The sequence below is a fragment of the Lepidochelys kempii genome, chromosome 19 (assembly GCF_965140285.1).
Source record: "Lepidochelys kempii isolate rLepKem1 chromosome 19, rLepKem1.hap1, whole genome shotgun sequence".
In the NCBI taxonomy this organism is placed as follows: domain Eukaryota; kingdom Metazoa; phylum Chordata; order Testudines; family Cheloniidae; genus Lepidochelys; species Lepidochelys kempii.
This window is the reverse complement of record NC_136398.1, coordinates 9,964,800-10,108,978: the sequence shown is the minus strand read 5'-3', so window position 1 is coordinate 10,108,978 and position 144,179 is coordinate 9,964,800. Positions and strand designations below refer to the sequence as shown.

The following is a 144,179-nucleotide window of genomic DNA, read 5'->3' as shown; positions in this document are numbered from 1 at the left end:
GGCTGGAATCAGGAGGCAAGAATCAGGGTCAGAGTCAGGCTCAGGACAGAGACTGGAGGTGCAGAGAGCAAGGTGAAGTCTGGAGTTGCAACAAGACAGAAGTCTGCATGTTGCTCAGAAAACTTCATGGGGCACTCTCTGGAGTTAAACAGTGAGCATGTGCCAATCAGAAGGCCACAGGGTCGTGTCGCTATGGTCCCTTTGAGCAGTACCTCTTGGGGCACCTAGTCTCCACAGTGCTCCTTGGATATGGCGCTGCATGGCCTCCTGGTGGTGATGTGGGAACAGCTGCTATCCCATTCTCCACAAACCAGAGTTCTAGTCCTATGGATTCTTACATTACTCAACCCCTTCAGGTGGCATCCTTCCTCTGGGTTGGCACTGGGCCTGGTTTGTCTGGATGGTCTTGATGAAAGCTTTTTACCAGGTCAGAGGCATAGCAGGTTCCCAGGAGTGCTCTTCCAGACCATAGCCCTCACAATCTTTGAGGTAGTACAGTCTCTCCCTCTGCAGTTTAGAGTCAAGGACAGCATCGACTATGTATTCCTTATGCCATTGGACCTGGACCAGCAGGGGCAGCTGTTGGGACCACTCAGGAAAGGGGTCTTCCTTGTAAGGCTTCAGAAGGGATAGAATGAAATGAATGAAAGACAGGATGTATCTTAAGGGATCTGAGGGAGCTACAATTTGAAGGTGATGGTTGATTTCCTGACAAATCTGGAATGGTCTGAGGAACTGGTGGTCTAGCTTTTAGGATGGTCTGTTCATACAGAGGTGTTCTGCGGCAAGCCAGACTTTTTTGCCTACTGTTAGAGCTGGGTCTTCCTCGCGTTGACAGTCTGTGTAGTGCTTGTAGTCCTTTTTCATATCTTCAAGGAGATCCTTAAGCTCCTTATGGATATGATGAATTCACTGGATCCAGTCAGTGGCTGCTGGGTTTAGGGAGACTGCCAGCAAGGCCAGGTCTAAAGTGAGGGTGGTACCCGTAATTTGCAAAAATTTGCAAAAAAAAGTGACTCTGCCCCATGGAGGCATGGCTGGTGTTGTTGTATGAGAGCTCGGCATAAGGCAGGAGGGACAACGAGTTATCTTGATGATAGCTGACAAAACATCTTCAGTTTTGCTCTAGTACTTAGTTCACCTTCTCTGTCTGCCCATCTGTCTGGGGGTGGTATGTGGAGGAGGTAAAAGCACAAACATCCAGTAACCAGAGAGTTTCATGCCCAAAGCGTGAGACAAACTGTGGGCCTTGGTCCAAGGTGATATGGTTGGAAGTCCATGAAGACTGATAATATGCACCAGCAGATGAGCTGTTGTTTCAGCATAGGGCAGGCAATCACAGGGATGAAGTGTGATATTTTGGTCATTTGGTCTACAACTGTCAAGACCACTGTGTGGCTGTCAGATTTGAGAACTTCACTATGAAATCAAGGTGATTGAGGCCCAGGGTCTAGGGTGGGGTACTAGAGTTCTGAGGGGCTTAGCACAGGGAATCCTGGTGCATAAACACAGGTCAGAAGTGTCAACGTAGTGCTGGACTTTGGTTCATATATGGGGTCACCAGAAGAAACAGGAAACCGTGCAGAATGTCTGAAGGTGGCCATAATGGTCCGCCAATGGGCTGTCATGGCAGAGGTGAAGCACTTCTAAACAGGGGTACCCCGGCGGAACATATATGTGCCCATCAAGTTATATGGCCTTGTCTTGTGTGGAGCTTTGCATTTTGGTTCTGGCTCTTAATTCCTTGGTCTGTTATGTCACCTCCTAGGCTAACAGATTACCCATGAAGCAGATCGGATTAGCTCAATCTGATCTTGGTGTATTGTGGCACTAAGGAAGTTGCGAGATTTTAGGAGACAGGATGATTCTTGGTGAGGTTCCTCACCCTCTTGGTAGTATTCTCCCTTCCAGCATAAGGCATTGGCTTCCTCATTACCAAGCAATACATGATGATGAAATAGAACTAAGAGAAGAATATTGCCTACCTGAGCTGTCTTTGGTTCAAGGCGCAAGCCTTACGCAGATATTAGAGGTTCTTACGATCAGAGAATACTTGCATCTGATTTCAGGCTCCCTTGAGGTGAAGGCACCACTTTTCAAAGGCTGATTTAATTGTAAGCAGTTCTCTATCTAATATTTCACAATTCCATTCAGCAGGGGTGAGTACTGGGGAGTAGTAAGCGGAGGGGTGCAGCACTTCCTGTGGCCCATGACTCAGAGAGTCTGAATCCAATGCAGGCATTTCCACTATAAATGCCTGGACCGAGTCAGGATGTGCTAAATCAGGAGCAGTGGTGAAAGTGGCCTTGAGCTGTTTGAAGGCAAGGTGAAAGCTTCAGGCACCCAAACAAATTCAACACCCTTACTGAGGAAGTTTGTCATGGGGACTATTTGCACTGAGAAGCCTGAAATGAACCATTGGGAAAAATCTGTAAAGCCCAGGAAGAGCTGCAAGTCCTGGGGGGACCTGGGCACTGCACAGCTGGAGATGGCATCCACCTTCTGGAGGGTCCATCTTAATGTCCTCTTGGGAAAGGCTATAACCCAATAATTCTGTAGAGGATTGGTCAAAGGTACATTTTTCATATTCAGTTTCACATACAGGCTGTGCTTCCAGTCTTTCCAGGATGGAACAAACCCCATAACAATGCTGCTTGGGGTTCTCTGAAAACAAGGTGCTTTGCCAAGATAGATGACTATGTTGGTCCAGGATGCCTCTAAATACATCATTCTTGAAGTGTTAAAGGGTTGCGGAAGCACTGGTCAAACCAAATGGCATTACTAAAAATTCTAAGTGCACATAGAGGGGTTTGAAAGACAGACAGTCTTCCATTTATCTCCTACCCTAATGTGCACTAGGTTGTGAGCCCCTGCCAGCAGTCTGTTTTGGTGAAAATTCTGGCAGACCGCACTTGAGCTAGCAACTCCAAGATTAGGGGTAGAAGACACCGGTTTTGGACTCTCACTTGGTTTAGGGCACAATAGGCTATTCAGAGAGTAGCATTCCATCCTTTTTCTTAACAATAAGAACCAGAGCTTCTGCTGGGGAGGTGGAGCACTGGATGAAGATCTTGGCCAGATTTTCTTGGATGTACACACAAAGGGCTGCTGATTCTGGCTTGGACATTACACAGATCCATCCATATAGGGCTTTTGCCTCGAGTTGTAGGTCTATAGAGTAGTTGTAGTCTCAGTGCAGAGGTAGCATGTCTGCTTTTTTCTTTTCAAAATCCTCAAAATCTACTTATCAGGTAGATGGGGACTCAAGTTTGGGAGTGGTTCCTTTTGATTAGCCACTGCTACCTGGGTTTCTCCTGATCAGCGGCAGGAGCCAGGGACAGAGGGTGGGGGCCACCAGTATGCAGACCCTTCATCAATGTTCAGAGGGGAAACTGATCCTCTCCTCTCACCAGGAGATGCAAGGATTGTGCTGCACCAGCCAGGTGACACCTAGAATCGGGGAAGCATGGAGAATGAATTTCACAGAATTGTAGCACCTTGTGATGCCCCTGGAGTACGGGCTCTACAGTTAATATTTCCTGTATTACGGTTCTGAGGACCAGAGTGACCCATCTATCATTTCTATGAAAACTGATGTAGACTTTAACAATAGGGGGATTTGTAGGGCTTGAGCAGCTTTAGCACCTCTGAAATTACTGGTGGCCCCGGAATCAATCAGGGCCCACTGAGGGGGAATTGGCTTGGCCCCATTCACAATACGCAACTGTATCTGTACTTGGAAGGGGAGGACTTACATGTCCCGGATAAGGTTTCCGTCAAGGGCTGAGGGGTAATTCTGGAGCAGAGCGACCTGGTAGTGTTCAGACTGGCCCACTCTATATGGGTTCACTTGTTTCCAACTCCTTGTTGGTCAAGGTCCATGATAGGCAGGAGGTGCGGGCATGTCCTGGCACTCCATAATAAAAGCATAAATTATTGCCCCATCACCATTCCTTCTCTTACAGGATCAAGTGTCAGTGCGCCAAGTAAACTGGCATCAGTACATGGTTGGACCCTGAGGTTTTCAGCATGGCATACAGGCAAGGTGGCGATGACATGGTTCCCCTTCTCCTTTTGCTCACGCAGCAGTTGTCAATACGGAGAGAGAGTTCAAGAAAAACATCCATCCTGGTTAGGATCTCAACATGGGTTAGCTTATCCCTTACCTCCTCACTAAGTCCATACTAAAATCGGTGCAGTTTAGGCTGCCTCGTTCCACTTGTCAGTTGCAAGTCACTGGAACTGGGCAGGGTATGAGGCAGCTGGTTCTCTCTCTTGCTGGAGCCTTTGTAGTGGAACTTCCACTGAGTGGGCAGAATAAGGGTCATCTTGTGGGGAAAAGAAAAAAAAAATCACAGAAAGACATTTTAGTTTGTTAACATCAGGATGTCCTGCTTCAGCAGGAGGAAGGCCCAATTTAGCACTTTTCCAGCTAGCAAATCGATCACTATTCCCACCCTCACCTGGTCAGTGGGATACATTCCTGCTCTGCCCTTGAAAATGAAACTGCATTGATTCAAAAACCCCCTGAACTTCTGGCGGTTCTCATCAAAACATTCATGTAGCAGTACTGTCGGACCCTGTTTGGAGGGCAGTGGCCCAACATGAACCTGCAGCATGGCCTTCTCTTCCTGGGATCATGCTAGCTGCATGCAAAGTGTCTGATTTTCTGCTAGGAGCTGTGCCACTTGGGACCACAGCACATAGTTCTTGGTTTGGAGTTGAACAAGCAGCTCCTACAGATCTGGTACCCCAGTGAGTCATGATAGACATGCCCCTTCCATATCCCTACTAAGGGGCTTCTGCAGAAGGGGTCAAAAGTGGTCTGGGGAAACTACAACAGGACCAGGGTGTAAGAAATCTTACTTAGCAGTCACAGCTGGTCTGGCAGCCACAAGTCAAGGGCAGCCACAAGGCGGTAGTCAGCAAGCAGGGATCAGAGTAATTGCTAGAGCCAGGATCAACAGGCACAAGTCAGGGTCAGAGTCAGGCTGGGGTCACACCAGAGATCAGAAAGCGAGGTGAGGGGTAGAGTCACAGCAAGCCAGAAGTCTGCCTGGTTACCGAGACAACTTCCTGGGCCACCCTCCAGGGTTAAATAGAGAGCATGAGCCAATCAGAAAGCCACAGGAGCTGTTGCCATAGTCCCTTTGGATCTACATCCTGCAACTCCTAATCTTCACAGTGCTCCTTAGAGGTAGCTCTGCATAACTTCCCAGTGGCAATGTTGGAACAGCAGCTGTCCCAGGCTCTGCAAACCTGGGTTCTAGTTCTGTGGATTGTTACACAAATAACACAACAGACCCAGAAGTGAAAGTAAGGCAGTATAGCATACCGGTAAGAAAGTGGTCACCAGCACAGGTCGGTACACAGCCGACATTAAAAGCACTTTAAGCTCCATACCAGCAGGGCCACTGATGTGGGGCGGGGAGGGGGCAAAAGGGGCAGCTGCCCCGGCAATTTAAAAGGGCCTGGGGCTCCTGGCAGTTGCCGGAGCCCCGTGCCCTTTAAATCGTAGCTGGAGCCCAGGGTGGTGTGAGCTGGGCAGCGCTAAAGGGCTGCCTGGGAGAATGTGGCCCCAGCCCCGCCCCTTCTTCCCAAGGCCCTGCCCTTCCAGGGGCCCAGAGCCACCCCCCCACCTTGCCCAGGAGTCCAGCCGCACTGCGTACTGGTAAATCCTTTAAATTACTTTCACCCCTGAACAGACCCCCTCGTTTGCCACCAGCATACACGATAATCCCAAGCATCACTCTGAATCCTAGAATGTGAGTTAGCGTGAAGCAATGGGAACAACTACAAGAGGTTTTTGTTTAGAATATCACCACGTTCAATCATAACTGGGGTTCACAGTTTTATACCATCCAATATTTTTAAGGCCTCAATCATTTTTAGATTATTTGTTTGTTTGTTTTGGTCACACATTACTTTACAAATTATACCCGTGCAATAGCACAGGCTTTTAGCTACTAGTTTGTTATCACTGTCACTGGAATGTTTGATAATGGATTCTGTTGAAGACAACAGATTCCTGCATTGTCAGGGAGACAGTCTGGATACATTAAATCAGTCTTTTCCATCTCTAATTTCTGATAACATGGCCATTTCCTTCCACTATAAAACCTGGAGCTACCCTCTCTATTAAAAAATATAGTCAATAAAGCCAACAACAACTGTAGAACCTTCCTCTTTGTTTTTCACATTGTTTTAGATACGAAACCTCTGCTGTGATAATTTCCTGGAGAAGCAGAATGGTCTAGTGACAGGGTACTGGATTGGCAATTAGCATTACAGGGTTCTACTCCTGGCTCAGACTATGCTTTTTTTTTGCTCTCCCATCTTTATCTTGTCTTGTCTATTTAGAAGATTGTAAACTCTCCATCTTTTACAATGCGTTTGTAGCGTCCTAGTGCCTACCACAATGGGGCCCCAAATTTCAGGTGAGACCCTCTAGGGCTAGGTGATTCTGTAATTATAGGTGAAGGTGCCAGCTTCACCTATAATTAAGGTTATCTAACATTTCCATTATAAGACCCTGTTTTCAGTTGCTTATAATTTTGCCAAACTTCAACTGCTGAGGCTGAAATTTTCCATGCAAAGTGGTTGCCTCAGGCTGATTATTATTATTACTAAGTTTCAGTAAAAATGATTCAGTCATTTGCAAGATCGAGAATCAGGTAAAATACACTGTTTTGCCCATGTTAAATTCTTACAGATGTTTGCTGAAAAGTTCTAGCACCTCCACATTTTGAGCAGAAGGGTTGCCTTGGGGGCGGAGATGTACTTTTTGCTATTCTTGTGAAAATCCATCTAAATTTGGCTGAATTAAAAGCTTCTGAAAATTGCCATTTGCACATGCTTAGCAAAGGTTTGTTAGAGACTGGCTGCAAAATTATCTGAATGTTTCATATACCCTGAGCATGGCCCACCTCCATACTTGTGGGGGACAATACTGTTCCACATGATTAAGTTTATGTTTTTTCAGTTTTCTTTATTAAAACATATAAATTATATAGAATAAAACTCTGTGATAAGACATTAAGGTTGTAAAATCAAGCACAAGATGGATGGTGCACAGAGAATGAGGCTGTTGTCTGTAGGAACTCTGCTTCATTTGCCCAGAAGTCAGATGTGTAGTGAAGAAAGCAGGGGACTGAATGAAGAGAAGGGATAGTCTTGTGGTTAAGGCAACTGAATATCCCACTGGGCAAGTGGATCCTATCCATGCCTCTGCCACAGAATTACTCTGGGATGTTGGACACGCACATCTCGGACATCAGGAGCCTGATATGCAGAAGTGCTGAGCACTGACAACTGCAACTGAAGTAAAAAAGAACTGTGCTTTGAATATATAAAGTGGTGTAAAAATGCTATTATGAAAAATCGGTCCCTACGTTTTTCAAATTTGGCAGCCAAAAATTAGTGGACACTTTTGTCCTTAATCTCTTTCTGAATTCCTCCTCTGTAAAATGAGGATAATACCTCACAGGCCTATTGTGAAGATAAATTTAATTAACATTTGTAAAGGAGTCAGATGCTATAGTGATGAGAACCACAAAAAGTCCTTGAGGAAATTCGTAATTCTAGATTCACTGCAGGGTTTGAATTGTGTACAACAAATAAAGTATGGGGCCCCACATTAAATCAAGAAGATAAAATAAAATATTTAATAACGACTGATTTGGTGCAATGAACAAGGCAGGGTCCTATGGAAAAAATAATATGTGACAATGTAATGTATCACAAGGGGCTGAATTAAGATTGCATGACCAAAACTCAAAGAATCCCATACAAGAAAACAGTGCACTACTCCATTCCCTGCAAAATTCATCCAGGTCACAAGAGTGTAAAGAAGCATGAAATACACAGGGTGAGTAGTTGACCTGGCCCGGAATGCAAGCTCAGCAAATTCTCTGTGTCAGACTGTACTTGGAGAACTAAACAGTGATCCTTGCTCTAGTCAAATCTGTGCGCATTCAACGTCACATAAAGAATCCCACACTTCTATATAGAAGTGCTGGAAGAAAAATCTTGTTCTAGTGTAAGGTTTTCCAAACTGTCTCATAGAAAACAAAATATTAGGATTCCCTAATGAACATATAAAAGGTGTGTGGAGTTTCCCATCATCATATTTTCTTGGGGTAAGTGGGGTGTGAAGGAAATTGGTGAGTGTAAGAGGATAGTCCAGTTTTAAAGAATATTTCAACAGCAAAACTTGCTTGCTTGGTATTTTTCACTTCATGTTCAGCAAAAGTAGAATTGTGTCTTGAATATTCAGAGGAGACTATTTTTATTTTAGAGATTAAAGTGAGAATCAACACAGAAAGGAAAAGAAGGGGGAATTCTTTTGTTGTATTTCCCTCCACTGTGTTTTCTTGTATCACTCAGAAAAGACAGTGGGATGTCCTAAGGAATCCACTTTGCCCAGTTTGAGAAACACAGTTTTAGGAGAAGACTTTCGTGCAGATCTAGACTATGCAATAAGATCTCTGTGAAGGTATGAGATTGAGAGAAGACAAAAGATTGATCACTATCAAAATAAAGACACAACAGTATATGAGCAGGATCCAGAAGCTGGGAAGCCCACTGGTTATCAGCTGTAGGGAAAGGGCTTGATGTGTTTTGAACTGGCTGTGTTCATGCATGGAGGTCACACCTTAATTATTGTTTGTGAGAAAAAATGGAAAATCTACTTTCCTCTATTCTGCTAATTGTAGCTGTGACCTCAGTGGTTCTAAACCTATTTACCATTGTGGGGCACATATGCAGCTCTCTCTGTTTTATGTGGGCCACAGCCACACAATATTTTGTATATATATATCTATATATATATCTACACACAAACGCTACCTGCATGCCCTGAGGATGTCACATAGGCTGCAGCTGTGTGCTCATTGGACCACAGGTTGAGAAAACCACTGTCTCAAACCCTCACACCACATTTCTTAACTATCTAATTTCTGTGGAGGCATAAATGGTTTTGGGAAAGGGTGATTATCTATAGTACTAACTGCAGACTTAGAGAAACAAAAATGTACTCAATACAAAAATGTATAGGGTTTATATATATACTGCTGATCTTACACATTTTCAGAGGATATGCCAGAATGGTTTAGGGAAGATTGGAAGTGGATGAATGCCAGTTTTTGCTAATCCCCAGTACCCACTTCTCTTCTCCCACAAATGATGTTCACCAGAAGAGTGACCTTCCCACCAGGCATATGCATAAATTCCTTTCCACCATAAGGTTATACATCACAGTTAACTCTCAGTTTTATAAATATTTTATTATTTGTATTGCAGAAGTCCCAAAACCCACAGTCAAAATCAGTGTCCTATTGTGCTAACTGCTAAACAAATACATAGGAGGGCACCATCTCTGCCTTGAAACCCCTCCCAAAATATTTGTTTCATTATTACTCATCTGTCTTTTCCTGGTAGCAGCTGCACTTCTCATAGAATTCCACTCCCACTAACAGCAGTTTGACCACTAACAGAGCCCTTGATGATGGCAGAGCGGGTTGCTTCATATGGGGACAGTACTGCTCCATTGTGCCTGTCACCTCATCTATACATTTTCCCTGCCTGCTCACTTCTGTCCTACTCAAGGTGGTCCAGCTGCTGTCACTGCTGTGTCTTCAGACCTTTCCTTCTCCTCCTCCTAGCTGCCACTTCCAAACTCCAAAGACTCTGTTCTTTCTCATTTTTTAAAAAAAGGATATCACCAGAGTCATTTTGCTACTGTTTGAACAACAACAGAGTGGAAAAGATTATTGCTCTATTGCTGAATTCTGTAAGACCACTTATATTGTGATTCTGGTCTCTCACAGCTGCAGGTAAAAACTTGCACCTTATTTTATATTAGTATTTTTACCAAATTAAAATGTTTTCAAACAAGAAGTAAATCAATGCATATTACAACCTCCATGCCTTATTCAAAATGACCAATAGTTGCCAGTTTCTCTCTTGTATTCCCTTCAAAGGACTTGGCTCTGAGACCCATTTGGAAGTTCTCCAAATGTAGTATGTTGTGATCTACCCAGAGCCATCTCTTTCTTCTCTTTTCCAACCATGACATTTTCAGTAGGGTTTCTTGAAGCCAACAGCCCATACACCAGTTCTACACAAAACGCCTCTTTCAATTTGTATTCTGCTACAGTTAACCCAGACAACAACTTTGGAGTGCTTTTTCATTGAGTTTTCTGTTAAACACATTTTGAATAGGTTCCTGTGTAGCACTCGCTCAATACCCTCCCCTATCCCTGGCCTTACCATATATACATGTTTTAGAGTTTGGCTGCTTGATCTCTGCATAAAGCTTTGCTTTCCATTTACTTGCCAATTTTCCTGCTTTCTTATTACCGCCATATTACTAAGCCACCAAGATGAGATACAGTCAGGCTATGCTTTCATCTCCAAACGTGTTTCCTTGCCTTTGTAACACACACTTCAAGTATTACATGTTTTTTGGAACCTGCAGCGCTTCACTCAGGTTCTTTTAGAACATCATGGAACATCTTACAGTATGACTCTCCAAGACAATGAGAATCATGTGACTAAGGCTCTCTTCCACTTTTGTTTAATATTTGCTCCAGTTCACTCAGTATTCTCAAGTAACTTTTCTTACATTTTCTTCTATAAAGTGTGTAGGTACCAGCTCTACTCTGCTGCAGCTAATTCATGTTCTCTCCTGCTTTTCCTGTTTTAACTTTATTAGCTTTGTACTTTGCAGAATTTGTCAATACCTGCAACCAAACAGATACAAGCCTTTGCCATACCTGCTTCCACCTACTTGCAAATCTGTTCCTGTACTTTTCTTGCTTTTCTTTAGCGCTTCTTTTATGACCCTTGTAGTCTCTTTTTGAAGTTTCAGTTTTTACTATAATATTTTTGCCTTTTCAGCAGCTTTCCAGAACACTTGTTCACCCAGCCTTAGACTGGAGCTACAAGAAATCTGCCTCCGTATCATACTTCTGGCAGATAAGACTAATATTGTACTTATTCTCTCTATGACTACGCAAAAGTTACTTACCTACCTCAGTCTCGTCATCTGTAAAATGGGAACAATTATACTTTTTTGTGGGCAATAAGACTGTTCTCTTTCAGATATTCCGACAACATGATATGAATGAACAATAAACTAAGTCAAAACCTAAAGTTGTTTGGGACCCGCAGGTTGTCCTAAAGTACCTCCCTGGTTTGTCTTGGAATGAGCTTTCCCTAATACAAAAGGACCATTTGAAACTCTTTATGAAATTGTTCCCTGGATGATTAAGAATCCACCCTTTCCTAGATAGACAAGGATTTTAATCCACTTTGTTCTGATAGAAAAAAAACATTAAAATGAAAGAAAATATTGCAGGGAAAAGTCTTATGTCACTGAGAGTATTGTTGCTACATTTCAGATATGAACAAAGGAGGAAATAGGAGATGGTCTGAAGAGGATAGGTGTGAAAACATAAATACTGGGGAAGCTAACATGATTAAGACAGTAAGGCAGAGTAGAAAGAGTCTGCAAAATTCCTGGAAGAACACAGTGGAATCAAGAAGCAACTGAGCTGAAATAAATCAGACTTTCTCATGGAGAAATGAGCATGGCTGGAATGGTCTAGGTTAGCAGAGAGAGAGAGAGAGACTTGGAGTGTCCCAGTGGTGAGTCAAGTTAGTCTTGGAAGACCTGAAAACAGAGAGAAAGCAACATAATGTGGATATTGAATTAGTGGACGAGGCCAGAAGAGGGAGGAACAATTAAAAGATACTCACAATGTTAGGGAAGGGAAGTTGAAAAAGCTCATTGAAATCATTGTGTTGTGGGGAGCTGAGAGGTTCACCAGAACTCCAAGTTAACTTGCTCTGTATATTGATTTCCTTGACTTGATGGTACTATTCCCAAAACTTTATCTGCACTAGTCCTTTTTTAAAAAGCAAAAAAGAGGCATGATTTAGTCACATGGTCTCCGCTCACGACTAGAAGCCAGGGAGGCTGATTTCTAATGTGAATTTTCACAGATGTTCTCTGTGGCTGTGGAAAAGTTATTTAATTTCTCTTTTTCTGATTCATCATCTGTAAAATGGGAACAATTACAGTTATCCTCCAGATGTGTTAGGGTAAATTAAATGTCTGTAAAGAACTTTAAATAGGTAAAATGTTATATAAGTGCTAAGATTATATATATACTTTCTTAAAAAAATTAAAAAACCTTCTTGTGGTCTCTCCATAGGGTTACAGAAGGCTGGTGCATGCATGCTAATAGTTTACTTGGTGCAGAATCCACCCTTTTACTTTAATTTCTACTCATATCAGGACATTGAGTGAAGAGCAAAGAGGGTTATCAATAACAGGATAACAATGTTAAATGGAAGACTCAAAGAATTATGTTAATGGAGAGGTTATTTAGGGGTTTGGGAAGGTTGGCTGGAGAGGTTGGCTTCGTTCAGAACTGCAGTTTGAATGATAATAGCAGCTCACTTTCACATTTCTACACAAGCATCCCTTGGAACATGGTAACAATTACTGTTTCTAAAAATTCACATTTCATATAGCTTTGAGAAATTAAACAAAACGAGAATCAGCAGTTTTCCCTTTTTGGTTCCTGCAAGTGTAGCTCTGATCAATGGAGGTCTATGAAGTAAGTCTGCTACCCTACAAAATAGCTTGAAGTTATCCCAATTAATACTCTACCAAAGCGTTTGTGGTGTGGGGGGTTGGCAAGGAGGAAGAAAAGCAGTGACCCTATGTTAAGAAGGAAAGAACTCAGATCAATGCATCAGTGGCTGGACAGTCTTTTCTTTGCTTATTTTCACCAACAATACTACCATCTGTACACACCACTTCCTCTGCCTCCTGCCTTTTATAGAACAGCTCACAGAGAAAATTAACCTTAGTGCTACTGACATGGTTAAAAATATTGTGGAAAGATAAAACACCACACAAGTAGTAAAATGTATGTCATTCAAGGTGGTCAAACAATGAATGCACAAAATAAATGCAAAAACTTAGTTAAGCTCTGTGCTCTCAAAGTTGGAAAATTAAAAGAAAGTAACTGTTACAATTGAACAAGTCCAATAGATACTATGGAGCTGTGGGAAAATACAGACAGGATTGTATCTTGATTGGATGAAGCACTTTCACAATGGCAAACAGTTTAAAATCAAACAAAAAGACTAAGCCTGGATGAGGGGCCTATCAAGTGTGTCCTAAAGACTTTCTATCTTTAAGTATCTTGATTTAGGTGTGTTCATCTGTCTTGGTTGTAAGTAGGAAAATGGACAAATTTGCAAGATTTCATTTACATTATGGCAACAAGAATTTTAAAACATGAACAAATTTCCCTGGCCATCACAGACAATTTTTGCTAAGAGACATGTTAGTTATTTATGCCCTGTACTATAGGAGGCAGAAATAATGGCTCTCAGGGAACAAAAATCCTTGTTCCATCTTCCAACCTCTAGCATCAGTAAAAGCTGATACCCTAATTAAAAGAGAGATGAAGAAAAGGAACTACTAGGGGTATCCCCCTTCCTCATTTTCTTTGCTGGTAGTGAAGAACAGAGCTGGAATGGCAGAACACAAGAAGCCCAAGCAACACCTTTACAGTGGCCCAGATTTGTGTGTTGTAAAATTGGGCCCCTCTGTAAAACCATTCAATTGGGGTCACTCACATGCTTAAAATATAATCACTATACTATATATATGTTTTTATTAATGTTTTGTAACAACTTATTTAAAATATATTCATTATTTTTTGTAATGTTTTATAAAAATAACACCTTTCCCTTGCTTTTGTTCTCTCTTCTCAGTTACTTCCATTTTTAACTTTCACTCCACCATTGGTGTCTTTTTCCTTTATCTTTTCCAGTGTCTGCATTTGTTCAGTCTAACTTTTCTGCAGTGTTTAATAATGGCTCCCTCCCCCTTTAAATTCCCCCTCCAACCAGTTTGTGCCTCCCTCCTTCTCTTTTTTCCCTTTCACACTCCTCTCTTCCTCCTTTGCTTTCTATTCCACATGATCTCATAAAAGTCTCTCAAATTCTCCTTCCTTTTCTCTATTTCCTCATCCTCAATCTTTTGTTCCAGCCTCTCTATTTCTTTTCTGTACAACCCCAACAAGGGTGAAACTGGAAACAAATGTAATCGTATTCTCCAAAGTTCCCTCACAAACTGAGATTTATCCAAATGAGACTTTACTTACAGTATATCTTCAGAATATGATTGTCCCTCTTCTTTCTAGCAAGCCTTGATCAGCAGTGAAATAATTAACAATGCTGACATTTAATTTGTCATTGTACTTCAGAGATAATAACCACTTTAAATTAATAGAAGTAATTCATACCTCTCTCAGAGCCATTGTTTCAGGCTGCATGCAGACTCAGGCAAACATCCTCCTCAGGCCACATTTTTAAGTTGATTGGTGTAATCATAAGAGTTAAAGTTTATATTCTGGAGCACAAGATGATAGCCTTCAGGGAAAAAAAAGTATTGTTTTGCCAAACTGCAGTGAACTGGATCAATTCAATCCCTGACACCCAGCATCCACTCTCACTCCCCACACACACATGGCCATCGGACCTGTCGTTCTACAGATACCCCTTTGTGACTAGCCTTCCACCCCTGCATATCTTGGAAGACAGGGAAAGTGAAATAATTGGGAAGGAGGCAAGGCACTGGTGGAAGCAAGCAGAATGGGAAGCCAATGGGTGTGATGAAATAGAAGAGATGTTGGGATGTGATGGAGGTAGGTAGAGCTGCTGGGCTAAGGCTGATGACTCCCAGGAAGCACAAAGAATGAATTGCTATGCTGCAGGCTGCCTGTACATACATTGTGCTGCCAGCTACATGTTGAAAAGCTAGTACAACTAGCAGGACCTGGGGCAAACAGGAGCTGCTGCTCCCTGGCCACTCAACTGCTCAGAAGAGCAGCACCATCTCATTTGGTAGCGCAGAAGAACCTGAAGAAGCAGTCCTATCCTATGGACCAAGGAAGAGACCATCACACCATGAAAGTGCCCAGTTGTGTAATGGCCAACAAAGGACAGAGAAGGAGATTCCTTCTCTTCTGAGCAGTCAGGTTGCAGAGGAAAGAACGAGATATACTGCATTGTGTATAGAAGACAACATTTTAAAAAAATTCAAGGAACAATTCTCCAAATAAGGTAGAAGTCCGTGGACCCTGGTGGAGCTACTGTCTTGGTGTTCCTCCATTATGGAGAGGTATTTGACATCAGATGAGTCCTTCAGCTCATCTGAGTCTAAACAGAAATTATTTTTACTATGATCCTCTTCCTGCCTCCAGTTGCACTTGTCTAGTTGATGGGAATCTTAAGTGTTTCACGAAGTACTAACTCTGACTGTACTGGAGTCTTCAATACAAAAGCCCCCTCTCCTCTTAAAGGAAGGGTCAGTTCAGATAAGACACAATCTCCTTCTCTAACAAAGGAAAAAGGCTTTGGACTTGACAGCCAAATTTACGATGGTATTTTTGATACAACCAGGTCAGACCAAGCTGATCTCCTATCACAAACATACAGAACTGGGGTTATTAGGGATTATGGGACAAAAAGTTTTGCAAATAGTCCAATAACCTACCTTAAGCTAATAATACAATAAGAGATACAATTTTCCAAAAGAGGAGTACCCATATCTCTCAGCATGTCAAAGGATGCAGTCAGTACCTTGTAAGCTTTCAGTTAATTTGCAATAAATAACTCTAATAAATTCCACTGGAGAGATTTACAAATTGAGACAAAACAATGCACAGGAGTTCTTAAAAGGCAATGAAATCAGAGAATAAAGATTTTGTTAAAGCATAAGAATCATTAAGTCATCCAAGCCCATTTACAATTACTGATGGTAAATCTGTCTAGTCCAGATGAGAAGTCTTCTTTTTCCAGAGCAAGTTTATGAATAATATGAGTGATTTAAAGCTCAAAGCAGGTGTGAAAGTGACTAAGACTAGTAAGAAAGATGGGAAAGAAACCATACACACAAGAAAATAGTCAACTTTGATTCTGAAATCACAAAAATGATTTACTCTAATCAGTTTTCAATACATATCATCTTAGTTTACACACAAACAGAAAAAAAAATTAAACTCTTGAAAAAAAAATGAAAACTCCCCCACCCACCAAAAAATTATTTTTACTTTTAGCTCTCTATTTCCCCCCTTCCACCATGGATGACCTAAATTTCTAGCTGAAGTATCTGGTAAACTCCTTGCTTGGAAAAAGAATGCTAAGCTGCAAAAAGGCAAACTAAAAGGAGGGAAAAATTAATATGAAGGGCTCACTGGGCCAGGAGGCCATAAATGTCGCAGAAAGGAGAAGACGCTGAAGTAATACTTCCCAGCAACATTAAAGTGATTGCGTTTGCAGAGAGATAGCAGAGGGCAGGTGTTGCCAACCGTGTTGAGAATACCAAAAAAAAAACAAAAAAAACCCTCAATTTTGCCCTCATTGCATTCATTATTTGTACAAAAATAAGTTAGAGAGAGGGACAAGCCATCAAACCAACATCCCAATCTTTCCTACTACAGAATGAACATTTACAAGGAAAATACTTGATCAAAGTAAGACAGGGACCCAGAAGGATGGAGGACCATGTTCTATTATGAGCAAAATCTAGAGGACACCCACTCAGAAGCAGGTAATCCAGTTTTATGGCCTACCAAACATACATTCAGTTCATAATTTTAAAATTCAATAGTTACTTAGATACATACCCTTGACCTCTTTCAATTTCAACTGAAGTCATAGCAAAATTAAATAAGATTAGATTATAGTCAGTGTCTTACTTCTTTTAATTATTATTCCACTCAGTAGATGTTCATAAACAGACTACCTGAGCCAAATTGCAGTTTCCAGCATTGATATTTCAGACAGAGACTTTTTTCATATGGTTGAAGAGTTCCTAATTTATTGCTTAAAGTTAAAAAAAAATCCTCACTTACTCCAAGGCAAACTCTCTTAATACAAAGCTTTCTCTAGCATAAAACGTGTTTCTGACTTCCATGCCTATAGTATAGCTTTCCAACAATATATAGCATCCATGTTCTTAGTGTTAGATTCCCCCCCTTCACTCCAAGATACAGTAGTTCCCTTTGTTATATAAAGATTTCCCCCAATATAAAGTGATTTTTTCAATTACAAGGCTCCATTCTCTCTGTTTTATAAAGATGACAAAACACCATTGATACAATATTTATCCACCATATTGAAAGAAGAATTTAACATTTTAATAGAAACTTACAGAAAAATGTTAGAAAAAGGCAGAGGAAAATAAAACCTTTGGTCTTCTGGTTTAGATTTACCATTACAGTATTTCCTGTTGAGGATTAGATATAGTTTATTTTTAAAAGTAATTTCTACAATTATAGGTATTTCTAAATCACTGATTGCTTTGGTATCTAAGCATTGTACAAACTTAAATAGTATCAGAGTACATAATGAAAGTGGTGTTACTTCTCTTTGTTCCCTGGTGAAGTGGAATGTATGAATTGAGGGGGGTTTGTTTTTGTTTTGTTTACTAGCACTGTTCCAGGACCTTTTGTTGAAAGGCACATCTTACATTTGGACCTAAACACAGCCAGGCTTGGCCTTGATCTGATTTCTTCTGGCACGGAGTTCCTTAGGCAAAAAGTTCCATAGCTAGGATGTTGCCACCAAGAAGACTGGCCCCAGCAGCTGAGAATCTGATAAACAGAATTGATCTATTAATATAAATCCGGAAAACTGTTCGTACAGAAAAAATCAAGTTATTTTAAAATGAAGCCTGACTCAGTAAATAATACTTTGTAGTTTTATAACACCTTTCCTCTAACCTTCTTAAAGTGCTTCACAAGTATTAATTAAGCCTTAATTAAGCCAGAAAAAAAGTGTATATAAACTTAAAGGTACTCTAAAAACGATAGCATGTGAAATGAGTGAGCATCCACCTGTACAGGACTCTTTTGCTGCAGCATTCCACACACACACACACACATCCAATCCACCTTGTGGTTACAGCTTACAAGTTTGTGGTATGTAGAGGGAACGGCAGAGCTGGTTAAAGATTCTCTTTTGCTTCGCATACCATGCAAACCTCTCATTAACTCATACATTACTTTCATTAGTGCTGAAGCACTCTACCTCAGTGTGCTTCATGACTGGTTTGAAAAAAATTCATTAACTAAAATGAGATATCACAACCATAAATGAAAAGTCATCCTTCTGAACCGATTTCTGATTTAAAAATGGAAGGGGTTAAACTGACCTTCACTGATCCAGAAGAGGTGACGAGATAGAACTTTTTAAAAGACCAACATGGAGAATTTCAAGGGGTTATTATGAAGGGGTATCTACAAGATTATTTAAAACAAAATGTTGTTCTAAAAGCATGCTGCAGCCTCCAAAACAGAACAGATCACACATTTTAAAAAACTACCATTTGTGAATAAGCAAAATGTGGGGAATCACCAGTTTTTCCTGCAGGGCTGTGGAGCTTGGATAGAGAGTTGGGGGAAGGGCAGTTGGGTTGGTGTATATGAAAACAGAGCTGGCTGCGGGGTTTGCACTTAAAAAGGGCTGTAGAGCTGGGTACTGGTTGGTAGAAGGGAGAGAACAGAATAAGCCTGAGAAAAACCCATCAGAGCTCCTGTCCTCCCCTTTCAGTGTTAATGGAAGAGATGCAAGTCTATGGAAGCTGCAGTGGGGGATGGGGATAGTGATGATGGAGGGGGTGGGGAGAAGCCGAGCAAGGCCTGAGAATCATCAGCAGCTCTTGTCCTACTCTCCTTTCAACATTAACAGGAGGATGTGAAGCCTGCTTAGCTGGGAATGGGATGAGGGAAGCAGGGCAAGAGCATAGTTTAGCTTTTGTCCTCTCTCCTCAGGGTTAATGGGAGGACATGAAGCCTGTGTACCTGGGAAGGGGGAGGGTGTTGGTGGAAAGCAGGACCTTAGAAGGATCACAATTTTTTCCCCTCCTCTCCCTGCAGGGTTAATGGAAGGATGTGAAGCCATTGTGAATGGGCAGCTTTAGGATTTGTGGGGTCCTGTGTGAAGTAAAATATGCAGGGGCCTCAAGCAAACTTCCACAAACATCATGGTACATTTGGGTTTGTTGTAGCTTTGCTTATTCGGAAAAGGAAACTAAACCAGTAAGTTACTCAGTGTTGGGGAGTAACAGTCAGCGGGGTGGGGTAGTGGTGAATTGGGGTCCTTATCTCTGGAAGACAGGAGACTTTGGTTCCCAAGTTCATTTTTGAGGGCAGAAGGCAGTTCCAGCAGAAGGGGGGGGGTCCCACAAAAGAACAAAAACAACTTGCCCTGCGTGGCTGGGCCGTGTCCAAGGCCACCCTTGATGGTGTGACTTGAATTGGGGGGGAGGGGGAAAAGGAGGTGAGCACAAAGCTGAGAACTGCCATGTCTTTTTACCCTGCAAGATCAATTGGGGTGGGGGGGTCATTCATGTGGTGGTGGTTACTGTACCCGGCAGCCCCACTTTTTTAGTCACCTTATTTTGTTGCACCAAATCTCCAGACCGGCTGGGGCTTTACAAAGCATCACTAACACAAATCCGACCCATGTCCTGCTTTTGTCTGCCCCACTGGTGTCTCCTCCAGGCCTGCCCTTCTTGCACCCCCTATCTGACCCTACACACAGCCCCTGTCCCAGAGCCCACCAGCCCTAAGGCGCCTGCTCCGACCCCCCTGCCCCACACCACTCGTCCCCCTTTGCCTCCCCCTGTCTCTGAGGGGGGCGCTCGCTGCTGTGGGGAAGGAGAAGCCCCGTCCCTGGGGATCCCGAGGCCCCTGCCTGTGTCTGGTGAAGTTAGGGGCCCGGCTGCTGGGGCAGGAGCCCCTGAGCCTGAGGGGCGGGGTGGAGCGTCGCTCTGCGCGGACAGGGCCCCTCATACGGGAATGAGACGTGGGAAGCCCCCAACTGTGGGGCGAGATTGGGGGTGGAGGCTGTTCCCGGCTCCATCCGCGCCGGGTTTTCCCGCTCACTTCCCTCCCTCGCTGAGAGAGCACCCGGCTGCCTTTCACTCTCTTCGCCTTCGGATCCCTCCGCGGCGGCCGGGACTCCTTCCCCCCACCTCACAGTCTTCCCTCCCCAAACTCTCACTTTAGCCCCAGGCTGGGCCAGCTCCTTTTTAGTTCGGTCCCCCCCGGCCCCCGGCTGGGTGCGTCCCACTCTGGGCCCAGGCTGGGGGAAGTCTGGTTTGGGTCGGGACGGGGACTATTTGACGTTACTGCCACGGTCTCAGCGGAGGCGGGGGAGTTGAGCCTGCGCGGTGAAACGGCTCCTCTCAGCGCTGCTTCCTGGAAACTCCCGGTTTGGGGGGGCGGGGGAGAGAGTCCCAGCTCCGACAGAGGAACCGAGCGAGCCCCTAGCTGGGGGGAGTAGGGGTCCCCTAAGCCCGAGGGGAGTGGGGCATACACAGCCCAGCCTGATGGAGGGTCGCCCCCCAAATCAGGAGGGGCGCAGCCCCCCTTACTGTATATGAGGGCGAAAGGAGAACCCCAGCCAGATTAGGGCAAGGGGGGGGGGAGACGTTTAGTGCCTCCCATGCAGTACACAGGGAGAGCAAACCCAGTGGGGGGGCAGAGACCCCTCCTCATGCTCATCACCATGGCGGGAGCCAGCCAGGATTGGGAGAGACAGCAGCTCAAATGCCCCATACGTGGGGGGCAGGGAGGGAAAGCCTGCTGGTGGGGGACAGTGGGACACAGAGTCTTTCAGTCCCATCCTGGACGAGGGGAAACCTGGGTGACCAGGGGGTTCCCATAGCCTCTCTAGCCCTTACAGTATACTCAGGGAGCGCAGAGAACCTCCGTGCCTCCACCCCCATCATGCTGTATGGGAGGTGGAACAGGCTGCAGCCGCACAGAGTTAATGGTAGAGAAACTGAGAGGGGGAGGGGGGAGGGGAGGCAGAGTTTGTAAATGGAAACACTGGCATATAAGCATTTAGCACAATCAAGCTGAAAAGCTCCAACTGCAAAGGGCTGAAAACAAAAAATCTCCCTTTGCTGCCCCCTGGCAGTCAGCACCTGCCATTTCTCTCAGCAAAAAGAAAGAAAATCTATACATACATCCAGAGCCCCTAACAAAGTTTAAGTTTCTGCCGACTTGCAACTGTGTGTAAAAGATACTGTGCACACATTCTTAGAGTACAAGTCAGGGTTGGCCCAAGGTCATATGAATATTGGTACTAGACCCATTTATATATGTCCCTTTCTCACTTGAATCTCAACAGGGTCCCACTTGCACTCAAGGCTCTCCCCACTTCACATGTCAAAACCAGAAACTCACACCCATGTGTCTTCCCTTCCATGATGAATGTCAAACAGTGAAACCCATCACATTTATAGGTAGCCTTCCTCACTTTGAATACAATGGATTCCCCTCTTCCACACAGATGAATTGCACCCTTTCCCTCCAACCCCAAACAGTAACACTCCCCTTGAGATGCTAAAGTATTAAGACTAGCATCTACATTGGTTATGAAGTATGGTTATTCTGCCAACAGTCCAAAAATAAAGATCTTATTTTCTCAAAGTCCTCCAGCTTATTGCTTTTGTAAGTCACTCTCTCCAGAGAGGCTAACTCCCACAGCTCACTGCACCACTCCTTTAAAAATGGAGCTGTTGATCATTTCCAGTGTTGCAATGCCATTTCCCCAACCATTAAAGAAACGTTTTCTTCATTGAAACCCCCAGATTCAGCAATTTTGGGATTGCACCCAATTAAAAAAAAACAGATAAAAGGTAATGAATTACTTGGAAGAGTAAGGCTATGTCAACACTACACAGCTTTTAGCGACATGGCTGTGTTGCTACAGCCGTGCCGCTAAAAGTCGTGCAGTATAGCCGCTGTTTGTCGGCTCTCCTGCCGACAAAAGCTTCCACCCACAACAAACGGCGTTTGCGATGTTGGTAGGAGAGCACTTTTGAGGGGTGGGGGTTTAACACCTCTGAAAGACAAAAGTTTTGTCGTTCAATTGCCAGTGTAGACATAGCCTAAGATTAATTCTTGCAAGTAGATCCTCCCAAAACCGATGTGACCAAGCATTTCCACAAGACTTGTATGATGCTTAACATCCTCAACAAGCACCCATTTCCATAATGCTAATGCTGTGCATTTTTATGGGATCCAATATAATCTAAACGTAAGTTTCTGTTATATGAGTTGGTGGTGGAAATTTAATGAGACTCAATTGTACTAGAACTGCTGATCTATTTGAAGTTACTGGCCCACAAATCTTTCTGTAGTTCTAATTTGACCTCCCATGAGGGAGGAAAGGAAGGTTGGAAGCTGGTCTCATAGAGGACCCTATGTCTTTAAGAAATGTTGATGCAGGTAATCTCAGGAGTTGCTATCAAGGCCAAGCCAGAAATGTCCTGAAACAGCTTATATACAGTGTATTGTAGCTGTGTCAGTCCCAGGATACCTCACAGTGGGTGAGGTAATATCTTTTATTGGACCAACTTCTGTTGGTGAGAGACACAAGCTTTTGAAGTCTGGGATATATGCCATAACACACTTAAAACCGCCTTCACCAAATAAGGACACTCCACTGAAGTAGTAGATCTCATCATGGAGGAGGCCACCCAAATACTCCAAGAAAAGCTTCAATACAGAAGAAAACCCCCTCTGACCGCACATCCCTAGCTGTCACCTGCCACCCCATACTAGAACCCATATGGGGTATCATCAAACCACCACAACCCATACTCAATAGGGACTGCATCCCAAAAGAAAATTTTCCTGATTCCCCCACTTCCGGCTTTCAAACAACCCCCCAACCTCTCCAAGCTCATCATCAGAAGCAAACTCCCACAGACCAGGACCCACCAACTCAAAGCAGCACTCGACTCTGCCAGAGCAACAGATGCAAAACATGCAGACATATTTCCATTGCTACACTGATCAACACCCCCCACAACACAGCTTTCAAGATCCATGGATCCTACACATGCCTATCACAACACGTGGTGTACCTCATCAAGTGCACTAAATGCCCCCAACAACAATTATGTGCATGAAACGGAACAACCACTAAGCTCTCGAATTAGTTTACACAGGAAAGTGATAAAAGTCAAAACCATCCTATCACCTGTGGGTGAACACTTTTCAGAAAGCGATCACTTTATATCTGACCTAGCAGTCCTCCTCCTCAAAGGAAACCTGCTCAATACTTTCAAAAGACTAGCCTGGGAGTTTAAATTCATTACTTTGCTACACAACAAGAGCATAGGCTGAACAGAGACAATTTTGCAACAATCTGTAACACACTGTGAATATTCCACTCCCCTGAGCGACATAAGTTACGCTGACATAAGCTTTAGTGTGCACAGCGCTATGTCGGAGGGAGAGCTTCTCCCATCGATATAGCTTATGCTGCTCGCGGGGGGTGGTGAGTGGGGTTATGCCAACAGGAGAGCTGTCTCCCATCGGCATAGAATGTCTTTGCCACACGTGCTGCAGCAGCGCAGCTGTACCGGTACAGTAAGTGTAGACATGCCCAGAGATCCCTATGCATTAGCATGACAGGGAGCAAATGTATCAAATAGTTTTAATAAATGCACATAGATTCAGTAAAACAGAATGATTTATTAGACCAGTGGCTCCATCATTTCAACCACACTCCCAAATCCACGTTTAAAAACCTTTGTGAACTTTGTAATGAGAAAAGCTTAGTGCACATTCTTTAAAACAATATTATTATTTGTATTACAGTAGCACCGAGGGGCAAATGAGTAATTCCAAAATACACAAAATTTCTAAACCATCTTATGCACTAGTTGTCTGTAACACATTAAGAAAAAGGACTCACTTTTTAAATAACAATATTTTCAAATTTTTGTATCAAAATAAATTTACTTTGGGACAGATATTGTGCACCACATTCACTGATAATTTTTTACAGCCAAGTTATAAATTCCTGAAAATAAGGGGTTTATAACTCAATTGCTGACAGACCCTTAAAGAGTGACACTAAAAGCAACACTATAATGATATATTATTATCCCCACCATAACTTTATTTAGTCCACTGCAGAGTGAGGACCCAAGCTGGTGTCCCCCAGCCTCCTTGACATGCAAGTTCTTGCTAATGCTCCTTGTTTATCTCTTCACACCTCCATTGCCCTTACATTGCATGGTCTCCATTCCGTGACCTGGGCTGAGCATCTGACTCTAATTTTTTTTCAAACTATCAGCCTTCTGCTGCTTTCCTTTTATTATGAAAATATTAAAAGATAAAAAGCTTATACACCAATAGTTGATCATCTGTACACATGAGTAACTTTCTTTGGAGAAAGCTAGCAACTAAAAACATCCTACCCAAAGAACTTTGGCTAAGGAACCTAGTTTGATTTTGCCCAGGGCCTTTCTTCCCCAATCTTATAAACAAACAGGTAGGGGAAAACTACCAAATAACCACTACCAAGAAGCCACTGATGCACCAGGTCCTGGTGCTGATTCTCTTGGAATAATTGTAATTTGCTGTTTAAATAGCAGGAGACAGGAAAATAATATCACTCCATCTGCATGCCATGTTACAGTAATTTTTCCTGAATGATTTCAATTCTAGGGTCTTTGAGGGGATAAAGGCCCAGATTTTGAAAGGTTTTTAGGTGTTGCTGCACTCAGCATTACAACGTCTAACTCATTTAAGAGCCTACATCTCATTTTCAAAAGGGGTTTAGGCACTTGGGATTTAGGCTCTTAAGTGACTAAATTCCTTTTGAAAAAGAGACTCATACTTCTAAATGAGTTAGACATTGCAACACTGATTGCAGTGACACCTAAATACTTTTACAAGGGCCAAAGTGTCTATCAATGAGGAATTTATAGAATATCCTTGTCCAGGGGTTGGAATCCTTTTCATTGCCCATTGAACAATTCACATTTAGCAGTGGGATGTCCCATTGCAGAGGGAAGTTTTTCACAAGGTTAAAAATTAAAAAAAAAAAAAAAATCAAGCATAGCTAAATAAATAATTTTTTAAATCCAAAACTACACTGGAAATATAGCTGTAAGAGAAGAGAGAGAACACATAGCTTGTTGAGTTTATGAATCCTGAATTTACATAACTCCTTTTAATCTTAAATTCCGTTTTTGTGTCCTGCAGCCTGTGTGTATGTCATTGTTTGTCACCTTGATTTTACAAATCTCCACTTTCAATTAATATTTCTGGTGCCACCTGAAAACTTCATACATTTCTGGGTCCTACTGTACTTCCAAGTATTTTGATAAAGGAATTCTCTTCATAATGGATATTTGAAGTACAGTTATATTTGGAAAAGTGATTAAAAATGGCACTCTGGGGTTCCATGTGTATTGGTTATCAATTATTCTCGATAACATTTTCTCAATTTACAACTTTTTCTTCCCTTCACTGCCAGGCCTGCAGGTGCAACCTAGGATCTGCAAATCCAGCAGTGTTTTCTGGCTTGCATTACATCACCAATAAATAAAGATTCTGTAATTGAACTTAATTAACAATTCTGTTGAGAATGAGTGGCTCAGAATAGAATCCAGCTCCCTTTCCCATGGGCACTGCACAGCTAATGCAGCTAACAGGAATAGAGTAAAGTCTAGTTTGGTAAAGAGAATGAAGTGATTGAAATATCTGTTTGATTTTGTAATTTGCCAGTACCTCCAGCTAATGTGGTTTCCATGAAAATGTAGGCCATTACTAGGTTACCAGTGGTATCTTAAAGGAGAGTACATGCTTAACCATATTATTTCTTGCTGGATGTATACAGAGTTGAACTGACTAGTCAAATTTGGGGCAAAAAGAGAATTTCATTAACTTGGGTCCGACCACAATTGCCTTGGACACTGAGGTTCTTTCATTTTTGCACCTTTCACAAGAGTACTGACAGCTTTCCCCTACAATTGCAGGAGAAGGACATCAGTCTTTTCCATCTGTATTTTGCTTCTTTGTTAAAGATAATTTTAAATACTTACAACCCTTTTGTGGGGAAAAATAAGCTCCTCTGTATCACCTATAGAGATGATAAAAGAGTAAATATGGACAGGAGTGGCTAATCACATCCTGTAGTAACTCTTCAGGTGACATCAAGTTACCCTCTCTACAGGTTTGTTCAAAGTCAACCTAGAGTCAGCAGCTTTAGCATATAATTTGAATAAATGTTAATCCAAATGTTCAATAACTAGAAGGTGATGAAAGTGAATAATAGAAAGCATAATGCAACAGATAAAAAAAAGACTGTATTGCATAGAAGTGGTAGCAAGTGGAACAAGTGAGGGTACAATGTGAGATCTAGTATACATGTGAGTGTGCAACCATGCACAAGACCCTTTGTGTGTGTTTAAAAGAGAAAGACTGTGAAAGGACTGAAGATTTTCCACACACATTTAAGGCAATATATGGTTATGCATTTATGATTTGTTGAGCATGTAATTATCCAGCACAGTATGTACATGGTATAAAATAAGCATGACTGTGAGTGGGACAGTAAGAAAGGGAGAAAATGTCTGCATGTGGGTGGATAGGTTTGTCTGTTTATGTTGTTGATTGCTTCAGAGATACAAATGGTGAATGCAATGTAGGGTAAAGCCTTATCTGGGAAGAGAAGGAGAAAACATCCTGGCTTTTGTGCTGCTACCAATTACAGTCTACTTGCTTACTCTGAAGTGAGATCCACAGCACCTAGCCATATCTCCTATCTCCAGGTAGATTGGATGATAAAAGATAAAAGTTTTAGAGTTTCACAGCTCTCAGAGTTGTGGGTGTTACATTTCTCACTAAGTGTCCTTGCTGTAAATGCAAGGTAAATTATTCTCTCTCTCTGTTTTTAGTTCCCTTTTTCTCTTCATGCTTTAATCGTTTTGACACCAGGCTGTACAAAAGTAATTTAAAATTAACATGACTGACAGTTGGTAGATAGAAGGGCCCAGTTCAGAACTCCGCCTCCTTCTCAGGACTACTGAAAGAGCTCTTCTGATTGGCTGCAGGACCTGAGGCAGCTGACAGGGTTATAGGAAAAACATAGCAAACAATTAATTTGTTAATTTAGTTTTCTGTTTAATTTGAAACCAGAAAATTGTCAATCACTCATCATCCTATGAACTTAGCTGCATGGTTTCATTGCAGTGGCTGCAGCTCTTGCTAGCCAAGAGGGGACATGTTTGAAAGACAGGGAACTGTTCTGTGGAGGTATCCAATGCCATTTAATAGTCCTGGGAGAAGTTGTTAGCCTTTGAGTTCTGTAGTGCTGTTTTTTAATGTCACATTTATTAAACACAAACACTCTCACATTTAGACTGGAAAATATGTAATATACACACATGTATACCAGCTTTATAAAATTGTTGTGGAAACTTACTGGTCTAGGCTCAAAATTTACTAGTCCATCATTAGCATGATAATAAAAACAAAGTTTTATTTATTTATAAATAACTTGTCTTGGACAATCAGAATGCTTACAAGGCTAAATGGTACACACTAGTTAGAAGGTTTGTGAAGCATAATGGCCCTGGGAGTCTTGTGGTATGTCAGGGCTAATATCCTTTGATGGAAGAGGAAATTCAATTTTCTCCTATTCAGCTGTGAATGGGAGTGTGTAATTTTGAATCAATTTAGGGGGAGGGCTTCTTGAATTTGTAAGTGTTCTATAATAAATTCTGTACATACGTTTGAGGTAATAAACTGAATTGTAACAATATTTTTATTTGTGAATCTGTTATTTATGCTTTGTCTGAGTGCACCTGCTTACAGAAAGAAAGTGTCATTTGTATTCAAACTGAGAAGTCATCTCAGCCCTAAGGTAAATTAATTTAATCTCAGACTGTAGCTTTTGTGGAGTGCCTTGATGAGGATCTGATTTTGCTTAGGGGGAAAAAAGTTGTAAACACACATTTAACAAATGAGTTCTTTGCCACAAAGGGAAGCCTTTGTGGCAAGTTTGTAGATGACACTAAACTGGGAGGAGTGGTAGATACGCTGGAGGGTAGGGACAGGATACAGAGGGACCTAGACAAATTAGAGGATTGGGCCATAAGAAATCTGATGAGGTTCAACAAGGACAAGTGCAGAGTCCTGCACTTTGGACAGAAGAATCCCATGCACTACTACAGACTAGGGACCGAATGGCTAGGCAGTAGTTCTGCAGAAAAGGACCTAGGGGTTACAGTGGATGAGAAGCTGGATATAAGTCAACAGTGTGCCCTTGTTGCCAAGAAGGTGAACAGAATTTTGAGCTGTATCAGTAGGGGCATTGCCAGCAGATCAAAGGATGTGATCATTCCCCTCTATTCAACATTGGTGAGGCCTCATCTAGAGTAGTGTGTCCAGTTTTGGGCCCCACACTATAAGAAGGATGTGGAAAAATTAGAAAGAGTCCAGCAGAGGGCAACAAAAATGATTAGCTAAAAGAAAAGGAGTATTTGTGGCACCTTAGAGACTAACCAATTTATTTGAGCATAAGCTTTCGTGAGCTATAGCTTCACTCCGATGAAGTGAGCTGTAGCTCACGAAAGCTTATGCTCAAATAAATTGGTTAGTCTCTAAGGTGCCACAAGTCCTCCTTTTCTTTTTGCGAATACAGACTAACACTGCTGTTACCCTGAAACCTGTCAAAAATTATTAGGGGGCCAGAGCACATGACTTATGAGGAGAGGCTGAGGGAACTGGGGTTGTTTAGTCTGCAGAAGAGAAGAATGAGGGGGGATTTGATAGCTGCTTTCAACTGCCTGAAAAGGGGGTTCCAAAGAGGATGGATCTAGACTGTTCTCAGTGGTAGCGGATGACAAAACGAGAAGTAATGGTCTCATGTTGCAGTGGTGGAGGTTTTAGGTTGGATATTAGGAAAAACTTTTTCACTAGGAGGGTGGTGAAGCACTGGAATGGGTTACCTAGGGAGGTGGTGGAATCTCCTTCCTTAGAAGTTTTTAAGGTCAGGCTTGATAAAGCCCTGGCTGGGATGATTTAGTTGGGGATTGGTCCTGCTTTGAGCAGGGGGTTGGACGAGATGACCTCCTGAGGTCCCTTCCAACCCTGATGTTCTATGATTCTATAAGCCAGGACTGGGTTAGGACATCACCACACACTAAAAGCAATGGACAGTTGCAACTAAGAAGTGCTATCCATCCCAGTCTTTTATATTGCAGTAAAATAGAGGGGTAGATTTGCAGGTAACTGCTCGGGGATTCCACATGAACTCAGCAACTCTTGGAGCGATCCAGTCTTTGCATCTGGTGACACCTGACTGTCCAGTTACTGTTTAGGTCGTCCATAAATCATGAAGCCAAACTTACTAGCTAGTAGTGCCATTCTTAACATTAGCACCCTTGTACCCAGGCCTACACAGGTCTTGGGGGGTGGAGGGGGGAAGAGTGTCCCACCATGTGTGCCCAAGTATGTGTGAGATAGCTAGATCAGCCTACAATTTATCAGGTACATGCAAGCACGCGGCCCCAAACCATCAAAAGGCAGAGGGGAAAGTGGGATGAATTTACCTCAGATGGTCCTCTTGTCAGAGAGAGTGGTGGGAAGCTGTCTTGCCTTCCAGTCCTGCTGCCCAAGAGGGTGACAGGGTCACTGCATGAATTGCAGGCTTGTATGGTACAAATGACCCCAATCACCATTTACTTTGCGCTTACGGTGAGCTGGGCTGATGGCAACTGCATCTCAACAATAAGGGCCTTATCCTGCACCAGCAATGTTGATAGAATCTTTGCTACTGACTTCAGTGGACACAGGATTGGGCCCTACTATTAGGCTAAAACCATAGCTGTGATAATGAGCATCCGGCTACAAAGCAGGGGAGGATTACACCTCATTTAAAGATCAGAGTCAGTCCAAGGTGGGTGCACAGTTCCACAGATCTTTTAATCAGTCACATCTACCCACTCTCCCAAGCTTTCAGATGACACCAGCAAGAGATTGTGGTCACTATTAGAGGGCCATTGACCTTTCCACTCTGATTCATAGAGGATGATACTAACAGGTAATTGTGTCATACTCTACATCAAGTTCCAGCCATCCCATCTGCAGAACCAGCTGAACTGTCATTCACTCAACCATCAGCAGCAGCTATTTGGAGACACTTTACCTGGTCAGGCAGTCTGTGGAGAGCTGCCTAGTGCCGTGTCTCCAGTTAGGTTTCTATCTGAGGGGAGAGTCATGCCAATTAAATCAGGCAGCATTGAATCTCTAATTGACACAAATGAGACAGACAGACAGCTGGAAGGGTGGGGGAGGGAAAGGGAGCAGGTGTTGTGGGTGAGAGAGAGAGAGAGAAATCTACTCTCATAGTGCTGCAGTCTCTTTATGCTATAGATGTATGCTAGTTAGAAACATTAAAACATATTTAAAAGTGTCAAGGGCTTTCAACTGGCGATAAAAGTAATCAGTGAAGTTAATACATTTATGAGTGTTCTATGGCTGACTGGAAGATTTTTAGAAATCTTCCACCCCAGCATTTTCTTAGTTTCCCCTCTTATTTTTATTCATCTATATAAATAAAAACATTAAAATGTCCTTCCCCTCTACACTTGAAAGTCACAGAATTGCTGTTGAACAGTTACAGTTGAGAGGATTTTAGATGTGTACATCTTTATGTTACTTTTTCTGCATTTAACAGTAGTTGATTTAGAAACAGTATTTTTTCTCCCTTTCTTTCGTTAGCAGAAGTTATTTTTAGCTTAAATGCCTTTTAAACTTTAATTTACAAATAAAATGTAATAGTTCTGTCAATTCATAGATCTCAAACTTCAAAGCACCTCAGAGAGAAAGTGACTTGCCAAAGGTTACAGAGAAAGTCAGCAAGAGAGCCAGTAATAGAAGCTAGGTTGCTCGACTCCCAGGCAGTGCCTTGTTGTGAGTAGAGATTGCTGCCTCATCCTTAATACTGCTTTTAAGGAAATAAACCCTCTCTCTAGCATTCTTGAAAAGTAAAACACTTTTTTTTTGGTTGTGTTTCTGGAGCTTCTAAAAGGGACTAGAAACTTTTATCTTAAGAGCATTCTTTGCTTTTCATTTGGGCACAGATAGCGAGCCAGCCAAATTCCACTTTGGAACACTAGTGTAAATTTTGAAGTAGCAGCTGTGAAGTCAATAGTCACTCTGTTTTATACTCTTGTAACTGGGATGAGAACCTGAACCACTACATGCATCTCCATTTGCATGCATCTCACAGATTTGTGGGTTGCGGTGCAATTACACCAAGAACATTTTTCTTTTCCACCCGCCAAAACTTTTGGAATCTCTTCCAGAATGTGTTGAACAATTTTCCTTCAACATTTTCCCTGCTGGGATCATCTCCTCCAGTAAAGACAATTCTTTGTGGTATCCATGGGAATTGCTTTCGTAATTAGAAGCGTACCCAGCACGGATCAGAGAGTGTTCAAACCTGGGAGCTGGAACTAGTAGGCGGGTCTGGTTAAATCTGCCCTGCCACAAGAAGAGAAACCCAGTTATTGTTTAAACATCCTTGCCCCATCCTTTAAATAGCATTTGGGAGTAGGGGAAAGAGGTGGGGGGGAAGGGGACATTTTGATTTTATTTTACTTCAGAGTGGATTTTTTAAATCTCCTTAAACTTCATTGGACAGAGAGAGTAGAATCTTAGGCTTGAAATCAGTAATAAATCCAGTTCAGGATATCAACTCTCCAGCAACAACAGCTACTACTGTTTAAACAAAGTAGCATTCAAAGTATTTCTTCAAAGTTGCAATAAAGATTAGGAACATCTAAGCAAAGGATGATTACAAGAGACAAGCCACAATTCTGCTCTCATTTGGACCCCTGCAAATCTGAACTAGCTCTACTAACGTCAACAAAGATGCATTGGTGTTAACCACTGTGAGATCAGATTGAAGCTGGATGGTTATGTAACTCCCTTATAGGAAAACTGCTTGTGTGTGAGATTCTTACTTGGATGCAGGAGGAATTATTTGTATCCATCCAAGCATAGCCAGAAGAATATAGCCATTTTGGAATCTAAAACTAGTCAACTTAACTTTACCTGGTTTTGTTGGTGCAAAATAAATAAACCAACCTCAAAAATTGATCAACTGATGACTTAAGTCTACCAAATATTAGAAATATATACACAGTCCTGGACTATTATTAGTAAATATTTATATTATGTAGCAAACACCTAAATCTGTTTTACCCATCCCATCTCTATTCCAGTGATGCTAACAGAGAATTACCTTAGCTGGGTTCTTTCCATTATAATCAGAATGATTCAAGCCAAAATTGCTTTCATTCATCCTAATATGTGTGGCTCAAAAGCTGTTTTCTGCCTTTTTTCTTCTGTTGCAAATATTCAAGTAGATGACCAACCTGCTGTTTGCCTAATGAATGAACCTACCCTGGGGAAAAGAGAAATTTCTGTTACTTCTGATCTCTAATATTAAGCTGAAGAATTTCCACCTGTTGTAGGTTTGCAACACCATCTGCTGTTTAAAAGCAAGACAGCATTTGAGGTACACATCACACAAGCATTTGGGTTTGTTTAATAAGATACAAATGTGGAAGGGCTTTGTGTAATTAGCACTCTCCCTCACTTCTACTTTTTCAAGCTCCTGAATATATTTCATCTTGGTCTTGTTTATGGTGAGTAGTGTTGTGCTTTCTCCACTGGGAAACCTAGAAGGCATGTTGGCCAACTAGAGATGGTTAATAAAATCTAATGGCCACAGGCTGCAAAACAGGGATCTTAATCCACATCCAAACCATCCCAAAAGATGCTCAGATCCAGGGTTTGGGTTTGTATTTTGGGATAATCTTTGGCCACCATGAGAGGATGTGGATGATTTGACTTTTCTTTTGCGCAGCCCTGTCTGCCCCACCCTACCAGCATAGCAGATTTCTAAGTAGGACTGTTCTGTTCCCAAACAAACCTCATCCAAAAGGAGCTTGTTAAGAACTCATTCTTGGAGAAGAGCGATCTACTTCCTGGAGAACTATTGATTCATAAATGAACCCTCTTGCTCTTCAAATCAAGATGTTTCCCTGAGTTATGACACTGCCAGGGTGATGCAGAGTGAATACACTAACCAGGTCCCCTGCTGTGAAGGTTAGATATTGACCTTGTAATATAAACCAAAGGCCCCAGTCAGGATTGCGTGACAAGCCTTCCCAGTCTCTACTGAGATTCTTTGACTCTTCACCCAAGAACCTCTCACTGACGTTCCCCCCACTGGAAGCTAGTCTAACAAACAGGTATATTTTTGCAGTGTCATTCCAGGTGCTAGCAGACTGGTTCACTTTGTGAAGAACCTTTTGACAGAAGAGAGAGGCTGAGAAAGCCAGAAGGCTTATGAGTGGAGGCAATGCCAAGGAGCTGAACACCTTCCTTTGATTGGTGCGTCAGACCTGAGCTGAAGGGATATCTCCTTTAGTACATCTATCAATCTCCTTACTTCTTGGAGAAGTTAGTCCTGTCTTCTGTAAAAATATTTGCTTAGAGTTGGGATGATTACAATTAGGCCTGTCAAGTGATTAAAAAAATTCATTGCAATTAAAAAATTAATCGCAATTGCACAATTAATTGCACTGTTAAACAACAATAGAATACCATTTATTTAAAGATTTTTGGATGTTTTCTACATTTTCAAATATATTGATTTCAATTACAACACAAAATACAAAGTGTACAGTACTCACTTTAACTTTATTTTTGATTACAAATATTTGCACTGTAAAAAACAAAAGAAATAGTATTTTCAATTCACCTAATAAGTACTGTAGCACAATCTCTATCATGAAAGTTGAACGTACGAATGTGGAATTATTTACAAAAAAATAACTGCATTCAAAAATAAAACAATGTAAAACTTTAGTGCCTACAAGTCCACTCAGTCCTACTTCAGCAAATTGCTCAGACAAACAAGTTTGTTTACATTTGCAGGAGATAATGCTGCCTGCTTCTTGTTTACAATGTCACCTGCAAGCAAGAACAGGCATTCGCATGGCACTGTTGTAACCGGTGTGGCAAGATATTTACATGCCAGATGCACTAAAGATTCATATGTCCCTTCATGCTTCAACCACCATTCCAGAGGATATGCATCCATGCTGACGACAGGTTCTGCTCGATAACAATCCAAAGCCGAGTGGACTGATGCACGTTCATTTTCATTATCTGAGTCAGATGCCACCAGCAGAAGGTTGATTTTCTTTTTTGGTAGTTCGGGTTCTGTAGTTTCCGCATCTGAGTGTTGCTCTTTTAAGACTTCTGAAAGCATAGAATCATAGAATATCAGGGTTGGAAGGGACCTCAGGAGGTCATCTCGTCCAACCCCCTGCTCAAAGCAGGACCGATCCCCAATTAAATCATCCCAGCAAGGGCTTTGTCAAGCCTGACCTTAAAAATATCTAAGGAAGGAGATTCCAGCACCTCCCTAGGTAACGCATTCCAGTGTTTCACCACCCTCCTAGTGAAAAAGTTTTTACTAATATCCAACCTAAATCTCCCCCACTGCAACTTGAGACCATTACTCCTTGTTCTGTCATCTGCTACCACTGAGAACAGTCTAGAGCCATCTTCTTTGGAACCCCCTTTCAGGTAGTTAAAAGCAGCTATCAAATCCCCCCTCATTCTTCTCTTCCGTATACTAAACATCCCCAGTTCCCTCAGCCTCTCCTCATAACTCATGTGTTCCAGTTCCCTAATCGTTTTTGCCTTCAGCTGGACTCATTCCAATTTTTCCACATCCTTCTTGTAGTGTGGGGCCCAAAACTGGACACAATACTCCAGATGAGGCCTCACCAATGTTGAATAGAGGGGAACGATCACGTCCCTCGATCTGCTGGCAATGCCCCTACTTATACATCCCAAAATGCCATTGGCCTTCTTGGCAACAAGGTACACTGTTGACTCATAACCAGCTTCTTGTCCACCGTAACCCCTAGGTCCTTTTCTGCAGAACTGCTGCTGAGCCATTCTGTCCCTAGTCTGTAGCGGTGCATTGGATTCTTCCATCCTAAGTGCAGACTCTGCACTTGTCCTTGTTGAACCTCATCAGATTTCTTTTGGCCCAATCCTCCAATTTGTCTAGGTCCCTCTGTATCCTATCCCTACCTTGCAGCATATCTACCTCTCCTCCCAGTTTAGTGTCATCTGCAAACTTGCTGAGGGTGCAATCCACACCATCTTCCAGATCATTTATGAAGATATTGAACAAAACCGGCCCCAGGACTGACCCTTGGGGCACTCCACTTGATACTGGCTGCCAATTAGACATGGAGCCATTGATCACTACCCGTTGATCACTAGCCCGACAGTCTAGCCAGCTTTCTATCCACCTTATAGTCCATGCTCCACATCTCATCCCTCTTAGATTCTGGACAGCACTTCAGATCCTTGGGTCAAGTGCTATATAGCATTTTTAGAAATCTCATATGGGCACCTTCTTTGCATTTTGTCAAATCTGCAGTGACAGTGTTTGTAAATCAAACAACATGTGCTGGGTCATCGTCCGAGACTGCTATAACATGAAATATACAGCAGAATGCAGGTTAAACAGAGCAGGGGACATACAATTCTCCCCCAAAGACTTCAGACACAAATTTAATTAATGCACTATTTTTTTAACGATCATCATCAGCATGGAAGCATGTCCTCCGGAATGGTGGCTGAAGCATGAAGGGGCATACGAATGTTTAGCATATCTCGCATGTAAATACCTTGCAACACCGGCTACAAAAGTGCCATGCGAACGCCTGTTCTCACTTTCAGGTGGCATTGTAAATAAGAAGCTGGCAGCAGTATCTCCCGTAAATGTAAACAAACTTGTTTGTCTTCGCAATTGGCTAAACAAGAAGTAGGACTGAGTGGATTTGTAGGCTCTAAAGTTTTACATTGTTTTGTTTTTGAGTGCAGTTATGCAACAACAAAAAAATCTACATTTGTAAGTTGCACTTTCACAATAGAGATTGCACTACAGTAGGGGGTCTCAAACTGGGGGTCATGACCCCTCAGGAGGTCGCACGGTTATGTGGGGGGGTCGCGAGCGGTTAGCCTCCACCCCAAATCCCGCTTCGCCTCCAGCATTTATAATAGTGTTAAATATTAAAAAAAAGTGTTTTTAATTTATAAGGGGGGGGTCTCACACAGAGGCTTGCTGTGTGAAAGGGGTCACCAGAACAAAAGTTTGAGAACCACTGTACTACAGTACTTGTATAAGGTGAATTGAAAAATACTATTTCTTTTATCATTTTTACAGTGCAAATATTTAATACAAAATAAGTGAGCACTGTATACTTCGTATTCTGTGTTGTAATAGAAATCAATATATTTGAAAATGTAGAAAAACATCAAAAATATTTAATAAATTTCAATTGGTATTCTATTTTTTAACAGTGTGATTAATCGCGATTAATTTTTTTAATTGCATTTAATTTTTTCAAGTTAATCGCGTGAGTTAATGGCGATTAATTGATAGCCCTGCTTTTTACATGACCATTTATCTTCAAAACATTTTTAGAGGTGGAGGGAATCTCTTCCCAGAATGGAGTTAGCATTAATAGCTGCTGTTCCAATGTAACGGAAGGAGGAAGGCAACAAGTTAGCTATGGTCATTAATCAAGACATCTTGGTATTTTAATAACCAGAGGCAAGAAATAGCAGCTCCAGCTTTAGAAGGGTGAAGGAAGGTTTTATTCAGAATTCACTGAAGCTAGAACTCATTGTCCTATAGAAATGTAGGCATCATCTAGTTCCCATACACCCCTGATGGAGAAATCTGTTAAAATTCTATTAAAACATTTGTTTTAAAAGGAAAGAATCAAATTGGAAAGAATCAAATTACATCTAGGCAATACAGTAATCCACACACAAAATCAAACATGTCCCTGAACTAAAAGGACTCTCTCTATTCCCTGAAAAAGAGCGTAATATACTGGATATTTTGTCCACAAGAGGGTGCTGGTACACACAAGTCAGACATACTTCTTCTGATTTGTTATTTGTTTTATTTTGAAATACAAGTACATGGTGAGAAAACTAGAAAGTTGTTGATAAATGTAAAATAGGTGAGAATGGTCTTGTGCAATTCAAACTCTGTGATTGGAGGGGACACTCCAGTAAATCAAATTGTGGTAAATTTAGAAGGAAAAAAATGAAAAAAATTTACAGTTAGCCTCTGAAATTCACTGAACTCATGAGACTGCTGAAAAAATGACTTTTTAAAACTAATAATTTTGGCTGGATAATTATGAACATTAACCTTTGCAGGCATAGACAATTAAATACATTTCTAGTCTGGTTTCCTGTTTGACTAGGTGCAGTACCATATCCTTAAGAGGAAGGCATAAGGAATCCTATATATAGTGCAGTTATAAAATAATCTACCCAGTGGGGAAGTTTCTTCCCAATCACAGACAGTTAGTGGCTGATTTATGCCCTGAAATAGGAGGGTTTAATCTCGTTTCAAGGGCTTATCCTGGCTTTTGCTGCCAGAGCAAAGTGAGGTCTTATACTCGATGGCATATGCTTGTCTGTAACATGATAACTTTTGAACACTGCCTCCAGCAATTCCAAAATGTCAGGGAATGATCTACATGTGAATGAATGGTCAGAACCCTATTGATTTTGGTGAAATCTGGAAAACTGGCAGGTGGCAAATGAAGGAAATATGGAGCTCCTAGCACTTGTTGTGTAGACCCAGCGACTTCAGCCACCTCTAATTGTCTCCAGATCAAAGATTACTCCTGCCACCCTTCTTAGCTCTGATGATCCTTCCAATCGTTTTAAAATGTTGATACCCTGAATAACTTATCTCCAAGAGAGAAAGAAAAGAAATGGGGGGGGGGGGGAGGGAGGCAAAGCAACAGAGCCCCTGGTATAGGGGAAAGGGTGTTGCAGGGAGTCCTTGAAATAGAGGGGGATGGAAGACAGAAAGCTTGTGTGGAGAAAAACAAGGAGCCCCGGTATGTGCAATGCGCTCAGCCAACAGCAGCAACAAACAGTGTGTCCTCATGGTAACAGTAATGTTACCTGTTGAAGTGTCTAGTCCTTTTTTTTAGGTTAAGGTTAATCATGTTAAATGACTAAGAAAGCAACCACCCACCTCCCTCACAAGTAAGCATTTGTCATTCATCACTATCAGAGCGCTTTACGAAAGGAAGGAAAGTATTGCCCGCTCGTATTTAAGGAGAGAGAAACTTGTCTGCAGTGGTTAAGTGACTTTTCCAAGGCCACCTGAAGCCAATGGCAGTCAGGAAGAAAATGTCTACCCCCCAGCTCCAAACCCCTGGCTTTCTGCCTTTTCTGTGAAAGAGCAGGTGCCTAACCCCGGCCAGAGGCAGGATTCTGGACTAGATCGACTAACTGATCCAGTACAAATACATCTTATGAAAAAAAAGCAGCTCACTAACATTCTTTCCAGTTTAGTTGTTTATGGATTTGCACAATACTGCTGCACAGGGTCATTCCAGCTGGACCCAGATATAAGAGACAAGAGGCTGCGACTTCTAAAGCCCTCCTCCCTCACACACTGACAACAGAAGCAAATTTTAAACACCACTGGGTTGCAACTAAGCATATAAAATCATAGAGCAAGAAGTCTCCAGGGAGACATTTCCTCATGTGTGAAGAAATTAAATGCACCATTTGATCATCTAGGAGATCAGCCCCAATCTCTTGTGGCATTAACACCCACGGAAGGATAGGTACAAGTGCAGTCACAGACCCTTGTAGAAACCTACAGCTGGATCTTCTGCAAGTAAGCTCAGAGCTCACCATCCTGAACTTAAGGGAACCAGTATAGACTTAACCTTTCACCAGGAACCATGTAATAAAGGGAAAAATCACTTCAACCTTTCCCTGCTTTTGGTCAAGATAATTAAGACTTGATCAGCCTGTCCAATGTAAACTAAATGAAAGTTACTTACCTGTAGCCAAGGTTCTTTGAGACAGACTATATATTCACACTCTTGGGATATGCACTGACCCGTTCAGCCTTCTATTAGCAAAACCTAATCAGTTGCTCACTCATCCCTCTCGTCCCCAACCCTCAGGGTTGGAGCACATCCTGAAGGCACAGCTACAAAAGGGGGCACAGCAGTGGTTGCTGCCTCAGTTCCCTCCCCACTAATGCAGAACCATGAGTAGACTGGACTCCACTGAAGAGGGGAAGGAGGGGGAGGCCTGTGAATATGCAAAGTCCATTTTGAAGAACCTCAGTTACAGGTAAGTAACCTTCATTTCTTCTTCAACTGTCCTCTCCATATTCCCATGCTTGGGATAGGTTAGTCAGAAGTATGTAAGAAGACTGGATGGCAGGTAAGGAGTCCTAACTGAGCAAAGACTGCTGAACCAATCTGTCAAGCAGAGCAGCTGCCTTCGCTGCAGTATCTAACACATAAGAGTCAGTACAAGTCTGACGTGCACACTTGGTAGCAAAATGGGATTCCCTTTGCCGTTACCCACATATGAGAAAGAATGTGTGTGATAATCTCAAATCCTTCGTTCTGTCTAAACAGAATGATAACACTCTTTCAGCATGCAAACAATGTGATTTTGCTTAATGCCTATTTGAATGCTGTTTGGAAAAAAAATACACTGGCAGACTAACAGGTTGGTTAACATGAAATTTCAAAATTACATTTGGTATAAACAGTGAGTGAGGATAAAGAACTACTTTGTCTTTATGGAAAACTATAAATGGGGGAGGGGGCAGTCAGCCATCAAGGCATGAAATTCATTAACCCTCCTTGTGGATATTATTGGTGGCTCAAATGGGTGGCTCAAATGGGGGTGAAACACATTGTAAAAACACTAAGTTTAACTTCCAGGAAGGAACAGCATTTTTCAGCTGCAGGATACAGATTGAGTGCACCTTTCATAGATCTCTTAACAGGCTGATGGGAGGCTACTGATTTACCATCTATAGGTGTATGAACCGTTGCTATTGTGGCTAAATATACCCTCCGTGACACCACAAACTTTTGTCCTTCAATAACAAGTACTCTAAAACGGATTGTAGAAAAGCTAACGGAGCTACAATCCTTATAACCACCACCTAGAGACAAATCTTTTCCATTTCAACTTCTAACATTTTCTAGTAAACTGTCTTCTTGCCGTTAGTAATACATGTTGTACATCCTCCGAGAAAGATTTCTCTATTTCCGGCAAAGACCTATTGCCCAGGCTCTAGGTGTAGTGAAGATGGATCCTGGTCATCCATCCTCCTCTGCTGCTGTCAGAGCAGGTCAGGGGCAGTGGGAATACTTTGATGTTTTCTTTGACAGAAGGAGTAAGTCGGTGTACCAATGCTGTCTCAACCACGCAGAAGCAATCAGAATCAGCCTGTCTGACCTTCCTTATATCTGTCCAAATTAAGGGACGAAGGTGGGAAGGCAAGATACATCAGATCTATACCCCAGTTGAGGAGGAAAGCATCCATCAAAGTGTATAGGTCCCCACCTGCCCTTGAATAAAAAATAAAATTAAGAAAAAGAGGACATTTTGTGTTGAATATTGTGGCAAAGAGATCTGTATTTGGAATGTCCCAGAGAGCAAAAATTTCCCTGATTACAGTGACTTTCAAGGATCATTTGTGCATTTGATCTGTTATCTGATTGAGGGATCCTGTTATATGAAGACCAATTGCATAAACTTGGTGAGTAATACACCACTCCCAGAGTCTCATTGCCTCCCTGTAAAGCTGGAAAAAGCATGCTCCTTGTTTGTTTATATAATATATTGCCGTCATATTGTCTGTTGCCATCTGCACCACACATTCCTTGAGGTAGGAAAGATTTTAGTGCTAACCATATTGCTCTTAACTCCAGGATGTTGCTACACAGATGACACTCATGCTGGTTCCACAAACCTTGTTACCAGATGTGCACCTTGGTGCACCATGATTTGAAAGATCCAGTGAGTCCCCTGAATAAGAGAGAATGCCAGGCCCAGAAAGATGCTTGGTCTTGTCTTTCTTCTTCTTGGAACTAAAGGCCTCAGTTCTATAGAGGATTCAGACATAGTTCAAGAATTGTTCATACACCTTTCCTTCAACAACAGATCCCTTCTTGGAATAGGGTCAGATGTGTTTGTAATCAGATATCTCTGATCTCAACTTTGGTGTCAATGCTGAAGACTTTGACGAGGACGACTTCTTGGAACCGAAAGGTTTCTGAGCCAAACCAGCTCTTTTGTTTTTCTTGTCTGGAGTCTTATAGCTCTTGGTTCTGGGGTGTTTTTTTTTTTTTGCCAACAATGATTCTTGTAAAAGGAGGGCCTGAAGTTAGTTCTGCCTCTCCTTCTTAGCTCGAAGTGTAAATGTCCCAGAGAGAGTGCATCGAGAAAAGATTTTTATAGAGGGACACTCTAAGCATGAAGCTGGAAAAACTGCAAGACACGATGCACATCACTTGAATCTGTGCTGCTTGCTCTTTAGATCTGCCATTCCCTTAACAGCTAAACCTAACACTATAATAATCTATTTACAGACAGAAGCAAGGCACTTATGTCAATCAATAAGGATCTTGAATCCTGAAGGCTCTCATCTGTCTGTGGTAGCTGCTGGAAACAACTGAGGCGGCCACACCTGCTGTACCACCTTTTATAACCACTCCCTCAGAACACGTTCAGGCACAGAGTTGGGGGAAGAGAGGGGCATGCAAGCAATGGATCAGGCACTACTAGTAGAAGGCTGCATCATTCAACAACAATGGTCAGCACATGTCCCAAGAGTGGGAATATGCAGAGGAAACTCGAAGAAGAATCTAAGTTTCAAGGGGTATGGAGCTGAGAAATCTGATGAGGTTCAATAAGGATAAGTGCAGGGTCCTGCACTTAGGATGGAAGAACCCAATGCACAGCTACAGACTAGGGACCGAATGGCTAGGCAGCAGTTCTGCGGAAAAGGACCTAGGGGTGACAGTGGACGAGAAGCTGGATATGAGTCAGCAGTGTGCCCTTGTTGCCAAGGCCAATGGCATTTTGGGATGTATAAGTAGGGGCATAGCGAGCAGATTGAGGGACGTGATCGTCCCCCTCTATTCGACATTGGTGAGGCCTCATCTGGAGTACTGTGTCCAGTTTTGGGCCCCACACTACAAGAAGGATGTGGATAAATTGGAGAGAGTCCAGCGAAGGGAAACAAAAATGATTAGGGGTCTGGAACACATGACTTATGAGGAGAGGCTGAGGGAACTGGGATTGTTTAGTCTGCAGAAGAGAAGAATGAGGGGGGATTTGATAGCTGCTTTCAACTACCTGAGAGGTGGTTCCAGAGAGGATGGTTCTAGACTATTCTCAGTGGTAGAAGAGGACAGGACAAGGAGTAATGGTCTCAAGTTGCAGTGGGGGAGGTTTAGGTTGGATATTAGGAAAAACTTTTTCACTAGGAGGGTGGTGAAACACTGGAATGCGTTAGCTAGGGAGGTGGTAGAATCTCCTTCCTTAGAAGTTTTTAAGGTCAGGCTTGACAAAGCCCTGGCTGGGATGATTTAATTGGGGATTGGTCCTGCTTTGAGCAGGGGGTTGGACTAGATGACCTCCTGAGGTCCCTTCCAACCCTGATATTCTATGATTCTATGAGATATACAAAAAGTACTTTGGAATCAAGTTAGCAAGGCAGTTAAGTAAATTCAGTATTATTGTGGAGGATTTGCATATGCAAGTTAGGCAGTGCATAGTAGAGTATCCTCAGCTACCTTAAGTGATACTCCTTGCACATACTGAATACCCATTGCTGTATATACCATTATCCCAAAATTGGTGGGATACCACTACTTTTGAGCCATCAGGCCAATAGGATTGACTCGAGTACTGTTGTGACAATTGGGCCTACAAATTTTCTGTAATTGAAAGCTCAATTGTAAGACGTTTATAAGATGGTAGGATAACTTTAACAAGTGTTGATGGAAAGTAGGTCAAGTTGTTTTCAGTAATGAATGTTATAAACGGGTGCAAAAGAAACAGACAGGGACTAAATCATTGCAAACAAGAGAGGCCATGTTGATATAACTCCAGGACTATGCTGAAATCATGCTGGGTAAAAACAAGATGTGGGGCTGAACCAAATTAATGAACCAAAAGTGGGGTGTTGGATATTAGGCTTATTTGATGACAAAATAATGAGGCAATGGGCTATTCTACCCACCATTTCCTTTGTAGGTCCTTATAGAAAGATTTTGGGGCACAATACAGAAGAACAGATGGAGGAAAGTAAAATGAGCTTCTCCATCATGCTGTCACTCCCACCATCTCCTGGGACCCCGGACCTTCGTCATCCTAATCCTGAGCGGTTCTGACCAGACCAGAGAGAGGGACCCAGATATAGCATTGCCAGCCTTACAAGGTCCAGCTAGATCCCAGCACCAGCTGGGAGGAAATGGGATTGGACTTCAAGAACTGTTCCAGCTCATCTGAACTAATTTCTTCTCTTTTTTCCCCAAAAGGACAGTTATTACCATCTTTAATAAGTCTAAGAGGCTGTCAGACAAAGGGGGTTGTCCTTCTAAAATTCTCTCCAGCTAAAGGGAAAAGGAATGGGAACAAGAAATGTTGTCAAAATTGAAAGCCTTACTTAATACTTCACATTTCAAATGCGGTTTTTCCTTTTCTGTATCTTTCCATGTCTAAAGGTGGCTGATGTCTCTGTATACCAAACCCTGAACCTTGTTTAACACTATTTAAATGTTGGACAGCGAATGGGTTATGTTAACACCTTTAGCCCCCATATTCCATCTAAATGAATACAACAGTACCTCTGTGGGGAGGATTCTGTGAGGCCTTAGGTGTCCATCCTGCTTAAATAACTATTGTATCAGAGTGCATATGTGATGACCTTATGAAATTGTGATTGTTAGACCACCTTTCAAGCAGGACAAATATTGGTTTCTAGACCTGCTCCAGACCCTCCATGTTGTTCTGAGGCTCACTGCAAGTGGTGAATATGAGCAGCATTTCAAACACGTTCAAGCTGGTTAGAATGGAAAGTTTCAACCCCAAAGTTGGCTGGGAAGTATCCTCTACATTCCAAGAACATTTATGCTTCAATCTCTTGTTGTCAATAAATTGATACGGTCTACAGCTAACAGTTTGGGCAACATACCAAAAGTTCAAGGTGAGCGGCCCCATGCGCCAAACAGTTTATCTGATTCCTAACTCTGAACACATTTGTATTGACACAGACGCTGATGCACAGAGGAGGAGGAGTAGTAACATAAGACAGCCTTGTTGGCATGGATACAAGAGACACCATACCAGCGTGTGCCAGACCTGAGACAAACCAGAAGGGAAAAGAATTTTTAAAGAAGCCGTTACATGCAAAGGACCCAAACCACCCGCCACTAAACTATGGATCAAGGCCAGATTCAAGCAGGCACAACTCCATTGACCTCACTGCTTAAGTCTTCTGATGTCCCTGAGGAAAGTCAGTTCTGTTTACGCAGGGAAATTGACCAGCATAGCTAGAGCAGAATGACTATTTCACTGTAGTCATGCCATTGTAAAACTCTTACTCCAGATTAATTACTCTGCTTCCAACTTCCAAAGTATGGGGGAGTTAAAATGACATAGCAATGGAAGAATAATTATTTTACTATAGCTATGCTGGTCAATTTCCCCATGTAGGCATACCCTAATAGATGGACCTGTGTTGCTGGGAATAGCGAGTGGACATCTCAACAGCAAGGCTTCAGAGTAGATGGCAAGTGGGAGGGGCTATTCAGAGTAACTGAAGGGAGAAAGATACTTGTGCTGTTGGATTGCTGCAAGGAAAAGGAAACTTTTAAATTGGAGGACTCCCATTAGAGAGTCTACTGGGGCAAACCAAGGAAAGTTGACACTTCTCTGCTCTCAAGAGCAGTAAATACAGCTGAGATTCACACACTGAAGAGAAAAGGAGGACTTGTGGCACCTTAGAGACTAACAAATTTATTTGAGCATAAGCTTTCGTGAGCTACAGCTCACTTCATCAGATGCATCTGATGAAGTGAGCTGTAGCTCACGAAAGCTTATGCTCAAATAAATTTGTTAGTCTCTAAGGTACCACAAGTACTCCTTTTCTTTTTGCGAATACAGACTAACACGGCTGCTACTCTGAAACCTGTCACACTGAAGAGAGTTGCTCAGTTCAGTCCTGGAAGCCATCCTTATACAGTTATTTCAAGATTTCCCCAGTTCCTCTCACTGAAGATCCACACAGACACACGGGAGGGAGGCACCCAGGATATACAAGGCAGCTAGGAATCTAGGTCTCAATACTACAATATCTAAGGGTTCAGAAGGACTCAAAAAGTTCAGATGAACAGGGCTAGAAGTACAGTAACTCCACACTTAACGTCCTCCCGCTTAATGTTGTTTCAAAGTTACATCACTGCTCAATTAGGGAACATGCTCGTTTAAAGTTGTACAGTGCTCCCTTATAATGTCATTTGGCTGCCTGCTCTGTCCATTGCTTGTAAGATTTTGTGGAAGAGCAGCAACTTTACAAGGGAGTATCACACTATTTCCTTTTCTCTGCCTCCTCCCCCTCCCTCTCAGTGCTTCCCCCACCGCCAAACAGCTGTTTGGCAGCGCTTAGGACTTTCTGGGAGGGAGGGGGAGGAGTGTGGAAGTGCTGCATCTCCACTCCTCCCCCTCCCTCTCAGAAAGTCCTAAGTGCCACCAAACAGCTGTTTGGAGGCGCTTAGGACTTTCGGGGGCAAGGAGGGGGGGAAGGAGTGGGGATGCAGCGTGCTCCAGAGAGGAGGTGGAGTGGGGGTGGGAAGAGGCGGGCCTGGAGCATCCTCCGGCAAAGTCGGTGCCTGTTCTTCTCCGGGTAAGCTGCCATTGTTGCTGCGAAGGTGCTTCCTAGTGTCCTTGCCTGCAGCAGGCTGTGCCTGTGTGGGATAAGCCAGGGGCACTTCCCACACACAGTACAGTACAATACAGAATGCCTTTTGTCTTCCCCCCAAAAATTTCTTTGGAACCTAACCCCCCGCATTTACATTAAATCTTATGGGAAAATTGGATTCATTTAACATTATTTCACTTAACGTTGTAGTTATATTCCCGAAAAATGCAACTTTAAGTGAGGAGTTACTGTAGTCTCTGAGGGCTGATTTCTATTAAGATTGTGATATTTAGTTCCTGTAAATAAGAGTTTCCCCTCTACAGGCCAGATTCTGCCATCCTTAAATCTTGATTAGTGCCTTATTCCACAATTAATCCTAACGATTTCAGTTGCAGAGTGAGTTCTAAACTTGAGTGAAGATGGCATAATTTAGCTATTAGCAGCACTGAGTTCCCCCACCACTGAGACACCTGGGGAGAAGAAATGCATTTATACACACATCTTTTCATCTGTAGATGTCAAAACGCTTTACAAAAGGCAGGCAAATACCATCATCCCCATTTTAAAAGAGAGGAGCGGTGACTAGCATAGCTTATTCTGTAGCTAAAGGGATGGGTGAACATTCAGCCAGTAAAATAACTTCAACTGAATGACATGTTTATTATAAAGTTCAGACAGAAACCCTGAGTTACCAGCCATAGAACAAAATTAAATTAAAAAATAAAAAAGAAAAAGATTTTGCTTTGCATCATGGATTCCTGGATGGTGCTAAGTGAAACAGGAATAAAAAAGAAAGAAACCAAAGCCAACCCAGAAAGACTTGACTTCACAAAAGAGAATATTTCTTCCCCATCAGCATCTGTTCATCCAACAGAATCCTGAATGAATGCTGGGGGAAAGAGAAGGAATGGTCCAGACCCTGCAGGTATCTGGGACAGTTTAACCAAGTAGGTGCTTAAAATGGCTTATGCTCTCTTACAGCAGCCATGTGGGGGAAACCAAAACCTACAGGTTGAAATTTAAGAACTGGTTTTACAAACTGTACACAAAAATGCCGCGACTTCTCTAATAGGTGGAAAGAACAGCTGCTAGTTTGACATTGGGGAGGGTACAAAAAGTTTGAGGGGGGGGGGAGAAAAAAAAAGGGTCAGACTTCCAGCTGCACCAGCTCTGAACCCCAAATCAGCCATGAAAGGTGATGTGTCTAGAACCAAGGTCTGGCCCTTCACAGGAAAAGACAAATCAGATTTGCTCTTTCGTGACATCATTACACAGATTATATATTCTAGTCCTCATATACACAAATGGATCCCTTTAAAAATTGTATCAATTTACACTTTTTAAAAAAAGGTTTTACAGTGAACTTCTATCAGGACAGGCGAGTCCACAAAGAGAAGAGCTAGTCTTTCAGAAGGAAAAAGGCACTTGGCCTTGACATGGTTTGGAGGAAGACAGTTTGCAAATGGGCTTCCTTTCACACGTTGTTTTCCTGCCTGTTTCCCTGCTTCCCATCTTCAGCAGCTTGTGCAATGTCAGGAGTGACAGCACTGCACAGCGATGGCATGGACTGCCCAGGCTTCCTACTACAGTGAGGTGGAGGGGAGCTTCTTCACCCGCCTCTGTGCCAGAATGGATGACTCAATGGGCTTCAGCTGGGGGCTTGGCTTGGAGCGGTTTAATGCAGAGTATGTTGCAACCATGGCTCCCTTGGAGAAAAGAATGAAAAAAAGAAGTCACTGAATTGTCACAGGACTGCATCCACCAATAATAGCTGGGAGGCAGAAATATCTTTGTACCCTACTGAAAATTACTTCATGGTAGGCTGGCCATCATATGAGAAACTGGTTTCTTTTTAGGAGAGAGATTATCAGAAGTCTTTCTGTGGCCTGCAGGAGTCAGTTTCTGCCTTGTACTTACTTACCATTCCCCTCCCACTGCAACTTCCCCCAGATCATTCCTTTGCCCTGGCAGCAGATGTTCTGTCCTGATCACCCTACCCCCCACACCTTGAGTCTGCTTTACCTGCTACCCAGAGGTGGTGATGGAGCAAGAGGGCACTGCTGAATGCACCACAGGCCAGGCACAGCCCCACAATGCGTACCTTTACAAGCTGTACATCCTGGTGACTCAGCTGGCTCTGGGGTAACCTATCCTTCTGCGTTATCCAGGGATGCTGCAGAACTTGTTTGGCTGTCAGGCGCTGGTGAGGGTCAATATGGAGCATCTTTGTTACCAGATCCTGGAGCAAGCATTCAGAGAATTAGACTTCAGAAAGGTGGTGCAAACCCATCAGAGAGAGGTTCATCTCATTCAAAGGCCAGACTTAGAAATTCGTTATCCTGGGGAATAGCAGCTATCAGCCTGGCCACAAAAGATGGGGCTGAGCCTCAATGGCCACGGATGGGCCACTATAGATTGGTATTGCATGCCAGCACTAATTGCAAAATGCTGAAGTGCCCTACAGAGGCACCGCTGCCCCTGTTTTGGAGGGAAACGTGCATGTGAGATGGGAGCTACTGAACCCAAATGGTGCGGGAAGAAAAAGTGAAAGCAGTAGGGAGGTTTATTTTAAACAGGCTGCACAGCAGCTGTCCTTACTTGACCTGAGCTACAGACTTAATGCAGGTACCAGACCCTACCTTGGCTGCCTCAGAAACCGTGTCCCAATTTCCTCCTTTGAGAGTGAACTTCCCCCCGCCTATTCGGCTCAAGATGTCCTCTGGGGTGTCACTGGGCCCATTTGCAAAAGGAGTGTATCTGAAAAACAAAAAATTTGCAGGTTCCTCTTCTAACCGAGCAGAACTGAAATCTGAGTGAGTGATAGCCAAGAAGGGCAATACGGCCTCTGCAGCAGGGCACACCCATGAGCAATATACCCACAGATGCCGTCAGTGGGTAAACGCAGCAGGTACTTACCCTGCCAGCATCGTATAGAGGAGTATCCCTAAACTCCAGATGTCACATCCCTCATCGTAGCCTTGACGTTTTAGTACCTATGCAGAATAAGCCAAGGGAAAGATGTCAGTTTCTCTCAGAGTTCCTGCTCTGTGAGGCAATGAGCATCGGTTTGACCCCTTTGCCTGCGTGCCGGACTTTTCTACGGCTCTGTCAGGGTCAGGGGCTGAAGGCTGGGACTCAGCTTGGCTTTGGTTCCATGGCTGAAGAGGAAACATCTCAGGCATGTCAAAATAGCCATGGAAAAGAATCAAGCACGAACAGAATCACACTCTGCATATTAATTCTACTGGGAAGCCAGTTCTCTGACACCTAGATATACTCATTGAATTAGGTGGCCAGTACACTGGCTTTTCAGCCCCCTAAATGAGGGGCTTGTTTGCAAGCCAGCGACCCACCCAGTCCTGAAATGGAGGGTCACTGCTTCTAAAGCCCCACCAATAGAGCAAGTTTGTTAAGGAACCCAGAGATTGCAGGAGACAGAAATAAATCAGGGGGCAACTTCTAGACTAGGAAAGGGAGTTGACAGAATCATTTGGGTTTGAATTGTGCCAATACTTCACGAGGAGGCAATAGATAGAGGGTAGGAAAGAAAAGAAGCAGGAGGGTATGAAACCTAGTCCCAGAACTTGCCTCAGTTAGTTTCATACTGGGAGAGTATTTCCACTTTTGCCTGCTCCCCAAAGCGGGCCCTGCTGGCAGAGTGTACCAGAGCTAGCCCTGGCCAACATTTCAGCAGGTAACTAATGTTGGCAGAGAACCACAGCCTGATGGAGGACAGCGAGAGTTTCAGGTCATGAGCCGCTTACCTCAGGGGCCACGAAGTTTGCAGTGTAGCAAGGGGTCATGAGAAGGCCATTCTCAGCTCTCAGCTGCTTGGCAAAGCCAAAGTCACAAATGCGAATGCTCTCTGGGTTTCCAGACTCATCCACGTAGAGAATGTTGCTGGGTTTCAAGTCTCGATGAACTACCTGTGAAGTAAACAACAGCAGGTGCTGCTGTCACACACCTCTGGCAGCTGCACTCAAGGCTGCAGGTGAAGCGAATGGCACAGTCTTAGATTTCATGCCTGGCCTGTCTCAAGACTGAAATGTATCCGAACAGGCAGCTACTTCCTGGAGAAGGGGCAGGATAGTAGCCCTGTGCCCGCCTGCTTTCCACTTGATTGCGCAGGGACCGGTCAGCATCTCAGCCTCCCGTACTCACCCCTTGAGAATGCAGATACTCTACAGTTTTACAGATCGTGTGCAGCACAGAACTGGCCTCCCGCTCAGAGAAACACTTCTGTCTGAGGATCCTGTCCAGCAGCTCCCCTCCTCTCATCAGCTCAGTCACCAGGAAGACATGCTTCCCGTCATCATACACCTGCCAAAGCAGTCATGCTGGGGTTAGTCCCTAAAACAATAATGCTCTCTCTCTCTCTCTCTCTCACACACACACACACGTACGTTCTGGGGGCAGAGTTACCTACAGCCACGCACCCTGTGGCCATATTAAAGTCATTTCCTGCATGTATTATGTGCTGTTTAGTCGCATGCAGATCTAGTTGGAGGGGACTTTCACAAGCTCTTTAAAAAGCTGAAGCAGAGCCAAGTTTTGATTCACAAGTGGAGGGACTCCTCTACGCAGCCTTTGTTACCAGGCAGTGCTGGGGGAACAGGCTGGTTTAATGCTGTGTGCACTCTGCCTGGGATCAGGTAAGGAATGGAGCATGGACCAAAGAAGCGCTGCTCACTGCTGGAAGACCTGATGACACCACAGCCGCTGGGCGCACTAAGAAATTCAGTGATACTTCAAGGGAAAGTAGCTGTGTATGGTGAAGCAAGCTATGGCTTGAGAGAGACAGCCGCTCTGAGCTAGGACTTGTAGCAATCAGGTGGTATCAGAAACCCACAGTGCACATCCAATGGGATGTTTCCAAAGCAGGCCGCTAGTACTTCTACCACAAGCTCTACAGAAACCCTCCATCTCCCCCAGCACATTGCTGGGGAGCTCTGACACCTCCCCAGACCTGCCACCATTCTACTGGGGGGTTCTCAGGAGCAACAGCTTCAGCCTCAGCAGGCAGGCCTGCCTGTGCTTTCAGAGACAACATCTCTGCTTCGGTGCACGTTCAACACGGTTACACTCACATCTTTCAGTGTGATGATGTTTGGGTGCTGCCCGTACCGCAGGAGGATCTCCATCTCCTCAGAAGGGTCTCGTTTACTCTTATCAATGATCTGCAGGAGAACACAGGTCAGTGTTAGCCAGGACTGGGGTCCTTCTGCAAGGCAGGTAGGACAGAGCCGTGTGCATGGAGAAACTACAGGCGGAGCGCGGCAGAATTTAGCCAGGTTTGAGATTCTAAAATTATCTCCACTCCCCACCTCCTGCTGTCTTGATTTCCAGAACAACTCATTTTACGGTCAGTTGTACATCCCCATGATCACATGGGGCACCACATCAGCCTTTGTTCAGGCCAAGAAGCACTCGATGGAATCCCTAAAGCCCAACACACAAGTGCAATTACTGAGAAGTCAGGTATGGTACCAAACTTCCCTCTCCTGGAACAGAAGGTCACTTCTGTTGGACCCAGGACCCCCAGCCCAGAAATCCAGCCTGGCTTCTTGCAGGATTGTACAGAGCCGCAGGGACAACGGCACTTCACTCCGTTTTATTTTCAGAGGCTGTTACTAGAGTAAAAAGGAAACCTGAGTGTGGGAGTGCACATGAGCAAGAGATGGCAGACTGCAAACCTTGACGGCATATTCCATGTTGGTGGATTTATGAATGCAGCGTTTACACACTGAATAGGAGCCCACACCGATCGTCTCCCTCACTACGTAGCCTTCATTAAACTGGAGGCTCTTGCCATGCAGCTGCTACAGTGGGATGAATGGAGACACGAAACAAGGAAAAAAAAGTGTTAGTTTAGGGAAACACCACAGTATCTGTACACCAACAAAATGGAGGATGGACTGACTGACTGCTACCCGCTGTATCACACAGCTTCTTACTCTCCCTGTCCTTGGCAGGGAGAATAAGAAAGAAGGGCAAATGCAAACCACATTTCTAGAGTGCCTTTCAGCCCAGAGCTACCACCCATTGAAATGCAACCACCTCTAAGGTGGGGGACAGCAGCCACATGGCACAGAGTTGGGGCAGGGCCCTGGTGTTCTTGGCTGAACAGTTCACCAGCCCGGGGAAGTTACGGAAAGAGTCACAGGATCTTCAGCATTCAAGCAAAGCTGAAAGGACCTTGGTCTTTAAGGCTGTAATTTTCAAAGGTCCCTAAGGGAGCTAGGCATCTAAATCCTATTTAATTTCAATGAAATCTGGGCACATAACTGCCTTAAACCCTTTGAAAAATCATAGGCCATTTCATCCGAAAGACCCACATATGGCAAGCTGCATCGACTCAACTGACTTGCCGCTGCAGGATGAAGGGTTGAGCTTGCCCCAGCAGGATATGAATCCTCTGGTCCTGTGCGTAAACATGCACGATTGGGTCAAACCTTTCAGGATTTTTGATCTTGTAGCATGTTGAAGTCTGATCTCTAGTAATCTTGCCACAGGAGGTTATGTGGTGACTTTACCTTGGCCCACTATAGGCTAGGTCTCTTCATTTGTAATAGGTGATCAAGAGCTGCCTTTTCTCCCCTGCCCTTCCTCTTGTTCACATCCACAGCCTGGCTAAGCTATTGAACAAATTCATACACGTATCTGGAATCCACCGGGGAACTGCTCAGGGAGTTTGCAAGAGGAAATCCCTCCTTTTCCACAGGAAAAAGCCTTGCCCTCAGGCTTCAGCCAGGCTGTCACTTATCAGCCCTCATTGTCTGGCTGAGCCATGCCAGGCTTCTGGAATTACCACTGCAGTTTAAGATAGGTCTTTCCTTGGTCTGGTCCCCTTACCTGTACCACAGAATGCAGAGGTGCCTGGGTAGGTTTGACCATGCCGTCCTCCATCAATCCAGTTGCCACAAAACTGAACCCTCGGAAGAGCTGATGGGCCCCCGCGCTTGGGGGAATTCCGGGGGAGTCTGGAATAAGTCAGGAAAAAGAGTGGTCCTGCAGCAGCCTGCCAGTAGCTGACAATTTACCCCTCGCATACTAAGAGTTATGGTTACTCCATAGTACTAGACAGTAGCCATACCGCATATTATTCCACAGCTGAATAGACCATTTACCCATGAGAGCCCCCTGCAGATTTTACTTCTGCGCCACCTACTCCTTGTCGAGAGCTGTAACCCTCTGAAGTCAGTGTTCCTCATTTTACAGTGAGGACAGGCCTAGTCCTGCTGGAATAGGAGTCAGTGTAATACGCCTCACCCCAGTACTGTGTGTTTATACAGCCAGAGCATCCAGTACCAATTTCCTGTTTACTGGGGTGCACACAAACCTTTCGGCGTACGAGAGGTGAACTCTGTGTCAAAATAAAAGGTGTCATCTGGTCGTGCCACTGCAGGCTTGAAAGGTGGTTTGATCTCCCTGCGATATAGCTTCTGCAAAACAGAACGCCAAGGATGCCATTCAGCAAACCATCCCTGACAGGGAGGTGTCCCAATTGGCAGACATTCCCAAACACCCTAAGGGGATGGATTTACCAGGAACGAGAAGTCATGAGGAGGAAACTTTACAAGCTGGAAATTGCTTGGTAGCGTAGTGAAGAATTATAGCTCAGTCAGAGTTTAAGTCTCTCATTGGAAGGCCCTTCCATGGAGCTGTTGAGTCACTTCTGTGGCAGAAGCTTGCAGTATTTCTCCTCCCTAGGCATCTGCTACCCAAGAGCCAAAACACCTTGTATCTGCAGGGAGCCAAGAAGCCAGCTATCCAGGAACTAGTTTATGCCACCAGGGTCTGCTGTGTCTTCTCTGCTCACTCTGGCATCAGATGCTGGGCCTGAAACCTACATCTAGGAACAGCTAGAGGAATTCCTGGCAGGGAGTTTTTTCCTTCCCACAGCCTTTCTGAATTGCTACTTGAAGATAGTTTGAGAGGTTCCCTATCCCAGCATCATGGGAGGTCTGTTCTAAAGCATTTCTAGGTCTTCTATAGCCTCCATCACCACAGTATCCGAATGCCTCAAGCACTAACTGGCCAGTCCTCAGATGACCTCTCCAAGGTACAGGAGTAGAGATGGGGAACACAGGTGCCAAGAGATCACGTGACTTGCTCAAAGTTACACAGGAAGCCTGTGGTAAAGCAGGAAACTGAGTTCCAGTCTTAGTCACCAAACCATCCTGGCCCAATCGCTTCAGCCAGATATTATTCTATTAGGACAGTTTCTGTCTTTCCAACTGTAGATCCATTCCTTCCAAAGATTCCTGTCCCTCAAGGATATTTTCCAATACCTCCGAGGCCATCCCTCTCCTGCTAAATCCCAGATTAGCTTCCACTGCAAGAGACGGATGATCTCATTTTGATCTGAATTCACACATGTAGGGTATTTGCCGTGACAAACATGATTTCTGTTCAGTTTCCTACTTCAGCCATCCAGGTGACTCCCGTTCCTTTTGTGCAAACACTGGTTTGGGGAAGGACTCTGACAGCTGATGAACAATAGGACACAGCCTGTTGACTGCCGGTCACTCTATAAGCATCTGTATTATTGCAGAGCTAAGTCAGTCAAGTGACTCATGCCTCTCCCCTTCATTGGTATGCAAGTTTGAGAGCATGTAGAATCCAATATCTAAGCAAAGAAAGGTTCAATACTCACATTCCAGTCAATGGTGGAGTAGAAAGGGTGACGCTTTATCTCTTCTGCCCCATCTGTACCAGAACCTGGAAGACAGACATCACTCTGGATTTAGTGCTATATACCCACTCCACTGCTAACAAAATAAGCAAGGCAAAAATCCACTGTGCAATGTGACTGGGTATTAGTGGGAATCAAGCTGTACTGAGATATGCGGGAGAACCTAGCCAAAATCCAAATGTATCTGACCTACTTGGACAACAGGAGCCAAGATGTTGCACCTGGTGCTCCCAGAAACAATGTAATACCAGATGTCTTACCTAATCTGTTGGCTGGATTTCTTTTGAAAAGGGCTCGCAGGAGACTCTGTGCTTCGGAGCTCAGGAACTGAGGCATGCCCAGCTTTGCTCTGGAAAGAAGAGAAATTGTGCAATTAACTATGAGTAAGTAAAACAAACAAACAGGCGCTGACTGCAGCTCCTCTGCCACCTAGCTTCCCACGTCTTCCCTTGACGTATGAGAGATAGTCAGTTTTTCGCTCAGTATTTTAACACTGTGCCCTCTGTAAGTCTGTTTATAGAAATTCTTGCAAATTAATGCCATTAAACTGTTATAACCCCCAGGATGCAAAATTCCGGACATCCTAGCATAGGGTGACCAGATACCAAGTATGAAAAATCAGGACAGAGGTGAGAAGTAATAGGAGCCTATATAAGACAAAGCCCTGAATATTGGGACTGTCCCTATACAATTAGGACATCTGGTCACCCTATCCTAGGAGCAGAGCAGCAAGCTTTGCCCCTGTAGAGACACTGAAGAATAACTCCTCTTACTTGAGAATGAAGGTCATTGTCTCCTTACGGTCTTTTCCCTGGAATGGCAGAGAGCCAGTGAGCATCTCAAACTGGAAAGAAGAGCAAGAGAGAAGGTTAAATGATTGAGTGAGAGTTTCGAGGAGCAGCAGATCCTAATATGCTTTAGGCAGAGAGCCCTGTAACACTGACCCTTAATAGGGTTAATGGTAATTTACATAGTCTTTCAAAGAACTCCTTAGAGCTGAAAGGGTCATGGATTGAATCGCCACCAGGTGGCAGCTCTAGATCCAAACAAGGAACACTAGCATCACTTCCAGTCTGAAATGAAAGTATCTTAACAAGAAACTTAAGTGGTCTTAATGAGACAAAATGTGACAGTCTTGAGAGATTGTCAGAAACCATCTAAATTCTACATGGAACAGCTATGAATGTAGCTGATCCCTGTGAAATTCGTTGCACTTCACTACTGATCGCTTTGGGCAGAGTAACTTATATGGGAGCTTGGAAACATCGGAGTGATTATTAGATCTTTCCCAGTTCAATAGTTCTCTGTTAGAGATACAGTATAACGCACAGAGATATTGCACCATCTCTCCAGAGCTGCCATTTAAAGAGCCACCATAAAATTAGGCTTCAAACATGCTAGTTAGCTACCATACCATTAATACACCATATGACCACCAGTCAGCGCTGTGGGTGTGGCCCTGACGATTCACAACTTCTGGTGCCATATATTCCACTGTCCCACAGAAGGAATATGCTTTCTTCTCATGGTCAATGGCTTCTTTACTCAAACCAAAATCTACACAAAAGAGAAAAACCATGAACACATGCCCACTTTCTACAAATAGAGGACAGGCATGGAAGAATGTCTGTATCTCAAGCTGCAAGTCTGCTGTAGTGCAAGATTTTTGGAGTCACCTTACCTGTGAGTTTGATGTGTCCTTCTTCATCCAAGAGGATGCTGTGAGAGTGAGAAGAGAGACAGGCATGTAAACACCAATGATCATTACCGTAACAGAGATATTAACAAGCGATCCAGCACTTTTTTCTGCTCCTGAGAGGCTAGTTAAAAAGCTTTAAGAACCCCAGAAACAGATCTTAACTCCACCACTTTCAGCCCCGATGGTTTAAACCCTTTCATCAAGATGTATGATGCAAAGAGAATGGCCCCACTTTCCTCCAGCCACTTACACTCTCCCTCCTAACAGGGATGCTTTGTGCAAGGACTCCATTATTTAAAATACCGTAGCATCTTGGAGCTCCAGTCCTGGATCAGGAACCCACTGTGCTAGGCATTATACAAACACAGAACAAAAAGACACTCCTGCCCCAAAGAGCTTACAATACAAGTATAAAGACAAGAGACAACAGATGGACAGACAGAGGACTACATGGAATCAATGAGACAACACTGGTCAGCAGGACATGCAGCTGCCTCAGCACACCCACGGCCTAACTGTTAAGCTTTTTGTAGGCACTATAGCAGAGGAGATTTGAAGAACCCCTACTTTTCCTTTGATGGCTCTACAGGGGGGTTTGATGCCTGAGCCTTTATACAGTCTCTTTGGAGTACTCCTAGTATTTGCTATTATAAGCAAGCCAGCATTTTAGTCAGCTAGAATACAGAATCTGAGTCCTTGGGTCAACAAGAAAAAGCAAAGCTTAAAAAGAAGTCTGCTATTGTCAGAAACAACTGCCCTACTATTCCATACTCCCCTGGAATCCATTCTCTCTCTCTCTGACTGTGTCTAGGTCATCTGATGTGATGTGCAAGATTCTGAGCCCAACCCTCAGGCTTCATGTGAACTGGGTCCCAAACGATTTCTGTGCAAGGACTATTCAGTTGCACAAGTGATGTGTATCTCTACAGAGGTCCTGCTTTTTGCATAGCCCCTCCCCTGGGGGACTGTTCATTGCTCACTATATAGCCCACTACTGCCAGAGTCAGCTGGGAGCTGTAGACTAGCACGAGTGCTCTCCTAGCCCAGAAGAGGGCAAGCATGCTGCGCCAGTGTTCCCAGCCCGGCTGCCTAGGAAGGGAAGGAGAAAGCTGGAGCCTTCTTCTCCTTCTCTCTTTCCACACAAGAGATTTAGGCTACTGCTACTCCTTCGTCCAGCCTACTTTCTCAGCTTAACAGGACGATGCTTTGGCATTTAAAGACTACAGACGTGAGATTGAGCTGCAGAAGAGCTGGCCCAGTGCTTTGTCATTAAATCAGAGGCATCGTAAAGTTCTGCTATACATACTTCTCTGGTTTGAGGTCTCGGTATAGGATTCCCAGGCTGTGTAAATGATCAAGCCCCAGAGCCAGCTCAGCTAGGTAGAACTTCACATCTTCCTCAGTGAACATTACCTGAGGGACAGAGGAGACAGACACCTGAGTTATAAGAAATCAGCCTCCCAAGAACATACCATGAAGTTGTTTCCCATCCCAAACATCCCCTCACCAACATACCCAGCCACTTGCTCCCTCTCACCCCTTCAGACTTGTATTTCCTGCTATCCTGAGATTAAACAGCACAATTAGATGTTGCTAAGCAGTGAGCTGATGTTAATTTAGGATCTTCATTTACATCAGCTATTGTTCTCAATTATCTTTACCTGTCACTTCAATTTGCAGATCAACTTCCCATCCCTAGACGCCTTCCTTGCCCCCTCCTCCATAGGAGCAAATCAGTTCAATTAAGCAGCTACACTGCAGCAGGACAGAGAAAGGGAGTCACTGGTTCCCATCTCTGTCACTTTACACAGCAAGAGACACAGCTCTAGCCAGTCAGGGCTCACCTCATCTATGTAGCCACTGTTTTCTTTTCCGATGAGCTGGAGAACAGTGCTCCAAATACCAGTGGTCCTCTGCAATAGGCACCCACTGTTGCCTACACTGGTAGAGCTGAACATGCACGCACCGTGAACAGCCCAGCAAGATCCCAAGGCATGCTCACCTCTTTGGAAAGCCGAGTAAAGAGATCTCCTCCTCTCAAGAAATCCAAGATGAGATAGAGTTTGCCCTCTGTCTGGAATGCTGAAACATAGGCCAGAGCAGGAATCAGTGCCCTTCTACTCATTGACTGCTTGGCAATGTCAGATACCACCCAAAGATGGGTGGCTTTAGGTTTTTAGATGCCCCACATTCCCACTAGGCTCAATACAGATATGGCTAGTGACTGGGTGTCAAAATGAGATCACCTGCAAAGTCAGCACTGGGATGGGAGAGGACCAAGAACACTAAGGCGCTGCAGGAATTGGCACTGGTGATTGAGTAGGTGATTGAGTATTTCTTCCCTTGAAATCGGTGCCTAATCAATGCATGCATGCTGCGAGGCAGTGACTTACTGGAAGTGCTGTTTTTGCAAAGGAGAAATAAGAGGTGCCGACCACTGTAGTGCACAAATCTCCCACGATACCTTTCCTAGGAGTAGGAGTGTTAACCCTGGGAACAAATTCTAGTACAAGGAGTTATTCTGCCTTCTTAAATCTCCCCTGCTGTTTTGGTAACTGCAGCACCAGCTGCCTCTGGAGCCACGCACAATGGAGAGCTCAGCCCCCTAGAATTCTGAACTTAGGAGGGAGGGTGGGGAATGGAAGGGAGGGGAGACCAGATCCCGGAAAAGACACGGAAAAGACAAAACTAAGCTTTCAAAAGGGAACAGATTCAGGTGCATCTGCTACGCCTGCTCTTCTGTGCTTAGATAGAACTGCACTGAACACACAAAGCCCAAGGGTTTAAAATTCATCCTCCTGTGTTGTTCTATTTTCCTATTCAATAACCAGGCAGGGCATGGGACCAAGATCCTATCGGAGGAAGAGTTCATTTTTAGGGGGAATTGTGCTTAGAAAGACAACAGGGCAATCTAGGCAGTAAGAGGGACAGGGGCTACTTGACAGATAAAGGCTCCTCCCATATTACTGCTATTGGCATAACCCTTCCAGACAGTATTTGAGAAAAATGCTTTGAGCACATTCAACAAGAATCTGTTGCTGGACACCTAGGGAACACCTCACCCCAGCAACGCCCTGCACCTGCAGTAGTGCATAGTGGACTGTTAGAAACTATTCAGGGCTGTTGCCACACACTGGCTCTGCCGTTCTTCTGGCCCAAGGCTAGCTGTGTACTCACCATAGTGCAGTTTCACCACAAAGGGATGGTTCACATCAGCTAAGATGTCCCTTTCCATTTTTGTCCTTACGCGATCGCGCACTGTGGAGAGAGATGCACAGTTCAGACCCTTCGGAACGGCACAGTGCCCCTGACACCAGCTATAGGGCTCTGCCTGCAGCCCCATGGCTTCTCTAGCTCTTGCCAAACTGTGTCTGAGCTAGACGGTTCCCCAGTCCCAGCTCTGAAGTGACTTTCCTTCTTGGAGCACCATTGAATTACTCTCTCCCACCTCAGTCAGTCAGCTAGCTGTGGGGAGATATGGGTGCATCACGACGGAATGGTGCGGAGTTTTCCCAGCACGACTTCTCATTCCATTTTGGGGATGTAGATGTGGATCAGCACGCGGAAAGCCCTTCTCACCTTTCAAGGTTGCTTTCTTCAGGACCTTCATGGCATAGAGTTGGCCATTGTCAGGTGGGGTGATTTTTCTTACTAAAAAGACCTGCATGCACAGGAGGAGAGATCAACTTGTGACTCAAGTTGTCTGGATAGAATTTTACCGCATACTAGCAAATAAACCCCCATGCGACTTCAGAACAGCGGCGAACTGCAGGGTCAGCAAGTTCAACGCTTTGAGCTCCGCAAGCAAAAGCCTACAGGTTTCCAGAGAGTCCTGGGGAGGGTATTTTAATGCTTCACCCTTCCTGCTCCCCATCTCCAAAGGAAGCTTGCCCTTAGAGCACTCCTGCCTCTGCTCGTCACACCTTTTTTCCTCCAACTGTCAAAACTGAAAGCAATATCTATTAAGAAGAAGAAAAAAAAAAAGCCAATCCCCAATACCGGTCATGACCCTTGGTACCGTGTCAGACTATATCAGCCTCAGGAGTACCCAAGCAGTCACAATAGTGTCCCGCTGTACTAGGAGATTTCCTGCTGACATGTGGATTTGGCAGCAAGACGGACTCCCAGGCATTCATGATTAATGCCATCCCTGACAGCTTCCCCTCCTTTCCAAGTCCTCATATACAACAGTGGCTGGATCCAGACAGGGAAATGGGGCCTCATTATCGGAGAGTGGCCATTTCTTTTGGCAGCATGAGAAATAGAGCTCAGAATCCTAGTCAGATCCTCAGTGACCCATGGAGATATCTGGGCTATTGACCAATGCAATATTGGCCAGTCTCAAGACTGTATGCAGCAGATTGATTTTAGATATGGATTATTCATGGGTTGAAAGAGAAGAGAGAGTTTAGGTGCCACTTTCTTCCCCCTCCATAAAGGGTAAAAAAAGATCATGAGTACAAGTGAGTGGAGGCCTTGGATAGTCACCCATATATAGAGTAATCTGAGAGAGGAGGGTGGGCAGAGTAACATGTGCTGGGTCATCATCTGAGACTGCTATAACATGAAATATACGGCAGAATGCAGGTAAAACAGAGCAGGGGACACACAGTTCTTCCCCCAAGGAGTTCAGTTACAAATTTAATTAACGCATTTTTTTTTTTTTTAAATGAGCATCATCAGCATGGAAGCATGTCCTCTGGGATGGTGAATCCCTAAATTCTCTTTATCCTGCCACATGGTTAGAGAGCCAATCGGAGAGCAGCTGGATGTTGCTTTGCCACATGGAATACCTACATTTTAGGGCTGTTGATTAATCACAGTTTTAATCGCACTGTTAAACAATAGAATACCAATTGAAATGTATTAAATATTTTGGATATTTTTCTACATTTTCATATATATTTTGTATTCTGCATTGTAATTGAAATCAAAGTGTATATTATTTTCAATTACAAATATTTGCATTGTAAAAAGATAAACAAAAGAAATAGTATTTTTCAATTCACCTCAGACAAGTACTGTAGTGCAATCTTTTTGTCGTGAAAGTGCAACTTACAAAAGTAGATTTGTGTTTTGTTACATAACTGCACTCCAAAAACAAAACAATGTAAAACTTCAGAGCCTACAAGTCCACTCAGTCCTACTTCTTGTTCAGCCAATTGTTAAGACAAACAAGTTAGTTTACATTTACAGGAGATAATGCTGCCCTCTTCTTACTTACAATGTCACCAGAAAGTGAGAACAGGCATTTGCATGGCACTTTTTTGGCTGGCATGCAAGGTATTTACGTGCCAGATATGCTAAACATTCATATGCCCCTTCATGCTTCAGCCACCATCCCAGAGGACATGCTTCCATGCTGATGACGCTCATTAAAAAAAAAAATGCATTAATTAAATTTGTAACTGAACTCCTTGGGGGAAGAACTGTGTGTCCCCTGCTCTGTTTTACCTGCATTCTGCCGTATATTTCATGTTCTAGCAGTCTCAGATGATGACCCAGCACATTTTCATTTTAAGAACACTTTCACTGCAGATTTCACAAAATGCAAAGAAGGTGCCAATGTGAGATTTCTAAAAATAGCTACTAACGCAAGATTTAAAAATCTGAAGCGCCATTCAAAATCTGAGAGGGACGAGGTGTGTAGCATGCTTTCAGAAGTCTTAAAAGAGAAACTCTCTCATGCAGAAACTACAGAACCCAAACCACCAAAAAAGAAAATCAGTCTTCTGCTGGTGGCATGAGACTTAGATAATGATAATGAACATGCTTTGGTCCGCACTGATGTGGATTGTTATTGAGCAAAACCCGTCATCAGCATGGACGCATGTTCTCTGGACTGGTGGCTGAAGAATGAAGGGACATATGAATCTTTAGCACATCTGGCACGTAAATATCTTGCGACACCGGCTACAACAGTGCCATGAGAACGCCTGTTCTCACTTTCAGGTGACTTTGTAAACAAGAAGCGAGCAGCATTATTGCCTGCAAATGTAAACAAACTTGTTTGTCTGCACAAGTGGCTGAACAAGAAGTAAAAAGAAAAGGAGTACTTGTGGCACCTTAGAGACTAACCAATTTATTTGAGCATGAGCTTTCGTGAGCTACAGCTCGCTGTAGCTCACGAAAGCTCATGCTCAAATAAATTGGTTAGTCTCTAAGGTGCCACAAGTACTCCTTTTCTTTTTGCGAATACAGACTAACACAGCTGTTACTCTGAAACCTGAACAAGAAGTAGGACTGAGTGGATTTGCAGGCTCTAAAATTTTACAGTGTTTTATTTTTGAATGCAGATTTTTTTTTTGTACATAATTCGACATTTGTAAGTTCAACTTTCATGATAAAGCGACTGCACTACAGTACTTGTATTAGGTGAATTGAAAAATACTATTTCTTTGTTTTTTTACAGTGCAAATACTTGTAATAAAAAATATAAAGTGAGCATTGTACATTTTGTGTTCTGTGTTGTAACTGAAATCAATATACTTGAAAATGTAGAAAACATCAAAAATATTTAAATAAAAGGTATTCTATTATTGACAGTGCGACTAATTGCAATTCATTTTTTTAATTGCTTGACAGCCCTAGTACATTTATTAGCAAAGATCTCTCCTTCCTCCCTCTTCTAATGAGAGCTTGTCAGAGCTCTCATTAGAGCCCACTGGAGCACTGTATGCACAAGGACTGCAAGAGTGGACCTCCAGGAGCAGACTGCTCCTGCAGCAGCACCTGGTCTCAGAAGAAACTCAGTCAAATTGTTATTCCAGCTATGAGCTGGTGGGAATCGTGAAGCCAGGTGCACTTCTCCCATCTCCTGGCCCCAAAATAGATTTAAATGACATATAAAGATACAGTAAGAAGCAAACTCACTTTGCCAAAAGAGCCTTGGCCCAGAACTTTGAGAAGTTCAAACTGCGAAGGATCAGCCTTCTCAGAGCCCTCCTTCACATGGTGTGTGATGTTAATTTCTTTCACGATACCTTCATCCTGAAATAAAAAACACATGGATGAGGAAGACTAAACCTCCAGAGCAGAGGAAAAGCCTCATCTGTTCAAATACAACTACAAGCTCTTGGGAAGCAGGACTGATCCCATAACACAAGCATCTCCTGCTTGCAACTTCTAGGGCAAAATCACTAGAAGGACTTCAGCAAATACCCTAGCACCTTACAAATATTTCACTCTTACCAAACGCCACACTCCATGGAGGAGCACAGCATGGGGAGGTGGTGACCAGCCCTCTGTGGAGAAAGAAGTGGTTCGGGACTATTTAGAAAAGCTGGACGTGCACAAGTCCATGGGGCCGGATGTGTTGCATCCGAGAGTGCTAAAGGAGTTGGCGGATGTGATTGCAGAGCCATAGGCCATTATCTTTGAAAACTCATGGCGATCGGGGGAAGTCCCGGACAACTGGAAAAAGGCTAATGTAGTGCCCATCTTTAAAAAAGGGAAGAAGGAGGATCCTGGGAGCTACAGGCCAGTCCGCCTCACCTCAGTCCCTGGAAAAAATCATGGAGCAGGTCCTCAAGGAATCAATTCTGAAGCACTTAGAGGAGAGGAAAGTGATCAGGAACAGTCAGCATGGATTCACCAAGGGCAAGTCATGCCTAACTAATCTAATTGCCTTCTATGACCAGATAACTGGCTCTGTGGATGAAGGGAAAGCAGTGGACATGTTGTTCCTTGACTTTAGCAAAGCTTTTGACACTGTCTCCCACAGTATTCTTGCCAGCAAGTTAAAGTAGTATGGGCTGGATGAATGGACTATATGGTGGATAGAAAGCTGGCTAGATTGTCGGGCTCAACGGGTAGTGATCAATGGCTCCATGTCTAGTTGGCAGCCGGTATCAAGTGGAGTGCCCCAAGGGTCGGTCCTGGGGCCGGTTTTGTTCAATATCTTCATAAATGATCTCGAGGATGGTGTGGATTGCACCCTCAGCAAGTTTGCAGAGGACACTAAACTGGGAGGAGATGTAGATACGCTGGAGGGTAGGGATAGGATACAGAGGGCCCTAGATAAATTGGAGGATTGGGCCAAAAGAAATCTGATGAGGTTCAACAAGGACAAGTGCAGAGTCCTGCACTTAGGACGGAAGAATCCAATGCACTGCTACAGACTAGGGACAGAATGGCTTGGCAGCAGTTCTGCAGAAAAGGACCTAGGGGTTACAGTGGACGAGAAGCTGGATATGAGTCAACAGTGTGCCCTTGTTGCCAAGAAGGCCAATGGCATTTTGGGATGTATAAGTAGGGGCATTGCCAGCAGATCGAGGGATGTGATCGTTCCCCTCTATTCGACACTGGTGAGGCCTCATCTGGAGTACTGTGTCCAGTTTTGGGCCCCGCACTACAAGAAGGATGTGGAAAAATTGGAAAGAGTCCAGCGGAGGGCAACAAAAATGATTAGGGGACTGGAACACGAGTTATGAGGAGAGGCTGAGGGAACTGGGGATGTTTAGTATACGGAAGAGAAGAATGAGGGGGGATTTGATAGCTGCTTTCAACTACCTGAAAGGGGGTTCCAAAGAGGATGGCTCTAGACTGTTCCAGTGGTAGCAGATGACAGAACGAGGAGTAATGGTCTCAAGTTGCAGTGGGGGAGATTTAGGTTGGATATTAGGAAAAAAACTTTTTCACTAAGAGGGTGGTGAAACACTGGAATGCGTTACCTAGGGAGGTGGTGGAATCTCCTTCCTTAGATATTTTTAAGGTCAGGCTTGACAAAGCCCTGACTGGGATGATTTAATTGGGGATCAGTCCTGCTTTGAGCAGGGGGTTGGACTAGATGACCTCCTGAGGTCCCTTCCAACCCTGATATTCTATGATTCCTTTGCGTCTAGCTAAAGAAAAGAGTTCAGTTTCTTTGAACTGCATTTCATAAGAGTTTTGAAAGCAGTTTTTTTAAAGCAATAGTGGCAATAATGTTTATACTGCTAAAAATCCCAACACACGGCATTGTAGTCATACAACAAGGATGTGGCTGGCAAGTCAGACACACACAACCCCATCTGCTCAGCAATCTGAGTAGCCCTGTCACAGGAGCCTTAGTGCATCTTCAGCACACAGGGATCCTTTTCTACAGCCTCAGCTCTTCTGGGAGATAGAGAAGCCAATGTCTGTATCTGACACGTGGTTTGTTTAAACACATTCTTTTACAGAGCTCGAGAGCAGACATGATCAGAAAATAATGAAAGGTGGAAGGAAGGTAAGTCACTACCTTCCATCTACATTTTCTTCAAAAGACTAGAACACAGGGCAACAAAGGACATTAAAAAGACAACATTTAACATGTCCCTCCCCACCTCTCAAACAAAATGTCCTGTGGAACTCCCTGCTACAAGACTATGAGGCCAAGAGTTTAGCTCAGTTAAAAAATCCCTAGACATTTATATGAATCAGAACATCTCCAAAGATTAAAAGAGGGGCATAAGCATTCATGCTTCAAAGCAGCTGGTCATTAACTACCTCGTGAACAGGAAGGAGTTTTACTTATAGTCAAATTACTTCATAATTGTAATTTTTTTAAATTAAACGAAGCACCCAATACTAGACCCAGGCAAAATTTGACTAAAACCATCTTTTTGGGGACCCAAAAAAAAAAAAAAACCAAACAGATTTGGCCACACCAAAATATTTTATGATGTTTTTTCCAGAATTGTTCCAGTCAAAGAAGCCTTTAAAAATGTCAAAACCTGCCCTCCGAAACATTGTTTTGACATTTTCTAAACAAAACAGCTCAATTTGGTTTTGAAATGACTTTCAAAATTTCCATTAATTTTAACGTAAAAAATGCTTAAAATTTCTCAAAATCTAAACAAAAAAATATTATTTGATGCCCCATTTGTTTTTGATTTTTCAGCACTGCCAGTGAACCAGAAAATCTGTATTTGCATGGCTCCATCTGAAATTCACCAGCATATGGAAACTCAATGAGCTGGACCTCTGGTCTGGGAATTACGTTCTGGAGCACACTGAAGACCCAATCTACAGCAGGGCTCAGAGACACTGGGTTTAAAAGTGTCCCTGACTTCCTAATACTTTTTAGTTGACTGTTAACATCTTGACTAAGTCAGGCTTAGAAACAACAATTCTACCCTATATACAAACCCAGTTTTGTACGGTTTAGTCCCTACAGGTTTTAAATAGAACAGTATTTAAATCAAGTTTAACCACCACCCGAGAGGATGGAGCTGCCGTGTAGTTTGGGCACTAGCTTGCTTTCCTTACCAGAGCTGCCTCCACCCTCTCTGAAAAGGTTCTCCGGAAGCGGGGAGATGCACACAAGGATGTGGTTGCCTACCTAAGTAGTGCAGCCTTTTCTTTCTAGCTGATGAGCTTTGTTCTCTCTAGACTAGGAAGTGCCTTTGTTTTCATATTATTGGGCAGCTCTGTTCTCTCAAAAACAGACAGTAGACACTGAATTCTGGTACCAACTGAAGCCTTTACACACACACACACACACCAGGTCCAGCAAGAGCAGCAGCAGGGCCAACTTCCCTGACATTCTCCTGCCTGTCTCATCCTTCTTCTGGAGGGATCAAACTAGAGGCAAGAAAGGTATTGTCTCCAAAACTCAGTCCTAAGCTTCTATGCAGAGACTGTCCATCAAATGGTCAACAGAGTTTGTGGGTTTTCCATTGCTGGCAGCTGTCCACGAGGGACTCAATCACCAACTCCTTTCCCATGCCAATGAAAAGCCATTCTCTAGGAACAGCTTTCCATCATCAAGCTGGTTTGGACTGAAATGAGCAAGGGGCCCTATGACACTATCTCCCAGTTGCTAAAGCATGGCACCCAAACCACCTGAAAAAGGACCCGGAAACACCAAGCTATTTGGGGAATGTCATGAAAGGTACTGGAGAAAACCTTCAGTCTAGGAGTACAAGCCTCAGCATTAGGACTGAACACACGCTGTTCTGACAAGTCTATTTTGTCAGACTGTAGAGAGTTTCATTTCCAGCACACTACTTTTGTGGCCAGAGTCACTTTTCTGGACCTCAGCAGTACTATTTGCTGCTCATAATCAAAGGAAAAAGATATAGCAAACAGAGTTCCCATTAACACGAAAGAACAAAGAAATAGTCAGACTTCTGGACAGCTTAATGACCCAGTTCAACAACAAGGAAGCAGTATTAATGTTAGGCTCAACTGTAGAATAGAGAAACAAAACTGGAGTTTCATGAAAACAGTAAGGAGAGAAAAATATGGACACTGATTGGGTTAGGTTAAGTTTACTACCAAGTTATATTGTCTGCCTCGTAGATCAATTTTAAATGAATATTTCCTTTACACACAGGCATTTATGCTCCTCTATATTCCTTCATTAAAACTGAGGGACTCACTATGGTAGGTACAGTTCCATGAACACCCAATAGCTGCTGTTCCAAGTCCTTCCAAAGGAGGTACAGTACAATTGTGCGAATGATCTTAACTTCAGTATATCTAGCCAACAATAAGCCCCAACTTGTTTAGTCCTAGATGGGTTTTCACCTCTATAGTTGTCTCTCAAGGCTGTCAGGCAGGGAAAGATTTGCATAGAGAGCCTGGCAACTAAAGCAGCTCAGTGAATATAGGAACTCCGGGAAAAATTGACATTTGCAAGGAGACCGAAATTGATCACATTTCGAGATGAAGCTTCAGAGATCAGCTAACAGCTCCCCTATAAAAAGGGGTGTTTTTAAAATGTTTTTGCCTGTCTAGTCCATTAAACCTACAAAACTACTGCAAGGCAGACAACATCATGACTGTTTAGAGCGTTAGTCAGAAGATCAGATTCCATAACTTGGTCAGTTGCAAGCCAGACAAGCAGCGGGTATAATAAGCAAGTCACAACACTGGCCAGTAGGAACAATCGCAGCAGCCAGACGAGAATAAGTGCATTATCACCGCACTGATCAGTAGCATTAACCGGCTTTATACCTGGGTGAAGGAACTTTCCTTCTCCAATGCTATTAAGCCAAAGTTACCCTGCAGGAAAGGAAAGAGGGAAGACCCAGAAGGCTGCATCCACAAATTGCAGCGACTGTTAACCCAACCAACACCAGTCCAATTGAAGTGAGCAGTTACAAACACAAGCTGAAGCCACAGCATCCTCCAGCAAGCTAGCTGCAGTACTAACCGAGCTGGAGAGCTGGCCTGGGGCAGGCAGTTGCAGGCTGCAGGGTTTTGCTCGGTGTTTCCTGTGCCACAGTGTGAGAAAGGCACAGATGCGAGGAAGCTTGGGGTCCCTCTCCATGGTCCATCCCGTTCAGCATGACACATCCCCAGTTACCAGGGGCTCTAGGGGAGCATGGCAGGCTGCTGGAATACACACTGCTTCATGGAGGACTTGAGACAGGCTTCAGGTTTTAGAGTCACAGGCTGGAGGAGCTGCAGGTGGTTAAAGCCCCACTGGCAGATGCGCAGTGAAGGCAGCGGTCTCCGATTCTCACAGCTAAGCAGGTTAACACTCCCACTCCCCAGCCGAAGCACTTGCAGCTGGTTTTTACACCTCTCAGCTTCTTGCTCAGATCTGACTCCTCTCTATTCAGAGAAGACTCACTCTCTCTGCTGGACCCTGCGGGGTCTACTCTAGGTAGTCTGAGTTTATGTGGGAATTCCCACAAAGGGGGAATATTTTGAGGTGTTCTTTACATTTTGAACAAGAGATAAAAGCCCCACATTAAGAAGAGCCTGTACAGTGATAACAATACTGCCTACAAGATCTGCAAATGCATCTTTGCCCCTCTGACTGGGCATGGAGAAGAGGATTTAGTATCAGATCCATCCTGGGGGTTACTCTCCTTATATAACCACACTGAATTCAGTGATAAATTTGGTCCGTAGATTTCCACACATACAACTCTTGCACAGCCAAGAGAAGGATGCCTTCTATCAAAGGGGAGGAGGCTTTGCCTAATCCCTTCCCGGAATCCTATCCATGATATTTAGAAGGCACCTCTGAAGATTATAAGTAAGCAACTAGCCATGGTTCTGCAGAGGCCAGGGCTCAAGGAGCTGCAAACAGGGACAGAACGGAGGTTAAAAGAATGTTGTGGCAGACAGAGTAGCCCTTTCGTCCCATCATTGTCCCAATTTACTTACAGGATGGGAGCGATTGTTCGGATTTAAAAAAAAAAATACAAAAAAACCATACCAGCCTCCTTTCATAGATACTAAGGTCAGAAGGGACTATTATGATCATCTAGTCTGACCTCCTGTACAACGCAGGCCACAGAATCTCACCCACCCACTCCTGCGAAAAACCTCACCTATGTCTGAGCTTCAAGGAGCAGAGACTCCTCCAGCAAGTGACCCATGCCCCATGCTACAGAGCAAGGCGAAAAACCTCCAGGGCCTCTTCCAATCTGCCCTGGAGGAAAATTCCTTCCCGACCCCAAATATGGCGATCAGCTAAACCCTGAGCATATGGGCAAGATTCACCAGCCAGATACTACAGAAAATTCTTTCCTGGGTAATTCAGATCCCACCCCATCTAACATTCCCACTCCCTCTTCTCCATGTTCCCTTTTCATAGCCCCGCATGCTGGGCTAAGTGGGCATGTTGCTCCCCATGTGAGCATAGAGTTATTCCCTCCAGTTATGTTTCTCTGTTCCAAGCTATTTTTTTTTTTTTTTTGCTTTAAAACTAGCCTAGCTTTCAAGAAGACATGAGCCTTTCTCCGTTCACTTCTGGAAATACCCCAAGGCTCTGGAGGTGTTTGGAGTTGGGATTTTAGTCTGAGTCTATGACCACTTCTGACCTTTCTCCTCCTCACCACGCACACACCACGCTCTTTGGTAACCGATAATGAAAGGAGGAAATGACTGTTATTTATGTTGCATTAACACCAGTCAGGGATGAGGGCCCCATTGTGCCAACACCGTACAATTGAGTTAGACCAAGGCGGGCTTTGCTCCGAAGACACAACAGGTAGAGAAGTCAGGGGTCCGGGACAGCAGGTTCAGTAGGAAAGATCCCGAGCAACGGGCCATAGCAAATCCTTGCTACAGTCCAGATGCTGTCAGTTGTCACTGGAAAGAGTAAAGTCTAGGTGCCTGATTCTGATTTACACTACTTTATTCAGCCAGGGCCCCAGTGTGAGCGGCAATCAAGGCCAGAGTTTGCACTCAACATCTGTAAAACGAAGTTAATGACACTGACCTCCTTCGTAAAGAGCTCTGAGGTCTACTAGATCTACGAGTTAGGTAATTATAAAGAAAGTGTCAAGAATGACTAAAGGTTGCATTGGGTCAATTATTTCTGGTGGACACAGTAGCCATCGCTTTGCTCAAGAACTGAATGTGAACAGTTACTGCTAAACTGTTAGCATGGATACAAATGCAATCCTCTTCCCTCCCAGGGCAGCAAGCTTATTGGAGAATAGTACATCACGCAGAGGCAGAGATGGGCAGAGTGCCTTAACAACCACACAAAATGGTGCCTTCTGCCCCAAAGACAATGTAAGAGCACATCAGTTGATGACTACAACATGGGGTGGGCTGGGGGAGGGTGAAGACATGATCACAAGGTCACATGAGCGAGTGACTCATGTCTGTCGCCTTCCATATCAGCAACTCTATCATTTGGCCAAAAAACATGTGCCATAAAAGACTTTTCAGAGAGGGACTTGTGCACGTTGCTAACACCTGGTTGTATGTCCGATTTTGCTGAAGTTCACAAGTACAGTTCAGACAGTGTTAAAGGTGTGCAAAGCCAGCACAGGCATCAGAGAATGATTCACAACTCAAATATGAGCTCAAATCCTATACTGTAATAAACAGTCAGAGAATCTCATCATACGATAAAGTGTGAATGAAAAGACACAAGTCTCTTCAAGCCGTGTGTTTGCAACGGGCTCTCTTACCTTATCTGCTGAGTCTACAACGTCTTTCTCTATCCAAGATATGTCCGATTTTGCCTGTGGAACAGCAAATGAGTGTCAGCACAAAGGGTCTGTGATGCTCAGTTAACATTTTCCTCATGCATTTATTTAATAGAAGCAGGCAAGCTATTTACAAAGTCACAAGATAGTGCTCCCAGTAACATTCCTCCCAAGAGGCAATTCAGAGCTGTGTTGGTACTCCAGGAAAGAAGGGTCCAGTAGGTTTAAGAGTTCTTTACAGACTCATTTGCGTAGCAGGTGGGAGAGGGGTGTGAGAACGTCAGAAGCGAATCCTGCATACCTCCCAAGGTCACAGGATCACTGCGGCTATGGAGAAAGAAAATTAAGCTCCTAGGTCTTCACAGGACGACTGGCCTCTTTAAAGGAAAATGGGACCAGCCTCACCCATGCCATAGTTAGTCCCCCCCGCTTAGGCTGGGGGACAGCTAATTATGGCACAGGTGGGGCTGGTTCTGCTTTCCCTTAAAGGGGCCGGTTGCCCAGGGCCAAATGCTGCTCTCAGTCACACCTGGTGTAACTCCACAGCAGCTCTCTGCTTTGGTAGAGTTACACTCATGGACATTCAGAAGAACAGCAGAAATTGGGACCTGTACTCTTGCTCAGCTCTTACCAGCTGAGAAATGGATTCTCATCTGAGTGGGAATCAGTGCTCCTAAACCAGCTAGTAGGAATACAAACAAGTGCATCACATCTTGCAGGAAGAGAGTAGGTCTGGCCCTGGGCTCATGGTCTGTTTCCAGACCAGCTATTAGATCTCATCTCAAAGGGCGACGTGAGAAGCACTCATCCAATTGCCTTTTAACCTGATGCTGATCCAGTTCTAGGCAGCCTTCTTTTGATGAGAGATAGAGTAACTGTTTGAGGAAGGTTTAACCATGCCCTGGTTCAAAAGCTGTTCCTTCTGCTTTGCCCCCACAGAAACACTGGCAGACAGATTTCAGACAAGAAGGTTACATTTGAAGAGCCTGAGTTTTGGAAGGTTAGAGATCAGATCCCAAAGCCTGTTGTATCTCCAAGAGATTAACTCATGTACATATAGATTCATTATCACAGCTGGGTGCTTTTTCAGCCAGCTTTGAGAGGATGAGCTGAAGTTTAAATAAAAATAAAAAAAATCCCCCAGATGTGATGCATTTCCCTCCAAGGGGCTTAATGCACAAGTTGCAGAGTAGGGGTGGAGCCTCCTGTAGCATGGCCACATAATGTGTTTTTTAAAGAAAAACACTCGAATGCTACTTCTGCTTTCTCTTGATGCGGTTAGGTAGTGTCACAGGGTGGGGTGTGGGAGCTTGTGGCCCAGCATTTTGGATAATCGGAGCTACAGTTTCAAGGTCCTCTGACCACAGGTCGAAAGGAGAAACCTCCCCAACTCTGCACCCATAAACAGGATTACTGTCCAAAAAATCTGAAGTAAGTAATAGCTGTGAAGGGAAAATGAGAGGAAAAAAAAAAAAAGCCTTGGGAGAGCATCACGAAAAAGAGATCCTTAACATTTTTAATAAGGGAGACATTTGAAGCCTGGGAAGAAGCTGAATACAGGGTGCGGGGGCCTTGTTTTCACCTCTCCTCCCACGTGACCCCATTACTGCAGCTGCTTGGCACAGCAGCAGGAAGGCTGAGCTCCCTAGCTCCTCCTGCCACCCGTGCCGTTGCAGCCACGCTGTTTTCCACATACTAGCGCTCACTGATCTGGCACAAGTAGATCTCCTTGAAGTGGGATTTACACGTCCAGCCTGAAGTGCAGATGTACCCGTAGCGAAGAGACTGACTGGCCCAGCCTCTGCCATGATGGCGCAAATTCTGTGCCCCGGCCAAGAGTTGCCATTCACAGCTGAAGAAAAACAATCGCCACCAGAGCCTTTCACTAACTTCCAGCAGGTGCTTCAAAATCTCACACAGACAAACATTGTCCCCCATTTACAAATAAGGAAAGATGCAGAGGTTAAAGTCACACACGTCAGTGATGGAACAGTTCTTTTACAACTCTTCTCCCGATACCCTATCCTTTGCTCTGACCACTTTCCTTAAGCAGTGTGTTCATTGGGTGCACTTTTTTTTAAACCAAGTCTCCCTTAGTAGAGTGGAGCCCCTGCAAACTATGCACACTAGCTCACATAAGCAGCAGGTTGCATTATCATGGGACTGCAGTGGAATTAAGGTTGCCAACCCTCCAGGATTGTCCTGAAGTCTCCAGGAATTAAAGATTATGTCAAGCGATGAGATCTCCAGGAATAGGTCCAACCAAAATTGGCAACCCGAGGCAGAATATTTTGCAGCCCTCTGCAAATTCAGGAGAAGTCATTTACAGAGATCCCCTGTGTGAGTGGGAGATTAGCATTTGCTGCTACTCCCACAATACTCCTCTTCACCCCAGTCAGGTTTGAAACCAGGAAGTTACTGCAAGTCTGAGAGGAGAAGACTGAGTTTCTTTTGAACTGAAACATCTTAGAGCTGCTTTAGTACTAAGCAGATCACTTACTCAAGCCTAAAAGAGTTTGTACTGCAAGGGTCTCAGGATATAATTTGTCGTCTCTTCCCACAATACCAGTTCAAAATGCACTCTCCTGACTCCTCTCTCTCTCCCCTTCTTTATATAAAGAGCTTTAGAAACAAAAGTGGCAAAAGACCACGTGTGTGTCTGATAACCTTGGTAGCTGATATATTTGAGTCTGAATGTTGGAAACAGGCGGTGAGAACTAGATGCTATTTCGTGTTATGTTTTCTGCATCCTGCTTTCATGCATCAAGGACCATAATCTGAGGGATCTTTTTGTTCCACCGTTGCTTCAGTCATGCTCATGTTCCAAGCCACTCCCAAACTCTGCCAGTACAGAGAAGAGAGTCCTCAGGAGAGGACACCATGGCTTTTATCATCAGAAAGGCCCTTTCAAAAGAGAATACATAATACAGTAAATTAAATGCAGCCTGGCTGGCTCTAGAGTCTTGCAAGTCTCTGACTTCCGCCTTTGATCCTGTGAAATAGAAAACACGATACTGAACACAGAACTGATAAAGAGACCACGGCACTTGCCTCCTGGATCCTTGGTTTGGTGCGAAAGAGCAGCCTCAGCATCTCCAAAGCTCCAGATGGCTACTCTCCCATAGTTTGCAAGGGAGCTTCTGATCTAGCGCTCTCCCCAGCACGGACACCAGCACAAGAACCCCCAGTAGTAGCTATGTCACTTGGATGTATTTTGGGAGTTTCAGCACAAAAGGAAACTGTGGTTTTCTATGGGGAAATTACAGTGATGCTCACTGCACAACACCAGCAGCCAAATGAAAGCACTAGTCAAGGCACATGACCCCTAATGGGATGCTGATTTGTGAAGCCCAATTCAGAGAATCCAAATGATGTGCTGCCCATGTGCATGCAGGTTTAATTTACACAGTGGATTGTATCTCCATTGGACAGGGCGAGGGTGTGGCAGCATTCAGGATACCCGTGACTGAATCACCTATTTACACCCCCCACCCCCAGCGAGAAGGAGGCTTGCTTGTGGTAGCTGGGTGTCAGCCTGTCAGCCGCTCAAGCACTCCCCTCCGGGTTCTGTCAGCCTGTCTTTGCCTGGCAGGTGAACAAAAGGAGTACCTCAGTCCCCAAGTCCCCTTGAAGCATTTGCCTGTGATACCCAGCCCCCAACACTGGCTACTCACAGGAATCTCAGATCCTCTGCCCTCAAAGGAGCTGGCTACCCCAGTTTACCACTCCTGTGTAAGGCACAGCGCTTGTTAGCACTTACAATAAAACAAAAAGAAGGTTTACGAAAGAATAGAGACTTCACTAGAAACCAGAGAGTAACAGAAACAAAATGGTTACAATACAAACCAAAATCATAATACTAGGGTGGATAAGCGATTAAAAATATTAATCATGATTAATCGCACTGTTAAACAATTAAAAAAATACCATTTCTTTAAATATTTTTGGATATTAAAAAATAACTGCATTCAAAAATAAAACAAAGTCCACTCAGTCCTACTTCAGCCAGTTGTTCAGACAAACAAGTTTGTTTACATTTGAAGGAAATAATGCTGCCCATTTCTTGTTTACAATGTCACCTGACAGTCAGAACAGGCGTTCGCATGGCCTGGATGTAGCCGGCGTTGCAAGATATTTACATGCCAGATATGAATCTTTAGCACATGTCCCTTCATGCTTCAACCACCATTCCAGGGGACATGAATCCATGCGGACGATGGGTTTTGCTCGATAACAATCGGAGAGCAGAGCAGACCAACGCATGTTCGTTTTCATTATCTGAGTCAGATGCCACTAGCAGAAGGTTGATTTTCTTTTTTTGGTGGTTTGGGTTCTGTAGTTTCCGCATCAGAGTGTTGCTCTTTTAAGACTTCTGAAAGCATGCTCCACACCTCATCCCTCTCAGATTTTGGAAGTCACTTCAGATTCTTAAGCCTTGGGTCGAGTGCTGTAGCTATTTTTAGAAGTCTCTCAGTGGTGCCTTCTTTGCGTTTTGTCAAATCTGCTGTGAAAGTGTTCTTAAAATGAACATGTGCTGGGTCATCATCCAAGACTGCTAAAACATGAAATATACGGCAGAATGCAGGTAAAACAGAGCAGGGGACACACAGTTCTTCCCCCAAGGAGTTTGGTCACAAATTTAATTAACACATTTTTTTAAACAATAGTCATCAGCATGGAAGCATGTCCTCTGGAATGGTGGCCGAAGCATGAAGGAGCATACGAATGTTTAGCATATCTGGCATGTAAATACCTTATAACGCCAGCTACAAAAAAGTGCCATGCGAACACCTTTTCTCACTTTCTGGTGACACTGTAAATAAGAAGAGGGCAGCATTCTCTCCTGTAATTGTAAACAAACTTATTTGTCTTAACAATTGGCTGAACAAGAAGTAGGACTGAGTGGACTTGTAGGCTCTAAAGTTTTACATTGTTTTAGTTTTGTGTGCAGTTATGTAACAAAAACAAAAATCTACATTTGTAAGTTGCACTTTCACAACAAAGAGATTGCACTACAGTGTTTGTCTGAGGTGAATTGAAAAATACTATTTCTTTTGTTTATCATTTTTACAGTGCAAATATTTGTAATTAAATATACACTTTGATTTCAATTACAACTCAGAAAACAATATATATGAAAATGTAGAAAAGCATCCAAAATATTTAATACATTTCAATTAGTATTCACATTGTTAAACAATAGATTAAAACTACAATTAATCATGATTAACTTTTTTTTAAAATCGCGATTAATTTTTTTGAGTTAATCGCGTGAGTTAACTGCGAATAATTGATAGTCCTATATAATAGACAAACTAGGGCCTACACTTTATTAATAGTTGCCTTTCTTATCTAATAAAGTAGGTTTTCCTCCCCAAAGTTCAGTCTGTTGCGTTGCTGGCTGGCCTCACATGAACCAGGATCCACTCTTTCATGAAACACCTCCCGCTCCAGAAGATGTCTCCTCACTGAATGGATCCAGAGGGGTTCTCTCTACTCTCTCATATACTGAACCAGGCTTGTGTCTTTATTCACAGATCACACAATCCCCTGTCTGCTATAATGTTTCTTTTACCTCCAAGTGGTTTTGGTTGTTTGCTGTTGTCTTTGATGGTTTTCCATTGACTCTTCTGGAATAGGGCAAGGGTAGACAGTTGAACCTTGCATTATGTCACCGGCTGACCAGGAAAGAGTGACAATTCCCTCCCACCTTAATGGGCTTATCACCGAGACATGTGATTCCCTAGTGCCTAACTTTTACTCTAAGACCATAAAGCATAATTTTCAATATAGTTACATTATTCCTTCAATATTACCCATACACACATCTCACAAGGATTATGAGTATTGATAAGTTACAAGATTTCAGTAGAGACCTCACAGGCTACCCCTCATGGATAAATACAGTGAAAGCGGTGCATTAGGTGTACTGAGTTTGTCAGGTCTGGGACAGGAATTGCCTGTAAAGAACAGGAAACCCTTTGCCCATTGGCACCAATGGGCCTCCGTCAGAGGGGGAGAGATTATTTTTCTGAACATAGTATAGTACTTTGAAAGGAACAAGAGTTGCAGGCGGTCCACACCTCTCAAGATCGGGCCCTTTGGGCTCCCGTAAGTGGATCTGTTAAGAGGTGAGTGTGAAGTTTTTCCTGTCACAGAAGGCATTTTCAGAATCCCGCAGATCTCTCCTCACACGCTTATGGGCCAAATTACACACTATGATATTGCAGGTTGGGGGAGGGATAGCTCAGTGGTTTGAGCATTGGCCTGCTAAAACCAGGGTTGTGAGTTCAATCCTTGAGGGGGCCATTTAGGGAACTGGGGCAAAAATTGGGGATTGGTCCTGCTTTGAGCAGGGGGTTGGACTAGATGACCTCCTGAGGTCCCTTCCAACCCCGATATTCTATGATTCTATGAGGTTATTATGGATCATATGCATTCACTAATATTGATCACATCCAGGCTTGCTCAAATTCACTGCAAAGAATGGTGACCACTTGTGCATGACTTGTGTCACATGCTCACTTCTAGCTCCCAAGTGTGGAGCCTTCTGTATTTCAGATGTGCAAAAACACTGACAGGAGACTATCTGGGGTAGAGAGTTACACAGTAGTTTTGCTAATATCAGTGCAATGTATCTCACAAATGATACCATCAGCAGCCCTGTGGCTTGCTCATGCCACACTCCGATAAACAAAACTTTGTAAGGCAGAGCTCTCTTGGGTGGGGGGGGGGGATCGGTTCCATTTAGCCATCTTTCCAAAAGCAGACAGCACCGGCTTGACTTCTAGTGAGGTACACCCAACTCCATGGTGGTTAAGTCACCTAGCACTATCATTCCTTATATAACAATTCACCTAGTACCAAGAACAAATCGGACTCGGGCCAAAGTCCAAGTCTGAGCACCCAAATCTCACACCAGTGGGAAAGGCAGCTCTTGAGGGGTTACTGTGATGGCCCGGAGGTAGATGATGGGTACCCGGTTTGAAGATTGTTTCATCAAACCTCTTCAAGTCAGTTTTCTACCTTGTGCATTAGTTATTAATCCCCTTCACACACAAGGCTAGCAAGTGGGCAGTTTGCTTCTCCCTTCTACCAAGGCAGCAGAGAGGTTGCTGGCACCTCAATTCAAGGACAATTACATGCATTATTTCTCCTTGCTAACAGACAGAGGAGACAAGCATGGCTGCCCTTCTCCCTTTTCTTGTAAATGGCAGTTTCTGAATTTTTGACAGGGATTTCAATATTTGCACTAGCAGGAAACAAGCCTATTTGTGCAAAACCTAATGACTAGAATCGTCTTAGCAGAGTCAGAAATATTAACTATGATCAAGCGTTTCTGTCCAGATAGAACTGGTAGCAAGAGAGGACAAGCGTTGCCTGAAAGTGCAACATGCAATTTCCCACTGCTTTAATTTAATTAAATAATGGGAGTCTGTTTTTAAGTGAAGGCAGATGTTAATTACCACCAACATTTAGCAATTCAAGTCTAATTCTACAAGTACTATTTAAGGCACATCAAACTGCAAGACTGAAGTTAGAACACGCGGCACAGAACCATCCATAACTACTAGGGGAATTCTGCTTCTGCTATTGCCCTCACCCCAGCCCAGGAGTAGTAAAGACGACAGTCCACAGCACACAGTTTAAAGTTACTGCAAATTAGATTTCGTCAGCTGATCATGATTCTAACGTCAGCTCTGTAAATTGTTGGGAAAAAAAAAAAAAAAAGAGGCACCATGCGTGCTCTAATTTTAATCAGAATAACTGGAACTGCCTTTGTCTGCTGTTGAGATCTGCTCACACATCCTGTAGAGTGCTGGCAACAGAGCATCAGTTACAGCAAGAGAGAGTGAGGAAGGATCAGAGTTTCATAAACAGGAAACTGATAGTGTGAAAAGCTGCTGTTTGAAGAGAGACAGCAGCTGTCATTTCAGCATGCTCTTAAAGTGGGATTCTTGCCCCTTACCCAAGAAGCCACATTTCAGCAGTGGGTTATGCCACAAGCCAGACAATGTGCAACTGAAGGTTTGCGGTAGTTGTTGGGAAAAGGAATCATACCATGTGCAGTCTGGGCACTGAGTGTAGACAGTGTCTTTATTCGGGGGCTGCAGTTTTTAAGAAGAGCCCTAGATGTTCAATGTTTTCACTAGGAGCAACAGGAACTCAAGTGCATTCAGGCCTTGCACTCTGGAGCATCTCTGGCACTAGGAAGGAGTTTGAAGCAGTTTCCAGTAAGAGTATAGAATTATGCTCATGTGATCTACTTCAGATCAGTAGGTGGCAAGAGGAAGTGACCAGAAAGCAATGCTTCCTAAAGAGTTGTTTTAAATAAAGCTGAGGTTGACTGGTCTTCTAATAAACCTTTGCATGTTTTCTACAGGAAAGAACAAGTATGCTACTGTGAAGATACAGGGGCAGACCAACCCATGTTTTACTCCTCTTAGCCCCAAATAGCAATTTTAGAGCATGATTCCACACTTAAGATAGATAAAACATGTGTCTGTTATAGCCTGCATGTGATTTGTGGGAACAGTTTCAATTTATGATCAAGGGAATTAAAAAAAAAAATTAAGAGTGGAAGATGTCCATGTACACTGACCAACTGACCCCCAGTCTGCAGGATCAGGCTAGAGAATTATCAGAAGAGAACTGGACTAAAGGAAGAGAATTTTTGCAACAAGGGGTGTTAGCTCTTGATAGAGAAACCATTAGTGAGGTAAGAGGAAGTAGCAATCCTAAGTACTGCCCACAGCAACAGCAGATTTTACGTTTTTGAAATTTGGGGAACAGGGAAGAGAGTTCAAAGTAAGGTCAGTAGTAGAGCCATGGAAATCGCAGGCAGGCACCATGAGACTAAACCTGCACAGAACTCTGCCACACCAGCCCTGGGCCGCCTAGCAGAAGGATGCTCTATAGGAGAAGCAAGGAGTCTGCTTAATCCTGGTTTTCATTAATGCCTTCCACAGAGGGAGGAATTAGGGCATTAATTCACTGCTGGCTGGGCTGTCCATACAGCCTGAGACCCACAGTCACAGAAACCCTATTGTGGACAAGGCAATTGTTTTCACACATTAGCTGGCCAAGGTAAGTCCTATGCTCCCCTCTAGTGTTTACCTGAATCTGTTAACGCTGTAGTTTTCACACAACTTCTTCGTCCACACTAGAATTTTGCCATGTGTTGTCACATGATTAAAAACAACACCTCTTTTTCTCCTAGTGTGGATCACCCCAAGTGGGGGAGACTCTTCCTGCCTCACATAGTGGGCAGTTATGAGATTGCTTAATCAGAAATACTCTCTTAAAGAGCCAATTTCTGAAATAAAACACAGTAGAAGCTAAGAACAAACAAATGAAGTCATCTAGGCAGAAAAACTCTCCCATATTCTTTATGGATGGGAAGAAAAAGAATTCAGGTGCACAGAATGTCAAAAAGAAAGTCCAGCTGAATACAAAAGTAGATTACAAAAAGAAAAGGAGTACTTGTGGCACTTCTGAGCTGTAGCTCACGAAAGCTTGTGCTCAAATAAATTTGTTAGTCTCTAAGGTGCCACAAGTACTCCTTTTCTTTTTGCGGATACAGACGAACACAGCTGCTACTCTGAAAAGTAGATTAGAACTTCTTATTGTGAAGGGAAAAGAAATGACTCAACATGCATGTGTTTGATCACTACAGATCTATACCTATAGAACACCCCGTCTACAAAGCTCAAAGGTTCTACCTATTCCCTAGAGGGTATTTATAAAAGCCTGCAGTATCTGGATTTGCCACTCAAATGTTATCCTAAACTGTATGCTATACAATTAACAACCTCCGTCAGAACACCATCTTCACCGCCATGGATGTCACTCACACCAACGTCTCTCGTAATGACGGCATTGCTGCCTACCTCAAATATTTACAAGACAATGGGCAACTCTCAGATATCCACCTCCAACACAAATCGCCAAACTCATTAATTTCATCCTCACCCATAATGATTTTATAGTCAACAACAAACATGTTGTCAAAATCATGGGAACAGCTTTGGGTACTAAGATGGCTCCCCAATATGCCAACTTCTTCATGGGCCCCCTTGAACATAAGAATGGCCATACTGGGTCAGACCAATGGTCCATCTAGCCCTGTGTCCTGTCTTCCGACAGTGGCCAATTCCAGGTGCTTCAGAGGGAATGAACAGAACAGAGAATCATCAAGTGATCCATCCCCTGTCGCCCACTCTCAGCTTCTGGCAAACAGGCTAGGGACACCATCCCTGCCCAGCCTGGCTAATATCCATCAATGGACCTGTCCTCCATTAATTTATCTAGTTCTTTTTTGAACCCTGTTATAGTCTTGGCCTTCACAACATCTTCTGGCAAAGAGTTCCACAGGTTGACTGTGCATTGTTTGAAGAAATATTTCCTTTTGTTTGTTTTAAACCTGCTGTCTATTAATTTTATTTGATGACCCCTAGCTCTTGTGTGTTATGAGAAGGAGTGAATAACACTTCCTTATTTACTTTCTCCACACCAGTCATGATTTTAGAGACCTCTATCACAGCCCTCTTAGAAGAATTTCTGGACAAATGGACCATTAAATCAATGATATACCCGAGGTACATCAATGATATTTCTATCCTCTGGACAGATGGTTTAAACTCCCTCAAAGATTTCCACTACAACTTCATCAGCCACCACCCGTTCATTAAAAACTCTCTGGAACACTCCCACACTAGCATCAACTTCCTGGACACCATGACCATCATCACCAATTGAACCATAGAGACAACCATATACAAGAAGCACATGGATCACCACACCTACCTTTATAGGTCCAGTAACCACCCCAAACACACCAAGAAATCTGGTATCTACAGTTAGGCACTCAGATACCACAGAATACACTCAGAGGAGAAAGTTAGGGATAGACACCTTAGCACACTTTAAAACTGCCTTCACCAAACAAAGACACTTCACTAGAGAAGTAGATCGCATCATGGAATAGGCCACCCAAATAGCCCAAGAGATACAGAAATAACCCCCACTCCAACGGCACACCTCTAGTTGTTACCTACTACCCCACATTGGAATCCATATGGGGTATCAAACAACGACAACCCATATTTGATGGGGACCCCATTCTGAAAGAAGTCTTTCCTGAGCCTCCATTTCTGGCCTTCAAACAATCCCCAACTTCGTCATTGGAAGCAAGCTCCCCACAGACCAGGCCCCACCAACTCAAAGTGGCACCAGACCCTGCCAGAACAGATGCAAAACCTGCAAACATATCTCCACTGCTACCATGATCAACACCCCCCCACAGCACACCTTTCAAGATCCATGGATCCTACGCATGCCTATCATAACACGTGGTGTACCTCATCCAGTGCACTAAATGCCCCCAACAACAATTATGTGCCTGAAACCAAACAAATCACTAAACTCTGGAATGAACTCACACTGGAAAACGATGAAAAACAAAAACACCCTATCACCTCTAGGGGAACACTTTCCACAAAGCGATCCCTTTATATCTGACCTAGCAGTCCTCCTCCTCAAAGGAAACCTGCTCAACACTTTCAAAAGAGGAGCCTGGGAGCTTAAATTTATTGCTCTGCTACACACTAACAATCACAGACTGAACATAAATCAGAGACACTGGATTTATGGCTTTTATTACAACAATCTCTAACTTACCAACCCGGTCTTTTCCTCCTATGACTGCAGAGGTTCTTAATGAGCCACTCTACCTTGAATGGTCCCTAACAATATGTGCTAACTAGTTACACTAAACTATCTGTTCCGCCTTACATTTTGCTGTGACTTGGGAGAACCTTTCCCAGATCTAAAGAGCAGCTCTGTGTAATTCGAAAGCTTGTCTCTCTCACCAACAGAAGTTGGTCCAATAAAAGATATTCGCTCACCCACCATGTCTCTCTAATATGGTTTCAACATCACAGCCTGTTCTAATTTAAGTTCTTGCTACATCTCCATCCCCTTGAATAACCAGGGATGCAGCACTCCAGAGGTTCTTTAAACCAGAGTGTACAGTTCCAGCAGGCGCACACCTCCATGAGCCAGAACAAGCTCCTGGGGCCGGGGAGGGCGTTGCATGCATGTGGGGGTGGTTTTGAAGATATAACTAGCATACAATGTCAATAAACTGTGTGTATAAGGAGCAGTGCTGAAGACATTGGCAACCAGAACTTCCTGACAGATGGATAATAAAGAAGGGGTGGATTCTTTGGGATTAGCTCAGGTAAAGCACTAATGTTTGCAAGTACAATAGGGAAGGATTTGTTTACAGTGGGAATGCTACTGCTACAGATTGGTCACCTTCCATCTCACATGGCCTCTCTCCCCCACTCCCACTTTTTTCTTTTTTTAAGAGTAGGAATAGTTTGATGACCGAATTAGAAGAAAAATAGGCATGAATCTTATAGCAAAGTCCGCATGCAAAAGCAAGAAGCTCTCTTTCCTTAAGGGCGGTGGGGGGGGGGGGGGGCACATTTCAATCTCATTTACATCAACAGAGCCAATGAATGAGAGTTCATTTACTCTGGATTTATACCAGGTCAGAATCTGGTTTACGGTCATCTTTCCGCAAGTTTTTAGTAATACAGGCTTCTTAGGCTATTCCTTCATGGCAAATAAGTGATTTGACAATTTTATAGTAATTAAAATGCGACGTGCCTGCGATCTGTATGGAAACCTGACATTGGGTCAAAAGCATCCCGGTTGCCATTCCATTGAATTCAGTTGAACTGTAGCGGTGATGAACTTGGCATCCCAGAAAAGGATAAAGTTACTCTATGGTTGTACTATTAAAAAAAAATTGTGTTATTTTGCTAGAGGCTGGAAGCAGCAATGATTAGATGGAAATAGCCCTGTTCTACACAGTCCATGTCAAAAGTATGCCCTGAAGTTTCTGCTTGAAGTCAGTATGCCAAGTTAATCCCCTGGTAACATCACAGAACTCAGTGGAATTGTGCACCAGAGGTCCTTTTGGCTCAGCATGTTAGGGCTTTCAGGCAGTGTTCCTCATGGAAGTATTTCTTCCCACAAACAAAAAAAAGGCTCTGGCATTAATAGCAAAAATTAAAGAGGAAACCAGACTTCACTCCCCTGGAAGGACTTTTCTGCCAGTGCAGTTCGAACGACCTTCTGCCAGAGCAGCTAGAATGACCTCTCTGATCAGGGCTGCAAGTGAAGCCTAGGAAAGCAGGCCAATTTCAGCCCTTGTGCCTGGTGCTGGGGCAGTCTCTTCCCCACTGAGCTGGTTTGCCAGTGGAAAGTTGGCTATTTTTGTGACTGAGAAAATGCCCACTCTCTCAGTACATGAAAGGCTGATTGTACTTTCTGAAAGTTCACTCCCTTCCTGTGACAGTTCTAAGTCCAGAGGCTACAAACCGATGCCAACAGCCTCTTTAGCAACAGGCAGAGAAGTCCTTGCAGGGGAAGACAGTCTGAAGTCGGCATTGGGATAGAACTGACAGATACTAATATTAGCAGTTATAGGGACAAATACATACCTGGTTTCACCGACTTACACGCTACTGAAGCCAACTGAGGGACATCCACCCCCACGAGGTAAGACCCTAATGTTACACTGGCCAATATCAATTGTTCACTCCACCAGGTGGCACTCTTAAAGTAGATTTAAAGTAACAGAAATGTTTCTACATCTGATAAACAAACCAGCCAAGAGGACCCATTTTATGATGGGCTCAGAGCTAGATTCAGCGTCTTTGAAAATAGTTTTCTTAAATCCCCTCTTCAGCAAATCAGTACTGCCTAAGTAACAGCTTTAGTCAGAGGCTAAAGGGAACAGGATATAGCCCAGCTTGACATCACAGGACAGAATTTCCAGGTCAAGCCAAGTTTCTTACACATTTAGAACAGCACTTCTGGCCTGGCCAGATGCACCACGTGGCTACCACAGCAAGAATACCAGAATGTCCAGTTTTAACAGAGGACATTACCTCTAGATACTGATCTAGGAACTCATGGATAATGGGAATCTGGTGTCACTTGGAAACGTAATCACGCTACAGAATTAGCAAGGATCTTTCTATTTGAGTCAAGGACACATGGACTAGATAAAGCAGCTTATTTTATTGCCAGGCCTTGGTTCCTTAGAAAGCAAGAAGAGTTTGGCATTTGAGCCTGCAAATTTCTAGTGACTCTCCATCCTTTCAAGGCACTAAAAGCCACACCTGTCTGAGATCAGCTGACAGCGGAGTTCTGTCTGAAGATACATGCTCAGACAAAGATTCTTTGTAAATTGTGTGTTAACAGCTCACTTGTGCTACACCAGACTGTCTCCAGAGCAGTAAACAGAGCAGCAGCCATGCTAAGCCCGGCTTTGCATCTAGTGAAATGATGTACCACAGTGGAAAGTATCCCACAACACCTTTCACGTAAGAGTCTGGATGCAGAAGTACCTAGTGTGCAACTTTTAAAGAACAAGAAGTCTCTAGAGAAAGTGCAAAGGAAACTGCTGGTCTTGTCTGACATTTCTGAAAATTCTATTAAAGGCAAGAAGGTAGGGATGTCTCCAGTTTTACCCCCAAATAAAATGCACAGCAACCTTGGATGCTTGATAAAGCAAATCTAGTTCTTGTCATTGAGAAATATTAAGAAATTCTTAAAAACCCTGTACATCAATGCTATGCTCACTCTAGACATTACGTAGCTCTTGTTATTTTTACACTCTTGGTAGAGGAACGACAGACTCCTTTTCACTGCCTAAGAGGATCTAACACTAGTTCCACAAATAGAGCTGATACTTGTTTGCAATATTAAGTGAAGTGCCTCTGGAATTGCTGTGGGATGTGGAATGTATTTGCCATCATGAGGATGTGGGAATTCCATACTCCTCCCACACCAACACAGAAGACACGTTTCCTTGTAGGACGCTCAAGGCCTCTGTGGTCCCGACAAAGCTTTTTTTTTTTAAATGGGTTACATTTGTGGGGGTGGGGGTGTACAAAGCAACAGCCATGCAGTGGCAGCCTTCCTCCCCCCACCAGCCTGCAGTTTGGAAAGCTACCGCAGCAGGTGTATGAATAAATCATGGCAGGAAATTAAGCAAGGAAGCATTGTTTCCATCAGTTCAGATAATGGCATCTTAGAATACAAATTACTGTTTTTTGGATTCTGTGAATCCTTAAAGCTGAGCTATCTGATAGCAGAGCTGTACTAAGAGCAGTACAAGTTGGCACACACTTGCCTGGCTGTGACATGACAGAATGTCATTTCCTTCCATGCCTGTAAAAGCCATGCTGTGAAACCAAACTGATACCAGGAGGGATCACCACTGCTTAGAGACTAGAGCTAGATATGTTCACCTGGGCTGGGTGCTTAGTCTAGGATACTATGCAGGACTTTGGGTGGGGATAGGAGAAGAAAAGGTGGCTCTCTGTATGCTCTACACCTGTGATCTTTGAATAGTGATAGGGGCTGGTGTTTTGCCCTCTTCACCAAGAATGGTGTCGTTTCCATTTGAGAGTTTCGGACCAACTCCCCTCCCTTCTCCCTGCCAGTGTGAAGGGAACTGGGACTTGCTTTCCAGCACTTCATTTGCACAGCAAACTCTACCCGTTGCGTCCAAGAGGGTGACACTTCTCTGTACATTCAGCAGTGATGTTGTAGAGGGTTGGATTGAGCTGCTGGAGGCCTAGCATATTCATTCAGCCCCCCCCCCCCCCGCTGTTCAACACAGAGCAGCAAAGAAAGCCCTTCTGGTGCGACGACATGAACGTTACAGAAAGTGAAAGGAGGGAGTAATTAGAAACACATCGAAAATATGCAGTAACTGGATCAACCTGTGCTAAAGCATTTCAGCTGATGCATCACTTCTCTCCTCACCCCAGTGAATCACTGACACTACTAGATCACAAAGCCTCTTTAACAGAGTCCTTTTATGTGCCTCTAACTGCTGATTTCTATTCCTGACTCCAAGTCCAAAGCTATAGCGCTGTCATTTCCAGTGGAGAACTGCAGAGGAACCAGCCAGAGGCTCGAGCTGGTAGGAAGAGACATCAGAGCAAGGACTGCTGCACTGGGAGGAGGGGGTGAATTAAGGCCCTGCTGGTGCCCTCCATCCCTCCAGAACCACCCCCAGACCTAGAACTGTGCAGGGGAAAAGCCGCCCAAACAGAGAGCACCAGAAGCCAAAGTTCTCCCCCGCCAGCCTTGGGGAAAGGATAAAGGAGGGAACAAGTAGGAGACTCCAGCCGGCCATTGCAGACATGGCTGGCCTACGCAGGGAATTCGAACATGCAGAGAACTTCCTACAGTTATGACTGGACTCTCTGCTATGTGTTGACTGGCTGCTTGCGCCAACCCGCTCCCTCCCTCCGTCTGTTCATCCTTGCCTCATGCCACACCTACCCCACCTTACTCTCTTCTCCTTGGCCCTGCCCCTCACCTCTTCTCTGTTCTTTCCATTTAGCTGATCTCCTCCTAACTAAATGCCCTGCTCCCCACCCTCCAAAGTAAGGGAATTAACATGGTTGCCAATATCTTCACATTGTTCACTCTGCTTGGGTGTGTTATACCCCTTCCCCCACCTTGTGTGTTTAGACTGTACCATTGGGCAGGGACTGCTACTCAAATAGCACCTTTTACAACGGAGCCTCATTCATGGTTGGTCCTTAACACCACCGTAATTAACATGACTGATTAATAAGTTATGCGACAGCGCTCTCTTCAGATACAGCTCCTGCTACAGAGTGGGAATCCTTCTCCATGAGACACAGCTGCAGCGAGCAGGAGTTTTGGTGAGGCCAATTTAAAACAAACAAAAAACAAAACAAAAAACCCACCACCACTAAACTGACACCTTCTTCATAACAAAATATGCGCCCATCATTCCGCTGGGGAAGGGCATGGATATTGCAACACCTGCCATTAGCATCCAAACCCAGAAGAGTGGCTGAAGGCAGGACCACGCAAATTTCAACGGCAAGTTTGTACGCCACGTTGAGCTAGACCCATACAAGCAAAGATTTCATGGTCCGGCTGAAGAAAACCCCTTTGCCTTTGAGTATCATTATGACAAGAGGCAGGGGGGGTTGTTATTTTTTAAATCCTAATAAGTGGACCGTGTGGTCTCCAGGGCTCATGCTGCAGAAAGGCTAATGGATTTTACCAGAAAAGAAGAGAAGGAAGCGGCTAGCCACCTTTCTGGGCCAGACAGCCTTTGATAAACAACTTCAGAGCCGCCCCATACTCGTGTCGCGAGAAGAGCTATTAATACAGAGTTCAAGATTGTTTGATCACCGCCCTGTTTACACAGTGCAAGCAGGTCCCGCCTGGCATTTCCTTCCGTGCCGCTCCACGGCGGCGAACCCTCAGAAGAGCCACCATTGTTTGTGCCGCACTTATCTGCGTGGCCTTTGACAGCCAGCAGCAAGGGGAGGAAAAAAGGGATTCTGCAGTTTCACCTGAAGCTACAGAAGAATTTGACTGCTTCTGTAAAATTACTTTTAGCCCCCACATAAAGTCGACACTTGTAAAGCTGTTAAAAAAACAAAAAAAAACCAACAACCCACAAACTTCACTGAGATCGTTAATCTCTACATGGGGGAAAACCTTGGCTTTAAGTTTAAACCAGCCTTAAAGCTAAATTACCTTCTGTCAAGTTAAGCATGCAGGGCTCAAAGCTAAGATTTTAAATCTGTTAAACATTATAAACTCTCTCTAGCTTCCCAAAATAATGAATTACAAAGTCCTAGCATCATGAGGTCTGCAGTTCTCGGCGTTCCAGGACTCGGAACTGCCATTTGTCTCACGCACCTTACAAGTGCTTTGCACCATGGTGGTGAAGAATCACGGATGTAGAACAGTTAGGGCTACTCTATGCTGGCAGCGCTTTAACGGGCCTTGTGTGGTCACGGCGCAGCACTGGGAGAGCGCTCTCCCAGCACTCTCAAAAAGCCCACCTCAACAGGGGGCGTAGCTCCCAGCGCTGGGGCACTCTTTACACTGGTGCTTTACAGCGCTGCAACTTGCTGCGCTCAAGGGGGTGTTTTTTCACACCCCTTAGCGAGACAGTTGCAGCGCTGTTAATTGCCAGTGTAGACAAGCCCTTAGAATAAAGAACGGTATTATCCCTAAAGATAACCCCTTCTGCTTGGAACATTCCCCAGCCCTTCGCTCCCTGCTATAGATGAAGTAACAGAACACATCTCCTCACATGGAGGGAGGCGGGAGGATGGGAGTAGCAGCTTATTTAGCCCTGCTGGGAGAAATGCAGGCAGAGTTTTTGTCAGGTTTTGTTGCGTTTCCTTCCTAGTCTGAATGCTACTATAAATTACTCCCTAGGATCACAGTCAGTTCCCCTTTGAAATTGCGATCCCAGTCTGTCCTCAAAGCCAGAGCAGTGCCAGCAAAGTTTATCAGGTCAAGAGAACGCAGAAGATGAAGGGCTGAAAGGAGGGGCCTTGCTTTATAGCTCTCTTCTGAGTCTTGCTATGAAGGGAGACAGAGAGAGATGGATGGCTTCTGCGCTGAAACATAGCGCAGGTTTGCGCCAGTGGATAGCTATCAGATAAAGGGAATTTCTTTGGAACACAAAGAGCCAGAGGTGGTTTTTATTTGAATTCATAATTAAAAAGGGAGAGGTTTCAGAATCAGCAATGCCAAGCTAGTTCTGCAAGCAAAATTGCTACAAACACAAGCCTCGCTGGCTGCTGCTAACGTCACTGCATTCCTCATGTGCAAGTCCTGTAAACTGACCCCTATTCAATTATTCATTAAAGTCTGCAGCTCATCTGAGGCCAGCCTTCTCGAGCAGGGATTTTTTTCTTTTTTAATAGCTTTGAGAAACTTCCCATTAAGCAGAGGCCGATCCTTTCAGAGGATGACAGCAAGAGCGCTGGCAGGAATACAGCCAGGCGCCTGTCAGGCACTACAGTTACATTAAATTTAAGACCACTGGATTACTTGGCTGACAAGTAGGGAACAGCCAGTTTAAACAGCAGGCTTTAACTGTGACAGGCTGAAAAAGCAGTGACTAATTAAGAGTCAGGGCACCAATCAGCTCTTGGGCTGGAGTGGCGGGGGCAGATTTCCCGGTAGCAGTGCAGTCAAGGAGATGAGTGTCAGTAAACTACTCCAGTACAGATTACACCCACCCACAGCAGATGCCTTCTGCAGTTCACTCATGTTGGCCCATCTTTGAGCAACTTTTGCCATCCGTCTGCTCTCCATGCCCCAGATCAGCAGCAGACCTTTGCAATTCTTAGAGAAAGCTGCTGCAGCTGTGTCAACAGATTGGGCCTCTGCTTCACGGGGGAGCCTTTAGATTTATTTATTTTTAAAGCCCTCATTTTCAGAGGCCAAGACCAGAGCAGCTATCCAATCTTGGCAAGGATCACACTGCTGGGCATTCCTTGTCAGCAGGATTTATGCTTAGACTGAATTAAAAACCACTTACAATGACAGCATGTTCAGTAGACAAGACTGGGCTTCACTGGCTCAGGTACAGCAGGCCCCTGCCACCTGGGCACCTCTGTATTAGGGATACAGGCCACACCTGTGTTTTTGCCTGATCTTTCAAGTCATGGCCGCCTTGGTGAATTGAGTACCAGTCTGGATTAGGCAACTGATCCTTTACTCTGATGACTAGAAACAGGTGTTTTCTTAATACTCTTAACCTGTATTTTGAAGGAACCTGGCCTAGTCCAACTACAGACCAGTTTTCAGGGGCAACCCCATTTGATGTTCCTGCCATGCAACCACTCTGCATGAGAGGCCGGCCATCTCCAGATAGATGGGCAGCACCAAGCTTGGATTCAGGAGACAAGTGACCATAAAGGGATAGGTGGAGCAGGCTGATTTAAGAAGCATCCTTGGCACTGGTTTAGATGCGCCATCATGGGGCCCAGTGCATGAAGACGTACCCAGGCTGTAATGGAGATGACTGTGAACATAGGCAGCTCCTTGATTCGCGATCAGAGGCTACAAGAGGAACCCCCTTCTGGTTGACCTTGCAGAGCATCAAGCTTGTCCCAGGAGAGACTAGTGCCTGGGAGAAAGAGGCCCATGCAGCACTTGGTTGCTGGATTCAAAGGGAGACAGCACACAGCTCATGGTCAGGATCTCTCTGTCTTTTGTCTGCATCAGCCAGTCACCCAGGTGTGGGTGCACAAAGAGACAGCATTGTTTATAGCATTAGAGACAACCCCCTTTGCCAGGAGCTGTGAAACTCATTCGATCAGATGGGGCATCACAGCTACCAAATGGCTTGTAGTTTATAAGTTGAAAGAGTTACTGGGACACAGTTTAGAGAGGTCTACGCCATAAAGACCAACTGAAACCTCACCCGTAACAGCAGCCTGTCACCCCTGCCCCATGTCCAAAGGGAGGAGCCATGAGACACTGCCATATGTCCTTCTAACATAGGCGAGTGTCTAGGAGTTACTGAAACTTATGGGCCAAACCCTACCTTGAGATATAGCTATGCAGTCCCTCTGACATCAGTGGGGCATCTTGTGCCACAGGCATAAGTGAGGGCAGGGAGTGTCCACAGGACCTCGTCATTTCCATTCCCCTGCATTTCCACCTTGTTCTCCCTCTCATCTATGGGTCTAATCTCTCATCTCTTTCTGCTCCACTGAGACTAGTAAATGAGCCAGAGCAGCATTCCCTGTGTTCTCTCCCCTCCTCTTTAGGCAACTCCCTGTTCCCTCCCTTGAGTAAACCAACTTGCATTCCTGGTCCCTGCAGGGTGGACTGCAGCCTGTGCTCCACCGGACAGCTCGCCTGGACCACCCAGACAACAGGAATTGAGCCCAGCCCTTCTCACTTATTAGATTGGGGAAAGAGGGTCATAATCATCCATCTGAATCTCATTTCAAGGAGCTACAGAGCAGAGCTGGATAGTACCAAGCACAAAGGTTTACACTTGAAATAAAGCCTCTGACTACGCTGGCTTTATCACAAGAGATGCTGCTTCTCCAGAAACCTGGGGTGAACTGATTTTGCTGCAAGGGACGATGCGTTTAGTTAAATGCCTCCTTTATAACGTAAGTCACTCAGCTTGGTGCATCCGGCCCCAAATGGCACTCCACTGCTCAGGGCTGGCCAGCACGAGGTGGCTGTGGTGATGCAGATAAATTAGAAAGCTTTGTGGTATCAGAGAAAAAAGATTTGTGGGGGTGCTGCAATTGTAGACAGAGAATGAATGGGACCTGCAGCTGGGAAAGGGAACACGTAGGCCGAGAGCAGTAACGGTCTTACTGGGCTTATAAGCGGATGGCATTCCCACCCTGCTCTGAACACACACACACTGGTCCAAACACAGCTCTTTCCTGCGGCTTGGTTTTACGAAGGTGGTAAGACAAAGTTCCGCCTAAGCTTTCCCCAGGAATTTTCCCTGCAGGATACCGCTGCCTTCGACAGCCCTTTTTAATGACTCCTACAACGCTGCATCTCTGTGCCAGGTCCACTTCTTCCACCCCACTGCATGCCACCTACTGCTCATTACATCCACTGCTTAAAACAATCCAAGAACAAGATTCAGCTCAAGCACGGAATGAGGTGTGCATACCACAGGAGTGTGGAGGCAGGAACCTAGGCACTTCCAAAGGTCTCTTTTATGGTGTTGAACTAGAACCCCGAGAGGTGTTTACTCATTCACTTCCCGCCTCGTTTTCATGAGGAGCTATCATTATAACCCCGGGATATGCAGATCACCGGCTCAGCTGTAATTCCAGCAGTGGGTATTAGTTTTACTGTCACAGAAGAAGAGTGGGCACAACTTCAGCACTGTAAATCAGCTCTGTTCATTGTGAAATGATTTCACTGATTGGGTCTTGTCGTTAACAGCAAGGCATTATGCATTAATTCTTTAAGAGTATGCAACCTGCCCTTAAGGTGAGCTAGTTAATCAGCGTTTTAATGTATATTCCATCAAAGAAGTTCCATTTTTCCTGTTGAATTTGTTACTTTCTATTCCTGTTAATCAGCTGTGGAATCAGCAGCCGAGCAAGGCAGCTCATTTCTCTGCTCTTTAGATTTTGGAACGGTCAGTTTAGCTGAGAAGTAACAGGATTTACGACCCACGAGGCTAATGCAGACACTGCCAGTTAGTCTAATCCAGTGGCTCTCAACCTTTCCAGACTCCTGTACCCCTTTCAGGAGTCTGATTTGTCTTGTGTATCCCCAAGTTTCACCTCACTTAAAAACTACTTGCTTACAAAATCACACATAAAAATACAGAAGTGTCATACCCACACGATTACCGAAAAATTGCTGACTCTCTCATTCTGTCTGCATGAAATTTCAGTTTACGCTCACTTTGTTAGTGCTTTTTACATAGCCTGTTGTAAAACTAGGCAAATCTCTAGACGAGTTGATGTCCCCCTGGAAGACCCCTGCGTACCGCAAGGGGTACACGTCCCCCTGGTCTATTTAATAAGCCAATAGGGCCCCCAAACCAGCACAACTTTTCTGAGCAAGTTCCTAAGTTCCCTTCTGACATCACAGACGGCTTCTATGCAAGGCAGCCAGTGAGTCATTGTGAGTAGAGATGTTACAAACTCCCTCCTGGTTTAGTCTAGATCAGAGCCCGAGTATCTGCTGTGCACTACACTCCAGCGCCAATACAGAGCCAGTTGGGATTAACCCTTTGTCTGCTTCCCAGAGACCATCACTGGAAAGAGTTCTCTCAATGGGTGGGGGAGGGGAGGGGAGGGGAAGGATGGCGCGGGGGGGGGAGAATGGAGATTACTTATCTGTAACTGGAGGTTCTTTGAGATGCATGGTCCCTAGCTATATTCTGCACATGGGATATGCATGTGTCTCATGCACCCAAGTCCTGAATTTTCTTGCGAACAGCATCCGTTGGCCCACACATATGCCACAGCTCTCCTTGGGCTCCCAAATAAGGGCATAAATCGAGGTCCAAGCTGACGCCTCCCCAGTTTCCCATTCTTACTGTAGTGAAATGAATCCGCAGCAGAGGGGATGGAGCAAGGGTAGTGGAATACAGATCAGGACCACACATCTCGAAGAACCTCCATTTCTTCTTCAAGTGATGGTCCCTCTGTGTATTCCACGCATGGAGATTAGTAAGCAGTAGTCAAACAGATCGGTGCGAGGGCGTAGAAGAGAGAACTGACTGTAGTAGTGTTGTCCCCACATCCATAGGTGCTGACTCCGGGGGTGCTCCAGCACCCACCTGCAGCCAAGCTGCCCCCCTCCCCCCAGCGCTTCCCGCCCGCAACTCCGCTGATCAACTCCTCCCTCTCCCCTCCCAGGGCCTCCTGCACACTGCGGAACAGGAGAGGGAGGAGCAGGGACGGGGTGTGCGGCTGGGAGCGGGAAGAGGTGGGATGGGGGCTTGGGAGAAGGGGTGGAGTGGGGACATAGCCTGGGGTGGAGTGGGGATGGGAAGAGGCGGGGCAGGGGTGGGGGCTTGGAGGAAGGGGTGGAGTTGGGCCGGGCCTGCGGCGGAGGGGAGGGTTGAGCACCCCCCAGGTAGAGAGGAAGTTGGTACCTATGCCCACAGCCAAGAACTGTATCAAGGCGTAATCTCTTGTGAATGTCTGCAAAGTCCTCCAAGTAGCTGCCCTACATATCTCTAGTGTGGGTGTCTCAGAGATGCAGCTGAAGTAGCTTGCCCCCAGTGGAATGAGCCCTTACCTCTTTCTGGGTGGAGGATGCCAGCTAGTTGGTACCAAAAGATAATACAACCAGAGATCCATTTTGAAAATCAGTGTTAATATAGGTTGGCCTCTTGATCACTCTGCTATTAAAACAAATAGTTTAGGTGTCTTTTTAACATCTTTTGTTCTTTGCAGTTAAAAGGCTGAAGCCCTCCGGATGGCCAGAGAATGGAATCTTCTCTCCTCTTCCAAGGCACATGGTTTAGGAAAAAATACAGGTATGTAGATGACCTTACTCATATGAAACTCAAACTACCTTGGGTATGAATCTGGGGTGGGAACTTAGAGAGACTTTTTCTTTATAGAAGGCAGCATATAGTGAGCCTGCCCTATGTGCTCCCCGTTCACTGACTTTTCTGGCCGATGTTATAGCTATCAGAAAAGACACCTTCATGGACAGAGGGGTCAGAGTGCGTGACCAGTGGCTCAAAACAAGAGTCTTAGTGAGAGAAGAGGGGGAAAAAAATGGAGATCCCACTGAAGTGTGAACTTCACCACTGGTGGAAAGGATCTGAGAATCCCCTTCAAAAATCTAGTTGTGACAAAATGCGTGACGAATGTATGGTTATTCATTGGAGGATGGCAAGAGCTGATTGCTACAAAATGTACCCACAGAGAATAAGTAGATACTCCCAGGGATTCCAGTAAAGTTCTGAGACAAATTCCTCTGAGGAACCCAAGCAGAGAAACATTTCCATTTAGCTGAGTAACAGCTTCTCGTACAATCTTTTCTACTTTGGTTAAGGATGGATTGCACCCCCTTGGAACATGAATGTTCTAGATGGGGTTGTGTGACCTTGCCACTGGGTTACATTAGAAATCCAGTAACACTGGGATGTTCATGGGTGGTCACACAGAACTTCAACAGATCTGAGAACCAGAAATGTCTCTGCCAGTTGGGCACAATGAGGATGACTCAAGCTCTGTCTGGGTGGATCTTCCCTAAAACCTGTGGTATCAAAGGAATTGGAGGGGAAAATATATCCCAGGCAACACTTCCACAACGTCAGGAGAACATCTCCCAATGAGTCTTTGCCTGGGGCTGCTCTGGAGCAGTACTGAGGAAGCTTTCTGTTCACCTGTGAGGCAAAAAGCTCCCAAGCAGTTATTCTCCATTGACGGAAGACATCACTGAGAACTGAATCATAAATCTCCCATTCTAGATTTGTGGAAAAGTGTCTGGTCAGGTAGTCCCCTGGGGACCTTTGCGTCCCTGGCAAGTATGCTGCTGACAGGGCTGTGTGACGTTTGATGCACCACTTCCAGAGGATGACTGCCTCTGCACAAAGAGATCTCATTCCCCCTAGCTTGCTTATATAAAATACTGTTGTTGTATCGTCTGGCATTATCTGAACATGTTTGGACTGGATGGGACTGCAGGCCCAATGACTCCCCTAAATTCTAGTAAGTTGATATGCATTCTGGACTCCTGGGGTCCAAATGCCCTGAGCCATATGATTGGCCATGTGCGCACCCCAACCCAAGAGGAAGGCATCGGTAATGATGTTTACCTTCTTCATTGCCTTCTCCATTCTCTTCATTGCCTTCTCAGGGAGGCTGCTGGTGGCTCTTGACCCAGCCTGACTGGCTGGGGAGGAGGGCCATCAGGGGTGGAGTTGCGGTGGCCTGGCCCAGTACTTGGGGGGCGGGGCAGGCAGGCCCCCTCAGAGCTTTTCCTTTCGGGGGTGGGTTCACCTGCCACTCATGGGCGCATGTGGAATACACATAGGGACCATCACTCGAATAAGAACCATAGTTCCAGCCCATGTTGTGTCAAAGGAAATGAAGAGAAAGGAAAAACGGAGGCCTCTCAAATGGCTTTGAAAATACATGTTAACAGGCTGTTAGGGGGTGGTGTTTCATATTCTCTGTGTATATATAAAGTCTGCTGCAGTTTCCACGGTCTGCATCCGATGAAGTGAGCTGTAGCTCACGAAAGCTCATGCTCCAATAAATGGGTTCGTCTCTAAGGTGCCCCAAGTCCTCCTTTTCTTTTTGCGAAGACAGACTAACACGGCTGCTACTCTGAAACCTGCTAGATGTGAGCGTTACTGACCTCATTCCATAAGCAATGAAAGGTCTGTGCCACTGATACAGAACAAGAAAGAAAAAGGTTCCTTCATTCAGCAACCCGTAGGAGTCCTAGACAGTTTATAGAACTCCTTTGCCAGGGCAGCGTTCCATACGTCCATCCTAAAGGTCAACAACAAACGCAGTGGAGCTGAGCAGGAATAGCAATACCAACCGTTTAAGCTTTTACCTACATAATTTCCTTTTTATAAAACTTGCTTGGTTTAGGGTTGGATCCATCTTCTGGCATTGTGGATCTGAACTAATGTTGTCTAACAATTAGACTGCAAGCTTCTTGGAGCCAGGGCAGTTCAAGTCTGTACAGTATCGGGCATGCCAACAGCACTCTGGTAAGCATGACTCTGCTTTGGGCTCATGCTCATTTATACTGTATGGGGTTTGTCATCTGCAGCCTGTGGGTTCCTTATAAGGAGGATCTGAAAGGTTGGACTATTAGTTCAGATTTCATTGCTTCTCCTGAAGAGAGTCACGCTACCTTTCCCCAAGACTATTACTGAGTGCGAAGCAGGTCTGGACTTAGAAGTCAATAGACGTAACTCCTCCCATCCCCAGCGTAGTTGCAGGCGCTGCCAAGGTGCTCACAGAGCAGGAGTGAGGAACAATGCTTGCACAGACTTGTGACGGCAAGACTTTACGGAGTCCCACCTTCAAGAACACAAGAGTCATCATAATATGGTTCTTTTCAGAATGTAGGGCTCAATGCCAAGGACAGTGGTGTTACAATTACACTCACACTCATACAGTTAATCATTCCAACTGCATCTATCTGTGTCCCACTGAAAGAGACTGACCCACACCAGAGAGTGTCGAGACTGGTCCCAATAAGGCTGTCAAGCGTACTCTCAGAATGCACATTGCCCTACAACATCCACAATGCCGCTGTTGTACATAGCGGCAGTTCTTAGCATAATGCTTTCATACAAGGATCACAAGAAACTTTGCAAGCAGTAACACCCCCCCACACACACGAATTATCCCCATTTTACAGATGGGGAACTAAGGCACAGTGACTTGCCCAAGACCACGTGGCAAGTCAGTGCCAGAGCTGAGACTAGAACCCAGCAGTTCTGACTCCCAGCCTTGTCCACTAGCTTTTACCGTGCTTCATGTCTGACAGCGAAGAGGTAGCACGTGCAACATCACACCACCACCACAGTCCCTTATGGGAGTGGGAGGAAAACTACCTACTGGTAGCATAAGATTTAGAGAGAATCCAGCGAGGTCCCTAGCTGGTTCTTTTAGATGGACATCAACGGGTTCCTAGAGCGCGAACCTTCACTCACTGCACAACAAAAAGTACATTTTGGCTAACATGTGGGGATAGAGGGAGTGGAGGGCTGCACTACATGTGGGTGCTGAGTAATGCTCGTTATCTGCTGATCTCACTGATGAAGGCTATTTTTAGGTGAGATGGCAGAATTAGGCTATGTCTACAATACCACTTTTGTTGGTATAACTTCTGTCACAAGGGATGCAAAAAACTACACCCATGAGCAACGTAAGTTACACCGATAGAAGCACCAGTGTGGACAGTGCTATGTCGGTGGGAGACGCTCTCCTGCTGAGCCACTCCTCGGGGGGTGGTTTAGGTCGGTGGGAGCACTGCCTCGGTACAGCTGTGCTGCTGTAGCTGTCTGGTGTAGCCTTGACCTTAGTTGTAAGAGGGTAGTGAATAAACCCCACAAACAAAAATGATGGGGGGGAGGGATAGCTCAGTGGTTTGAGCATTGGCCTGCTAAACCCAGGGTTGTGAGTTCAATCCTTGAGGGGGCCATTTAGGGATCTGGGGCAAAAATTGGGGATTGGTCCTGCTTTGAGCAGGGAGTTGGACTAGATGACCTCCTGAGGTTCCTTCCAACCCTGATAGTCTATGATTCTATGAACAAGGGGTTTACTCTTACAACTATTCCAAACACGGCCATAGCAGATCAGAAAGCCATGCAACAGAGGCAAAGAGGAATTTTTCTTAACTTAATTTTTCTTTCTGACTGTAAAGGTGCAACCACCAGTTCTACAAATGCAGCAAGCAACTGCTGACAATCTGACCTCAAACTAACCGGTTCAGTGATCTGAAAACATGAAGCAAGATAGCCTTGGAGATTTTTCTGCTGATATCCAGGCCTGCCAGAATTGGTTGAGCTGGTTACAGGGTATTTCAGAGTTAGCCGTTCCATTTCAGAGAAAAGGAGTTTAAGCAGGGACTTCCTTTGCATGTACTTCTGCTTGAAAACATCAGTTGTTCTACTTTTTTACAAGACAAATAAGGGGTTATTATTCCAAACAGATATTTCACAAATTATGTTACTGAAGCCCTGGATAGGGATGGGAAGGCTTTTGTTAGCCATGTGTAGTAGTTTATTGTCAGTGTAACTGACACGGAGGCCATGGCAAATTTAGAAAGGCTCAAAGAATAGTCACTCAGTGGCTCAAACAAGACACTAGCCTTCAGGACTCCTGGGCTCCCTTCCCAGCTGCCACCAACTTGCTGTGAGCACTTGGGCAAGACACTTAATTTTACTCTGCCTCAGAGTTCCCCACTTGTAAAGTGGTAGCCACCTCTTAGCCTCATGAAGGGGAAGGAGATTTAATGACGAGGTGCTTGCACAGCCTGTAGAGAAAATGTTAGCTAGCCTCTCTCAGACTGGAACAGAAGTCCCACCGCATCACTTTCTATAGAGCTGAGTCTCAAGCAGGATCAGCTGGGCTGTCTTCCCACGTAAGATCACCGTATTAAAAGGAATCCCAGATTTTTAAAGACTACTTGAGGTAGCAAGTGCTGCTGTGTACCTCAGGAGAAGAGCTCAGCAAAGTGCTTGAAGATCAAAGAGGCAAGTCCCACAATGAGCCTCAGCGAGACAGTGGGAATCCAGCCAGGGGAGGCAGCACGTCTGGCAGGGAAGGAAGGGCCAGCTGTATTCTCAATGCAGAGAGGTGCACATCATCACTGATCTTGAGATGCCTGGTCCTGTGTCAGCATCAGGCTCTACATGCTACTTTTATACCACTAAGATGACACCCCTAAAATCAGACTGGCAAGTTGAAGATCAGAGACCCAAAATAGTCAGGAATAGGTCAATATACTAATGTGAATAATCTAAGCACTATACCCAGATGTACAGACACTCTTTTCTCAGCCTATGTATTATATAATTTAACATTAGCGTTATTAAAAGCCAGGGCACAAGTCTGGAGAAGAGAATTGGCTTACAAGAATTGGTTCTTTTGGCATCAACCCCTAGACAGGCAAGACAATTGCTATTCCATTCAAACTTCTTTAAATGGCACAAAATTAAATCTAAGGAAGTGGGAAACTAACTTGCTGGAACACAATCAAAATCAACCTCCAGGGCCAACAGAAAGGAAAGAAAAATCCATGGAGCTGCAGGCTAAAATGCGGTGTCAGACTGAAGACTCCTTCCAGGATACACATCAGATACCAAGGGTAACTCCTGATTAGGAGAGAATGTGTTGAATGAACTCTGATGAACAATCCATTCATCATGACTTGTGATAGGTGTTGCATATTCCACAGGGCCTTTCTCCACAGCCATAATATTAGCATATTGGAAAACTACATTTTAAATACTCATCTACCCATACTGAAGGGCTTATGCCTTCAGGGTCCCAATCAGACAGCCATTATTCCCCACTCCTCAGCATGACCATCCTTGTGCAGCAGGTAGAGAAACAAGGCAGAAGCACTAGTGCAGGTTAGGGTTAGATTAACAGCAAGTTGCAAGATGTTCCTGTAGGCTAAGAGGCAGACCTTCAGTTTGAATTTCATTTCTCCTACTAGATGCTAGTTCATCTCAGGGAAAACACATCCCTGAAATCAAATTCTTCAACACTATACAGCTCACATTTAGACTAGAAAGCGCATTAGGCCTCCAGAGCAGAAGGATGAGCCCATGGTTAGGGTGCTAGCCTAAGAGGAGGTAAAATTCCCTCCTCTGTCCCTGACTTCCTGTGTGACCTTGGGCAAATCCTAGCCTGTCTGTGCCTCAGTTCCCCATTTGTACAATGGGGACAATAGCACCTACCTTAGCCCCGCCTTGCAGGGGTAGGAAAGGGGATGTAGAAATCACTAGTATGTTGCAAGGATAAATAAACTAAAAACTGTGAAGCACCCAGGTACTATGGTAACAGAGGCCATATACCCAAGAGATAAAGACTAGGTGTAGGGGGAAATACTTTGCACCTGCAACCCCTTTTTTTGGAGAACCTCAAGACAGTTGCACTGACAGTCAAGTCTCACAATATGCTGTGGATTTCTATTAACCTTTCCAGAGATGGGGAAATGGAAGCAGAAAGGTAAAGAGACTTGCCTAAGGTCACAGGGCAAGTCAGTATCAGAGCCACCAACCAATCCCAGGAGTCCAGACTGCTAGTCCTCTGCTCTAACCAGTGAGCCCACTTCCAGTGCATTTTGCAGCACCTCCATTGGGAGGAGAGTGATTGAGGAGATTCAAGATGCTGGTTTGGTGAAATTGTCTATGCAAATCTAGGGGAAAGTGAGAAGGCAAGGATGGGGCATGACACAGACATTCAACCCTTCCCCTCCCTCCCTCCTTCTACCTGCAGTTAGCAACAGAGCAGCTGATTTTAAACCATCCCCTCTCCACGCCCCATAAAATGAAGGATTACTCAGTTGGCTCTGGACGAAAGGTCAGACATAGCAGTGTAATGTACAGCTTTGATGAATGTTTCCGAGACTTGAAGATGCTACATTTGTTTTTGTTTTTTTACCTTTGATGGATGTCTCCCACCTTCTTCTGGTGCAACCTGCCCATTCTGCAAAATGCAAAGAAGAATCCACTGTTAGCAAAACGCCAGGCACTATGAAAATGCCATTTTGGAGAGGGGCAGTCAAGTTTCCTGAATAGACTTTTTATACTAGGCTAGAAGGTGATGAAACCTCCAGAAGTTGTTTGGGCCAGATTTATAAAAGACACAGCACAATTGATTTATAAGACACACATCAGATATACAAGGCAAGTGGAGATGGTCAAAAACCCCTGACATTTCAACTGAAAGAGACCTGGTATAATCAGCACCATTTTGGAACTCAGCCAGGTGCGCCAAGGGAGTGTGATTTATGCACGCTTGCTGTTCTGTGAACATTGGCTGGTGGGGGCGTAGGTTAAAGGAGAGGGAGAGCTGCGTCAGCTTCACACTCTTGTATTAGCAGGAAAAGCTACACGCTGAGATGGATGTGTATGTTACACTTTGCATTGAATGAATCCCAGATCGGAAGTTACAATTTTACTACCAATACCCATTTTAAGATGGGCTTATACTTGATATCATTTACATCACTGCTGACAGTGCCCCAGGACCTTCTGCATCAACTGCTTGGCTTGAGGTTGCATTTGGCCCTTTGTATTCAATAAATACTATCTTGCTAGCCAAACTTCTATTGCTGGAATAGGCAGTGAAGTCCTGAAAGCAGTGTCAAATTCAGCAAGATGGCAGCCCAGAAGGAGCAAGCAGACTTGGAGGTAAAGATAGGTGGGAGATATTTGCTTAGATATAGATATCTGATATTTAGCAGAGTTGCAAGAACACTCCGTAAAAATCCTTCCCCTGTAAAACCAATTTACCTGTGTTTATTAATAAACTTAGCTGAGAAGTGAGGTGAAAGAATTTGAGAAATCTACTTGCCTCATCTCTGTTTATGCTCTTTATTTTTTTTTGCATCTCAACTTGAGCAACGAAAGACAATAAAATTAAAACAATGAGGAGTCTGGTGGCACTTTAAAGACTAACAGATTAATTTGGGCATAAACTTTCATGGGTAAAAACCCACTTCACCCGCATGTTCTAAGCACTGTAATGTCGGAGTTATAAACATTGTAGAGTGGGAGGGGCTTAGATCAACTTTTGTTAGGATTAAGTGTTTTTGTTTTTCCGAGACTGGTGTCAAGCTTTCATAACACTTTTAACAAGAAATGATGTTTTGGCCCTGTTTAATCCATGCCCTTTTAAAACAAGGCAGAGAAAACTTGCATTTATTGACCCCGGTATGACAGCTTTTGGAGTGTGACACTAACAAAGTCTCACTTTAACATTACAGGGATTCAGTTTCTACCATAGCTTACTGGTGCTCCACATTTGTCTTGAAGAATACACACACAATTAAATATATTTCTGAACTTCATGCGTACCACCTGGTGGCTAACTCATGATAAAGAGTTTAGCATAGGGAGGAGTTGGCAGACTCAGCTCTTCACATACAAGTTTATTCTTCAAAGATAAGCACAGTGGAAAACAGCTGGTAGTCTCCAAGGTTTTTTTTAAGATGAAAATTTTTATTCATATCCTTAACAGAACAACAAAAGTTTATGATCTTGGTCTCTCCTTCTTGCCTTTGTACAAAGCTAAGAGGGAAACACTGGCTACTTTGACAACCTTGAAAACTCCAGGAATATCACCAACAGGGGATCCCCCTTTCTCTGAGAGCTATGCCCCAAGCAATACATTGCATGTGTGAATTTAGAGCTACTACAATTCACAGCATGGCCACATCAGTTACAGAAGAGAGCGAACCCCTGCCTGCTAGACTGACATTAGCCCCGCAATATTTACACCTATAGGGCACAATTCTGATCTCACACCAGTGTAGTTCCAGTTGCTTCCAGTTTACCCTAGAGAGAGATCAGTCTCAACCTGTAGTACAACCAGTTGCTTCTCTAAAGTGTGGACTTAAGCGCATGCTTAAAGCTATTGACTTCAATGGGGAAAATCAAGCATGTACCTAAGAGCTTCCGGGAATAGGGATTACTCAGTTTGGGTTTGTGGAAGTGACCTTGGCACCCTTGCCACATTCCTTGGCCTGAGCAGCTCAGGTAAGCAACGTAAGAGAACACAAGAGCTGCCATACTGGGTCAGACCATACTCCATCTTGCCCACTATCCTGCGTGGGACAGTGGCCAGTTCCAGGGTTTCAGGGAGTATTCAGAACAGGGCAATTACAGAGTGATCCACCCATCTTCCGCTCCTGGTTTCTGGCAGTCAGAGGCGTAGGGTTGCCCTGAGCATGGGGTTGTGTCCCCAGCCATTGATGGGCCTATCCACCATGAACTTATCTAATTCTTTTTTGAACCCAGTTATACTTTTGGCCATCACAACACCCCATGGTAATGAGTTCCACGGGTTAGTTGTGCATTGTGTGAAAAAGTACTACGAGTTTGCATTAAACCTGCTGCCTGCTAATTTCATCAGGTGACCCCTGGTTTTTGAATTGTGTGAAATACACCTCAGTCTGGCCCATGCAGTCCAGTCTGATAAAACTGGTTCCCCTAGGCCAGTGGTTCTTAACCTTTACTGCAGCCTTTACTGCGTGCACCCGAGGTTAAGAACCACTGCCCTAGGCTGAAGCCAGCTCATTTGTCCTAGACTGCTTCCTTCTGAATAGACAACCATCCAGATTAACGACTCCCGACTGCTTTAGACACAAGGATTTCTCTTGGCACCTCCTGGAATTCCAGTTCAAGATGGAGGTAAAACACAACATGACGGCCCAGCGCCATTTACAGTCAAAATGGCATTCACAAATGGAGTTTGTCGTTTGATACAGATTCATGCGGACATATACTCATCAGTCACATCCACCAGTTATCCATGCAGCACCCAAAAAAGCATGGTTAGAGGTGGTTTAAGGACTTAGGGCCAGATTCCCAAAGGTATCAGAGCTGCTTGTTCTAACTCAGCCACTTAGAAAGGACCAAACCACGTTGTGTTTCCTCTCATACACTTGCGCAATTTAAAGAATCAGAAGTATTTGCAACCATAAGCGGCCAGAGGAAAATAATGGTACCACTACAGAACCCAACCAGCAGAAGTGTTTCCAAGAGATCACAGACGTATTGTTTAGGAGAAGCTGTCAGTGGCTTTAGCCTACAAAGAATATTTAAGAAATGAAGTAAGATCCTTTCCTTGCATAGAGAAGGGTGCCTCCTTGCTCTCACTAGTGTGGAAGGGCTGGAAGCATGCTCATGTTTATTGGCTCAGCTGTTTCTGATAGACAATTCATACATCACTGCTCATTAAAAATGCAGCTTTGTAAGGGTCGTTTATGTATTTAAAAAATAAGTCTGACAAGAGGTGGAATGCCCATTTTAAGTTGAGGAAGTTCACATTTAAATTAGCAGCCACTCAGAGGCTACTAGAGACACATGCCAGGAGAGTGAACCGAGCTTCACGTGGGCCAAACTCTGCTTTCATTTGCACCCAGGCAATCCACAGAAACTGAAAACAGACTTTGGCCAATCTGAAACTCAGACGCCCTTAAATAGCCTCAGGAGGAGACACAAGGAGGTGAGGGGCAGTGGTTCTCAACCAGGGGTATGTGTACCCCTGGGGGTACGCAGAGGTCTTCCAGGGGGTACATCAACTCATCTAGATACTTGCCTACTTTTACAACAGGCTACATAAAAAGCAATAGCCAAGTCAGTACAAACTAAAATTTCATACAGAATGACTTGTTTATACTGCTCTATACACTGAAATGTAAGTACAAGATTTATATTCCAATTAAATTTGATAATTATATGGTAAAAGTGAGAAAGTCAGCAATTTTTCAGTAACAGTGTGCTGTGACTCTTGTATTTTTATGTCTGATTGCATAAGCAGGTAGTTAGGGGAGGTGAAACTTGGGGTACGCAAGACAAGTCAGACTCCCGAAAGGGGTACAGTAGCCTGGAAAGGTTGAGGGCCACTGACACAGGGCACACGCACTGCCCCCCCAGGTACTGGTATACCAAGTTGTCCACAAGCACACCTAAGTGGAACACACATCCACAACCACTTGGAGAAGAACATCTCTTTCTCGACCGCATAGAAGGAAGAAAGCAAGAGACTGTGGGTAAGGCACGTGACACCTGAGTCTGCTACAGCTTTCCTTGGGCTTTGAGATCTTTGGACGGAAGGGACTATTGAAGCACAAGATTTCAAAGCACCGAGTGAGCTGTAACTGTAACCAAAAGGGATCATCGTCTATCCCAGCAGCATCTCCCCCTTTCACCCTATTGCCTCTTCCCGCTTCCTAAGCATTTGGCACGTACCCTTAAGTGCCACATTTCACGGACTTCCTCCCGTGAAGGAGCACGTGTTCTGCTGAAAGCTCTTTGTGAGGGACTGTAATCCTGCCTGGGAGCGGTAGGGATGCTTGGAAAAATCAAAACAAAGCACGCATTCCAGGGGGTGCTTTGCCCACATATACGTGCTTCCACCGGGAACCAAATCCATCCAACCAATGAGTCACTTTTCGAACTGCTGTACAACTTAGCATTGCTGGAAGAAGCCTGCACACTTTGAGCCAAGACTCTTCCCCCCCCCTCCCCCCAAAGAAAAAACCCTTTACCGCCTCACCTGGTGGTTTCCGTTTAGATCTCTGTGACCCATCTGGAGTTATGTACATATCTCTGTCCTGACACGTAAAGCAGTCACCTCCCCAGGTAACATGCTGCGTTTAATGCTTTATAAATACACCTGAGCAAATCTGTGGGTTTTTCAGCTTCATCTTTTTGTCTTGTAAGAAGCCTTTCAAGGCTCCATCTTACATTCTTGTACGTACACAGCTAACCAGCTATACGTGGCACAACCAAAGAATCTATGGCAGCAAACTGTTCTCTTGCTTCCAAACATAAGGCTGCATGAGTGCCCCACCCCTACGGTGACTCAGAAGAGAGCAATGCTGATGAGAGTGCCATAGGTACTGACCAGGCAATGCCGGCTCCAAGCATGCCATTGTATGAGACTTGGCTGTAGAACCTGGAGCGTTGTATATTAACAAGGGGCTGACACTGACTGGCCAGGAAGAGCAGTTCAAGCTACAGAAACTGCAGCTCACAGGCATCTCTGTTGGGAGTCAGCAGTCTGTCCACTCAACTTTTCCAGCAAGCTTTGCTCTGTCTCTTTGCTCAGAGCTTTGCTCTGCCTTTTAGCTGTCACTTGCTCCAGAAATATCTGAGTGCATCACTTTCAGAAACAAGCTTTGCAACCTTTCATACACAGACTTTAACACCATAGGGATGTGTGTCCAATACAATCATCTATTAAGAAGGCAAATGTATATGGTTACATAACTCTCACCTAAGGCTGCACTTGGAGATGTTTATCTTAGGACATCTTGCTTTTTAAATACCTTTAATTCTACATAATCCTTATCACAGCCAGAAAGCAATTGCCAGAACTGAACACGGTAGCCATGGCTGCTCTGAATCAGAGAAGCAGGAAGAACTCCTCCCCCTTGGGTCATAAGAGAATGAGCTTCATTTTTACATTGCTACTAGGACACTCAAGACATATTTTCTAACGAGAGTGTTCAGCAAAAGTCGAGCCTTGGACTACTGATAGATCTGCTATTTAGATACCCTGGTGCTATTTCTAAAGCTTTAAATTGCAACTAGTCACTATTCAGATGGCCATAAAATATAACTAGACTAGGCAGAACTGGAAGTTTTAAAAATAATTTCAATGGATAATATTGATTCTTTTAAAGCATTTTTTCAGTTATTGATTTAAATTTTTACAGTTGCATCAAATTATGGGGTGGGGGAAGTCAGATGATAATTTGATGACAGTAGATGTTGAGATTCAAAAAGTTAGAGCTTTATAAGCAATAAAGCATAAATTGTCAATATCACATGTCAAAATATACCAAGTAAATATCCTTAAACTAAGTTCTCTAGAAGAATTTCTTATTTTGCCTAGCTGTAAATATAGATTACTATACTATTGATGGAAATATTTTTTCATCCGTTTATGTTTGTATGGTGAAATTAATGTTTATCGACATTTACCTATAAAAATCTAATCCTTCCATGCCTAAACATAACTAGAACATTGCATATCCAGAAAGAAGCTTCCCCACTCACTTCTATGAATGGTGAAACATTAAGTGCTGATGTACAAAATCCCAACATACTCTCTCTCTAATGAGAATCAAACCCTTCGTTCAAAAGTCTTTGGTACTTTGATATGCAAACTGTTTTGTTGCTAATTTTCTTTTAAATGGAACTTGAGCGTCTTTGCTGATTGTGGTTCCAGGAAGGAAAACGCCACAAAATAAAAAAACACCCCACACAACACTGCATAGCCCAGATGACAGACTGATGAATTGGCTGTGTGATGCTGGAGAAACGTATTAACATAGAATTGAGATCACATAGCTTCCTTCTTTATCTGATCACTGCTGTATGTAACGTTCAACTAAGATATTCACAAGAGACAAGTTAGCCATAGAGAACTTTTGCTAGTAGAAAGAGGATGACATATTTATAATGGGCAAAATAATTCCAGTTTGAAGTGACTGTCAGTTAGGTTGCTGTATATTTGCCTAATGAAACAAGAGTTTAGAGAAAAGCATTGCCTAGAAATTGCTTGTCATTACTATGACAATTAAGTCACTCAGATTCATTTTCTACTGCTTGCACTTTACTTCACCCACATTTGCTCATTATGTAAGCAACATTCTGATCAATGCAGAGAGCAGAAGAGGGACTGAAATATTTGTGAGGCTGAGTATTAGGTGCCCAGGACTCAAGTGTATCCCTTCTTGCCTCCTGCAGTGCATTGGTCTCACACACACTCCCATGCATGCCCCACCTTCTTCACTTGAGATTGCTGCGACAAACAGAGCCAACTATGACCAGTCTCAAAAAAAAAAAAAGAAAAAAAAAAAGAAAGATTACTAATGCTGATGGAGCATGAAAAAAACCAATAGGTTGGATTCCTCCATGCACACTGCGATAACCCCTCTGATCCATGACTCAGAAAGCAAAGGTTTATGGAAGCCCATTTAAGAGCTTTGTGGCAAGGATCCCAGAGTAATTTACGTAACTGACGTTCCAGAATCGTCTCGCTATGTTACCCTTCACAGGAAGGGCCAGCAGACTCTCACCACCCTTTAATAACCTTCGAAGCCATGAGGTGCTAATAACCTGCTGGTCTCACTGATTTTCTTTGGGGTTGTGGATGCTCAGCACCCCAAAGAGGGGAGGGAAAGGAAGGGGTGCGTGGGGGGGGAAGGTGACAGGAAAAAAGCCAGGCCTTTGAGACTTAAATCAGGCTGCTAATGAGGCAGTAGGTGAGAACACATTAGTTCATGATGACAGGTTTCAGAGGAGCAGCCGTGTTAGTCTGTATCCGCAAAAAGAACAGGAGGACTTGTGGCACCTTAGAGACTAACAAATTTATTTGAGCATAAGCTTTCGTGAGCTACAGCCCACTTCATTGGATGCATCTGATGAAGTGAGCTGTAGCTCATGAAAGCTTATGCTCAAATAAATTTGTTAGCCTCCAAGGTGCCACAAGTCCTCCTTTCCTATTAGTTCATTCATTTACTCATTCTCCTGATGTTAGAAACAAACTTCAGAGACAGGACTGATTTCCGAACATACTGGACACCTGAACTCCACCACAAACAAAAAAACCCCAAGACATCCGTTTCAGGTCAGCACGATATCTCTAGTAACGTTGACACCATCAGCAGACGGGCATGCAGCACACAAAAGCGCAGTTGGCCATAGGATTAGGCAGTAAATCCCAGTCCTGCCACCAGCATTTCATGTCATTGACACTGGCATTAATTTTTCCTCCTGTTAGAGTTTCCTTTTGGGTAATCAGGTGTTATGAGGTCTTCCGATTCAAAAAAAAAAAAGCAAACTTAAAGCACCGTGGTATCTTACTACAGCACTGTCATCTTCCAGATCTCAGTTACCTCACCGCAAGAGTCAGCCCTGAAAGCACGGCATGATACCAGGCCTCTTGATCAAATCACTGTGGAACAAGTAACGCCCTCCTCTCCCACCCCGTACACACACATGCGCCTTGATGACTCAAAACTTTACAACAGATGCTGTTAGTCCACTTCAAGATGAATCCTCTGCCTATCCATACACCCCAGATGTTCTAAGCCCACAGCAGATGGAGACCCTTAACACTGCTGCTAACCAGCATGGTGAAGTATTAACCCAAAGCTTTGCAGGGCTTGGCTGGCAAAGAGAAGGGGCAACTGTGACCAATGACATTCTCTCAACAGAACATTTGTTGTTATTGTCATTGCTCAGAGGTTTCAAGTCAAGTTTCTTTCTTTATCATGAAAGACCTATCAAGAGGCTAAGTGTTAGGGACTGGTCCGCTTTAGCAGGAGAACCTCAGCTTGTGCACCCGTGTGAGGTGGTGGGTAGGTAGAATAGTACACAAAGGGAAAGCCTCAGGGCCCGAGAAAAACACAAGCTGTAGAATAAAGGTACTGGGTCTAGTTACCATTAGTAGGAGCTCAGTTACATAGCACATGGCCATAGGTGATTCTTTAGTATTCAGTTTAAATGCTCCCCAAACTTGCACCCCAAAATTTGTAGCATAAGCCTGCAACAAGGCACGTTCATGGCACATGCAGAATCCCGGCCATCTAAACAAAGATTGAGTTACGGGGGGCTGGGGCGATTTAAGCAGGAAGGAAAGAAAAGTGTGTAGGCGAGAAAGAAGTCTTTATACTTGATAGAACACCTGGGCATTTTAAACGTAAGCCCTTCCTAGCAAACTGGATTAGGGAAGTGTCAGTGTGCACACTTTGAAGGGGAAGCAGCGTAGTGCTCTTATGGGGACGTTTTGACTTGGGACTTTGAAGCTGGAAACTGCGTTTTCATCCACGTTTGAAAAGACCCTAGCGTACTTGCGGCACTACTGCAATCTAAACAACAAGAGATTCGGAGAGAAGGTGAGAGTTCCGGACTTCATTCTGCACTTCAGAGCATTTGTTGGGTTTAATTAGGCCCTTAAATGTTGGATAGACTACAAGCTGGATAAAAAAAAATTAAGGGAAGGAGAGTATCTAGGGTCACATATAGCTTAAGGAGTGGTTAATACACTGATCTGACAGATCATTACAATGCACTCCGTCTAGCAAGCATACTGGTGGATGGTTTTCCTACAAATCCTCAGGAAATTTGATTAGTTGTGCGTGTGTAACATATGTATTACAAATAGGAGAGATACAGGCACAAGACACTTTTTGAAGAAGTTAATTCCTCTGCAATATTAAGAAAGTAATACAGGCAAAACACTTCTAAAATGTGGTTTAAAAGACAACAGTTGTACAATTTGTTGTTTTTATTTGAAACTTGTAGAACTTCCCCCCCCCCCCCCAAGGACTTGGTACAAAAGATTGCTTGAGGACTGACGCTATTCAGCACTAAGTTTTAGCCCCGGACTGGTTTGTACAGCCCAGCAGTAAACCCACAAAGGGTCACCCCTAAGGGGCTCAGCAGCCTAAATATTGCAGCGTGATAGGCCAAATCAATGCAGTGGATTATGGATGGCAGCCTCAGGGCAGCACACAAAACTCACAGGATTACTGTGAATCTGCTTCTTTGCTTAAACAACATAACTAACTGCTGGCTGTTGGAACCCCTGCAACCTGCTTGCAGATATGTTGATTGGATCAGGTGAGAAGTCCCTGCCTTCCCCACCTCCCCAAAAATGAATTTCTCAATTCCTTTAGCGCAGGGTGAGGGCAGAGAGGTGATCCAGAGCAGCAATCTTGGGTGTAGAATCCCTAATTGCATTCATCTGATCATTTATGGGATTTTTATGCCTTTAATTAGTAGGCAAGCCTAAAGCGAGGCTTAGCTGCCATACTCCTCATCTGGGTGAGGTGGAGACCTGGGCACTTTCTTTGTTCAAAGGGAAACTTTGTGTGTGTCTCTGATTGGGGGGACACGGACCCGGACACACACTTACTTTCTCCTCAGCGCTGACCTCGGGGCTTTCAATGGGAGAGCGAAACATCCCTCTCCCAAAATCTCTGGGATCTCGCCCAGCCTGGCCCTCCTGCCCTGGCTCAGCCCCAGACCCGCCGTGGGGCGGGCAGGCTCCCTTCAGCCCCTTCCCCGCAGTGCGGGCAGGGGTCCCGCTCCCCTCTCTGCCCCGCGGGGGCTCGCATGGCTTCCCCAGACCCCACCAACAACAAGGGTGGGTTGGGGCTACCTCCACCCCAGCCGGGCCCCCAACACCCTAGGGCAAGCGGTCCGGGGAGGGTTGCATGCCCCTCCCCACAAAGGCCCCCCCAAAATCCCGCGCCCGCATGCCCTGCCCTGCGCCCCCTCCTCACCTCCGTGTCCAGCTGCACCAGCTCCATGTTGGGCCATGGATCTCCCAGCTGGGCGAGCGGCATCCTGGCGGCTTCTGGCCCCGGGAGCGGGGCTGGCTCCTTCCCCTGGCTGCAGGTGGGTCAGGCGGGACAGCGGCGGGGCTCCAGCCCGAGCTCCGCCGCCCTCCGCTCCCGAGCCAGCTCCGGAGCGCCGCTCGCTGCCCCCATTGGGCACCGGCCTCTAGCGCCGGCCCCCTCCGCCCCATTGGCTGAGTCTCTCCGCGGGGCGGGCGGGAGGTTCCGCCCGGGCCCGCGGCGCCGCCTTCCCGCGGGGGCTCGGGGCGCAGTCCCCGCCTGCTCCGAGAGGGACCCGGGCACGGAAAGAGGCCAACCCCCTGCCCAAGGGGGGCGCACTCAGTCCGCACCCCTCACGGATCCCCTCCTAGTGCTGGGGCAGGGCTGCACCCCAGAGCCTCCTCTTTAGGGGGTACAAATTCTCGCTCCTTTCCAGGAGCTCCCCGAATCCCACCTCTATACCCCTGCTTCGGGGGCAACCAAAGTCTCATTCTTTCAAGGGGGCACCTCAAAAACTGCCCCCCGTGGAAATGGTCACCCCTTCCCAGGTGCTAAAAGAGGCTGGTGTCAGTGCAAAGCAGTTCAGTTCAGTAAGTCTCATGCTGCTGCATCAGGAGTGGCTAAAAAATATCCAGTTCCTGAGCAAAAGATAGAACCTGACCCACCTCCTCTCTCCAATTCTCCAGCGGCAGTCCTTGACCCAGACAATGCAGGCATAGAGCTCTAGAGGGGCCAGAAGATGAAGCCAGAGCAAGTCTACACTTGAGATCTGTTGTGCTTTCCTCTCTCTCAACCATCCCCCTTCAGCCTCTCTGCCGCGCAGGGGCTTGCATGGCTTCCCCAGACCCCAGCAACAACTAGGATGGGGGGTACCTCCACCACAGCCGGACCCCCAACACCCTAGGGCAAGGGGTTCGGGGAGGGTTGCATGCCTCTCCCCACAAAAGCCCCCCCCAAATTCCCCGCCTGCATTCCATGCCCTGCGCCCCCTCCTCACCTCCGTGTCCAGCTGCACCAGCTCCATGTTGGGCCATGGATCTCCCAGCTGGGCGAGCGGCATCCTGGTGGCTTCTGGCCCCGGGAGCGGGGCTGGCTGGCTGGCTCCTTCCCCTGGCTGCAGGTGGGTCAGGCAGGACAGCGCTGGGGCTCCGATGAAGTGAGCTGTAGCTCACGAAAACTTATGCTCAAATACATTTGTTAGTCTCTAAGGTGCCACAAGTCCTCCTTTTCTTCAGCCTCTGTGACTCCTGATGTACCACAGTCTCCAGCATAGCCTGTTTCTAGCTGCATCTTCCCAGCTTGCGGGGTTGATGCTGAAAGTTTTCAAGTCCCTCCTGTGAACATCCCGGAACCTGAGCCTAGGTTGGCCCCGTGGCCTTGAAGCGTCCATACAGTACACCCTTTGGAATGTGGCCTTTGTCCACCTGGTGTGCAGATGAGAGTCTAATAGAGACATCTGAGTGTTTGAGAATAGCAACGCGACTTGGTAACTTTGTTTTCTCAAGTACTTTGGTGTCGTCAAGAACATTGGATTCCCACTTGCTTTTTAGAAGACAGTGATGACAGTGAGTATGAAAGGTATTTAGCCTTCTCTCATGCTTGCTGTAGATGGTCCAGGTCTCACCACAGTACAGCAGTGTGCTCCAAATGTAAGTCTGATAGAGCCGTATCTTGGTGTTTAGTGATGGCTGAACGTGGTTGCTGCCTTCCTGATACAAGAATTAAGCTTTTCATCTAGAAATAAGTTATCCGATACCTACCAGGAGAGCCAAACCAGTGGTGGTCAGGCTGGGAAATGTAAAGAGCAAATGTCTAGTGTGGACAAAGGCTATGTGGTTTACCCAAGACCACGCGGTGAGTGAGTGTCAGTTAGGATTTGCATGTAGGAACTTGTGGCTCCCATTACCAAAGTCGGTCCACTAGACTAAGCTGCTCTGTTTACCAAATTACAAAAGAGACTGAATAGTCCCTTTTTCATTTCCCCTTGACTTGCTTAATCAGAGGCTCCTCAAGGGGAAAACCGGGGAGAATGTTTTCCTATCTGAATTATTTTTAAATTATATCTGTTTTTAACCAAGGCTGGGCTAAGCAATTTTCTGATGTGGAGCCTGAGAACGAGTGATAATTGGAGATGAAGTCAGAGTGATTAAGTACTGGAACTTACCAAGGGATTTGGTAGATTCTCCATCACCTAAAGTCTTTACATCAAGACTGGATGTTTTAAAAACAAAAACATCCTTGATCACAAGATAAGGGCTTGATACAAGAATTCCTGGTTAAAAATCTATGGTCCGTGTTATACAGGTATCATCACTCTAGATGATCATAATGGTGTCTTCTGGCCTTAAGATCTATGACTTTACAGACTTAGATGTGGGAGGAAAAGGAGAAATCAAGGTCAAGGAATAAAGTTATTGAGAGTGGAGGTAAACAAAGGTCTAAATCAAGGAAGAAAATGGAGGATATATGAATATGCTTTCCCAGAAAATCACTTCTGTTGTCTTTCAAGCATTAAGCAAAAGGAAGTGGAGAGGAAGCCTCAAGATTTCTTGGCCAAAATAGGGAGAGGGAGGACAGATTGAATCAACCTGTCAGAAGATATTTACAGTTAAAGACATAAAACAGACCAGTATCTCAACGTATGGTAACATGTCTTTAAAGGCAAAGCTCAGTGGTTGTGCATAGGCATTTACATGCATTGTTTGAATAGTAACACTGGTCAGTGACAGGATCTTCCCTAATATATATATGAAAATAACTGAACACATACAGAAGGTACCATATTCACAGGCTTACATCAAAGAGCCACTCATGGTTTTGGATGATTTTAAGTACTGTTTGTACTTAAATATGTACAACTGTTATGTGTACATATTTCTACTGGTAAGGGAGATTTTCAAAGGCACAAAAGGCAGCTAGATGCCCACTCTCACTGCCCAATTGAAGTGAGGTGCCCAACTGCCATGTGTGCCGTGGAAAATCTCCCCCCTAAGCTTTAAGCTGAGTTGTATGCTGCCTTCATTGTATATATAACCCTGGAAAATAACCCCACAAGAAGGGCCCCCATGAAGCTGACCTTTGGCAATTCCACCATGGTGGCACTGGTCTTGATTCCGCCACACTTTAGGAATCATCCAGCCCTGGTGTCTAACTGAAGTGATATATTTAAGCCATTACTGGCAGAGAGGGCATTTCCCACCAGTTGGCATGCAGAATTCCTATTGACTTCAAACAGGAGATTTGCCTGGAAGTCTTGCAAGAGCAGGTCTTGAATAATCGTGTGGAGCAACTGAGGATATAACTTTGACCCAGCTGGCCATTAACTGCTGTGAATTTTCTGACCCAGAAATCATTATTGCTATTGTAAAGAGTGAAAATATGTTAAAAATAAAGTAGTTTCCTTTTGGTGTGTTAAAAAGTTGGCATGCACATGGCCCTGGATAGGGTGCTCTGTTTACAGCACTGGTATTTTTCTAGCACTTAACAGTAGTACAGTAATCAGTAAGAATGCAAGACAATTTTCAAAATTATTGTGGGAGGTTAATGGCCACTATCCAGAGGGATTCTATTTGAAACGCAGAGCAAAGTGTGTTGGAATTCAACTAGAGAGATAGGGAGAGAATCCACTGCTGACTCCATCCCCTGATGGCTCTACTGAGATGCTGAAATTTGCTCGTATTTCACAGAAGAAAGATTTGCACGTTGACCGCATGCTTGACAAAAGACAGGAAATATTGAGCTTTATAGAAACGATTTATTTAATTGGAAGGGAACAGAAAGATCCACGCCCAGGGATGCCGAAGAGTCTAGACAAAGTATCAAATCACACATGCCACAGTTTCACAGTAAAACTGTAAATTCAAGATTTTTTTTTTAACTGAAAAAAACACTTCACAAGTATTAGCACGATAGTGCTTGTGCTCTGTTTATTGTTTCATTTATACAAAGACTTCAAAGAACTTCTCAAAGGTGGCTACACAGTATCCCCAAATTAGATTAGATAACTCTCATAGCAATTCAGTGGCTGAGCTAGCCATAGAATGCAAGAATCCTGAATCCAAGTCTGCTGCTGTAACCAATAGGCAACACTGCCTCCCTTCTGAAGTTTGATTTCTGCACTAGACAACCCTGAAAGATACAGGTGACTGGTAACAGAATATGGAGCCTCATTATTAGGTTGCCAGGTAAGCTCAGGGCAATGGTGACTGAAAGTGTTTTCTTGATAGGTGAAATGAGATAGTGGTCTCAGCCCAATTTGTATTTCCCAGCTAAAAGGCTACCATACCAGGTGGCTCCAGTGTTGGCATCCAAGAGCGCACAATGGCTAAATGAAGCTAAACAACCTTCTTCCTTTCCAAATGTTCTCTTCAGGTAAGTGCAGAGGTCTTTGGGGCATCATTATGGCTTTGATGGAGACACAGAGGTCTCCAAAGCTCTTAAATGGCCCCTTTCACAGAATTAAATTCACTGAAAAACTCAAAATACTGCATTGCTGTTTGTTTTCTCCAGTTTCAAAATCCAAATCCTCTTCGTTTACAGCAGGAGACATTTTAGCATCTGAAGCTGGCTGACTTTTGGTTTATAAATGTGTTCCCATCCAGAGTGATTGTGATGTATGTGAAAGTAACAGCCATTGAAACAACAAACAACCAGCTTTCCCAGGCTTGGCCACAGGTACAGTTCTCCCTTTTGCATTAAAAGCTGTTTGATTTGCTGGCCCCTTTGTGTTCCCTGTATAAGAATGCACAGACCATAGCTACTCAGCATAGCTGCCTAGGAATAGTGATCCCCTGAGTCATCTTATCTGTCCGCTTCTCCTTTCTGGAGCCAAGATGCACAAGGAACATCTTTTTAACAGGTTTCAGAGTAACAGCCGTGTTAGGAGAGTGATCACTTTAGATAAGCTATTACCAGCAGGAGAGTGGGGTGAGAGGAGGTATTGTTTCATGGTCTCTGTGTATATAATGTCTTCTGCAGTTTCCACAGTATGCATCCGATGAAGTGAGCTGTAGCTCACGAAAGCTTATGCTCAAATAAATTGGTTAGTCTCTAAGGTGCCAAAAGTATTCCTTATCTTTTTAACAGTGTGTTGTACTAGATGATTGTATTGTAAGTTTGGAGGTGTACGGATAATGTCTCTCTCTTTATTCTCCTGTATATTTCTATATTTTCTGAGACTCAAAATTGTATCCCTGTCTTCCTATATAATGTTTATCAGGCAGCCTTAGATCATTTTACAAGCATCAGAACAAATCCCACCAGCCTTTACTCACACAAATAAATGTAATGGGATTCCAAGCACAAATTTGCAGGATGAGTCCCATTATCAAGGCTGTTATTTACTGAGCAAGATCAGTGTGGTCTGCACTCTACATGCATTCAGACATTGTTAATTAAGCCTTACAACAACCCTGTGCAGTAGGTATGTATGTATTTTTTTTTTAAATGCACTAATCTGAAATGATCTTCTAATACATTGCTGTTATTCCTGTTGTGCAGATGGGGAAACTGAGGACCATGTCACGGAGCAAAGCAGTGGCAGAGCCAGGATTAAAACTCAGGAGTCCCGTCATCCTCTCATAACAGCAGAACATAAGACCGGCCATACTGGGTCAGACCAAAGGTCCATCTAGCCCAGTATCCTGTCTTCTGACAGTGGCCAATGCCAGGTGCTTCAGAGGGAATGAATAGAACAGGTCATCATCAAGTGATCCATCCCCTGTTGCCCGGCCCATTCCCAGCTTCTGGCAAACAGAAGCTAGGGATACCACGCTGCCCATCCTGGCTAATAGCCACTGATGGACCTAGCCTTCATGAATTTATCTAGTTCTTTTTCTAACCCTGTTATCGTCTTGTCTTCCATAACATCCTCTGTCAATGAGTTCCACAGGTTGACTGTGCGTTGTGTGAAGAAATACTTCCTTTTGTTTGTTTTAAACTGCTGCCTATTCATTTCATTTGGTGACCCCTAATTCTTGTGTTATGAGGAGTAAATAACATTTCCTTATTTACTTTCTCCACACCACTCATGATTTTGTAGACCTCTATCATATCCCCCCCCTTAGTCGTCTCTTTTCCAAGCTGAAAACTCCCAGTCTCCCCTCCTCTTACCACCATAATGGGACAACATCGTTTTGATCACAGAGACGTTTTCCCTTTGTGTAGTGCAAGTGTCACTTTTTAGACATAAAACAGAAGCTCTGTAAATGAGAAACTTTGGCTGGCGTGTTTAATGACCGATTACTTTTTCCTTTTCTGGCGGATTTCTTTCCGTTGTTGTACTCATCACCATGTGTGATTACAGCTGCCTGAAATGCCACTGCTTTCTGAGGCAGGTCCAGGCAGCAGCCGGAATGCGGAAAATACATCACTGCAGATTATGGTACAGTGAGTTCCTTAGGGAACACAATCAGTTCTCTAACTCTTGTAGTGAGGGCCTATTAACAGGACAAATACCTGCATCTTCTGCAAACACAAACATGAGCCTCACAGTCCCTCCTGACATTGCTCATGTGGCCAGTTCTTGCAAGAATTAAGCCGTCTCATCTACTCAAACCAAGTTGAAAAGGAGTACTTGTGGCACCTTAGAGACTAACCAATTTATTTGAGCATAAGCTTTCGTGAAGCTCACGAAAGCTTATGCTCAAATAAATTGGTTAGTCGCTAAGGTGCCACAAGTCCTCCTTTTCTTTTTGCGAATACAGACTAACATGGCTGCTACTCTGAAACCTGTCAAACCAAGTTGTGTTTCTTATGGCACCATTTACTGTATTTTCCTTTGAAAAAGGCTCCTAGTTCTATGAAGTGATTGTGGGATCACCGACCCCATCCAGTCCACTGCTTCCACATTAATTATTATGGTAAGTATCACAATAACACCTAGGAGCTCTAGTCATGGACCAGAGTTTTTGACTGGAGCCCCAGAAATCTGCAGGAGGATTGTTTAGCATGGGCACGTGCAGCCTAAAGTGGGTCTGGCTAAGAGAGAATGCATTGGTTAAACTGATGCCTAGGAGAGCCTCTTTTTATTTGGGAATTTGCCACCTGTGTCTCCAGAGCACCAAGTTGGAGACAATAGGTGTCCTGAGCAAAGGGACCCATTGAGGTTGGGAACACATCCTGGGAGGACATGGGAACCAATCAGGCACCAGCCATCTGGGCAGCAAGGCCATATCTGCTGGTTGTCATGGATACAATCTTTCCGTCGATATCAGTTACCTTCCGTTTCCTGGATGCAAAGAAACGAGCCATGAGTCTAGTCTAATTTCCATGAAGAGCAGAACACTTGACATCCAAACAAAAAGAAAAATTATTCTGTTCAAAGCTCAGACATCTCTTCCTAACACGAACTGAACCAGGAGCTGAAGCTGACTTGCTTTTTGGTATTTCAGCTATGTGAACCTGATAATGCTCTGAATAATTCCATTTTGATGCTGCTGTTACCTTCAAATATCTCATAGGACCTCAGAGGAGTTGTTTTCTCCGCCTGTTCATATTTTTCTCTTGTTTAGCCTTTTGGATCCAGGATAAGCCACTGTGGAGTCTCCTTATTGCCTGATTACTGCACAGACATGCAGTTTCATTTACTTCAGCTATGCATTAGGAAGTTCAAGCTAGTAACATCAGCTAACAAGAAACTGGCTCAGCCTTTCAGATCCTAGCTGCCTTCAGCTCCTTGTGTGGACGAGACAATGGTGGGTCAAATGTGGCTTCAACGTTTTATAGAAGAGAAGCCCTTACAAAACCTAAAGCCAATTCCAGGGGAAACAGCAGGTGGGGATAGCGACTTATTCACAGTGTATAGTTTATCTAATGAAGTTGGAAAATTTTGTTGAATCATTGGCACTCAGAGGTGTTCATCATACAGCCAGCTCTCACTGCAGCACCATGCCAGCCAGTGAGAATGTGAAAGGGAAAATGACTAGAAACTGTAAAAAAGAGTGAAACTGACAGATGTGCTTTCATTGTCCCCAGCTGGGGAGAATGCAGAGTAAACAGTACAAATCCAGGCACCTGGGTCATGAGGCAGGTTTGCCAGGGATATGGGGGAACCTGGCAACATAAAACAAAAGCACCCTCCAGCAGAAGCACAATTTGAATTAGCTGAAAATCTTAAATGAGCTATTAACAGTACAGTGCCTACAACACACAGCTGGGCAGTTCTCATCCCACTGTGTAGAGGGCAGTGGTGTGCATTACATCCACTCATTCCAAATTAAACAATTTTACACTTTGGGAAATGCCACCCACTTCAACAGGTGGGAAACTTGAGAAGGCGTGCAGCGATTGGGGAAGAGAACACATGCTGTGGGGGGATGCAGGGTGACCTCTCCTGCTCCTGAGTCTCTAGCCACTCACTGACCAGCTTGTGAAAGATGGCAGCTGATAAGTCCCTCATCCTCCTCTTTCATTTTAATTTAAACCCTAGCCCAGGTCATGTGGAGCTACTTTTTGCTGTTTCAACAGATGCAGAGAAGTTAAGTCAGTTGTTCAAAGTCATACAGTGAATCAGTTTCACAGCTGAGAAGAAAACCTAAAAGTCCTGACTCCCAGATTCTTGGCTCTAACCCCAAGCCACACAAAGCAAATAAACAACCCAGACTCATTGGAAATCCAGGCCCTTGGCAGCTATTCTTCTTTCTCTCTGGCCTTGTCTACACTACGAAATTAGGTCGAATTTATAGAAGTCAGTTTTGTAGAAAGCGTTTTTATACAGTCGATTGTGTGTGTCCCCACACAAATGCTCTAAGTGCATGTTGTCAGCGGAGTGTGTACCAAGGCAACCACAGTACCAAGGCAACCATCGACTTCCGGAGCATTGCACTGTGGGTAGCTATCCCACAGTTCCCGCAGTCTCCGCCGCCCATTTGAATTCTGGGTAGACATCCCAGTGCCTGATGGGACTAAAATATTGTCGCGGGTGGTTCTGGGTACATATTGTCAGGCCCCCCTTCCTTCCCTCCCTCCGTGAAAGCAGCAGCAGACAATCGTTTTGCGCCTTTTTTCTTGAGTTACCTGTGCAGACGCATACCATGGCAAGCATGGAGCCTGCTCAGCTAACCATCACCGTCTGTCTCCTGGCTGCTGGCAGACGTGGTACTGCATTGCTACACAGCAACAGTTTATTGCCTTTTGGCATCAGACAGTGCGGTATGACTGGTAGCCATCGTCGACGTAGTCCAGGGTGCTCTTTTAACCAACCTCGATGAGGTCAGGGGCGCCTGGGCAAACATGGGAGTGACTCAGCCAGGTCATTTCCCTTTTAAGTTTCGTCTCATGGCGATTCAGTCCTACCAGCAGTGCACTGTCTTTTAATCTGCAGCCAGCAGAAGACGATGGCCAGCCGTCATACTGCACTGTCTTCTGCCGAGCACCCAGGAGATGACGATGACTAGTGGTCATACGGCACAGTCTGCTGCCAGCAAGATGTATAAAAATAGATGAAGTGGATCAAAACAAGAAATAGACTAGATTTGTTTTGTATTCATTTTCTCCTCCCTCCCTCCGTTAAATCAACGGCCTGCTAAACCCAGGTTTGAGTTCTATCCTTGAGGTTTTGAGTTCTATCCTTGAGGGGGCCATTCTGTTTCTCACAAAGCCACCCCCTTTGTTGATTTTAATTCCCTGTAGGCCAACCCTGTAAGCCATGTTGTCAGTCGCCCCTCCCTCCGCCAGAGCAATGGCAAACGATAATGCATTTCGCGCCCTTTTCCCTGGATTGCCCGAGCAGGAGCAGACGCCATAGCACGGCAAGCCTGGAGCCCGTTCAGCTCACCGCAGCAGTTATGACCATTGTAAACACCTCGCGCATTATCATGCAGTGTATGCAGAACCAGCACCTGAAAAACCACGCGAGGAGGCGATGGCAGCGCGGTGATGAGGACATGAACACACTTTTCTCTAAAACCGTGTTCCCCCGCAATTTGGATATCATGGTGTTAATGGGGCAGGCTCATGCCATGGAATGCCGATTCTGGGCCTGGGAAACAAGCACAGAGTGGTGGGACCGCATAGTGTTGCAGGTCTGGGATGATTCCCTGTGGCTCCGAAACTTTCGCATGCGTAAGGGCACTTTCATGGAACTTTGTGACTTGCTTTCCCCTGCCCTGAAGCGCAAGAATACCAAGATGAGAGCAGCCCTCACAGTTCACAAGCGAGTGGCAATAGCCCTGTGGAAGCTTACAACGCCAGACAGCTACCGGTCAATCGGTAATCAATTTGGAGTGGGCAAATCTACTGTGGGGGTTGCTGTGATGCAAGTAGCCAATACAATCACTGAGCTTCTGCTATCAAAGGTAGTGACTCTGGGAAATGTGCAGGTCATACTAGATGGCTTTTCTGCAATGGGATTCCCTAACTGTGGTGGGACTATAGACGGAACGCATATCCCTATCTTGGGACCGGACCACCAGGGCAGCCAGTACATAAACCGCAAGGGGTACTTTTCAATGGTGCTGCAAGCACTGGGAGATCACAAGGGACGTTTCACCAACATCAACGTGAGATGGCCGGGAAAGGTTCATGACGCTTGTGTCTTCAGGAACTTTGGTCTCTTTAAACGGCTGCAGGAAGGGACTTTATTCCCAGACCAGAAAATAACTGTTGGGGATGTTGAAATGCCTATATGTATCCTTGGGGACCCAGCCTACCCCTTAACGCCATGGCTCATGAAGCCGTACACAGGCACCCTGGACAGTAGTAAGGAGCTGTTCAACTATAGGCTGAGCACGTGCAGAATGGTGGTAGAGTGTGCATTTGGATGTTTAAAGGGTCGCTGGCGCAGTTTACTGGCTCGCTCAGACCTCAGCGAAAGCAATATTCCCATTGTTATTGCTGCTTGTTGTGTGCTCCACAATCTCTGTGAGAGTAAGGGGGAGACGTTTATGGCAGGGTGGCAGGTTGATGCAAATCGCCTGGCCGCTGAATACGCGCAGCCAGACACCAGGGCAGTTAGAAGAGCACAGCAGGAAGCAGTGCGCATCAGAGAAGCTTTGAAAACCAGTTTCAAGACTGGCCAGGGTACTGTGTGACACTTCTGTTTGTTTCTCCTTGATGAAAACCCGCCCCCTTGATTGACTTTAATTCCCTGTAAGCCACCCACCCTCCCACCTTTGATCACAGCTTGCTTGCAAAGGAAATAAAGTCACTATTATTTAAAAAACATGTATTCTTTATTAATTGATTATAAAAATAGGGAGATAACTCACAAGGTAGCCCGGGTAGGGTGTGGGAGGAGGGTAGGAGGGAAGGAAAAGGCCACTTTAAAACTTGTTGAATGCCAGCCTTCTGTTGCTTGGGCTGTCCACTGGGGTGGAGTGGTTGGGTGCCCAGAGCCTCCCATCCCGCGTTCTTGGGCGTCTGGGTTAGGAGGGTATGGAACTTGGGGAGGAGGGAGGGCGGCTAAGCAGGGGCTGCAGCGGCAGTCTGTGATCCTGCTGCTGTTCATGAACCTCCATCAGACGCCGGAGCATGTCCGTTTGATCCCGCAGTATCCCCAGCGTTTCCTCATGCCTCCTCTGATCTTCCTGCCACCACCTCTCCTCACGTTCATCGGCCACCATCCTGTACTCTGCTATTGTGTCCCGCCACACAGCTCTGTCAGTACCGGACGACTGCATGAGCTCAGAGAACATTTCATCGCGTTTTTTTCGCTGCCTTATCTGAGATAGCCTGTGGGACGGAGGAGGGAGGCTTGAAACATTTGCAGCTGCTGGAGGAAAAAAAGGGAGTGAAGTATTTAAAAAGATACTTTTTACAGAACAATGGCTATACTCTTTCACGGTGAACAACACTATTCACATTACATAGCACATGTGATTTTGGTACAAGGTCGCATTTTGCATCTTATATTGAGTGCCTGCGGCTTTGGTGTTAGAGATCACACATGCAGGGCTGGGCAACAGAATTCGGCTTGCAGGTGGCCATGGTAAGCCATAGTCTTTCGGCTTCTGCAACCTTCATAACAGCAGCCCCCTCCTTTCCTATACCAAGCGAAGCCTGTTGAGTTGGCCATTTACTGCTGCAGTTTTCCTGTTAACGTGCAGCAGCAGAAACCAAACTAACCCCCTCCCCGCATCCAATTCTCTGGGATGATCGCTTTTCCTCTCCCCCCACTGCCTGGCTGGTATCAGGGAAGATCCGTGCTAGCCAAACGCGAACAGCTCAGCGCCAATGGCCCCCCCTCCCACCGCATGGCTAACTGCAGGGAGTATTTCTTTTCAGCCACAGGCAAACAGCCCAGTAGGAAGGGTCACCTCTGAATGTCCCCTTAATCAAATTCCCCTATTTCAAGCAGGTTACCATGAACGATATCACTCTCCTGAGGATAACACAGAGAGATAAAGAACGGATGTTGCTTGAATGCCCGCAAACACTGGGACCATACGCTGCCAGGCTTTGTCATGCAATTATACCAGATTACTTGCTACTAACATGGCGTGGTAAAGTGTCCTACCCTGGAGGACGGAATAAGGCTGCTCTCCCCGGAAACCTTCTACAAAGACTCCAGGAGAGCTTCATGGAGATGTCCCTGGAGGATTTCCGCTCCATCCCCAGACACGTTAACAGACTTTTCCCGTAGCAGTACTGGCCACGAATGCATCCCAAGTCCTCAGGGCTACTCAATTATTAAAAAACGCTTGCTTTTATAACGTATTATATTTAAAAAGGTACACTCACCAGAGTTCCTTTCTCTGGCTTCGTTGGTTTGGGAGGGTGGTAAAAAGATCCTGGCTGTCGGGGAGAATGGTGTGCTGTGTGTTCTCCCCAAGCTCGTCCTCCTCCTCCTCATCTTCCCCATCTGCAAAATCCTCAGCCGTGGCAGAGAGTATCCCATCCTCAGAGTCCACGGACAGGGGTGGGGTAGTGGTGGCGGCCCCCCCCAGAATTGCATGTAGCTCAGCATAGAAGCGGCATGTCTGGGGCTCTGTCCTGGAGCATCCATTTGATTCTTTGGTTTTCTGGTACGCTTGTCTGAGCTCCTTAAGTTTCACGCGGCACTGTGTTGCGTCCCTGATGTAGCCTCTGTCCCTCATGGCCTCGGAGATTTTTTGAAATGTTTTGGCATTTTGTCTTTTGGAACGTAGTTCTGATAGCCTCTGATTCCTCTCCCCATACAGTGATCAGATCCAGTACCTCCTGTTCAGTCCATGCTGGAGCTCTTTTTTGATTCTGGGACTGCATGGTCACCTGTGCTGATGAGCTCGCCTGGCCAAACAGGAAATGAGATTCAAAAGTTCCTGGGGCTTTTCCTGTACACCTGGCCAGTGCATCCAAGTTCAGAGTGCTGTCCAGAGCGGTCACAATGTTGCACTGTGCGATAGCTCCCGGAGGCCAATACCTTCGAATTGCATCCACACTAACCCTAATTTGAAACGGCGATGTCGATTTCAGCGCTAATCCCCTTGTTGGGGAGGAGTACAGAAATTGGTTTTAAGAGCCCTTTATGTCGAAAAAATGGCTTCGTTGTGTGGACGGGTGCAGGGTTAATTCGGATATAATGCTGCTAAATCCGACATAAACTCGTAGTGTAGACCAGGCCTCTGACTCTCTGCTTTCTCCAAGAGGTAGCATTTTCACCTAAGTGGCACTTCATTGCTTCTTGGCTGTTGGTGCTGCTACACAGCAGGGACTAAGCCCACACCAACCGGTAGTGAAAAGCCATGCCACAAAAATGAATGGAGTGGATTAATTAATAACTTAATAATTTGGCAGCTAATGAGATCTCAGAGCAAACATATTCCCTGATCAACAGAGCTTTGATTCCGCTCCCAGCTGACTCCCATTAGCCATTCTTTCTGTGATCCTACTCCTCAAATCCCAGAAGTGATCCTGCTTGAGAAATTATTTGGGATGAGCACCCCCCCTCCGCCCCCGGATCCCCCCAAATCACAGAGCGGTATTATAGTGTGTGGGAATTGAGTCCTTTTACATACTTTATGAGCCCTCTAGTGGAACTAACTGTATTCTATATTTTAGAAACCACCTGAAACTGTTCAGAGCTGCAATATGTATGCAGCTACTAGGCCCGTGTATAGTCAGCAAATGCAGTTATTTGGGACCCAGCTGTGCCCTGTGGCTTTTTCATATTCTGTTGTACAAAGAGTAAAAGACATAACAGATTTAAATATGCTGGGAAATGCATTTACTTGGCCAAAGGAAAAATAATGCCTCACAAGCTTCAAAACAACAACAACAAAACCCACCTGAGTTTGTGGCACTCTTGCGTATTTGGCAATGCTGCAGCTCAAAGGAGCATGTGTCACCACAAAGGAAAAGTGGCTGGAACAATATAAAGCTTGTACTGTCTTGCTTCTCTGTATGTTTCATAACCTTTTTTCCCAGAGGGAATGGACCAAAGTATGAAGTCTACAAAGGGACTCGGCAAGTGTTTGTTTTTTTAATCGGACGTGTGCCCTTTTTTCCTCCCTCTTCTTTACGATAGATAAACAAAGACCTGAGAGGAGGTTGGACGTTTTTTGGGTATCCCAGCAGCTCCCTCCTCGCAAAAGGAAATTTTTTTCCTATTTCTTTTTTACATTAGAAATCTCAGGAACATCCAGTCTGGCCTTCCCTGGGTCTGTCAGACTAATGTTTATCCTGGCTCTTGCACCTTGATGACAGGCGGGCGAGAGGGCATCGAAACTTTTACAAAAAAAATGTCCTAACTCAGTCATATTCACTAGGCATCAATATGAAATAGACATTAACAAACCCAAGTGGTTTTACAGTGTGTGACTGAAAATCCCTTCCCCACTGAGCTTCCGCTCATAGCTCTTGGCATCTCACTAGTTCTCCAGGCACCACCGACTCTTCCAGGACATATTAGATCTGAATTTATAAGATTTAAAAAAAATAATAATCCTGCTTGTTTTCTAACAAAACTTTTTAGGCCTCCTGTTCCATCATAATGAAGTTGAAAAGGGCATTGCCCATTTTTTCCCCTTTGCAGCTAACTTTGCATTTGAGCCTGTGCTCCCCTTCTCCATCGCTACAAGATAAGGACAACGTTAATCAATTGCAAGGTTTTAATGCTGGTTAATTTAGCCAACAGACAATGTCTAATCTGCTATATATTTTTCATGTTATAAAAATGAAAATGTGCCCTGAGGGGCTCATATTAAAAAATGTGTAAAATAAACATAGCATCTATAAAAAGATACAAGTGCAGGGAAATATCAAGGATGCATGTGTGTTTTTAATGAAAATAATGCATTGCACTTAGGTAAGCACCTTCCATCTAAGGATTTCAAAGTGCTTCATAAAGGTAGATATTGTTATACCCATTTAGAAGATGGGGAAACTGAGGTACAAAAGTAAAACTACTTATCCAAGGTCACAAAGCTCACAGCCAGTCTGTGACAGACTCGAGACGAAAATCCATGTCTCCATGTCAGTTTGCAAAATATGAACTTCATGCATTTTGGCCCCTGGTAGATTAGATAAAATCTTTATTGCACCTACTTTATATTGCAGCATAATACTATAAAGCCTGTGTCCATGGAAGTCAATGTGAGTTTTGCCATTGACTTCAGTGAGAGCAGGGATAGCAGGGCTTGCAAGGCAGGTAAATAAAGGTTTCTTTTTGCCTACTTTCCAACAGGAGCTCAGTGAGACACTTGCTCACAAATTAGCTTTTGAAGGCCCTGGCCAAAGCTGTGGTGTTGATTTGTCTCTTTCAAAGTCTCCACAGAATCATTTCCCCCCCGCCCATCCTTGCATGCCACTAATTAACATATAAGATAAACATTCCACAGCAGCCCAGAATAAGATATAGTGGAAATGAGGTCAGTGTGTTGGAAACAGATAATAAATAATGTTACATCAGATAATATTTAGCTCAAAAATCCTATCCACTCAAACAGCAAGAACTCCAGTGTACAGTAAGAATCCTTTAAAAGGCCACAAGATCCACTGGATATTGACAGCAATAACACATTAGTAGCTGGCGGCGGGCAATGGTAATAGGTCACAAAGAACCTGGTTACTCACCTTCTCGTAACTGTTGTTCTTCGAGATGTGTTGTGCATGTCTATTTCAATCAGGTGTGTGCGCATGCATATGCATGATAGCTGGAAGATTTTTCCGCTAGCAGCATCCGTGGGGTTGGCCTGAGCACCCCCTGGAGTTGTGCCTTCATAGTGCCCAATAAAGGGCCCTGCCAACCCGGTACCGCCTCAGTTCCTTCTTGCTGGCTACTCTGACTGCGGGGAAGGAGGGTGGGTATTGGAATGGACACGAACACATCTTGAAGAACAACAGTGATGAGAAGGTGAGTAACCGTTTTTTCTTCTTCGAGTGCTTGTTCATGTCAATTCCAATCAGGTGATTCACAAGCCCAAGTTCAGGAGGTGAGCTTGGAGTTGTTGACCAATTGGAGCACTGCTCGTCCCATCTCTGGCCTGCTGGGTAATCACCTAGTGCATGGCGAAAGTGTGTATGGAGGACTACGCCACCGCCCTGCAGATTTCCTGAGTGGGAACCTGAGCCAGGAACACTGTTGACGAGGCTTCCGCCCTGGTGGAGTGTGCAGTGATTGGAGGTGCAGGAACTCCCGCCAGGTTGTAGCACTCATGAATGCAGGACATGATCCATGACGAAATGCGTTGCGATGACACAGGCAGACCTTTCATTCTTTCCGCCACTGCCATGAATAACTGGACAGATTTTCTGAATGGCTGTATTCTCTCAATGTAGAAGGCTAGCGCCCTACGGATATTCAGTGAGTGAAGTCTCTGCTCCCTGCCACTGGAATGCGGCTTAGGGTAGAATACCAGGAGGAAGATGTTCTCGTTGATGTGAAACTGCGACACAACCTTTGGGAGGAAAGCAGAGTAAGGTCTGAGCTGAACCCTGTCCTTATAGAACATGGTGTAAGGAGGCTCTGATGTTAACTCTTAAGTTCAGAATCCCTCCTGGCTGAGGTAGAGCAGGGAGCATGATGCCAAGGGTTCAAATGGAGGTCCCAGGTTGAGGTCCCAAGCTGGGACAGGCTGCCAGATGGAAGAGTATAGCCTGTCAAGACCTTTTAGAAACAGGCTGACCATCGGGTTAGCAAAGACAGAATGTCCGGGTGGAAGGCTGAGATGGTGGCCAAGTGAACCCTTATTGATGACACTGAAAGCCCCTGCTGCTTCAGATGGAGGAGGTAGTCCAGAATAAGCGGCACTGAGGCTAGTATTGGGAACGAATGGTCCTGTGCCAACCAGACTGAAAACCTCTTCCACTTGGCAAGGTAGGTGGCTCTCGTAGAGGGTTTCCTGCTGCCAAGGAGGACTTGTCTAACCTGGTCTGAACAGGAAAGCTCCACCGGGTTCAACCACGGAGCTTCCACACCATGAGGTACAGTGACCCGAGGTTCGGATGTTGGAGATGACCGTGTTCTTGTGTCAGAAAGTCCGGGAAGAGTGGCAGGGTGATTGGGGCTTCTACGGACACATCTAGGAGAGATGTGTACGAGTGCTGGCGGGGCCAGGCTGGAGCTATCAATCATAGAATCATAGAATATCAGGGTTGGAAGGGACCTCAGGAGGTCATCTACTCCAACCCCCTGCTCAAAGCAGGACCAATCCCCAACTAAATCATCCCAGCCAGGGCTTTGTCAAGCCTGACCTTAAAATCTTCTAAGGAAGGAGATTCCATCACCTCCCTAGGTAACGCATTCCAGTGTGTCACCATCCTCCTAGTGAAAAAGTTTTTCTTAATATTCAACCTAAACCTCCCCCATCAATATGACCTGAGCATGTTCCCTCCAGATCTTGAGGAGTACCTTGTGAACGAGCAGTATGGGCGGAAAGGCATATAGGAGACAACCTCCCCATGGGAGGCGGAACACCTCCGTGCTGGAGCCCTGGCTATGATTTTGGCGGGTTGGTAGGGCCCTTTATTGACCCCACGGATGCTGCTAGGGGAAAAATCTTCTGGCTACTGCGCATGTGTGCACGCACACACCTGACTGGAACTGACATGAACAAGCACTCAAAGAAGAACCTTTCACCACTGTGTGCCTGTTCAAAGATATCCAAGGTCAGTAGTGATTGGAAATAGTTATCTGACAGTCATTCAATGGCCCCTGTGAAATGAGTGGGTGGATCTCTTAGTTTCAAATGGACAAGTTCTGCTCACAAAACCACCACCACTTTTGGCACTCAGGCTTTATCTACACTGGAACTTAGTTGGCAAAATTTTTGTTGTTCAGGGGTGTTAAAAAAATCACCCCTCCGAATGACCAAAGCTTTACTGATGAAGCGCTGGTGTGAACAGTGCTTTGTCAGCAGGGGCACTCTCCTACCAAAGCTACAGCCATTTGTCGGGGGGAAGTTTTTTGTCGGCAGGAGAGCTTTTTCCTGTCGACAAACAGCAGCTACACTGCGTACCTTTTTGCGGCACGGCTGTAGCAGCAGAGCCGTGTCGCTGAAAGCTGCGTGGTGTAGACAGCCTAATTGACCAATGGCAGTCTCAGCAGAGGCAATGGTGGGCATGGAAATAGGCATGCTTGGGCACTGCCAAATATATAAGGCTGGCACTATACTAGGACTTTAGAAATTCACTTAATAAAAAAGAATAGTAATGGAAAGTGAACCCCAGGCAGGGTAAGTCTCTAGTTTGAGACACATTAGTGGAATGGAGCAGTGGAAACTTGGATAAGTGAACCAAAATGGTCTGAGTCTTGCAGTCCGCACCATCACCCACTTCAACAGCTTGGGATCTGCCTTTGTGCAGGATAGGGATTGTATCTCAGATCGACAAGAGCCGCAACAGGAATGCAGAACTAGCGTGTTTTTGTGGGGATACCACTGTAAAGTATCCTGTTTGTGAGGAGAGGGTGATATTACAAGCTACATAAGCAAAACTGTGTGTGTGAGGATTGCTGAAGGGGGATGTGCCCAGACCCAGTGGGCGTGACTGCACAGAAGCCCAGGGCAAAGAAGCATCTGTTCTGCCTGCATATGTATCCGGTTGTGTAATGAAGTGAGCTACCTGTTCAGTGTTCAGATTGCAATTGCTCCATATCTGGGCTGGAATCCAATGCCTTAGGGAATAAATCATCCCACTGTTCCCTGCTCCGGTGCACACAGGCAGTGCGTGCACAAATCTGGTGCTGAGCATAAACATTGTGTGATAAGGAACTTGATGACATTGGGGCTTTTTAACTTCAAGATCTGGGTCCAGGCAACCCCTATTGTTAGCAGGGCATTATGTAAGCTACCCCAGATCTATTTCAGTGTGTCATAACAGAAGCTTTCATGTTGTGGCCCCTGCGAATTCTGCTGCCTGTTACTGACAATTTCAAATGAATTATAGACTGAACAGGGACACTGGATTTATGGCTTATTATAACAATCTGTAACCCACTAACCCTGTCTTTTTGTGCTATGCCTGCAGAGGTGTTAATGGGCAACCCTACCTTGAATAGTCCATTACAATATGTGCTAACTACTTAAGCTAAACAATCTGTTCCACCTTGCATTTAGCTGAGATACTTGGAGTACCTTTCCCAGACCTGAAGAGCTGTGTGTGGTTCAAAAGCTTGTCTCTCCCACCAACAAAAGTTGGTCCAATAAAAGATATTACCTCACCCATCTTGTCTCTATTTATTTTTCATTTAATTTTAACAGTTTATAAATTCACTGCAGTCTTGAAGACCTTCTAGTACAGGGGTCTCAAACTCGAATCACCAGGAGGGCCACATGAGGACTTGTACGTTGGCCTGAGGGCTGCATCACCCCCTGCTGCTCCTGCCCCCCACTCCACACCTGCCCCTGCCCACGGGGTGCAGGAGGGGACTTAGGGCAGGGCGCTGGGATGCAGGAGGGAGTGCGGGGCGTGGGAGGGGGTTGTGGTGTGGCAGGGGGCTCAGGGCACGGGGTTGAGGTGCAGGAGGGAGTGCGGGATGTGGCAGGGGGTTGGGGTGCAGACAGGGGCTCAAGGAAGGGAGTTGGGGTGCAGGGTGCAGTAGGGGTTTGGGTTCCGGCCCGGCACCGCTTACCTTGAGCGGCTCTGGGGTGGCAGGGGCACGCACCAGGGCCAGGGTAGGCTCCCTGCCTGTCCTGGCCCCGGCCCTGTGCCACTCCGCTCCAGGAAGCGGTGGGCACCCTGTGAGACCTTCTTGCCTGTGGGTACCTCCCCCGAAGCTCCCATTGGCCGCGCTTCCCTGTTCCCGGCCAATGGGAGCTTCGGGGGAGGTAACCACAGGCAAAAACAGCTCAGGGAGTTCTCTGATCCCCCTCCCCCCAGGGCCGCAGGGAAGCGGTGCGAGGCCCTCAGCACCATGGGGTTGGCAAATCCCTGGGCCGGATCTGGCCCGGGGCCGTAGTTTGCCCACCCCTGGCCTGGAGGTAGGCTGGGGACGTGGCGCGCTGGGGAGGGGACGGGCAGGGGGGATGCAGGGAGCTTGGCGGGCCGCAGGGAATAACCTCGCAGGCCGTGTGTTTGAGACCCCTGTTCTAGTAGCTGAAATCCTAAAACAGTTTCCAGGAAACAGTCTGCTTTGAACTAGGCCATGCTGGATTGGCTCATAGTTTAATTTTAATTGTAAGTGCTTTAGGGCAGAACTGCATTTTCTACTACACTTTGACTTTGCTTGGGGAAGAAGCTAGTTTTCAGGGAGTCCAAAGCAGATTGGTGCACACACACATACAAAAGTAAATATATTTTCTGACAGACGCTGAGTTTAAATAGGCTTGGCAGAATTCCTTTTTATAAAATTTTAAATGAATCATATAAATGGTTATTTTTAAGCTTTTTAAAAAACTTTTATTTATTTCAATTTTCAGAGCTGTAGGAAATTATGGGGGATCAGACAATAGTTATTTAATGATGGTAGACATTGAGATTTAAAAAATTAAAGCTGTATAACTTAAAACACAAATTTTCAACATTACATGTAAAAAATATACAAAGTAAATATCCTTAAATCAAACTCCAATAAGTTCTCAAGCAGCATTTTTTTTACTTTGCCTATATATAAATTTTGATTATTGATGGAAATATTTTTTCATCGGTGTGTGTGTATATGGTGAAATCAACATTTACTAATAAAAATCTAAAGCCTTCCAAGTATCAGAAAACTTGATTCAATCAGAATTTAATGTGCCTTATGAAGTGGGACAAGTCTTAACATCCTAGATCCTGGAGTGCATTTATATTGTGAAAGAAACTGGAGAGAAAGCAAACACAAACAAAATATTTGGGATGGGCTGATTGGGTAGAAAAGTGAGGGAACACAATAATAAGTGGAGGAAGCTTGCAGTGAAGTGAGGTTTAGATTATGTGATTTATACTATAACCTCAATTTCATGATTTAGCAGTACTGACATAATTTTACACTAATAAAAGCAGGATAATATTAGGCTTGCGGATACCAATTTAAATTTGAGTCTGAAATAAGGAATCCCCTGCTAACTGAGGACAAATAAGGATGACAAGGGTTCTCAGGTTGAACCCAGGTCTCTAGGATAGCTCTGATAGCACCTGTAACAACTCTTCAAGAAGGCTGATCCAGTGCTTCATGTTCTAGTCTAGGCCTTGGGAGACCTGGATTCAATTACTTTCTCCACCACAGAATTCCTGTGTGAACTTACAAGCCTGAACAAAGGTCTTGTACTTCCCTACTTCACATGTGTGTTGTGAGGCTAAATTAAGATTATGAGGTTCTCAGATCTTGTGGCAATGACAGCCATATAAGTACCTTAGATAGAGAGACCACCAGACTCTTAAGGGAGCCTCATGTTGCTTAAGTGACCAGTTGCATGATTTTGCTCTTTTCAGGTCAGAAGAACATCAGCACAATGGGGAATATTAGAGCATTCCAGAGAATTCCCTTTCTCCACCCTAAAAGAACACACAAGTTAGATTTTGTTATTAAAATGGTTTGAAAACACCTGCTTGTTGACAGGCACAGACTATGTTACAGGTTGTCAGTGTCCCAGCTTGTGACACATGGTTCCAAGTATTGATTTTATGTTTGCTGGTGATGCCACCACATGGTGAAGTGGGGAATAGTCTCTTAATCAAAAGTGCTGCTAACTTGAAGAGCAGCACTGCATAATACAACCCTGAATCCACCAAACTGGTGTAGGACTGTCCTGAGCTTGCCAAACACAGTGCTACCCTGGCAGTAAGCTTCAAACCTGACTTGCAGGGATGCTCACACTTTTGGGGGTGAGTGGTGTTCATTGAGTCCCCACGGCCCATTAAATTCTGGGCCTCTCTGAAGAGGCTAATTATAGTGACTGGGACACTTGTGCATTAAGAACCAGACTGAGACTCAGCAAAATCATTTCACATAGGCCACTGAACAGCCAATATGATTTAAAAATCTTTGGTATTATCTCCACTTTAGAGAGGAGAAAATTGAGGTAGAAGTTAAATTAATTGCTGAAGGACACAAAGGCAGTTGGTGCTAGGGCTGGGTTTACAAGCCATGGGCTTAGCATCCTTATGCTTAGATCACATTCATCTGCACCAGCATTAAGCACCAAGAGATGCCATGTTGTTAGAATAATGGCCTCTCCTATGCCTATCTCTTACTGTCTGTATTAGTGGAGCTAGATTAGTAACTCTTGCCTAGAGGTAACTGCTGTCTTGTCTCATCTGTGACCATTGTGCTGTACCCCTCTTGTTCAAGAGGGGTATAACACAATGAAAATGGCTAGAAGAATTTAGATCTGGAAACTGTTACTCTGGGGAAAATTTCAGTTAGAAACCCAAGGATAAACTGAGTAAGATCAGTTGAATAATGGAAGATGCTGTAACAGTAGGTGACAAAATCATCATTTAGAAGGGGAAACCAGCCCTAAAGTCTGGTTTTGAAGGACCGGTCCAGACGGCGAAAAGTCTTCCTGAACCCCGACTTAGTAGAAGTTAGAGAATGAAAAGACCTATTAGGTCACATTGATGACATCCCCCAGCCATTGCAAGATTGTTTCTTATGCTAAGTCTAATTTTAAGCATCCAAAATATGAAGGTTTCTACTGTTTCCCCTGGGGAGACTATTCCATTTGAACAGATCTCACCAACAGGAAGTTTTTTGTCCTAGTTAGCCCAATTTCTCTTCCTCAGCCCTGGTCTACACTAGGAGTTGAGGTCAAATTTAGCAGCGTTAAATCGATTTAACCCTGCACCTGTCCACACGACGAAGCCCTTTTTTTCGATTTAAAGGGCTCTTAAAATCTGTTTCCTTACTCCACTCCCGACAAGGGGATTAGCACTTAAATCGGCCTTGCTGGGCCGAATTTGGGGTACTGTGGATGCAATTAGACAGTATTGGCCTCCGGGAGCTACCCCAGAGTGCTCTATTGTGACCGCTCTGGACAGCACTCTCAACTCAGATGCACTGGCCAGGTAGACAGGAAAAGGCCCGCAAACTTTTGAATTTCAATTTCCTGTTTGCATGGTCACCTGCAGCTTGCCATGCTGGCCAGAGCTCATCAGCAGAGGTGACCATGATGGAGTCCCAGAATCGCAAAAGAGCTCCAGCATGGACCAAACAGGAGGTACGGGATCTGATCGCTGTATGGGGAGAGGAATCCGTGCTATCAGAACTCCGTTCCAGTTTTCGAAATGGCAAAACATTTGTCAAAATCTCCCGGGGCATGAAGGACAGAGGCCATAACAGGGACCCGAAGCAATGCCGCGTGAAACTTAAGGAGCTGAGGCAAGCCTACCAGAAAACCAGAGAGGCAAACGGCCACTCCGGGTCAGAGCCCCAAACATGCCGCTTCTATGATGAGCTGCATGCCATTTTAGGGGGTTCAGCCACCACTACCCCAGCCGTGTTGTTTGACTCCTTCAATGGAGATGGAGGCAACTCAGAAGCAGGTTTTGGGGACGAGGAAGATGATGATGATGAAGTTGTAGATAGCTCACAGCAAGCAAGTGGAGAAACCGGTTTTCCCGACAGCCAGGAACTGTTTCTCACCCTGGACCTGGAGCCAGTACCCCCCGAACCCACAACAAGGCTGCCTCCTGGACCCGCCAGGCGGAGAAGGAACCTCTGCTGTGTGTCCTTTTAAAATACTATACATGGTTTAAAAGCAAACATGTTTAACAATTAATTTGCCCTGGCATTTGCGGCTCTCCTGGATGTACTCCCAAAGCCTTTGCAAAAGGTTTCTGGGGAGGGCAGCCTTATTCCATCCACCATGGTAGGACACTTTACCACACCAGGTCAGTAGCATGTACTCAGGAATCATTGTAGAACAAAGCATTGCAGTGTATGTTTGCTGGCATTCAAACATCTGTTCTTTATCTCTCTGTGTTATCCTCAGGAGAGTGATATAATTCATGGTCACCTGGTTGAAATAGGGTGCTTTTCTTAAGGGGACATTCAGAGGTGCCTGTTCCTGCTGGGCTGTTTGCCTATGGCTGAACAGAAATGTTCCCCGCCGTTAGCCATGGGGAGGGGAGGCAAAATGCGACCTTGGAATGAAAGCACATGTGCTGTGTATGTAATGTTAACAGCAAGGTTTACCATGAAAGAGTGTACCCATTATTCTAGAAAATGTGTCTTTTTAAATACCACTGTCTCTTTCTTTTTTCTCCACCAGCTGCATGTGTTTCAAGGATCACAGGATCTTCTCCTTCCCAGAGGCTAGTGAAGATTAGAAGGCGAAAAAAACGCACTCGTGATGAAATGTTCTCTGAGCTCATGCTGTCCTCCCACACTGACAGAGCACAGACGAATGCGTGGAGGCAGACAATGTCAGAGTGCAGGAAAGCACAAAATGACCTGAAGGAGAGGTGGCGGGCTGAAGCTGAAAGGTGGCGACAGCGTGATGAGAGGCGGCAGGATTCAATGCTAGAGGATCAAACCAATGTGCTCCAGCGTATGGTTGAGCTGCAGGAAAGGCAGGAGGAGCACAGACCGCCGCTACAGCCCCTGTGTAACCAACCGCCCTCCTCCCCAAGTTCCATAGCCTCCTCACCCAGATGCCCAAGAATGTGGTGGGGGGGCCTCCGGCCACTCCACCCCAGAGGATTGCGCAAGCAACAGAAGGCTGGCATTCAATAAGTTTTAAACTTTTAAAGTGCTGTGTGGCCTTGTCCTTCCCTCCTCCACCACTCCTCCTGGTGCTTCTCTCCTCCACCACCCCTCCTGGGCTACCTTGGTAGTTATCCCCCTATTTGTGTGATGAATGAATAAAGAATGCATGAATGTGAAGTAACAATGATTTTATTGCCTCTGCAAGTGGTGATCAAAGGGAGGAGGGGACGGTGGTTAGCTTACAGGGAAGTAGAGTGAACCAAGGGGCGGGGGGTTTCATCAAGGGGAAACAAACAGAACTTTCACACTGTAGCCTGTCCAGTCATGAAACTGGTTTTCAAAGCTTCTCTGATGCGCACTGCGCCCTCCTGTGCTCTTCTAACCGCCCTGGTGTCTGGCTGTGCATAACCAGCAGCCAGGCGATTTGCCTCAACCTCCCACCCTGCCATAAACGTCTCCCCCTTACTCTCACAGATATTGTGGAGTGCACAGCAAGCAGTAATAACAGTGGGAATATTGGTTTCGCTGATGTCTAACCGAGTCAGTAAACTGCACCAGCGCGCCTTTAAACGTCCAAATGCACATTCTACCACCATTCTGCACTTGCTCAGCCTGTAGTTGAACAGCTCCTGACTACTGTCCAGGGTGCCTGTGTACGGCTTCATGAGCCATGGCATTAAGGGGTAGGCTGGGTCCCCAAGGCTAACTATAGGCATTTTGCAAAAAGAAAAGGAGTACTTGTGGCACCTTAGAGACTAACCAATTTATTTAAGCAAATAAATTGGTTAGTCTCTAAGGTGCCACAAACACTCCTTTTCTTTTTGTGAATACAGACTAACACGGCTGCTACTCTGAAACCTGTCTATAGGCATTTCAACATCCTCAACGGTTATTTTCTGGTCTGGGAATAAAGTCCCTTCCTGCAGCTTTTGAAACAGACCAGAGTTCCTGAAGATGCGAGCATCATGTACCTTTCCCTGCCATCCCACGTTGATGTTGGTGAAACGTCCCTTGTGATCCCCCAGTGCTTGCAGCACTATTGAAAAGTACCCCTTGCGGTTTATGTACTCGCCGGCTTGGTGCTCCGGTGCCAAGATAGGGATATGGGTTCCGTCTATGGCCCCACCACAGTTAGGGAATCCCATTGCAGCCAAGCCATCCACTATGACCTGCACATTTCCCAGGGTCACTACCCTTGATATCAGCAGATCTTTGATTGCGTTGGCTACTTGCATCACAGCAGCCCCCACAGTAGATTTGCCCACTCCAAATTGATTCCCGACTGACCGGTAGCTGTCTGGCGTTGCAAGCTTCCACAGGGCTATTGCCACTCGCTTGTGAACTGTGAGGGCTGCTCTCATCTTGGTATTCTTGTGCTTCAGGGCAGGGGAAAGCAAGTCACAAAGTTGTGCCCTTATGCATGCGAAAGTTTCGCAACCACTCGGAATCGTCCCAGACCTGCACCACTATGCGGTCCCACCAATCTGTGCTTATTTCCCGAGCCCAGAATCGGCGTTCCACTGCATGAACCTGCCCCATTAGCACCATGATGCCCACATTGCCAGGGCCCATGCTTTGAGAGAAGTCTGTGTCCAGGTCCTCATCACTCACGTCACTGTGCTGACGTTGCCTACTCGCCCGGTATCGCTTTGCCAGGTTCTTGTGCTGCATATACTGCTGGATAATGCGTGTGGTGTTTAATGTGCTCCTAATTGCCAAAGTGATCTGAGCGGGCTCCATGCTTGCCATGGTATGGCGTCTGCACAGAAAAAAGGCGCGGAACAATTGTCTGCAGTTGCCCTGACGGAGGGAGGGGTGATTGACAACATGGCTTACAGGGTTGGCTTACAGGGAATTAAAATCACAAAGGGGGTGGCTTTGCGAGAAACTGAATGGCCCTCTCAAGGATAGAACTCAAAACCTCAAGGATAGAACTCAAAACTGGGTTTAGCAGGCCGTTGATTTCACAGAGGGAGGGAGGGAGGAAGGAGAAAATGAATACAAAACAAATATGGTCTATTCCTTGTTTTGAGCCACTTCATCTATCTTTATACATCTTGCTGGCAGCAGACTGTGCAGTACGACCACTAGCCATCGTCAACACCTGGGTGCTCGGCAGAAGACGGTGCAGTATGACGACTAGCCATCATCTTCTGCTAGCTGCAGGTTAAAAGACAGTGCACTGCCGGTACGACTCAATTGCCACGAAACGAAACAAGGGAAATGACCTGGCTGAGTCACTCCCATGTTTGCCCAGGCGCCCGGTTAAAAGAGCACCCAGGATTATGTCGATGACGGCTACCAGTCATACTGCACTGTCTGCTGCCAAAAGGCAATAAACTTCTGCTGTGTAGCAATGCAGTACCACGTCTGCCAGCACCTAGGAGACATATAGCGATGGTTAGCTGAGCAGGCTCCATGCTTGCCGTGGTATGGCGTCTGCACAGGTAACTCAAGAAAAAAGGTGCAAAACGATTGTCTGCCCTTGCTTTCACGGAGGGAGGGAAGGAACGGGGGCCTGACGATATGTACCTAGAACCACCCGCGACAATGTTTTAGCCCCATCAGGTACTGGGATTTCTACCCAGAATTCAAATGGGCAGCAGAGACTGCGGGAACTGTGGGATAGCCACCCACAGTGCAATGCTCCGGAAGTCGATGGTTGCCTCGGTACTGTGGACACACTCCGCTGACTACATGCACTTAGGGCATTTGTTTGGGGACACACACAATAGACTGTATAAAAACGCTTTCTACAAAACCGACTTCTATAAATTTGACTTAATTTTGTAGTGTAGACATACCTTTATTCCATCATGTTGCTCCCAGTTATATCACTTTTGAGCACCCTAAACAATTCCTCATAGCCAGAAGTCAATAAAAGTCGGCACCAGGCTCTCTTACTACCTTGCCCCTCAGTTCAGGCAACAGACCTTCCAAACTCATTCTTACTAAAGTTTTTCTTCCATATAGGCCCAGATCCATACAGACACCTAAGACACATAAGTCTCAGTTTTAGTCTAAGATCCACTTAGACACCTAAGTCTCAGTTTTAGGCACCATTGAGATCCACAAAACCCCTGCTTGGCTGCTGCCTCTCTCTAGGCGCCTACATTCATTTGGAGCCTAAATTTCTACTGTAAAAGTTCCATAGGCCCCTACATTTCTGCCTCTGGGCAAGTGCACTGCTGCCTCCTTCTAGGCATCTGGTCTCTTAAGCCCTAGTGCAGGGTAGTCAACAGGCAGACTGTGGGCCAAATCTGAACCGCCAGAGGCTTTTGACTGGACTGTGAAACTGCTTGGAGACTGTGGGCAGTTAGTGCTGGGATGGAGGAAGTCTCGTACACGTACAGGAGTGACTGGCTGTGTGCTGGTGGGCTTGGGGGAGCTGGTGCCCAAGCTGAAGGTGCCTGAAGTGTCCCCTCCTGCCCTCCCTAAATGGAACCATGCTGGGTGCACTGGGGCCTCAAACCCTGCTGGGCAAGCTGGGCGGGACTCCATTTCAGGAGGGTGGGACACTTGTCCCCTCAAAAGTTGAGTCATCCTCAGGTGCTTGCCGTGGCTCTTGCTCAGAGCCCCATGGGGGTGGGGCTCCATTTAGGGAGGGTGGGGAGGCACCTGCCACCCTGAGTTATGTGTCAGCCCTGGGCACCAGCTCCCCCAAATCTGTCAGCATGCAGCCAGTCACTCCTCTACCTGCATTAACTGCCCCCACCTGCACGAACTGCCCACAGCTTCCAGAGTTTCCTGGTCCAGTCAAAAGCCTCTGCAGTCTGGATTTGGCCCATGGTTCACCTATTGACTACTTCTGCAGTAGGCCCTGGGTATATTACACAGCATTTTAGGTGTTTGTTGAACAAGGGGACTTGTGGTGTGAAAAATGATTCTCTGGAGTCTGGACCTTGTCTGTACCTTGACCAAGAAATTTGGACCATGAGAAAAAATAATTGACTATCTTTGCCCCAGTGCAATCCACAAACCAGATGAAGATAGGCATTCTTCCACCTGCACTTCTGTCCTGTAGGCATGCTCAGAGCACATCTAACTCCACACAAAACAGCGACCCCTGAACTATAGGATATTCTTATGTAGGTCTCCCTCAGCCTCTCTGTTGAAGCCATTCCACTTTAATTAAATTATTATATATTAATTGCACCAGAGAGAGAATCACTCCATAGTCCAGTGGTGAGGGCACTCAGCTCCTTGCCAGGCAGAGGGGGAAATTGAACTGTCGGGGTAAGTATCAATGAGACAATGCAAGTGCCAATTAATGCAACCTAACTCTGTGGGGCAGGACTACCCACCCCTAGAGCTAGGAGTAGTTACATCTTTTGGCCAGTTCAATTCTTCGCCTTTCTGCCACGAATGCAGCCACCAGATACAGGGAGACTACCTGTGCTACATTTGAAGAGGAGTTATTTGGTTGCCCAAGTAATGCATTCTGAATCTGTACAGAATGCTTTGTCAAATATTTGTATATTGGGATACTGTACAACTGAAACATTATAAAGGTGCTGGCCCTTTAAAAATAAGCTGTCCCATATTTTTCATGCAGTAGTCGGTTTCCTTTAAACATAGGTGGTCCCTAAGGTACTGTAATAATTTTTAAAAGGATTATGAGTGTTACCTGTCTACCCCCCCTTATTCCACGTAACATAAAACAGGTGATTAAAGAGCCGGTGACATTTTGCACGATTAACTTTAACAGCAGTCCTAGACAAATCCAAATTAGGGTAAATACATTCTGTTTACCTAATTTCCACTGCATTCTCAATTCAGTATAGTATTCTGAACTTCTGCCTTAAACTGGCATGTTCCACCCAAAGCTGGCTGCAATTCACGGTAGCCAAAGTGATTTTTGTATGTGTTATTTGTAAAGTGTTTTGGGATCTTTGAGGGGGCAAAAATATATTATAAATATGATTTCCCCAGTATAAAGTTTTTTGGGAAAAATGCATTAAAGACTATTTAAACATGTAGAGTGGACTGCTTATTGATTTTTCATTAAATTTTTTCCATCTCTTCAATTATTTGCATATCACATGGCATACATCCCTGTGCAAAGCACTCAATAGATATAGCTGTGTTTTCATAGAGATCGAGCCAGTAGAAAACTGTAGGACAACCAGAAAAAAAAATCACCGACAATTTTCCTGATGTTTTGCAGGGCCTTTGTTTTATAGTGTTACATCAGATGGGGACAGTCACTCACAAATGTCACACTGCTAATCATACCAGAAGATCCACAAATTGACAAAGTTAATTGCATTAATCAGTAACATCTAACAGGAGCGCCATGTGAAGGTTTTCATCTTAAGTTCAGAAGAAGCTTTTTCTAAACATCCAAGAAAGCCCCCCCACTTCACCACTATCATCTCCATATACTATACAAGAAACAAACAAGGCACTTATGGCCACTAAAAGTGGTAACGTTTCTGGAAAGGATGACCTAATGATTGCTATACATTCAATGGGAAAGATCCCCAAAAGCTGGTATGAGGTGATAAGTCATTACACTCTTCAAATGATAATGCCAGCTATTGCCCAATATCACTTCTTTCACTGGCTGGTCTCAACCCTATTTTTGACGTCGTCCTGCTGAAGAGCTGGTTTCAGACCAGGCCATAGTTGCTGTGACCAGGTTCTCACCATTGCTATTCATATTGAGACTGGCTTTCAGGGGAATCTAAAAACCACAACAGCACTGATACATTTATTTGCCACTTACAATATGGTAAGGAGATATGGGCCACTGCTCAAGGCATTTATGGCCATCAAGTATCGTAGCACTATGCAACTTCTGGCCACAATGTGGAGCAACAGAATATACTGCATTCTTCTGAATAGGGAGATCGGCAAAAAATGGTACGAGGCAAAGGTCTCATCACCCTCTCCATTGAATTCAACATAATGGCACAATATTTCAATACTGGAAGCTCCATGCCAACAGCCTTTCACCTAAACAACAAAGCCAACAACAAACACTTAATGTCACCTTTCGCAGTCAGCAGGTCTGAAATGAGCCCTGTCCAAAGAACTTTGACAGAAGAGCTTGACTTTTAAAGCCCACCTGGAAAAGATATGCGAAAAGATAAAAGCAAGAACGAGCCTTGTTTGAAAACTCATGGGCACAACATGGCATGCTGATGTGCACACACTTCAAACAGTGACTCCAGCTTTGGCAGACTCCACTGCTGAATACTGCACACCAGTCTGGGTGGGCAGCTCATGTGCCAAATCTCTAGATGCACAGCCTAATGCCACGATGACAATCGTAACTGGAACATTAGAATCAACGTCTGCCCAAGGTTGCCCACTCTTGCACATGTACCCCCACCCAAAATCCAGAGAGACACATGCAGTTTGTGAGTACAGTTGAATCATGGCCAACCTTAACTTGCCAATTCATGACGAACTCCAGAAGATTCCAAAGACGCATGAAATCTCAAACCTTTCTGGGATTGGGCTAAAACTATTAACTATTCAGGGGACACCATCATAGGGCCTAATCACATCAGCCACACTATCAGAGGCTTGTTCACCTGCACATCTACCAATGTGATAGATGCCATCATGTGCCAGCAATGCCCCTCTGCCATGTACATTGGCCAAGCTGGACAGTCTCTACGTAAAAGAATAAATGGACACAAATCAGACGTCAAGAATTAACACATTCAAAAACCAGTCGGAGAACACTTCAATCTCTTTGGTCACTCGATTACAGACCTAAAAGTGTCAATTCATCAACAAAAAAAACCTTCAAAAACAGACTCCAAAGAGAGACTGCTGAATTGGAATTAATTTGCAAACTGGATACAATTAACTTAGGCTTGAATAAAGACTGGGAGTGGATGGGTCATTACACAAAGTAAAACTATTTCCCCATGTTTATTCCCCCCCTTTCCCCTCCCACTGTTCCTCAGACGTTCTTGTCAACTGCTGGAAATGGCCCACCTTGATTATCACTACAAAAGGTTTTTTCCCCCCTGCTCTCCTGCTGGTAATAGCTCACCTTACCTGATCACTCTCGTTACAGTGTGTATGGTAACACCCATTGTTTCATGTTCTCTGTGTATATAAATCTCCCCAATGTATTTTCCACTGAATGCATCCGATGAAGTGAGCTGTAGCTCACGAAAGCTTATGCTCAAATAAATTTGTTAGTCTCTAAGGTGCCACAAGTCCTCCTTTTCTTTTTGTGGATACAGACTAACACGGCTGCTACTCTGAAACCTATTAAAATATCCTCATTCAATCCTGAGG

General features: G+C 44.8%; 1 protein-coding gene and 1 long non-coding RNA gene across 8 annotated transcripts; one reads left to right on the top strand and one right to left on the bottom strand.

The window, feature by feature from the left end:
• Positions 1-44,997: 44,997 nt before the first annotated feature.
• On the bottom strand, positions 44,998-112,089 carry RPS6KA1 (ribosomal protein S6 kinase A1). 7 transcript variants are annotated; one of them, XM_073317374.2, is made up of 23 exons: positions 111,878-112,089; positions 101,509-101,553; positions 70,994-71,047; positions 63,018-63,134; positions 59,724-59,805; positions 59,322-59,402; positions 58,147-58,226; positions 57,451-57,557; positions 56,127-56,164; positions 55,860-56,002; positions 55,219-55,289; positions 54,706-54,794; positions 54,407-54,471; positions 53,090-53,192; positions 52,603-52,730; positions 51,444-51,569; positions 50,838-50,927; positions 49,912-50,070; positions 49,515-49,676; positions 48,667-48,743; positions 48,390-48,507; positions 47,852-47,989; positions 44,998-47,456 (listed from the first exon to the last, which is right to left on the bottom strand). In XM_073317374.2, the coding sequence occupies exons 1-23, from the start codon at positions 111,938-111,940 to the stop codon at positions 47,334-47,336; spliced, it is 2,259 nt and encodes a 752-aa protein (XP_073173475.1). In that variant the 5' UTR covers positions 111,941-112,089; the 3' UTR covers positions 44,998-47,333. The 7 variants fall into 7 exon arrangements, with proteins under 7 accessions (XP_073173475.1, XP_073173478.1, XP_073173476.1 ...); XM_073317377.2 differs by lacking the exon at positions 70,994-71,047; XM_073317375.2 differs by lacking the exon at positions 101,509-101,553.
• Positions 111,148-118,126, top strand: LOC140900299 (uncharacterized). The gene is made up of 3 exons (XR_012155607.2): positions 111,148-111,212; positions 116,471-116,605; positions 117,431-118,126. It is a non-coding gene; the product is annotated as an uncharacterized LOC140900299 (long non-coding RNA).
• The last annotated feature ends 26,053 nt before the right edge of the window (positions 118,127-144,179 follow it).

Bases quoted from the DNA above. Each gene is read 5' to 3' on its own strand.
- RPS6KA1 (XM_073317373.2), bottom strand. From the start codon at position 98,975: ATGCAAAGGAAGTCCCTGCTTAAACTCCTTTTCTCTGAAATGGAACGG. The intron at 71,048-98,819 runs GTTAGTTTGAGG...GCTGTTCCACAG, and splicing joins GTTTTCAGATCACTGAACCG to GCAAAATCGGACATATCTTG. The intron at 56,003-56,126 runs GTAAGGTGACTC...TCTTTTGTGTAG, and splicing joins AGGACACATCAAACTCACAG to ATTTTGGTTTGAGTAAAGAA.